The sequence below is a fragment of the Lagopus leucura genome, unplaced genomic scaffold (assembly GCF_019238085.1).
Source record: "Lagopus leucura isolate 7727_CA_CO unplaced genomic scaffold, USGS_WTPT01 Super-Scaffold_1, whole genome shotgun sequence".
In the NCBI taxonomy this organism is placed as follows: Eukaryota; Metazoa; Chordata; class Aves; order Galliformes; family Phasianidae; genus Lagopus; species Lagopus leucura.
The window spans coordinates 34,431,640-34,575,818 of NW_024962250.1; the positions used below are offsets into that span (position 1 = coordinate 34,431,640).

At 41.7% G+C, this 144,179-nt stretch overlaps 2 protein-coding genes and 1 long non-coding RNA gene across 4 annotated transcripts; 1 reads left to right on the forward strand and 2 right to left on the reverse strand.

The window, feature by feature from the left end:
- The first annotated feature begins 53,491 nt into the window (after positions 1–53,491).
- CUNH14orf180 (chromosome unknown C14orf180 homolog) lies at positions 53,492–72,436 on the forward strand. Of its 2 annotated transcripts, XM_042866087.1 has the most exons (6): positions 53,492–53,659; positions 60,823–60,923; positions 61,727–61,834; positions 65,522–65,648; positions 67,642–67,668; positions 70,648–72,436. In XM_042866087.1, exons 3-6 carry the CDS (start codon positions 61,817–61,819, stop codon positions 70,845–70,847), a joined length of 372 nt encoding a protein of 123 aa, XP_042722021.1. In that variant the 5' UTR covers positions 53,492–53,659; positions 60,823–60,923; positions 61,727–61,816; the 3' UTR covers positions 70,848–72,436. The 2 variants fall into 2 exon arrangements, with proteins under 2 accessions (XP_042722021.1, XP_042722018.1); XM_042866084.1 differs by lacking the exons at positions 53,492–53,659; positions 60,823–60,923; positions 61,727–61,834 and adding an exon at positions 62,841–63,151.
- An 11,238-nt stretch (positions 72,437–83,674) lies between these two features.
- Positions 83,675–90,223, reverse strand: TMEM179 (transmembrane protein 179). The gene is made up of 4 exons (XM_042872728.1): positions 89,922–90,223; positions 86,757–86,894; positions 85,476–85,554; positions 83,675–83,854 (listed from the first exon to the last, which is right to left on the reverse strand). Exons 1-4 carry the CDS (start codon positions 90,221–90,223, stop codon positions 83,675–83,677), a joined length of 699 nt encoding a protein of 232 aa, XP_042728662.1.
- A 17,025-nt stretch (positions 90,224–107,248) lies between these two features.
- LOC122175122 lies at positions 107,249–117,782 on the reverse strand. The gene is made up of 3 exons (XR_006177322.1): positions 117,675–117,782; positions 117,132–117,256; positions 107,249–107,412 (listed from the first exon to the last, which is right to left on the reverse strand). It is a non-coding gene; the product is annotated as an uncharacterized LOC122175122 (long non-coding RNA).
- Positions 117,783–144,179: the final 26,397 nt, after the last annotated feature.

Genomic DNA, 144,179 nt, shown 5'->3' on the forward strand with positions numbered 1-144,179 from the left:
ATAGGACTGAGTAGTGAAAGTGAAGAAGCTATAAATTTTTGGGGTCTTTGCAAAGCTTAAAAATAGGCATTCCATGAGTTCATATGTTATTCAACATCCCTTTCTGAAAATAAGAAGGAAACAACAAGTTTACTGCTGTTCCTACACTCCTGGCAATTCCATGAGGTAAGCATTTTCCTTTGCTTCTAAAAATCCTCGAAATTTTTGCTTCAGTGTTCTTACAGAAACCTTTAAATCCTTCCAGACTCATGAATGGCTGTCTCCTCAATCTGAGCACCAGTTACAAGATGAGCTTGCTGAAGACTTACTCATTGTTCAGCATTTAATCTGAAAAAATGATCTGGCAATTGATGCAACGCACATCAAAGACAATTCCCAGTAAGAAAAACATATCTTGTTGAAAAGGGCAGCACTTTTCCTCAGAGATGATAATTACACTATAGTAAACCCATAAATTTGGTGTACACTGCTCTTCTTCAGCGTTCAGGACTGTGACATGCAATTGCTTTGAAGGGAACCCCAATGATATGATTTTATCCTCTTTTTTCTTCTTTTTTTTTCTTCTTTTTTTAAAAAAATGAAATGAAGGGGTAACAGAGGGCAGGAAATCTTCAAATACAGCATGCCAACAATGAAATCTTTGAAGGAGTACATACTGGCAATGTAAAATCTCCACTGGGACCATGCCTTCATCAATTCGAAAGGGAGACTCCGTCTGAAAGCTTTGAAGAAACCCCCTCCTTCTGAAGAGATGGGAACTCTTTGAAGTTATTAAGCATGCATTAATCATTTTAGATAGGTAAACTCTGGAATAAAGCACATCCCAACCTGCAGTATTCTTGCTCAGTGCTTTGCCAGTTAATCATACAGAAAGTTCTGCAGTGAGAGAGACTGTGATAGCAGCCCAGTGAGACTTTTTGTAATCTAGAAGTCAAAGTTTAGTTTTAAATGGGAGCTATCTCGATGGTAGGCTAAAGTTATCTTCTAGGGTAGAAGGTGCATAGGATATATGAAAACATTCCTCTGCTCAAGGCTCTTTTATCCATACTTTCCCTAAACCTTTCCTGTAGAGCCTGGCAGTAAATCACCGCCTCATGCATGAGAAAGCCTCTGCTCTAGCAGCTGGTGTGCTTCAGCACAGCAGTGGACTAGCAGTGCCCATATGCTCTCCCCTCACTCTTCCTCAGCTCTCTAGGCAGGAAGAAGCAGCCAAAAAGCAGTGAACACTCATAAGTGATCACCAGTCCATAACCTCTGTTTATTACTTTTCTTTTCTACCCAGTGCAGATTTGAGGAAATGAGGTTTAAGGAAAGCCTGAGCAAGAGAAATCCTTCCACACTAGTTTGGAATGGAAGCAGGAAAAACCACAGGGTAATGATATATCTGAGATTCAATTTCAGATTAGGATATGTGCATACAAGTGTCTACGTGTAAGCATTTAAACATTTATTAGCAAGATTTGAGTAGCAGGAAGAGATAATTCCCTAAATATGAATGCCTGACAACACTTCAGACATCCTAAAATGCATCCGTAAGGCATCTGCAGGGTTAGATAAGAAAAAGGACATGCCTTTTACTTTAGCAGCAACTGAAGGCCAAACAGATACTTTAGGTCATCCTAGAGGATAACTGAAGCCAGCGTCTGCTGAATATAAGAGGTGTTTAGACGCCTGGCTCGCAAGCTGACACCTACAAGAACATAACCACATCAAATTGCCTTATTCTGAAACTAGATCCTAGTCCTAGAATCCAAAAATGTAAATGGCTCACAAAATCTTGATAGCTATCCCACAGCTACCCTGCATATTTTGAGCATCTCTGTGGTATTTCCTAACGCACATGATTCAAGGTTTGTTTTGCTTCTAAAAAAAATTGAATGGAGAATACAAGTTAAAATGAAACTTAAATAGCTAACATTTCCTGATGAGCCTATTGCCACAATTTAATATGAAATATAACATCACGGGGCTACTTTTATACTGATTTATGGAATAATAATGATGTATCTCATTAATATCTGTGCCATGCAGGTCTGTGGTTTGCATCAAGATACTGGGGATCTTTCATTGTGACAGTAATACTGACATTTTGGCAGCATCCCAAGTTAAGAACAATGGAAAAAGGAATGGGAACAAAATCTGTTTTCCTTTGAGAAAACTTAAATGTAGATATAAACTCGAAGTTTGCACTTGGGGCCTCTTTCCCAACAACCATTAATCTAAATCTCAAATCAGAACAGTGGGGCATTCTGGATTGCTCAAGTCCTGGCTCGGCTTACAGCATTCAGTTTCAAGGGGAGAAGACTCTTTTATCTTCTCTCCTTTCATTTCCATGTCTTTCAGCAGACATGAAATAGGACTAGGAGGTATTTCTTTCCATATTCCTCCACATGGCTTAAGTATTTATGGAAGAGAAGTTGCTCTGAAGTAGAAACCTCATTGTAAAAGTTGTCTGTAGTCTTTACCTTAAGGAGGCTAAAAGGATGAATTCCTAGTATTTGTCTTCAGGCTTCACAGAACAGCAGTTAGCTGTTCCTCTCTGGCATCGTGCAGTCAAAGCAAGCCATTGCCCATGAATAGCACTATCACTGCTCTGTGACTTGCTAAGAGAAGAATATCCTCTGCTTTAAGAGCAAATGTACTTGCTAGATTATGTATCTTTTGATTATCTTCTGCTTTATTGTTAGTTCACCCAGGCACTCACTTCCCAGAGGATTCAACTTACAGAGACAAAAACCAAGGAATTATGGAAGAATATATTACAGTGCCCAAATTAGATTTTGGACTGTGTATAATTCAGAGCGGTGAAGTTTTGTGGGAGAGCCCAAAGTCACAGATTGTGTCACCCAGGTTTCCTCAGGTCCTCCTCTCATCTCCCTCTGCCCAGATGCCTGTGGTTGTGCCCATGGGGTTCCCCCTCTGTGGTGGGTTTTGAGTAGGGCTGCTGTTTCGAAACACATCCTGTTTATCTCCACTTATTATGGGCTGGTATTGTTCACAGAGTAGTTTTGAATTGTCCAAGTTGTGTTCCTATGGAAAAAAAGCTATCTTCTGCATGTGCTACTAATGTACTTCATAGTGGAGACACTTTGGCTTTAACTAGTCCATGGTTCTTTGATCAGCCATGAATCACTGTTCTGGTGAAGCTGTTCATCCACTGGGACTAAACAAACTCAAACACAATGCAAAACCTCTGAACGATGTATAGCACAGTTATAGGGGCTTTAGAACCAACTCCTTTTACCTACTCATCTGCTCTTCTTTTGTCAAAGGTGTCAAGTAAGGCATAGTCAAATTCCCTTTTTTTTTTAGACATGCATTCAAGCACTTGTTGCATACCTAGATATATTCATGCATTCCATGAGCTGTCCTTAATGGCTTTCTGAGTTGTATTTAGACAGAAGGGACAGTTAAGTTGAAGAAAATGATGACCTGTTCTAATTACCTTTCTACTGAGCGCTCCAATACAGCCTCAGGGGAGAGTGAGATGTAGCCCCAGTCACTCCTGCAGGCAGCTGTGATATGGTGCTCATCTGTCTCCATGACTGCCTGTTAAATCAGAGTACAACAGCCCTGACACATGCTCACTTGTGATGTACTGAATTTAGATACCTGCATCCATCATAAATTCATGGAGACTGCCACAACATCCAGCATGTACCATCTGAGTACACCTATCTGGGCTTCATTCTCCAGTTGTGAAAGCAAATTCCTACCTTGTCATTCCTCCCTCTACTACTGATGTTGATCTTTTTGGTGCAGGGCCAGTACTCAGCACACATAGTTCAGTCTTTAATCAGTACTCTCACTAACAAGGAAGTTCTGTACACAACACTAAGTAGGACATTAATCCGTGACAGTTTCCAGTGCAGTTCCCTGACGCCCACAAAGCAGTCAAAATAGAAGATATATCTATGTTAGTAAGGTAAGCAAAAAGCCATGGCCTGAGTTAGTAACAGCTGTGCTGTGATCAGCTCTCCCATAGGTAAATATCACCCTGATAGCTTCAGTAACTCCTGGAAACACCTTCAGTGAAGCATGTAAGAGAGGCTGGTTTCTTCTTGGTTTTTTTTTAAGATTTGCCTTGTAAATAATTCTGCAGCATGATCAATGATCACAGTGTGCTCAGAATATTTGCTATTTAATTTTTGATCTTATATTAAATTAAAGAATAGCTGCGGCCACACATCAATTTGTATTTTGGCACTTGTGAAAAGTGTGATTTGCAATGGATCATAAGCGCATTTTCTTTCCTCATAGATTTTTAGCACCCAGGCAGAAAATGTGCTCAGATAGCCTTTTGAACGCAGTGAAAAGCTTACAGTATATTGTATCTTGTACCTGACAGCATTAATTTTTTCATATTTGCCTTGTATGTCACTTGTTTTACAAATACATCATTATTATTACAGGCAAACCTTTACCGTTATCTAGAAAAAGACATGGTTAAAACAACGAGCTTTTCTTGGAACATGAAAATATCCTTGGAGAGAAAGCAGTGCTATACCTGGCAGGAATAGTTTTACTTTTAAAAATGAAATAGAGCTCAGCTTTGTGCAATGCTGCATTCACACCCAAGTAAATTTGTAACAATCCTTCCTTGCGTCACGTCTCTTGTCCTTCAGAGAGAGAGAGGAACACAGCCCAACATTTAAAATCATTCATTGTGTAACACAAACACACTCCTGCTGCTCAGCTGCAGATTTCAAGCCAGTTTAACAAATTACAAAAATCCCTTTTCAGAAGACAAATTATTTGGAATTATCAGCTCTGATGCACTGTTTAATTATGCATGCTTTTGTGCTAAGAATCTTTAAATATTAACGAGATTTGTTTTTGCACTTATGACCTAAAGTAGATCTATAGTAAACTCAGATGTCTGTTGGCAATGTCATCATACGACCACCAAACAGCAATAGCTCTTTTTAAACTAGGAGATTTTCTGTATGTAATATGTAGAATCAGGAAAAATCAACCTTGACAAAGTGATTCTGATTCTTGTAATCACTTCCTCTCCCCTTCTCAATGAGAGAAAGGAGCTTCTGAAGGCTGCTGAGAGGTCAGACATGGTGGTGGGCATAGCAGGTTGCACGCTGAGGAGAAATGGGGGGGTAGCTGTCGCAACTGGCTGGGAACAAAGCAGCACCAGGCTGCCCATGGATCTCCATTCCCATGGCATGTATCAGGGCCCTAGCATAAGGGTCTATTCGTGCTCAGTCAGACTTGGTAGTCACGTGTAATGGAGGAGGAGAAGTCCTGTAAAAGGGTCAAAAATGACAGGAGAGAAGATGCTGACAGTATAGCATCGCTGAAGAGCAGCTTGGGTCTGGAGTCTGGCTAGGTAGGATCCTAGCTAAGATTGGCTGCAGCTTGACCATTTGATTCCCTCTAATCAAAAGCAGATTTCCAGCACTTGAGTGAACTTCTAAACAGGGACTAGGTATCCAGACTAGGTATCAATATGTTACCGAACTCCTGATATCCTGATTTAGTGTGACCATCTAACATCATCCAGCCTGACGGCTTTTCCCAATTCCCCACAGATCAGAGTAAAAGGTCTGAAGCACGTGGAGTGTCAAACAGAAAAGCATACTAATGGCCAAACTTTCAGCACTGCCTTGGGAGCTGAAGGTCTCTAAAGATTCTCTTTGAGAACAAAGTCCTTTCTGTTAACTCCTGGGACCTGTGATCACAAGGTAAGGCAGGCAATCCTTTCTTTGAAAAAATGTAACAGCAACACATGCTTCACGTATTAAAACCAGCTTCTTTCCTAGCAGCAGATAGCACAGTGGCTCACGGACCACTCACTGCAGTTGCACTTGTGTGTACCAATGTTGTTGCTTGATAGATTAAGCCAATACACAAGCTCATTACCTCTGCTTCTTCCATGAAGCTTACCCATATTGAAAAACTGTCAAACAGCAAGCATTAAATACATGGGCTGCCTTTTTATTATAGTCAGTAGGAGAGCAGCGCTTGCAGAGCAAAGCAAGCAGGAGCATGGCTGTGCCAGTGCACTGTGCAGGAATGGCACCAGAGACAGTGTGCACTCAGGATCTGGCATAGAAAGATGGATTTTATCTTATTGCAGTGACAGGCTTATCCATTTCTTACAGTCCTTACTTCTTACATTTCTTACTGCCCAGCTGAGCAGGGAATTACACATTTTTCTTTATAGTACAGCACTGGAATATAACCTTGCTCATGAAAGCTCCTACTAAATGAGACATGGTTTACTGGGCACAGTAGTGATGGTTTGACTCTTGGACTGGATGATCTTAGACGTCTTTTCCAACCTTAATGATTCTATGATTCCACGGTTCTAAAAATGACCAAGTCAGGGCAGATATAGGCAACAAATATTCTGTCAGGACACAAAGGTCTCCAGAGTGCCATAAAGGATTGAAACAGGGACAGGAATTTCCATAAGGTCCTGAAGGCAATCTACACAAAGCAAGAGAATCTCAGGCATTCAAGTGTATTATCCGTCTTTTGAAAACAACTTCTTCCTCCTTGTTCTACTGACTCAGTTCCAGCGTATGTTCTCTGCAGAAGGAGCCTCCAAATACTCCTTCAAAGTAGATATTACAAAAAATTTCTTCTCAGAAAGAGTGGTGATGCACTGGCACAAGCTGCCCACTGAAGTGATTGAGTCACTGTCCCTGGAGGTGTTAAAGAACTGTGCACATGTGGCACTGAGGAACATGATCAGTGGGCATGGTGGTGATGGGTTGATGGTTGGACTGGATGATCTTAGTGGTCTTCTCCAACCTTAATTAATGATTGAGATTCCACCTTTAAATGGATTAGCTGAGAAATTAAAAATAATGTGATGATCTGCAGATCTGTGAACGGTGTGCATGCTGATGAATAGCTTCTGCTTATTCTCTAATTGGACAGAGGAGAGGCTGACCACCAACACAGTGAGAACTGCAACCCTTTCCCTTATTTGTTCCCGAGGAAACATCAGGCAGTACCAGCTTGCTCCATCCATCCCTGGCCAGAGGTTTGCTTGCAAGCAGGGCTGTGTGGCATACGGCCAGAACACAGGGCATGTACAGCACTCACAGGTGGAGCAGGGCAGGCCAGAGGCAAACTTAGACCTCCTGGCTGAGAGGATGGAAAAGGGACAGAAAAATGTAGAAAGCCACAGAGAAGGAAAAACAAGAATCTGCAATTCAAATCCTTTCATTCCTGAGGGGCTAATGGAACAACTGCTTGCAATTGCATTAGTGCATTTTAATACCTTAACTGTACTCCAGCTGCTGGTAATTGCCCCGTCAGCCAGAGGGTGGTCTGCTGACCATTTGCTTCTGCTGCTCTACGACACAAAGTCAGCCAGGACCCCTCGAGAGCCCTAGGTAAACAAAGATGAAATCACACAGCAACACATCAGGCTCAGAGTCAAGGCCAGCTGTGATTATCTCAGCTCCAGGGTGGTAGCTGGCTGATGCAGAAGGAGAGATTTTCTTAGAGATGCAATGAAATTCACAGCACTGCTGCTGATGCTGCCTTCTCTTCAAAATTTTCTTGCCTAATTTACACCAGGTGTCATTGTACGTAGAAAATATTGGGATGTTAAGGAAGTCATAACACTGGCAGATTATATTTTACATAGTAACATGTATGCTGAAGACAATACGAGTATCTCCCATAGGCGAGTACCACTCAACATGAATAATAGCTGCAAGGTCAGGCCCCTAATGAACAGTTGTCTAGCTGTGAATATATACACTTTTTCACTCTGTTGTAGGCAATGATCTCTGATGCCTAATTAGGTTGATCCGTGAATATGAGTATTCATTACCTGAAGTCTCAGAGTTCAGTGTTATGTATCCATGCACTGTTCCTTAAAGAAAAAGTCTGTGAAATTCCAATATCGAATAAAGTGACTGCAAAGAAAAAGGATGAATGCAAAGAAAAATGCATTGTTTGTCTCAGGACATTCTATGGAAGTCTGTAGATTTCCACAAAAATTCACCTAGAACCTGGGGTTCAAGATATAAGTTTAAGATAAATTTCAACTGACAGAGCTCCTGCAAAAGAAGGTCCAGTTCCTGCAGCCCTGCTGCTTTCCAGGCACTCAGGGATTTCCAGTGCTGACCCTGGCTCCCAGAGGTGATTGCCAAAGCTCTGTCATAGAGGAATGAGCAATGAGAGCCCCTACAGGTGCAAGGATCCAACACTGCCAGAGAGAGCAGAGTGGTTCAGAGCCTGAAAGCCTCTGTCATTTTAGTCCAGGAGCACTAATGTGAAACAGAAACAAGACATAATGAGATGATGGATAATAGAGGAAAAAAAAATAAGACATAGGAAGAGAGGAGGTGCAGGCTTGATGTGAACTGTGCCCCCTTTACTCCTTCAGCTCCTGAGCTTGATTAGGATGGGCCTTACCCTTTAATTCCCTTCAAAAAAGACTTTCAAAAGCATTGCCTCCTATTTAATTATATTGGCCCATAAGGTCAGAGGAGGATGTTGGTGGTGTGGCAGCAGCAGATGACCTTCCCACCAGCATTCCATCACATTTTGTCACTGAGCAACAGATGGCAGAGGGGGGCAGTCTGACAAAAATGACATCTGATGTGGAAGTACATGTGAAGCAAAGGTGTGTGATTAAATTCCTCCATGCAGAAAAAAAACAAGCCTATTGACCTTGATCAACTTTCATAATTAGCTCAAATGCTTATGCTGAATGTTTATGGAGATCAAACAGTGGGTGTGAGAACAGTGAGACAGTGGGTGGTGGGTTTCAGCAGTGGTTCATCTCTGCTGGTGCGGACTGTTATGAGCATGACATGCAAGCTTTTGTTGAACACTGGGAAATGCACAGCTAATGGTGACTGCATTGAAAAATAGTGTTTTGTAGCTGAGGATTTTCTCTATCAAACACTGTAATTGTGCTCTTTGGATCTATGTAGTTTCCAAAGAAATTAATAGGAGGCATTAATTTTGGAGCAACCCACACACTTCCCTGTGCTCTGTTCACACTTTCAGCCTGAGAGTTAGTCCTAGGAATAGAAAAGAGAGTTAACAGAAATGCCCAAAATGTGAGCAGGCTCCTGGAGCAAGAAAAATGCAAAATAAAACTAAGAGCAAAACCCAAAATAAAAGGTGTCCCCACCTTGGGAAGGCAGATTAGAGGGCAGCCAGGCAGACCAGCAGAAACAGAAAAAGACTGCCATCAAGAGGAAGCAGCTTCCTTCATCTGAGTTTCTAATTCCTGACCAATGCTGGGATGTAGATCCTGGAGGTTGGCTGTGAATCTGACCCAAACCTTTAGGTACCAATTTGGAATGAAATCTCAGAGTAAAATCAGTCTGAGCCCACCCTGCTTGCTCCAGATCAATTTGTCAGTGAGAAGAGGCTCTCTGGAACTGTGGACATTTCTTGTGATGCCATTCTCTGCTTCTCTCCAGCTCCTAAACCTCAGCCTTCCTCATAAGTATCTGATGTGGAATTTTGGCCTTCAGCAGCACCTAATCCAGCCTCATCCAGGGAATTCAATGAGGCAGGGCATGCACCACTGCCATAACTACGTGCCAGAACTGTTAATGATTAAATGCAAAAGGCATTTCCCCATTATATCCTTTCTCTCATGCCAAGTTTTCCCTTGTTAATTACGAGGAAAAATTCACAACTTCTCTGCTGTATAATTAAATCTTGCAATTAACATGTGCACTTAAGCCATCCTTTTAAAAATGAGACTTCTGCAAGTTCTGCCAGTGGGAAAACCTTTATGGAAAGCAGGATGGACACACTGTGTTGATGATGCAGAACACCCCGAACAAATGTCAGGTCTGACCAGCAGCACTCTTCCTGTGTGACACGTAGAAGAGTGCATGTGCTTAGGGATGCTGACACAACACAGAATGAGTAACAGAGAGCAGGAGGGTGGCAAAAACAGAGGCAAATACATTAAGTCTCAATTAGAGTAGTGACACAAAAGAGAGACAAGGTTAATATATTTCAGAGAGAGCCAAGGGTTGGTCTCAGCAGTTTGATGTGACAGAGGTGATGACAGGGAAGAGCTTTTTGTTTCATTGGGCACTGCTTGCAAATGGCAGTGCAGTGTCAGCTCATCACAGCCCGTGCTATGGACCTACTCTTGAGTTTCCATCCAGGCAAAGATGCTTAAGAAGAGCTGGATTTTACTACAGCATAGATGTTCAAGCATTGTATTTTCAAATGTCTTCACAGATATCTGGATAGGGGCTTTAAGTTTGTGCTAGATAGCTTTACAACAGCAGGGAAGGTTCTGTGGTCCCAGTCAGTGACTTGACTTGCGTAACAATACAATTACAATAGCCTTTAAAGGGGGATTAGGTTGGTGATATCCAATATTGTAGGCTGGAGGGAATAAAAGCCAACAGCTGACTGCCTACCATCCTGTGTATACTGGGAAAAAGGGAGATGTCTCTTTAACAGCAATCCACATGGATATTTTAATTGTTTTGACTGCACCTTCTTCAGCTGTTACAGCTTTCCTCATCCCAAAACAATCCTTATGCAGATAGAACAGGCACAGACAGTATCATGAAACAGCCACAGGAGCCCATCAGAGAAACAAAGAGTTATTTTCTTCTACACTTCCTCACACACAAAGCTGCACATATTAGGATGAAGTCCAGCATTCAGGCATAAAATCTTAAATTACAGAGTGATTGGGGCTGTTCAAGTGATCCATAAAAGTATGCACTTAGCAAAATCTAAGGACAGGTAGAAGAGATGGATAACACCCAATGCGTCGCCTTTTCAAAACACCCACTGAAGCATAAAGAAATCCACAGACACAGAGGTGAAGGCAGTGTGCTGTTCATACAGTGCAAAGCAGCAGTGACCTCAAGTAATAAAAATACCTGCAGATTTAAGCCCAGAGGACTCTACTGCATATCAATAGCTATAAAACCAGCAGAAATAGAAATGTATTATTTATAGACTTATTTATAAAACCTAAACACCTCTCTGATGGACATACTTCTGTCTGTATTGCCTTCCCCCATTCCTCCCTTCATGGTTTGTGTGACAAGGTTGCACAAGGCTGCATCATGAAGACAGATACGTGTAGAAACCACAGAACTGGCATCAGGAAGAAATGAAGTTCCCTCCTGCATAAATTTCCCAGTGGCATGATCTGCGTTTCAATTAAGCATCCCCACTTTACCCCTTTGGAAGTGGAACTGCAGACAAAATCCCAGCACAGAGCCTTTGCCATTAATTTTAACACCAGTATAACTGGATTATGACAGAAATCTTATATCTTCTTTTCTTTCCCTCTTTTCTTATTTTCCTCTTCACACAGCGCAAAGCCTTTTTGCTTCACTGGACATACTGAAATGCCAACAGAGGGAAGTGAGGTGCTTTCACTATCTCCTGTCACTCAGCTCATTCCTTAAAACACTCATGTAGTTCACATTGCTTTTATCTTGCTATCACTTACAAGAACATTACAAATAATAAATCCATCCTAGGATGCCCCATTTTACAGTCTGAAGTAATTCTGTTTTCACAGGGGCAATTTTCCCTCTTTCTATATCCTCTAGAGCAAAACTGCAGGTGCCGAAGTAACATCACAAATGAAAAAAATTACCGGAGCCTTAAAAGATTAGGCTGGGGAAGACAATGGATTATACTGATGGAGTCAATCACCTACATTTATTTGGAGAGCCTAAGTGTCTCTGGATCAAGCCCTAAGCTGCTGAGCAACACACTGAGTAGTTCAGACATGGGGTCACAAAAATGATCCAAAGGATGGAACACCTCCTCTCTGAGGTCAGGCGGAGGGAGCTGGGGCTGTGGAGAAGAGAAGGCTCCAAGGTGACCTGAGAGCAGCCTTTCAGTATCTAATGGAGTGCTGTAAGAAAAAAGGGGACAAACTCTTTAGCAGGGTCAGCTGTGACGGGACAAGGGGAAAACAAACCAGAGGTGATATTTACACTAGATATAAAGGAAAAGGTTTTTACAATGGGAGTGGTGAGGCACTGGCACAGATTGCCCAGAGAGGCAGTGGATGCCCAATCCCTGGAGACAGCCAAAGTTAGGCTGGATGGGTCTCTTAGCCTCTACTGGAGCTGTGAGCATTCCTGCTCATTTCAGGGGAGTTGGACCAGATGGCCTTTAAAGGTCCCTTCCAACTCAAACGATCCTATAATTCTATGACTCCAAACAGATTGACATTAGATTCACATAAAGCAGTCCTCATTTTGTCTCCTGCCTGTTCCTTTTTTTAAGGACCATAGCACTTGCCTCTCCATGGTGTGTCCCCTACAGGGCAACAGTGGTTCTCCACGGTCAAACTATACAAGTGGTAGATAATGTCTTGGAGAAGAAGATTCCACCTCTTTTTATTGCTACACGCCATTCCAGGGAGAAACCAAAGAATGCAAATTAGTGCAAAATTACTCCAAAATCTGTTTTCACCTCCTCACAACCACTGCCATATGCAATAGCTTTCATGTCTTCACTACATTTCACCCACGAACTTAAAGGGAAGTTTCATCTCTTATTTCCAGGTTCTCATTTGATGCACTTATTTCAGATATCTTTGCCAGAACTACCAAATCCTGTCTCTATCTCCTCCTCCAGTCTGGGTGCTCATAGAGATTGGGTTTAGTGGGCAATATTGGTGGTAGGTGAATAGCTGAACTACACAGACTAGATTACCTTAGAGATTTTTTCCAGGTTCAATGATTCTTTGATTCTTTCTGATGAAGTAATCGTGGTGCTGGCCCTTAATGAGTTGATGAGTTAATGTGAGCAGTGAGTTAAATAACTCAAGCTCAAGTTGATCTTGTTGTGACTTACACTGCTGAAAATCTAAAAGAATTGTTTGAGGTACAGCAGCATTAAACAGAGCTGAACAGCGAGAGAGTTAAATCAGCACTTTCCAAATATGTGGATTTTCAGCTCCTTTTTCTTGACAGGGAAAGTCTGGTCATTGCACCTCCGCAATTTCTTTCCAAATTCTGGCAGTTTAGTCCCAGAAAGTGATAAGGACTTGTGAGCAGAGAGTGAACATTGCATAACCTGTTTTAATACATCTGCATTAAATACAATTTCAAGATGTACACGTTGCTGGCCAAAGAGCTTTACTACATGTTCCAAACCTATTTTTCTTGATGGAGATGTATCTTTTTTACACATCAATCTCACTCAGCTCTCCCAGCTTTTTCCTAATGGGAAAAAGATCACATTTCCAATGTTATGCCTAATAAAATTCCCATTAATAGCATAGAAAAGGGTATACTTATTTCCAACACACACTTTTTGGTGTTGAGCTTTTCCAGGAAAAAAAAAAATCTCACTGCAGTTTTCTAGATTTTAAGAGTTGTTTTTTCCTCTTTTGTGAGACAGAAGTGTCATCACAAAGCCCTGTGTGATTACCTGCCATCCTTTGCTTGTTGGTCTATCCAAATTCGTTAGCATTTTTATCTTGCGATTGACAGAAATGACGAAAAAAAGCCGTGTCTCATTGGATGAGAACAGGCTTTGCTTCTGCGCTGACAACACTGCCACCCTGCGTCCCACCAGCCCCAAAAATGCAGCTATCGTACCCCCATCACAGACAGCGGTCTCCTCCAGCTCTCACGCGTCGCTCCTTTCCCGATACTTCCCAGCAATTACTCACTTCCTAAAGCTGTTCAACTTTCAGCCAGGCACAGGATTTATGGCTGCCTTGCAAAGAGCCGCCGTCGTGCAGCACAAACAGCCATAGGAATGAGGCACCTCTGCTCAAACAGTTTGGTTGCGCAGTTTGGGTTGCGATGGTTTGATGGAGCTGCCCATCAATATTCCTCTGTAAATTTTTAATGTTCACACCATGTGAAACGTTGTAAATAAAATAAGCTAACCACAATAGGCTATTCTTTGTAGTTCATTTAAAAAAATGTCAGTTCAGCAGTATGGCTAACTACTTGCTGTAGATATGGCTTTAAAACTGTCTAGGCTAATACATCAAGACCACAATTTGAATAACCTCTAGTGGCAGGCAATTTTTCAGAACTTCCAAATACTACAATGAGTAACACTAGATTATTGTTTTTTATTTTTTTTAAGTTATGTGCTAATATGGATAGGACAGAAAGCAAGTAAAATAAGTGTGGAAGTCTCACTTTGACATATTTATTAACCCGTGCTGTTAATTATTAGAGATGAGCTCAGTGTGGAGAAGTCTGGATTTCAGCCCCAGCTATATGTAGAAGTCCTGGGAGTTTGGAGGTGAGAGATTATTATTAAATGACCCCATTAAAAAAAATGTGCAAGTACTATTATTGCTACCTTGGGCCAAGCTTTAAAAATTGTCTTTTTTTGTTGTTGTTCCATCCCATCAGCTGTTTCCATAGACATTATACAAGAGAAGAACTAGTGCACAAAAAAATAAAAAGAAAAAAGAGAGAGAAAAAATGACCCAAGCATAAACAGCTGCAAAATACACTTGGGGAAAAAAAATAAAATAAAAAGCAAACAATGTCTGCAGCATAACAAAAACAGCTTTCCTAACTTTTTTCTTGCCTGTGCCTTGCCTAGAAGAATCTTGGAAGGAGATGTGTCACTACAGAGACAGATTGATGACTTTTCCACTGGTGGTGTGTCACTGACTGATTTGATAGGATATCAGTACACTATTTGATCTTGCCCTGCTTGCAGAGTGATCAGTGTTTGGGAGAAATATGCAAAAACCAGGCACAGAAGGACATATATGATTATATGCCATCGGTTTTGAACACCCTCTTCTATTTCAGACAAAGACTTATATCCTCATCTTCTGGCCTTACACAGAGTTTGGGGCAGGGGGCAAAGTGGGATAGAGAAGTACAAGGGGTTTCTTTGGCTTGAAAAATTGCTTAAGAGGGAAAACCAATAAACTGTAATATTGAGCAGCTGATCAGCAAAGGCCAAATCCTGGCTCAATTTCAAACTAAAAGGGAAGAGAAAAAAGTTGATAACAATAAGATTCCCCACAGGTGGTGGATTCCCTGGTGACCTGGGGTCAAGCTACACAGGGCTCTGAGCACCTGATGAAGATGTAGGTGTCCCTACTCACTGCATGATGGTTGGACTGAATGGCCTTTAATGGTCCCTTCCAACACATATGATTCTATGATTCTAGTTCTACTGTAAAGTTACTGAGTAATTTCTGGTACATCTTCACTCTCCTATTTGGAACTGCATATTACTGCATCTCATTTCCCATAGCAGGGTCAGTTGTGAGATGGCGAGTTGCTCAAGGCTTTATCTAGTTGTGCATTGAAAATATCCAGGGATGGGAAGAGCATAACCTCACTGGGCAACCAGTTCCAGTGTTTGACTGTTCCCAAAAGTTTATCTGTATACTCAGCCTGAATTTATCCTTTTTCAGCTTATGCCCATTGTCCCTCATCAGGCACCACTGTGAAGAACCCAAATCTGCCTTCTTGCTAACCCTAACCCTATTCTCTATCTAAGCAACTCACATTTCCCTTGCATTTCCACTTGCCCAAGGCCTGGCTTTGTTAAAATCTGAAGATCACCAAAAAACCTTCTTCCATTATGACTCGTATACCCAACCAGTAGAAGGTAGCAAAAGAAGAGACAGAAAAGATCATCTTACTGCCATGATAAGGATGGGTTTTTTTTAGACAGTTGTAATCAAGAAGACAAATCAAAAGTCATCCTGGTTGTGATATTATCTCAAAGCAGAACTCGGTATGAATTAAAATGCAGAAATGGAAGAGAAACAAAATCAGAACAAGTGCAAGCTACAGTAGAACCTAAACCAGAACTGCGCCCAGAAATATCTATTGGGCTTATTTTGGTCTATTAGCCATCGTCTCTCCTGACTGGAGTGAAAAGACAGCCTTCCATCACTCTCGTGCACATACAAATATTTACTGTTTTCAGAGCAATATTTTCCTGTGCGAAACAATCCTTAATAGAGTTTCCAAAAGATCCTTATGAGACTGGCTCTGTTTATTTGGCATTCAGGGCCATGTAGTGATTTGTTAATGTATAGATCTGTCACAACTAATAAATCTTTACAGTGTTATGGATGACATTATTATTTTTGATCAAGATTACAGCACTGGCTGCTTGATGTCTCTGATATTGATGCTCACAGACTATCAGCTATTCCTTGAATATTAGTCTAAAGAAAATGCCATTCAGGGAATGGTTCCATTTAAATATTAATGGCACAATGATTTTGATGGTAACAGTATCCCTGCAGAAGCTGCATGTCTTCTGTACATGCATTCACAGTATTAGGCAGCAGAAAGTGCACTCACTGGGGCTGATTGTAATGCAGAAATGTTCATGTGCAGCTGCTTGTGGGAGGAGGGCAAAGGAAGGGGGGAAAGTGGCTGACATGGAAGACTGCATGCAAACATACAAATTGAATTCCAACAGAAAGAGTAAAATAAGTCCTAATCTACTGCTTATGCTTTGGTGTCGGGTGAGGTTTAAAGAAACTAACAGTAGACACAGCAAAAAACTCCACAACCAAGAGCAAAAACAAATACTGTATAACATAAATAGCATATGTGCCAAATGAATTCTAAAATAAAACAGATGTAGCAAATTACATTTAATAATGTTTGTCAATTCCCCATGCAGCTAATGGTTTGTTAGAAATTAGTCCCTAATGTTTTAGGGACTGCTGGCATTTATGGTCATTTTCTTTGTCTTAATTTACGTGTTTGCGTGTTGTGTGCAGTTTTTCTTGCTCCTTGCAGTTTTATGATCTTCCTTGGCTCCCCAGGACTTCAGATATTGTTTTAACTTACTAGTTGTTCTAATAATATCATGACCATGAGAAGAATTGGGTAAAAGTCTTTTTTTCCTCTTTAATATGAAATAAAAGCTCATTCTGCTCTCATATCGAAACTCCCATGAGACCTACTTATTGCCAAACATGTAACTTCTAGTCCTGGATTTCCTCAGTATGAGTGAAGAAAAATACATTGTGTAAGGCACAATGTAATAATATAATTCAATAATAATTCAACTCACACCAAGTTTTCCTCACTAAAAGACTCAAGTGCCGTAACAAATCCATTTCAGCCCCCTTTTCCAACCATTCAAACATTGTTCAAAAGCACGTAAAATTATTTTGCATCATTGTGTTAGAATAAGTTGAAAAAAAAAAATTATATCCATTTTCCAGGAGAAGGAATTAAGCCAAATGAATGAATCCATAAGGTTTTCTAAGTCCAGGTCAGAAAATTCAGCTAAAAAAATCTCATCTCACATTGTTAACAGCATATCTCTGTCACATTTTGCAGACATGAGAAGCTGGATCTGGGTTTGATCTCAGAGTGAGAGGAATTCAGACCATTTCTGGAAAGAATAATGAACAAACCTCACCCCCAAATATCATACCATGATAATACTGCACCTGTTATAACACAGCATTAAAATCTGCCATTTAAAACAGACCATCCAATCTGAAGACAGCAAATCATATTCCATTCTATCATGTATACAATCTACCTACTGTGCTTGCTGGTCATTCATATATCCATCATGATGTCAATCAGAGAGAAATGGAGTCCAAAAGTTTATTGGTTTTTTTTTCCAGCTCTACCAGACGTTGTGATTTTAAAATAGATTCTCTCTCTCTACAAATACTAGCTTGAGTAAGAAATGTTGGATCAGCTTGAGCTCATGGTATCCTCATGCTTTCAGTTCCAGAGCAGAGATAAGATAGAGGGCAAGTCAGCTCAAAACCCCAGGATGGTCCCAAGGTTACCATAACATGTCTACAATAAAACACAGGACATAATGCACTTCTGTGACAGAAATTCCAGGTTTCATTAAAGGAAAAAAGTACTGTCCTCAGTTGCAGAGATGGAAGATCCACCAAAACAAGAAAGAGATCAGATTTTGGCCTTTTTTTTTTTGTTGTTGCTGGTAGTAGGTTTTCTGCTTTTATTTTTATTTATTTATTTTAAGATTTCACTAATAAATATGGCAAAACTAATTTCCTCTCCAAAAAAAGAAAAATACAGCTTGGTGCAAAACTTTCTCCTTCATCATTCTGATGGAGACCACTACAATTTGTCAGGAAAGAGCAAAATTCAAAGTATTATGAGTGTGAAAGGTGAATACCCTTGATGTATACAGTGAAGTTGCACAGGGGACATATTTGCAGGACGTAAGCCATACCAGCTGCCATGTCAGGCATAGTTTTTATCCACCTGCAGATACATTTTAAAGGAGGTGTAAAACTCATCCACAAACTGGGCAGCTTCAAGAAAATGTATTTCAATTTGGTAACAGAGTGAAAGGTGGAAAGACCTGTCATCTGCAAATATGTTTATATCAAAAAACTGTCAGCTCAAAATGGCAGAACCTAGATGGGAATAAAAGATACAGAAAAGATACAGATATCAGTCTCTCCCTCTTGGGCAGCTGATGGCTGAGAGCAAGTCCTATTCGATTCCGCTCTGTAGCCTTTCCCTTCAAGAGCTGACACGGGTGTAAGTAAACACCAGTGAGCCCAAAAGCTTGACCACTCATGCTGAATATTGTCCATTAGCCCTACCCAAAGGGCTCAAAGCCAGATGTTCTTCAGCTGTCCTTCTCAATCATCTTTTGGCACAAAGACACCCCAGAAAAGCTCCTTTACAGATTTGGGGAGCAATGTATTTATTAAACAGTGGAAGTGGAAAAGGAAGCGCTGCTGGTTCCAATCCCCTTCATCAAAACTGCTGGCCCAAGTTCAGATCTGTGTTCCTCAATGTCTTGCTAACTATCACTTTAATTTGAAGCACTGAATATTTATTCTGGTAGGCCCCCTGCTAAAAGATGACAGGAAAATTCAATCCCTGGCAATGTCACTGAAGCACCACAATTATCAAGGCTGTGACTTACACAAACAAAGCTCAGTTGCCTTCTGAAGGATTCCACTGGTGTTCAGTTGTCAGTTCCAAGAACCTATCACACCATCTTGATACTCAAAGACCTTCATTCATCTTACTGTTACATTTAGGCACCATCTACATGGCACTTTTGGAATGAGGTTCATCTTGCCTGCTAGCATAACACAGTCATCATCTGCCTTGTTATCTGAAAAATATAAGTGTTTCATGCTCCACTGATAAATCTGCTACAATATTTGCTGTTGCTTGTGTAATATAGGGACCTGTTTTATGGAATATGTATGAAATGCTTGACTGATGATAATGATCATTGCTAATAGTGAGCATCTTCTCCCCCCTGACCCAGCAGGTGGGACAAGCTGAGTGCTCCAGTGTAGATCCCATCCCTCCTGCTCTCTTCCCATTGCCTTTCTCATCACACAACACTGCCAGGGTATCAAATCCTCTCAACACAATAGGGTGGAGGGATGTTAAGATTCTGAGGAGACGGGTTTCTTTCTAAGGTGCACAAATTCATTCTGAGGACATGTCAGTGGCCCTCAGACATTTCAGTCAGGACAGGGTCCCTTAGAAGTCTTAAAAAAAAAAAAAAAAAAATTCTTCACTGAGAGCCAAGATCCCGAATGAGTGACATAGATCATGAAAAGGAATTTTTCTCTCCAGATTACATACAGGAATTCTGGGTCTCAGAGAAATAAAATCATTTGGCCCTAAATGGCATTAAATAATTTGCAGTGAGTTAAGGACTGAGATCAGGAGTCAAGCCAAGGCTGCAAGCAGCTGCCTGCAAATGGACATCTCTTTGATGTTAATGTCTTCTTCCAAGCTCTTCCTCTCCTTTTTGTAAAACTTGTCAGAGCCCAGTGTCTTTAAGATCCTGCACACTGGCCAAATGTTCAGCCAAATCTGGCTGAAATTGGATAAAAGTGTTAAATGACCACCCAGCAGACAAGCACATGCAGTACTATAAACCTCATTTCCTGAAGAATACAAAATTAAAAAAAGAGCTTGTAGCCCCTTCCTTTTGACCAAATCAATGCATCCCTTGGTAGAACTGAGTATTGATTTATTTTACACTGACACTGTCGTTTGGAGTCTTAGATTTATCTCCTTGCCCAAAGCTCATCCCTGAAAGAGAATGAGTTGGTGAATCCACTAACAGCCCCTGCTCAAACAGCTAATCATTCCCTTTCTTAAAGGCTTTTAAGTCAGCTATTGACCTGTATTATTCTGCCCTGAAAGAGCTGTTATAAACTACACAACAAACAGGGGTGAGAAAAGACTAATCAAAATTGGTCTCAAACCTCCAAATCTTCCCATTAAGAGCTGCTTCCATTCCTTACTTTTCATTGTTTTGGGTTAAGAATATTTATGAGGTATTAGACATTTTATTGGTTTCTTTTCCATTTTAATTTTGGCTGTTACACATTCAATTGATAGAAGAACATAAATCTTTTTTTTCCCAAAAAACTTACTTATTGACACTCACTGTAGGGAGATTCAGAGGGAAATGATGAGATCCATGCTTTTGTTGCATCCAGTAGGCCCAGCACCAGAATCTAATTTTTACTACTACCCACCATGATACCCAGCCAAAGCTTACGGACACAAGGAAAATTCAGGACCCAAAGTGACAAAAGACTACCAAATCCATCATTATTTTTCCACCTCACCTAGCTAACTCGAAAATCACTGACTGCTCACTTCAAAGCAAACACAGCTGCAAAATGACGCAAATACCATTAGTGACAAGATGGCATTTCTCTGTATTTATTTGTATTTAAAGAGGAAGTCTGTCACAGTACAAAATTGGTCTGCAGGTGCAATGAGTGCATTTCCAGCTCACAGAATAAGGGAGATGCTGGCACTGTGGTCTTCAGTAGTTCTACTGAACCAAAGCTATGGGTCTGTGCTAAAAAGGGATTCAGAGCAGCAGCTTGTAGAAGTGGCAGGGAGCACGAAGGAGGGAGCCAACACCAAAAAGTAGGCTTGACAAGAAGAGCTTTCATTGATTTTTTAATCTCTATTTGGTGTTACTTTGAAGCAATGAAAAAAAAGCAAGCAAATGAATCTTATTCAAGTTAGCTTGAAATTCACTTTATATTTCTGCTGAGAAGCAGAAATGTGTATTTCCAAATATTTCATCCTGAAGTGTTACTAATTCATCATAATGGAAGATTTCCCTAATAAGCATGAGCTGTGGTTTCTAAGGAAAATTACTGTACAATATAGGATTGTTTGCTCACATCCTTTAAACTATTGGCTGCAAGGTTCCCGCACTAGAAACAGGTAGGGACTCATAACATATTCATGTCTCAGCTGCACATGTGCTCAGAGGTTGTTTTTATAGAGATATTATAGGATCTTTCTCCTAAATACACATACATGCATTTACAGCACCTGTTTCGCAGCTACCTTTACTACAGCGTTCAGTTACTGTAGATCTACACTTTTCACGGCTAATTCTGTGAATCATGGACACACAGCTCTATATGCTGACATTGGTTCTCAGTTTTATTTTAACCAGTATCAAGCTTGAAATAACTGAAAACATTGCTATGAAATGGCATTGTGTAATTTGCAACCTGCATATACCACTACACTACCAGAAATTTTCAAGCTTTTAAAAACAACAAAACCCTCAGCTTTCAATTTTTCTATCTTGTTAGATAGCCTAATTCAACCCAGAGAAACTGTGCTTGCTGAGCAGCTTTAATAATACAGAAGCAATTTAAGTTCAATGAAAAGTGTTCCCTATGAGGACAAGCTGAGAGAGCTGGGGCTCTTCAGCCTAGAGAAGAGAAGGCTTCAGGGGGACCTAATAGTGACCTTACAGTACTTGAAGGGGGCCAAAAGGAAAGCTGGGAACAGACATGTAGTGATGGGACAAGGGGAAATGGCTTTCAACTGGAAGAGGACAAATTTAAACAAGATATTAGGAAGAAATTCTTTACTGTGAGGATGGTGAGACACTGGAACAGGTTGCCCAGTGAGGTTGTGGATGCCTCTTTCCTGGAAGCATTCAAGGCCAGGCTAGATGGGGCTGTGAGCAACCTGGTCTAGAGGGAGGTGTCCTGCCTATAGCAGGGGGTTGGAATTAAATTATCCTAAAGATCCCTTCCGATTCAAACCATTCTGTGAAAAATCTTCAATTATGAAACAACAGCATACTTGAACACACATTCCTAGAAGAAAAAAGCAGAAGATGTGAAGATTATGGAATCAGTTTTTTATGGAATGTAAGTTTTTCTTCAGGAATTATTTAGTGCCTGGCACATTTCTATGATTTTGCTGCTTCAGATTTGTACTTCTCATGGTGCAATAGCTTTCTGATCATTCCCATTCAATGCTGCATGAACCATTGCTGCCTGGAAGAGCAGCATTATATTAGCAGCCAACCTCAAACCAGTCAGACCCAGCTTTTAATGGGCTGTACATTTTAGGAAGCCTGCTCATCATACACAGATTCCAACTGAGAGATTTCAGACCACATTTATGGTGACACAACTGCAGCACACCCTCAAGCTCTGTAGAAAAGTTGGGAGTGTGCTGGGGTGTCAGCTGTTGGCACCAGCTCACCCCCAGCTTCTTATAATGTCCATACAGCTTTGAGCTGATCCTGACTTCAAAAGGATCCTCTGCGATTTTCCAAGGCTGGTGCCAGGTCACATTGCCACTGTTTGAGCAGCTGTATTGTGTGCCATCCTCACACGTGAAATGGCAAAAATCAAGCAGTCAGATGTCACATCTCAGCACTGCAAAACTGTTCATCATTATCAGCAAATACAAATCCAGGGGCTTGAAAGAAGTCAGCCTGAAGCTTTTTTCTTTCAAATAATCATATTCACTGGGAGACTCCTCCTCCATAGCACCTTACTCAGTGTATTTACATTTCACTGGACATTAAACAACTAAACTATTTTTGGGTCCAACTCTGTACATTATTTGTGTGTCTCTCATTGTCCGTCCACAGCAAATTTCTAGGACGTTAAGCCAGCAAGATAGACATGTAAAAAGAGTTGAAAAATGCATAACATTCTTCAAAAGTTGCTAATTTCCGTTCAACTTGAAAATAGCAAGAGTGTCAAATGCTAAATAAAAGAGGGCATGATCTTCTTGAAGTTAATTTCAGACTTGACAAAGGATATAAATGCAATAAGTATGAATCTTGTAAGTGCTATTCTGTAATCCTGCACTGATTACTACAGTTCACAGAAAATCTTATTTGGTAGCATCTCTTAGGATTGTAGTGAAGGAAGTGACCAGATTCCACAAAGATGCGCACAGTTTAAAACTAGCCCAAGCAGGGATATTTGCATGTGATGTTTGTCAGTGTGCACCTAGAAGACAGAAGAATAACCAGAAATGCAGAAATATATGCTGTCTGGGGATTTCATGCTGAAGCTGTCGTAGGCACAGTTTCAAACAAAACTGTTTTGATACTCTCTCAATTCAGATGATACAAAACACTGCTTTCTTTTGACATTTGGGATCAGTTTAGGCACAGCTGTAAAAGAAACGGCCTCTAAAATGCACTGCTTGTATCAGCAGTCCTCCTTGGCATTAGGAAAACAGCCTCAGAGATGACGTGTTCCCTGACTTTTATCCAATAACTCTATTGAATTTGTTGTCTGACCTTTCCTTTCCTTTGAATGGCATCATACATGGAGTAGTATATCATCATCATCTTCTCTCGAATGATGCATTTCACTAATAGATCATTAGAAGGAAAGCTCACTCTGAAGATATACGAGTGCAATACATCATGATGGAGAAGGGCGTAATGTTGATGTACTACTCAAACAACAGCAGAGTCCAAAGAGGAGAAGGCCCAAGAGGAACCCTGCTTAATTGATAAGAGATGACTACACCACAATATAAAGCCTCCAGCATGTCCTCACTTTGCATTATTGAGATACACCACTGTGGCTATTGCTTCTGCTGATACAAAAGGCATGACAAAGTACTTTCTTATTTCTGTTCTTTCACATGGACTGGTTGAACACTGGCAGCCTGTGCTTTCTGTCAGGTCAGAACTGGCTTTCAGGCTCAATTAAGTCATACAGGCAGCAGGAGGGCAGTGCTGGTGCAGCAAGCATCATGCAGCACACACAAGAATCTACTGTGTCAAAGATGTCTATAATGAGCTGTTCTACAGGACATTTGCACATACTTCTGGAGAAGTACATTGTGACTACACAGGTCATGGCTCATAAGACACTCCCAGAAACACTTCTCTCTCAGAGGAATATGACAAACATCTCCTGGCTCCTAAACGTTCTGGAGCGTGGGTTGAAATATCAGCAGAATACAGATCCCTTCCCAGTGTTGAGTCATTTATACTGCAATTGTACTTTCAGCTTCCCCTGAAAAATATTGTTTTTACCCATCTCTATCCCTACTTCTTCAAAGGCTGCCTTGTACTTGACTAACAATTATATTTGGGCATAATTTCCATTAAAACTGTTCTAAAACATTGCCACTTTGCACGTTCCCTAACAGCCACTTATATCTGGGAAGCTACAACTTGGTGCAGGAAAATATCCAAAAAACATATCTGCATGTTTGCCCTGCGAAACTGCTCCTTTGATGAACCCATCTGCCTCATTCAGCATGACACATTGGTTTAAAAGCAAAAGGACTTTGGTGTCTGGCCTTCACAGCGGATGTAACCCTCTCCCACTGTCATTAGCTCTTTGCCTACTTAATTATCTCCTCCACAGTGGAGAGAGGCACCTGCAGTGCTGCATGGGGACGGTGCTCTGGTAGCACTGCTCCTCCTATCCCTGTGCTGTTATCGGTAATTTTGCTCTGTATTGTCAACAAGCATATCAGAAAAGTAAAACACAATTAACCACGGTGCCAAATCGTGGCTTAATGCTTAATTGCACAACCCACAATGAGGTCACAATTACTGGGCAATCAGATAAGCTTTCACAGATGTATTATATAATCCATGAGCTTAATTCCTCTGGAGGTAGCCAGAAAATTGCTATTCATTAACAAAGCGGTCCCATTATCAGAAAACATATTTAAGTCATCATTTTCTACATTCTGGAAATAATGACGTTTCTTCTTCAAAGGGTAAAAACACTTGTAAGAAATGCTTCAACTGGAAACTACTGTGCCAGATAAACATAATGACAGATGTTTAATGTCATCCTTCCCCAGGTAATAAAAAAAGTGAGATGTTTTTCTTGATTTCTTCAGTTTACTTCTCATGAGGTAAACTACTGTTCCATTGGTGGGCACAAATCACCAGATTCTGAAGATTCTTCTGTAACATGTTCCACAGGAACCAAGGGAGTGACATAATTAAGGGGCCAAGATAAAACACAAAGGGTCAAATGCATTTTTCTTTCTCTCTAAACTTTTTTTTTTTTATTTAAATGATTTATTGCCTCACTTATAGGACATGAAAGGATAATGCTGTTTTCAACACTCAAATGACGTACTGAAACTGACACTTTTCTGAGTACATTTGTGCATCTTGATGCAGCCACCTCCCTTCTCATGAGAAAATTCCCATGGAAACAAATGGGATTTTTTACTCAGAAGTGATTGCAGGATTGGCCCCTCTTTTACAACTATTAGAATGCATTGACTCTCCCTGTAAAAAAAAAAAAACCCAGAATTACTTCGCAAAAGTAGAGAAGACGTCCAAATATTTAATCAATTTTAAGGAGCATTAAATCATAGAAATGACTTCAGGATGTAACTTCAGAATTATCCCGAATACTTTCCCTATAACTCTCTCAGACTGAAATAATATAAAAATCTATTAAAGAATAAAAATTGTCACATTTGATGCGCATTTTTATTAACAGCACTATACAAATCTGATTATGTAGCAAAAGGACAACAAAAATCTTCCTTCAAATCATGTAGTAAACAAAACACTCAAAAAATCCTTCACTCATGTTAGAACGTTAAATATCTCTGCCCCATTGGCTAAGGTATTTAAACTAAATTCTCTCTTTATATTTTAAATCAGATTTCCCCATTCCTCTCCCCTTGCTCTCATTCCTCCAAATGCTTTCCTGGGGGAGATTTATTTATCCAACAATTTGTGCCTTCCAGACATATTATTTCCTCTGTCCACTTTACAAATACCCATATCTGACATTTACTATGAGGGGAGAACATGGCTGTACAGATGGATTAATAACAAAATCAAGGTGCAATAGTTCCTACAAAATGCCTCCTCACTGATAAACTGAAAAGTAACTATGGGCCACAAGATAACCTGCTAATGATGAGCAACATCATCACTTAAGGTGTACCAAAATGTACTTCTGGACTGGGTTTCAGTCTGTTTCTGCCACAGAGTAACGTGAAGCTATTTTATCTTGCACAGCAGGAGATCACCTGGCATAAAATGACCATTTTTTATGCTTATCATGCAGAGCTAGATCCTTGCTATCTTCGTTGGGATGCATGGGGGAGCAGCGAGCTGCCCCCATCTCATCAAACAGGAGCTTTGAGGATGCTCCTCTTAACCCCTTCATGCTTCCATAAGCAAATAAATGGGAACAGAAAAGCAGATGTAAATGTAGACTTCATAGGAGGGAAATTACTATTTGGCCAACAAGGAGGCAGATTGTTTTATTTTTAGTCCTCTCCAGACTGAAGGAGCAGCAGGAAGAGCTGAATCCATCCAAGAGTGGCAGTAGCCCATCTCTCCTCCCAAAGAAACTGATACTTATTGGGGAACCCTGGTCCTGCTTTATGACCTCAGTGATTCCAGACACCAGTGAGAAACTGTCAGCCGTTCGCTTCATGCGTCTCTATTTATCAAATAAATACAACCAGTTTCTATAGGTTTCACTGCATTTTGAGGGAGGGGGTGTTATTTCTCCAGCAGCCCTGACAGAAGTGACAGGAGCATCAGTCTTCAGCCCCTGAATGGTTTCCCCCCCCCCCCGCCATGTACTCCTTTTAGCAGTGACATCCACTTCATGGGCCCTGGCACCACTGACCACAGCACTTAAAGTCAGAACTCTGTTTCTCTTAAATCGTAGAATCATAAATGGTTTGGGTTGGAAGGGACCTTAAAAGTCATAGGCTTCCAACCCCTGCCATAGGCTGGTTGCTCCCACCAGCTCAGGCTGCCCAGGGTCCCATCCAGCCTGGTCTTGGACACCTCCAGGGATGGGGCACCCACAGCTCTCTGGGCAGCAGTGCCAGGGCCTCACCACCCTCTGACTAAAAAATTTCTTCCTAAATCTCTCCTCTTTTAAATTCAAGCCATTCTCCCTTGTCTTATCACTATCAGAACATGTAAAACATCTGTCTCACCATGCTTACACACTCCGGTACTGAAAGGCCACAATGAGATCTCCCTGGAGTCTTCTCTTCTCCAAGCTAAACAAATCTTAATACCTCAGTCTGTACTTCAAAGCAACATTTTGAGCAGGGTCACCTCTTCAGCCAAGCTCAACAAGCCACTTTCCATCAGCCTCTGTATTCATACGCACAGGCTTCAGGAAGATCCAGACATGCATCTTCCCACTGCTCCATCCCCACCTCCCAGCTTGCCTGCCCATAACTTCAGATTTATCATAGCCAATTTTCTCCTCCTGTACCAATTCACAGCAGCATATCCCTGGGGTGACCAGAGGCAGAGATGTTTGCCCAGATCTGTGCTTCATCTGCGAGCCCTGAGCAAGCCGCATGAAAATAATTAAAGCGCATAACAAGGAAAGGGAAGGAAGGATAAATTATATGCAAATTTAGTCAAGGAGCTCCACAGAACTAATTAAATCGGATAGAAAAGCTGACAGCACAACAGCCACTGATACTTCTCCCCCTTTTTCTCACTAGAAAAAAAAAAAAGTATTGATTCCTTGCCTTAGTATAGCCTGGTGCAGAGCAGCTAGCTATGGATTTGTTGTTTGGACTCGTGGGTGGACAAACCTCATGCAAAAGAAGTGCATGTAATGCTGAGGCAGCATGAACAGAAAAAAAAAAACCTCAGCAGAAGAGTCTCACCAGGATCACATAAAAAACATTGGCAAACCACTTTGTAAAATAAAAAGGAGGGCAGGAGAAGCAGTCAGTACATTTAATATCCAGAAATACAAAGAAAAAAACCCACTCGTTAAGCTCCTGAATTCCATCAGCTATACCCAGCTTTGAGCACAGCAACAGAAGAGAGATCCATTCCCCTGGCCCTGCATTTGTCCTCCAGACTCAGCTCTGGAAAAAGCAGCCAAAAGAAAACCAGTAGACTGGAGTAAGCATTCATTTTGTATTTTCTCTTCCATGCCCCAGGATTGTTGCATTCCTGCCTTCAAAAGTTAGTTTCAACAGCCCATAGTAGACGACTTATATGTTGCATGCACTGTATGGAAGAATGAGGGCCATAACTTACTAGCTAAAAAATCATGAGTGGCGGAGGTCCCCTGCAGCTCACTTGTAGTTCACACCTCCATCACCTTTCTGAGTTTCATCACAGTCATTTCAGAACTAGTTATCCCAGAGGAAAAGAAAGGCTTTTGGTGTTCACTCTCTCCCTTCACCATTTACACCTCATGTGACATGGCATCCATCACTTTGCTTCTCTGTGCCTTAATTTCCCTGATTTTCTTTTTTCCCCCTCTTCTGTAGAAACATTTGGTGCCAGAAGGAAATCAAAGAAAAAAGATAATACCATTCTTGGAGTTGTCTCTTTTTTCCCTTTCCTATCATCTTCTAATCAAACCAGCATGAGATATCAAGCAATTACAATGCCATTTGCTCCCTGCTGGATGCAACAATTAGCCTAAGATATCTAATGAAAGGAATTAAATTCTAAATCTTTTACACCAAATAGCTTTAATTTTAATTACAAATCCCAAATATATCATCTTCAATAATGATCAGACCATCACATCTGCTAGGGGCCGATGAGGATTTGCTTTTTACGTGGTTTGGACTGAAAATGAAACCAGACTCTCCCCACAAAAGAGCCTTACTGAAGTGAATGGAAATTAGGGTACAACAAGAATCAGAGCCCACAGAATCCCTGCAGAATTTCCCAGAGGCTGAGGCTGTTACCACACTACTCTTTATCTACAGCTGTGACAAGCATCCTTTTGTATCAGATCTGCAAAAGTTCTTTGGGGTTTGGGGAATGTAATTCATTGCTGAATGTCTGTTACATCTCCCCATTTGGGATCAAGCCACACAGTCCATTACAACTCCAACTAGATCTTATTTTAGCTATTTGCATTATTCCAGGTACCTGCCCCTGAGCACAAACTGCCCACTGGCACACAAGCATGAGTCCATTAAGGAAAGGTGATGGCTTGGGACAGCTCATCTCCTGGCCTTCCCCTCCTCTGCCTAGACAGGGAATCACAGAATGGCCAGGGTTGGAAGGGACCTCAAGGATCATGAATCTCCAAACCCCCTGTAACATGCAGTGCCACCAACCTCCTCATTTAATACTAGACCAACTAATGGTGATGAGTTGGGAAACAGGGCAGTCCCAAAGCAGAACGCTGCCCACCATGCCTGTCTTTGATTTTCTTGGCATGGGAGACTCATGAGTTCCTTCCAACTTTCTTCTTCAGATTTCACTAAATCCCAGGGATTTTCAACTACACTGAAAGAAATCAAACACAGCTTCTCCTGTCTGACAGCTGCTGACATCCTAACACCTGTAGGGGACTCACAATCAGTGCCACCCACAGCCATTGATGGCTCACACAGGTGTAATTGATCAGCCAGCCATCCATGATGCCATAGAACCACCACATAATGCTACTACTTCCAGAAAACTCTATATTACAAAGGCAATCAGTCTACATTCACAGCGTTGTCACTGACTTTCATTTCCATGTTATGATATCCCTTATGTCCATAAGCTTCCTAACTGCTTGCTGAAGCCACAATTTTATACCTGTCACTTAGTAGCAGCTACCCCAGAGAGTCTTGTGTTTGCACAGACCTGCATATGTTCAAGTCCTTTTTTTTTTTTTTTTTTTTTTAAAGAGACAGGAAAACAGAACTAAGGAACCTATGTGATGAGCCACAGTCCCTGTATGTGCCTACATGGCCATTCATGTAATGCCATCAGACCCCTCTGCTCCACCAGCATTTTCTACCTGCCCAGTCATGTGGCTGCCTGGCCACATGCAATGCTCAGGCAGTGCTGAGATCCCAGAGAAATGCAATACTAATCCATCACACCTAATCTTCATACAACACATCCAAGCTCCATCCATACCCATCTGTCTCCTCCAGCACAACCAATAAAGCCAGAATTTATAACTGCAGAATCATGCTGAGTACTGCTTCTCACTCTATAATTTATACAGGGTGATTTATTTGTACTGGACGTACCTAGAGGATATATTTGTTGCTTCCCTCCCCTTTAGACGGAGGTGTGGCATCAGGCTGTGAGATCCATGGTGCAGAGCTACTGAATGAAGCTCCAAGCAGGCTCAGCATAGGATTGGGAGCAATGTGCTTGTCTTGTCCCATCACAGTCTGTGCCTGATGCTGCAGACTTTGCATATTCTTCCTATTTTCAGGGCAAATGCCTGGCTGATCTGGATTTTTTTTTAACACAGTAATTTCTTGTCTGGGATAACAAACTTTCACAAGAAAATATAGAAAGGTAAAAGTGATGGGTCAGATGGAGCTTTGGAAGATCTTAGAATTCCATCTGTAATGATTCTATGAAGGACCACTATGATAGCTAGTCCAATCATCAACCCATCACCACCACACCCACTAGCAAAGACCAAGACCATTGCTGAAAAGAGGTCCACCACTGCGTGGAACACCCTTCACAATGTGCTTGCTCTACCTGCTGTTTTCAGCCATTCCGCAAAAGGGATTCTCTGCTGTGGAAAGCATCACAACAGCCACTACAGCTAGAGCATCAGTGGAGTCTCCACAGACTCAGAGCAAGGAGCTGACGCTCCATCATCCGCATTCCCTGGCCAGGGCTTTCACAAGGCACACTTCCCTCTTCCATCCCAAACTTAGACACAAACATTTGCCATATTTAAGGTCTGGGTTTCACTCCAAGACAGAAAGCATTCATTCTGAAATGCCCAGCATCTTTTGTTAAAGTGAAGTTTTCTCTTTAGAAGTGAACCAGTTCGCAGGAACGGCACACGTATAACATGGTACCTCTTTTTTGCTGAAATCTGTTTCCCAAATTGCTGTGCTTTGCCCATTTCTACTAGCTCTATACAAGCATGGAACAGTGAGTGTTTTAAGATGTAATAGCTTTACCCATCATCACTAGAAACACCTGCCATGGGAGCAAGAACGTTAAGATTTCTAACGATATAACCATCTCTAGTAAGCCCTGGAGATTTGCCTGCTCTCAGGCCTTAAGGCTATGACAGTGATCTATGGAAAATCTCTCTCTGATGATTTAAAGGTTTTTAACATTTATTCTGCCATCCAACATGTATAGGCAGTGACTAGGTCAGACTGGTTTTACAGATGAGTGAAGTGGAAGAAAAAAAAAACAAGTACAAATATTCTACAACTCTAAAGGGATTTTTTTTTTCCCCTCAAAATGCTGTATGCTAGCAAGTATTTGTAAATGTGTGTTGGTTTTTTGTGGTTTTTTTTTTTTTTTTCCCCAAACCAGCTTGGAAATTAGTAGTTACAGTGTACTTTTCACAATGACATCTACAGAGAAGAAAACATGAATAATATTTTCATACAGGCTATTGTATTGCCCCCTAGAAAGCTTTTCAATAGAGCAGATCAGAAGGAATAATTTTCAAAAATACTGATTTTTAAACACCCCTTTTTCATCTTTTTTATTTTAAAGTAAAATAAAGCATTCTTTTTCTGTAATATAAACAGTTTGACAGGTTTCCTCTGTGAGTAAGACCTACTGATGTGTGTTCGTGGCAATCCACCACTCCAATTTCCCAATCATTCTCTGTTTTGTCTGGTTAGACTGTAAATTCTTTGGGAAAATAGTTGTCTCAGCGCATGAATTCACATAGGCAGGGGAATCCTGCATGTTTTTGTTCTGTGATAGAGTCCCACCAGATTCTAAAGATTACAACAATAACAGAAAGAAAAATAACTATTTTATGAATGCAGTGTTGACCATTTAAAATTTGATTACATTTGATTTTTAACATACTCCCAGAATGGTACAACTCCCTGTGGAAGACAACATGTAAGCATTGGTAATATATTTGTATGGAATGCCTGAAGAAGTTGTGGACATCCCATTCCTGGAGGTGTGCAAGACCAAGTTGGATAACACCCTGGGCAGATTGATCTGGTGGGTGGCAACTCTGTCCATGGCACAGGGTTGGAAGCAGATGGGCTTTAAGGTCTCTCAAACCATTCCATGGTTTCACGATTCTATAATAGCTCCAAATCCATTGCCCTGGACCTGCTAGCCTTGTGAGGTGGCCAGTGGAAAAATATCCTGGTCTTCCATGAGCTAGATAAGAAAGGACCCAAGAAAACTTGCCACCTGGCAAACAAGGCTGGAAGATGGGCCCAGTGAGACACAGTTTGTATCCAATGGGAAGCTTGTCCAAATGAAAACATCACCAACACTTAAGATGGAAGCAGACCAACACCCTAACAATGAGTGAGTGCCAGAAAGTGAAGCTTATTCCAGTTTTCTGACAAATATGTATAATTCTCAATTCCCCTGTACATGTGAGGCACTGCCTCAGGTTGCCCAAAGGAGTAACGGATGCCCTATCCTTGGACACGCCCAAGGTCAGGCAGAATGAAATTCTAGGCACCTGATGAAGCTGTAGGCATCCCTCTTAACTGCAAGGGAGTTGGACCAGATAGCCTTTAATGGCCCCTTCTAACTCAAACAATTCTATAATTTTGTATTATGATGGCATACTAGGAAAATAGCGAGAATATCGCTATCATTTGATTTAGTTGCTTGAAGTCTTTAACTAAAATATCCATATAATCAGAATAATATCCTTGAATTCATCGTGGGTCAGCCCGTGCCATTATTTTGGCCCAAGTTTTGAAGTTTGAGTTCTCTCTCTCTTTGTACCCTTGCGCATATACCTGATGCAAAAAGCTAAGCACCTTTTCTCCCTCCCTCCAAACAACTTGCTCTGGGCACACTCTAAGCACAGTACCTGCATGTAACTATTGGTCAGGCATAGTCCTTATATATCTCTTTTTATGTGAACTTGATAAATGTGGTCTGCTTAATATGGCTAAGATGAATGAGCCAATAATTTCTACACAAGACACCAGACAGGCAGGCTGTTTTGATTTACAAGGCTATGTTAATAAATACCAGTGGCATGTTTTGTTCTTCGGGTTGCTATGCCTCTGTTCCTTCTGGGTTGTTGCTGATGAAAAGCTATGAATTCACCCATTCTTGTGCTGGGTTTGAAGAAGGGAGGTACCAGAGGGCAGTCAGGAAAGCAGAGTGGAAGAGCAGCTACCTGAGCCATGCTACAGGTGTTATTTTTGTCATATAATCTCAGCACTGCATACCTTTGCTCACATGTTAGAAGGGGACAGGGGTATCTCCAAGTTGGTTAGTATATCAAAAATAAAATTAAAAAAAAAAAAATCAGTATCTCCACTTCTTCTACATGCTCCTTTCTCTCCTTCCTAAGTGGGGAATTTGTGCTGGTGGGGGTAATGCTGGATTTTAGATGAGCTTCACTCAGAGGTCAGATTCCCCATAAGTTTCCCCCAGGGTTAAGCACCAGCACAATGACACCCCAATGGCCTGTGACCCCTCAAAGAGCACTGTGTGCACCAAATAAAGTGTTTACATCAATAAGGGAGGACCCCAAGTAGAAGAGAACCAGGGAGACTCTGCACCTGAATTAGCTAACTGTATTAGGAGCCAAAGGTAGAACGATATTAGCGTCCACCTTCTGCAAACGGAAATCCTGCTCCTGAATCACTTGAGAAGGCGTATAAAGGGGTATACAAAAAAAATCAAGTTGTGACAGTTGCCCTAGTTTTCTTCTTTCAACCAAGTTTTACTGCTGCCACGCTTTTAGGAAAGGCTTTCAGTCAATGCTACTTTAAGTGCATAAAACATCAGTAAATAAACAGCAGAGCAACATACTGTTAAGATGTATGCAATAACAAATCTGACCAGATACCAAACACGGAAAATTCTGGAGGCAGATTCTAGTCAGCAGAGTTCTGGAAGAAATATAGAATAAGCATATCTATCTCAATGGCTCATCAGGATTTTTATCTGCAATTTTATTGACTTAAGTTTCACATTCATAAGCTTTCAGCTTTGCACTTGTATCTGCACTGGGGGGGGGAGGAAGGAGATAACAGGAAAAAAAACATTTAGCGTAACTGTCCCCATTGCCTTTTTTCCCTATGCACAAGGCTAGCAAAGCAATCCAACAAGAGCTGATACAAACTGACAAACAGAAAAACAGAAAAATACAGGAAAAGAACTAAAATGCCTGAAGTCAGAGGAACATGAGTATACCTTGTGAATTCAACTTGAAAAAAGTTAACTACATCCAAGCTGCTTCTCCCAGTAAGGAACTACATACCTCTGCCACTGTGCTAATAAATAGCAGCTTGTCCTAGATATTTACCTTACCTCTGGTGCTAGATGAGGTCCAGAAGAAGAGAACAGTAGCACTCCCTCCATCATACTTCCAGATCTGATGCATGGAGCATTTCCACCTTAGCATTTCTACAGACATTGGCTATAGGCTAAGTCTCCCTTGCTTAAGGTTGCAAGGAGCCAACAAAAACCTTTGTCACTCCCCCCCATCTCATCCCGACTTATTTATATCTACTACTGTGGGATTACCTACAGCTGTGGCATCACCCACCTGTACCATCAACCTCTAGGTCTACTTCAGGTGGTTTCCAATCCACCGAAAGATACTGATTTAAGGTTGCTCTGGTAATGTGACGTCACCAGTGCTCCTTATCTGCTCTGCAAATCTTTTTTCCTAGGATGAAACTGTCAAAGGCAATGCTCTTTGCCAGAGCTTTCTCAAAGGGCTGACACAGTATTACTCCAGCAACTTGGTGGGCTTTTGGGCTGAGACATTTCACAACCACCAGAAAGACCTAAGGAACTTAACACCAACCCATCCTAATAAAGGAATCACTTTCCTCCTTTTCTCTAGCTATCAGAAGATTAATGGTTGTGATCCAGCTTGCTAAACAAAGGTTAGACTGGACACAGCTCTAAGCATCTGGTGGAGCTGTAGGTGTCCATGTTCATTGCAGGGGAGTTAGACTAAATGTCTTTTAAGGGTCCCTTCCAACTCAAACAATTCTACAATGCTAGGATAAAGCCATAATATTTCTGAACCAGACCCTATCCCAGATCTCTGTAGTCATGCTAATTTCTCTGTTTCTTTAAAAACAGACATATTTTAAGAATTGGAACAAGTGCAGGAGCAACCTACCTGTTAACTGTAGAGGTAGAGGAGACGTCCTGTCCTGACAGCAGCACTGATGGAGAAAAGCAGATCTGCCCTCCTCCCATACCTCAGTGCAGGAACCTGGGCACGCAGAAGGCAGAGCAGATTTACTGTATCATCCTGATAAGGAGAAGGTAATGCAGCAGTTCACGCATTTCACTTCACTGGGAAGTTCTCTAATCTATTTAATTTTCTTGAGAAGCAAAGCAATCAGCAGTCTCTTGCTAGAATTAGCTCCAAATAGCCAGACATAGCTCTCCAACTTGTTAGACCTGCTCCTAATAGTGGAAGCCTGGGGAATTCAAGCTCTGTGGCTGGCATTTCAAGAGTTTTTTTCTTAAAGCTCCAGCTCAAGGCTGATGACAATATAAATTCTAGCAGCTTTTTTTGAATCATAGCATGGTTTGCTTTCAAAGGGACCTCAAAGGTCATCTAGTTCCAACCCCCTGCCACCAGCAGCATTGCCAACCACTACATCAGACAACTAGATCAGGCTGCCCAAAGCACCATCCAACCTGGGCTTGAAATAACGAAATGTATGAATACTTACCTTTCTCAATTGAATCAAATGTTCAGTGCACACCAGTTTTGTTGTTTGGGTTTTTTTTTTTACATCTTGAAAAATAATATAATCGTAAGTCACTGAAAGTTCATTCAAAAGCTCTGCCTCCACACTATCACTTTCTTGCTCATGGTTAGGACCTCTGCTGAACCCCACTGAAAAATGAAATAAGGGCAATCTAGTTCTAGTGCCAGTCAGCATGGCAGACAGGCAGCTAGCTCCAGCAAAGGCACCTGTCCTTCAGGTAACAGATGGGCCCCAATCTACAAGCAAGCATAGTTCAGTTCAAGAGTTAAAGTTCTCTGAGAGTTTGGGGAGTTAGAAGTGTTATGAGAATGGGCACGGCTGATGTTGGTATATTTTCAATTTCAGGGGCAGGGCTGGCAGTGATGCAGTGGCAGTGACAGAACAGTCAATGAGACTAGGGTGGTAGAAAGCAAAGTGCCCCTACACGTGCCATGCATGACACCTCTTGTTTTATAATCTCTAATTATACCCCACCTAGACCAAATCTTTTCCACACTGAAGCATTCTGGTCTGTGTAACCATCCTCCACATGTCTGAGATTTGTGCTGCCCTGTTCCATTCCTTCCCTAGCCTCGACAAGGCGAGAAGAGCCAAGCTGCATGCAGCATCTAGCATGTAGCTGAATAACATTTGGTTCTGTTTCCTTCCTAATAATTTCTAGCTGGTAATTTGCTTCTTTACCACTGATGATTTGATCCCAGCATCTGCAGAGTTCTGAGCTACTAGGGATGCAGTCAACACACCTTGGTATTGCTATTGAGCATGGAAGCCCTGGCACTAATAAGAACAGGCATGAAACTCTTCTCAGTCATAATAAAGGAGCAAAAATGTTTGGGTTTTTTTTACAAGAATGTAGTTAGCAAAGTAGTTATCATGCAGAAAAACACACAGAACAGGGCTGGACTGGAATATAGGATCAAGCTGCAACAGGAAATTGGTGGGGAGCTGCAAATCTATCAGAAGAAAGGAAAGAATCCTTCAAAGCTAAAAACAAAGCACAATCTGTTGGGAGCACAGGGATGGGCTAATTGAAGCGTCTCTCTTCGTTCTTCTCCAGGAGCACCTGCTATCACTTAAAGGCAGCTCTCACTGTCACTTCTTTTGGTTCACGTGCACTTGTTCATCCTTTGAGCTTTAATCTTTTGCTATTGATTTCCACCCTGTTAGCTGAAGTATTGTCCTGCTTTTTGAGAAAGGCAATCGCCCAGACCACACTATTGCAAATAATATGTACTTTGGAAAACAATGATTGAATTCCCATATTATCCGCTGAAGCAAAAAACTCTACCCTGACAAAGAGAAAACGTTCTGCAGAGATAAGATCATAGAAATTCATCAAAGTGGCTTCAGGCTTTTTGTGTGTGTGTGTGTGTGGCTTTTTTTTTTTTTTTTTTTTTAATTTGCACCACCCCAGAGAGATGTTGAGATTAAAATGTATTATCCTCAGATATGGGGCTAACCACCCCAGTGAGTCCTGTTAGTCAGAATTTAAACTATAATTCACACTATGGAAATTGCAGATCCACCCTGAGATAAATTTTAGCTAGAGAGCAAAGGAGCCAGTTTTAGATGCATATTTAGTTTGTATTCACGTATATACAAATCTTCTGATAAACTGCCATAAATCTGCTTCCATATGTTTCAATGATCCGAAGGAGAACTGTGTGAACATAAGGGGTTTTATTACTCCCTCAAAATGTCACATGAAAAAGAAAACTTATCCATGCCTTATAAGAGTGATCTGTAGATCTTTTAAGGTCGCTGATTCAATTTATTATTATTATTTCACTAAAATACAGTACATTTGATGGCAGAAAATACTGTTAAATATGAAAGCCTCAGATTTATCATCTAAATCCATAGCTGTAAGTACTTGACTAAGCTTACATTCAGCTTTTCAGACAAGCGTTCCTTTACTGGTGCACCTGTACTGTCAAATTCATAGAATTTTGGGGGTTGGAAGGGACTTCTAAGATCCATCTAGTCCCCTGCTATAGGCAGGGACAGGTTCCACTAGACCAGGTTGTTCAGAGCCCCATCCAGTTTGGCCATGAAATTAAGGTGCTCCAGATTTTCATAGTGGGATGCATGGCGGTCCCTGATATGCACCAGATAGATTCTCTGGTGGTAACCTCACCATACTTTGAGGTGCTCATGGCCAGGTTGGATGGGGCCCTGAGTAACCTGATCTAATAGGAATTCTCCCAGCCCATGGCAGGGGGTTGGAACCAGATGATCTTTATGGTCCCTTCCAACACAAACCCTTCCATGATTCTATGATAACCTAGTCCATCCTTGGATGCTACAGTTGAAATTAATAGAAATCCATACTGAATGAACAGATCAAGCACCAGCAAGGAAGAGTAGTCATCCAAAGACCTTACAGGAGGGACATACACTATATTAGTAGCAGTGAAGACAAAATAACTAAGAGAGCTCAATCCCTTCCACAAATCCCCTGTTCAGTAGAAAAAAAAAAAAAAAAAAAAAAAAAAAAAAAAGCAGTTGGTGTATTCAAACAGTGTGCTGTGAAGCACCATCACCAGGAAACCAAGGTCAGGGTTGGCATCTTGAGATGGAAAAAGGGTTGGCAACCATTGGTCTATCTCACTCTTCTGAATTTCATTTGAGGAGCTGAGATGAGAAGGGATGTCCAACCCAGATGACATCTCTCTTATGCTTCATCTCTGAAACATTTTTCCTCAGCTCCAGATCATCAGACTCTTCTGCTATTCAATCTTGCTTATCCTGTCACAAACAGATCCCATATTGATAGCATTTTCCTCACTCAATTTCCTGGCTTTTCTCTTGTAATTGGGTACTAGTAATGGTTCTTAATACATCCTACAAGGGTCTTACATCCATTACAACAGCAATTCCATTTTAGTAGCAATTCACATATAATGGAAAGAGATATTAAATTGGAGGTGATGTTACAATAAAAAATATATACAATTATAAAAACAGTATAATGTTAAAAACAGTATTACAACAAATATTTTAATAGAAGCACTAAATAAACACAACAAAAGAAGAGATGAAAGATACAATCAGACCTTTTTACTGCCACTGTGATTTTGTTTTGTTTTTAATCTATTGATATTTCATTGTGACACCTCCAAAATTTTATAACTGTATGCCACAGAGCATCATTCTTGTTGGGAGTGTAATTCTTTCACCTCCTTTCCAACAGTAGGAAAGGGTACGTGTGGTAGATGGAAATAGAAGAGGGAATTATGGACTGCATGGGAATCCTGTCTGGTTTCATGGAAGGATCATTTCCTGCTTTTTCTCTGCCAGAGAAGCCAGAGCTGGAGCAGGGAGAGATGATCCACAGTTGAACTCTTGTTACCTTTATCAATTGCTCGACCCTGTTATCTCACAGAGTCCTAAGGTCTTCATCACCTCACTGATAAATGAGTGTAAATGAAGATTTCAGAGCTTATAAAATCACACTAGTCATCTATTCACATGTAATATTTTACAGCTCTGCCAAATGTAGCAACTTTTTCTTATTTGTTATTTAATTAAGTATGAAAACATAAGCAATCACCAAAAAATTTAACTGTGGGGATGAAACTCCTTTGATAAAGTTTATTTTTAATGATCTTCTTTCAGCCTCAGCCCATATGTATTTTTCCCCAGAATATTTTACAGAAAATACTAGTCCTTTAAAGCCTGGAAAACCTAAGAAGCCACCTAAATCTGTAATTGAAATGCAAATGAAAAGCCCCTGGCACATGAAATCAATTTTGCTATTAATAAGACACGGAAATAGAATGTGACACAGAAAAGTCCTCATGCCCTCCATAAAAGTAGGGTTTCCTAAGTGGTCTGGTGCAAAACAGAAATTCCTGTTTGCTTCAGTCACACTCTTAAATCACTGCATTTTCAGTAATAATGTGATACAACTAATGGGCTGCTGCTTGGCTACAGAAGCCATTGTCTTCATGGTACAAACCTGCCTTCTGACAATAAAAAAAGCCTTTTCAGTCTCATGCCCACAGTGTTTGGCCTCACTGTATTTACCAAGGCTTCAAATAAATTCAGTGAACGGGAAGTGTCAACTATGTGTCTATGTTCTGCTACCCAGGCATGAGGATCCCTGAGCCAGGACAAACCTTGCCATGCAGGGATGCATTACAAACACCTGACTCTTGTGATTGTGTTCTGATATTTGATCCAAAGATCACTGAAGTTAATGGAAAAACTCACCTTGACACAATAATCTATCTCATAATGAAGGTGGGGGAGGGCAGTGAGGATTGGCTTTTTTTTAAGGAACTGAATGATTCACCTAATCAATAAATAGAAATGTTTGCAGGTCTGTTGCTGGAAAGTTTTAGAGGGAAGTTAACTTTCCATTGAAAACTCCCCTGGATAGAAAGTTTTGAAACAAACACATTTTTTATGTTTTATTTGTTTTTCAAGAATCAGTCTCTCCAATCTTGTTTGAACTTAAACTGATCTACTATAATTTCATCAAGAGCACAGACACAAATCTAGACAGTGATATGGATTTTCTAATGCTTCCAGTCAGAGTATAGATGACTCACTTCCTAAAAAAAAAAAAAAAGAAGAAGAAAACAATCATGTAATAAATCAGGAAATATTTTCCTGTTGTAAATGTGCCTTCTTTTGGTGTGCACTGTTGCAAGTCCTTGAGTGATTTTTGCTGGAGGTCACATACGTGGCTGAGGCAGGGCCTGTGGAGCCATCTTAGCCTTTGAAAGCTGCCAGATACTCAGCCTGGACAAGTCCATTTAATTTCTGTCCCCATCCCTGATTCTGTTCAAGTCAGATTAATGGTAATTATATTGGAGACACTCAAGGTCAGGCTGGATGGGGCTCTGAGCACCTGATGGAGTTGTAGGTGTCCCTATTCATTGCAGGGGAGTTGGACTGGATAGCCATTAAGTGTCCCTTCTAACTCAAACAATTCTGTGATTCTGTAATTCTGTGCTTGTCTCTCCTGTGTCCAGATGGCTCCTCTGCCTGAGGTGCTGAGCATCTTTTTTCACTTCTTCATCAAAATGCTCTTTGAGTGGCAGGAAGGAGGCTCTGCTGCTGCATGCTCCACTTATGAGTATGTCTGGAAAAAAATAAAATCACTGTACAGTCTCATTTAGAATACTGAGAGCTGGCTGATGTGTGTGACCATAATGCACAAAATGCCAGCTTCACTTTTCCATTTTCATCCCTTAATACACAATAATTACATTAGTAGGAGATTTCAATCCAGGAGCAACCTGCTCCTCTGACACGGGCAGAAACACTCTGGTGACTTCAGCAGCTTTTGGATTCCATTGGGGAGGACTCATTCACTAGGATGCTGAGTGCCTTCCTTGGTGGCTGACTCAGGTCACACTTCCCTGGGGACTCTGGGGAGAACTTTCTGAGATTTTCTTTTCTGAGATTTTCTCAGAAGGAGTGGTAATGCACTGGCAAAGGCTGCCCAGGGAGGTGATAGAATCACTGTCCTTGGAGGTGTTCAAGGAAGGACTGATGCGGTACTGAGAGACATGGTTAGTGTGTATGGTGGCAATAGGATGAGGCTGGAATAGATGATCTTAATGTCTGTTCCAACCTTAATGGTTCTATGATTCCTTCTGTGGTTTCCAGGGCACTGGACTCAGGAAGGACTGCAGTGCTGGTAGCCAAACGGAGTGCCTCATGAAAACCCTCTAGCACAGATTTTCAGGTTTCAGTATATCACATCAGTGTACACTCAGTCCATCAGCATAAACTGAAATGCTGGCTGTTATCCTGCATCTAGCAAGCCAGGGAAAAACTGACATGACTGCATTTATCCATGTTCAGTCAGCCTTTCTTCGCTGCACATGCATGGTTTAATTTTGCTGCTAATTTTGCAACAATCTTTATTTGTTGGTCCTGCTGAACTGGTGCCCAGGACTGATTACCTGATGATAAGGCTTACCTGGCATATCAAGTTTATTTGTATAAATTGCATTAAAAAAAACATGTGGCAGAAAAGGAGGAAGAAGAGACTGAAAATGTCATTGTTTCAATGCTGTTGTATTTCTAACAGGAGCTGTATTTTACCTGGTAAATAGCTGTCTATTATGAACTGCGCTGCATACATTTGCCCCCTCTCAGTATCAATTCAACAAACTAAATGTCTTGCTGTGGGTTAAATGTAATGTCAGATCATGCTGTCTTTCAACAGAAGCATATAAACGGGAGGTTATTTCACTGGTAAAATAATGTATGCTCCCGGGCCATTAGGGAAATACCACCAACAAAATCCTGTGGTATAAAAAATACAGTAGCTGGGTTTGCAAGCCCATTTTCAATCACTGTAGCCTTGAACAGCAGGTTAAAGTCAGGGAGGGCAGTAAATCCAGCCATGGCTCTTTAACCAGTAGAGCCAGAAACATGGATCTTGTGCCAAGAAATAATTTACAGGTGAGAAAAATCATTCCCAAAGCTTATTCACAGATAAACAGGAAAAAAAAACTACTATGTGTGGATGTCTGAATGTCAGTGCTAGATATGAATGAATGCCTTTCAGGGAAAAAAAGAATTATTTGGATAAACTTCATCAAAAGATGTGAGCTCAGTTCTCAATTCATAAGCATGCAGACAAGAAGTCAATCATTTCCCTAGTAATACTCAAAAAATCCTGTAAACCTGCAGGTGAAATGCAGAGCTAAGACTGACAAAAACAAGGCTGCAATAACCACTGAACACCAGCAAGGGGAGATGAGGCCACTCCAAAGCACTCCTAAGCTTTCCAACGACTTTCTGACAAGGCTGGCTTTTGCTTGCTTGGTTTCTTCTTCAAAAACAGAACCTGTGGGTTGCATAAAGACTCACTGTTGCACAGGCATTTGACAGCAGTTTAATTGCAGCTAATAAGCAGTAAGAGTGAGATTTGCTTTCTGTATTTCTGGGGTCCTTGCCCTCTGAGTGCAAAGAAAGCCTGTCAGGTCTCATGTTTGCAGAGTGAGACTCAGCATCCCCCCATACATTCTCACCCCAGGAACATGCCTCCTGCATGCTGAAAACATTGCTCCTGTGAATGTTGGGGCAGTGGGTCTTACACCTGCAATTCTGCCCTATCAAACATATGGGGTCTTGGAGCATATGTGTGCATCCATGCACAGTAATGCAAGACTGTAACACTGTGATACTGTCCCTCTGCTTGGAGCAGTCCCACTGGGCACCCACAGGACAAAGCAGACAGCCTCTACTCCTGCCCCCACACCTCTGCATCCCAGGCAGGAGCCCAGGAGATGTTTAGAAGGTTCATGATCCATCAGTTGTTCAGTACACACATCAGTCTTCTTTTGAATCACAGAATCATAAAGTGGCTTGTGTTGGAAGGGGCCTCAACGACCATCTAGTTCCAACCCTCTGCCATGGGCTGGGTTGTTAACCACTAAATCAGGATGGGGCCCCATCCAACCTGATCTTGAACACCTCTCACATGCCTCGAACAAGCACAGTAAGGTAAAGAAACTGACAGTGAACTCCCTTTGTCACCTGTCATAAGCTCCTCTAGATCAAAAACATAAATCAAACAAAAAAGTTGTGACTGCATTGCGTCAGCCTCCATCCCATTACTGCAGGCTGCTGAGTCAACAGCATATAAGAAGACATCACTGCCTAGTAATACATCTTTTTTTTTAAGGGCTGAAAGACACTAAAGACAAGCACAAAAGCCAAAACCTCTTATGAATTCAGCTTAGCCACAATCTGCACTGCTCTGTGCTGCTCAACAGTGATATGAAACAAGAATTAACAAACCAGCTATAGATAGAGTTATGAGCCATCCATACAGTTTGTTCTGTAATAGTTGATGAAGGCCATTGGCATTTTCATCTTCAGCAATCACTTATGAAATCCTGCAGGTACAGAGAGGTCTGAAAGACCATGTGAGAGGGGAGGCTGCTAGCCTGAGCACAGGGCATCAGCACTGCAGAAATATCTAATTCCATGGCAACTTCCACAGTCTTCATTATTTGATCAACACTGATTGTGTATATTACTGCAAGACAAAGCAAGCAATCAATCAAGTCTATATATTTGTTTTTTTGTTCATGCTGGTATCACTTCATCTCTCTATCTCTGCACTTTCATGGTCCTCATAACAATAGCAATCTCACAGTCTTTAATGTACATGTCATACAACAGTCCAGTGAGGTGTGACAATATTATTACTCCTCTTAGAAGACAAACCACAGGGCAACAAAGTCTCATAGTCACCAAAACTGCCTAAAGCCTCGCCCCTGAGAGAAATGCCCAGGGATAGCAAATAAATCACCATCATTCAGGTGACACCAATAGGATTTACTTTCTCAAACAGAAGCCTAGGTTCCTAAATACACTTGAGGTGGTAGACAGACACAGCTTCTTTGGGTCTCTGCTGAAGCTGACAGTCAGCCTCTTCGCTGCTCCACCCTTGTGAGATTGTTTGGTCTCAATAGTGGAGCAATTATGCAGGCTAAGATGGGGTGGTGGGGAGGAGTGTTGCACTGTGGCAGGGAGCAGGTTCAGCAAGTCAGCCCTGAAACAGGAATACAGCTTCTCATTCCTATAAATGAAAGGCACCAGGGCACCCTTCTAACAGGACACCAGAGCTACCTTAACCCCCAGTCGCTGTTATGGTTTGCATAAAGTGGCATGGCAGAGTAGCCCAGGGTCTGTCTCAATTATTTGTATGGCATTCATGTAACTGAGTAACTGAGAAGCCTCATGATCTTTCATGCATTTGTCCATACAGCAGCCAGGAAAAGAAGTTCTATCACGTCCTTTATTATAGGAAAGAATACTGAGGAGATACGTCCACAGTGATGGATTCAATACAGAGGCTAGTTTATATTTTCTAGACTGGACACTCATCGCTATAATTTCAAGGGTTTGAGTTTTACTTACTGAAAGTTTACCCAGTGCTCCAGGTGGAAAACACATTAAGATTGATGCTTGGATGTAATGGCAGTAATGCGAGAAGCATGGAAATACTTAGTTGGATAGATGGAAGAGTCTCCTTTCCAGCAGGCATGTTATTAGTGGAGCCTGTACTGCTGAAGCCACCCAAAACATTAAATCCACTTACACAACTTCTAATCTACCTCTGGCTGAATGGAGACAGCACGTTGTCCAAGTCAGGAATAAAATTTCCAATACTCTGGAGAATTGTTTCCAAACCTTCCAAAACATCCACACACACACTGCATTTCAGCAGAAGCAAGACAACCTATGATTTATTTGAAGTAGGAGATACAAAGTTCCAAAGCACTGCATCAGGTGTTTTGAATTTCTCTTGATGAATGGAGGCAGAATTTTAGTTATTAAATATTTACAAAATATCAAGTCCAGGCTGCACATCTACTGTGAATGCTTCCCTTGAAGCTAATGTTGAATATCACAAAAAAATACTCGTTTCCTTGATTGAGCTATATCGTTTGAGGTGATAAAATGTGAGCAAAAGACATAATTAATAGGCTGGTTGGTTACATGAATATTCCTCCCTGAAGTATTATGATGACATTTCTTCTCTTAATGCCTGAGTGACTTTGTTGAAGTAGTTTACTATTTTTTTTTTTTTGCATTAATTTATTGCTTGAGGGGGGAAAAATGTGTTAAAAAAAGGAAATCAATTTCCCTTTTCAAGCCCCAAATGCTTTCTGCAGCAACTATACATACATTTTGAGGATGATAAAATATGCTGAGAAAGAAAAATAGAGAAATATTGTGGGAGTCACTGATTTAAACCCAGGCACCACTCCTCTGATTTTTTAAAAGGTCTTATCGATAATAGGATAGATTATGAACAGGGACAGAAAAGTTCTAGATGAATATTCTAGGACTGCAGCTAATCAATTCTTCACATATAAGGTATATGCAGCTCACCAAGCTGGTGCATGCATAGACTCTGACCCTAATTAACTGTGTGTGTGAATTTTGGATTACTGGAAAAGTCTGTGCTTTTAATTTAATAAATCTTCATTAATCTTGCAGGTAGCAGTGACCACCACAAGAACCATTACAAACTGACCCTTTTTAAATCCTCTTAATCCTGCAGTGTAGAGACATACCAAATCGGGCTCATTAGAAGTAAACACTGCTTGACAGGACCACTGAGATCCTTAAAAGGGCTGCATGGTCAAAAAAGAATTGCTGCTTTCTTGATATCAGGAGCAGCAGCCGACCATTTATTCCTTCTGCCATGAGCCACAAAAGCAGAAGGAAAGCTGCTGGTGACAAGCAGTGCATGAGGCAACAAGGAAGGGTGTGGGGTTACATTTGCAGGTAAGAGCCCTTAAATATGGAACATTTTCAGAGTCAGGTCACATTCACTTTCATGTGGCTGATGGGAAATGCACACCACAAATAGGTATGGAGATGAGGGAATTAAGGACCTTTGAACTGTGATTGACACTTGTTAAGACTGTGGGGCTATTTCTCCAATGGTTTATGCTTTAAGTCATTAGCATTTGTGCAAAATAAATGCAGGAAAATATGGTCAAATTGATAGTGTATTACATAGGCATCAGCAATCACATAGCAGTGGGGCTTTGGGATTTTCAATTATTTTCTGTTGCAAATGTTGCTCAGACACCATTTGGGAAATCATGTTTTAGTCAAACACCAGGTATTTTGCTCAGTGTGGGTCAGCATTATGGGGGTAATCAAATGATAAGGATCTTCTTAGACTTAAAAACAACAATTTCTTAATTTTCATTTCTGAGTATATATTATATACTCAGAAGGTATATAATATATAGATATATAATATATATGTTATTGGCTTATTATATACCTTGAAAGTTGTCTGTCTGGCATGCTCATGCCATTGTGAATGCTCAGATATTGCTTTGTGCATCAACTTCAACACATAATTTTCCTTGTGTAGTTTTTCTGTTTTATAGTCATTCTCCAGCATTTTCTTCTATAGGACTTGTAAACTTATGTTGGCTTTCTTTATGCCTGAGCCACACAGATACATGAGCACTTTAATAACCTCTAAAAACTTGCCACACATTGGGTACATTCTAGTAACAGTGAACATAAGTGCTCCTAATGTGCAAAAAGTGTACAATAACTTCATGTGATCTAGTGTAGATCTCCCAGAGCAGTGCCAGAAATACTGGAGCATCTTCCATGAGCTGTGAGAGTACACAAGTGATTATTCTGGACATTCTGGTAATCAGTAACTTGTCCAAATTCCAGAGTTGCATGGTGTATCTGAGCCCTCTCCTTCATCTATTGCCTTAATTCTCCTGCATTAAATATCTTCTGGGTAAAAAGGAGCCACAAGATGGTGTCCCAGTTATTCCCCTCATTGGTAGCTCTAGTTTCTCTTCCAGGAGAGATCTAGGGCAGAGACTTTTGAGTCTCTGAGAGACATGGGAGGCATTTCACGTTTCACTGCAGCTTGAATGTGGTAAAGAAGTGAAAGTGTCAAAAAGGATTAGTGTGTCAGTGGTTAAAATGATAGTGGCATAAAGCGACTGAGGGCTGCCAAACCAAAATAACAAGAAATTGTCTCTGAAGGCACTCCTGACACATTGTTTTGACAGATGTGCAGTTCCTCATTAACAGTGAGTTACATGGAAGAGCATGCTTCTGCAGCAACCTCCCTGGCCTGGGACTTGGTGGAAATTTGGGATCATATACTCACAGAATCATAGAAGAATTAAGGTTGGAAAAGACCTCTAAGTTCATCTAGTTCAACCCCAAGCCATCCCCATTATGCCCACTGACCACATCCCTCAGTGACATATCAGTCCTTTTCTTGAAAACCTCCATGGATGATGACTCCACCACCTCCTGGGCAGCCTGTGCCAATAAACATGGATGGACTGAGTAGAGACAGTACTATAGAAACAGCTGTCTTTGTAAGATCAGATAATTTTCTGGCTGCTGCAAGTTGAAAGGATGATGTTAAACATATAAATAACACCTTCTGCAACCGTAGGCCTTAGCAGGACCAAAGGGGATGTATATCAGCCACCACACTGATGTGGCCTTCAGCCTGGGAATCCTGACTCACCTGCATCCCTAAAGCGTGCAGTGTGTCCACCTCTTGATTCAGGTGGATGAGCTTCAGACCACTTACCAACAGCCTTGAGTGTCAACTGGGATAATTTACACTGCTCTGACACATTCTCTGTGGGAAAAGGAAATAGCACCAAAAAAAAAGCAAAAAAAGCATAAAAAGCTAAATACAGCTTTATAGGATTGCTGCTTGTGTTTCTGCCTGATTTCTTTGGAGTTGGTTTCCTGACAAAGTAGAGAGAAACCACTGTGTTGGATGTGCAGTACAGCCTGTGCAGTGCCCAGACTGCCTGCTGCTTTGTATTTATTAATTGAGAAATCCTTGGGCAAATTGCCACCAGAACCACAATGCTGTTGATAAACTCAGCGGTTGCTGGTACTTCAGCAGCATGCAAAGAAGCTGAACGAGACTGATTACACTGCAACTATATCTGCAGAACCTTGATTATATGACTTGCTTCCTAATTAAACATCTAAATATCCTTTTATCGAGGAAAGTAAAGTTGAAGGATCTTCAGTTACAATGCCTTATGTAGAATAACAGAGCCAATGTGAAAATTCCTGCACTATACAGACCTTGGGTGGGCCAAGCCCTCTCCAAAAAGCTGGTCGGAGAGGTTTGGCACAACAAACATATCCAAAATCTTGTCGCTCATTCAGGGTGAGGGCAAAATGAACTCATGTGGATGAAGCAAAATCAGCTTTTGTCTCAGCTTTTAGTTCAGACTGGGACAGAGTGACGGCCAGGAGTGATGGGCACAGCAGGGTGTCTGCTGACCTGGACATAGGGATGAAAATCTCTGCTCCAGTAATTATTCCAGTGACTCCTGTAGGACTGAGTGCAACACACTCGTCACGTGGAGAAGGCAAAGTGAGAGGAGGGAGGGCTTCTTTTTTTAATTTCTTTTTTTGTGTTCTCCCAGCCCCTTGTCTCTCTCCAACACTGAATCAGACATTTGCAAGCATACTCAAACACAGAAATTACCATATGGGCTCAGCAGGATATCTGGGAATGATTTTCCCCATCATAGCTACACATTAGGTCTCGTCCTGATCTCCAGCATTTAACAGCATTATTTCTGATGTGAATAATTAAAAATCAAAGTAAAATGGTACTGCAGTTTTTTTCTGTGGAGCAGCTGAAGTATGTTACCCTGAGAATAAACGACTATAAACTGTCCGTCAATAACTTCAAACATAATGATTAGGAGTAGAGAAAGTCTGGAAAAGGTTTCTGATGGGTGCCATAAGCCGGGAGTTACTGCACTGTCTTTTGTATTAAGGCTAATACATACAGAAACGGGTCTGATTGCTGAAACAAGACTGGATTTAATGCCTACTGCACCCCTCCTTCTGGGTCACCATCCAGCAGATCTCCATGCTTCACTGGCAGTTTTCAGGACTGTCATTTCAAGGAAACACAGACTTTGTGAATTCTCTTAATATCCTGACTGGTTGAGTTATGTGAATATATTATTCTACGATCATACTCAAATCCATGCTTAGGAAAGCTGGTTGCCATTAGCACTTTCCATTGCATTTAACAGAGATCTGTCTATTTGTAGCTGAGGCCAAATAATATCTACAGAATTGTTTCACACAAGTTCACATCTTACTTCTAAAATAAAATCTTACCTTTCTTTCCATATGTCTCTTTTTTAGAAAGAAGAGGCCACCACAGAAATATGGTCCATTATTACAGTATCTGTGGTACAACAGATGGCGCTTGCAAAATTAAGGGGACAACAGAATCGCCGAATGATTAAGACCAGACATAATCAACTAATGGGCATACAGTTTAGCTCCAAATTTAGTGGTGAAAAGAATCAGAGATGAAAAGAAAGAACAAAAATAGTGAAATAAATTACATACTACTGGGCTGTTAAATATTATTACTGTATGAGCAGCCTGTAGTACATATGATACTACAAGCAGTATATCTGGGCTTTGTATGATGGTTAAAGGAAACCATGGTCACTTAAAGTTATCAAATTTGCTTAAATAACAAAAACAGATACAATAGCATCCTAAAAGCACATTTCTCAAGAAGAAAGCAGGCCGCAAATAGTTCAGTAATTCCCAAGGAGGTGGTCAGGGCTGATTGTGCTATTTAAGCGATGTGTCGCATAGGTTTACTAATGTCTGCCTGCTGCATTTTAAATTACCAGCCACTGCCAGCCATTGTTTTATGCAATTTCCCCTCTGGACAGATATATTTATTCATGTAAATATATGAGTCTCCCTCAGCTTTGTGGGACTCACTAAACAATGTATTTCTGTAGTCAACTTGCACCAAACACACCCCATACATGCTTCTTAGAGCTTCGCTCAGACATACCATGACTGAGTCACTTGTGAACCTAACAAGGGGCAAGGAGAAGTTGCTAAATGCCATAGTTGGCCAGCAAACCTCTGTTAAGAGCAGAAGGGCTACAGTGGTGTTTGGAAGAGCAGAAGGGGTAACGTTGCTGCTTGCTCCAGGCTCCTGCATGGTATTTGTGTTGTAGGAAGCAGCGGATCTGTGAAGCTGAGATGCTGGGGCAGAAGCACTGAGCACAGCATTCATCAGTGTGAGGTCAGTGAGAACCACGTTGAGCCAATGAACCTGAGCAAGGCCAGGTAAGGGTAAGGTCACATCTCTGTCACAGAACTCAAAAGGCAAGAAGGTAAGAGTAGGAAGGAGAATCATAAAATAGAATAACAGAATATCCCAAGTTGTTAGGGACCAATAAGAATCATCGAGTCCAACTCTTGGCTCCACAAGGACCACCCAAAAAGCAAACTCTAGAGAGTGTTGTCCAAATGCTTCTTGAACTCTGGCAAGCTCAGTGCTGTGACAATAGCCCTGGTGAGCCTGTTCCATGCCCACTACCTTCTTGGTGAAGTACCTTTTCCTGATAACCAATCTGAACAGGAGAGGATCCATCCCTTTTCTGACAACAACCACTGTAATTAGTCTGAGGACAAGGTAGTGACCAAGACTACTGCAGCACTGATGGGACACTGCCAGCTGATGTTCATCACATTTTGACACTGTGCCCAGATGTGAAAAACACATGGAGCAACAACATGCTTAGCCATAGGATCATGCCAGGAGCCAGTGTTCAGACAGAGAACCTCACAGCCTGCACCAAAACAGCAATGATACCAAAGGACTGGTATGACCAAGGCTTCAATCCTACTATTTCTCTCATTCAGTTTTGTCCTCTGTTTGAATAAGCACTGAAAGCTTTGTAAGATGAAGACTTCAGCATACAGTGAATTTCTGAGCAGAGTTGTTACCTGGTGCCTGGGGCAAAAGTAACCCTTGGGACATTTGACAGGATGTAACGTCTGACTTGATGATGGAAGCAAAGAAGTCCTGACAATGGCAGATTTAGTCTTTTGAATTTACTGATAATGCACTCTCCTCCAATATATCACAGTTCTACTTCACCCACTTAGATGGCTATTTCATATATTGCTGACATATAACAAAATGCAAATCTCCCATAAAAGTAAAAGAAATGTAAATTGTGCTCTGATAAGCAAAGAGGGAATTCAGAATCAAAGCAGATTTTGAACAGATTTAGCTCACCAACCCAAATCTTGGCAATCCTTACCCCTAGGGGTCTGGTCCTGGTCCTTTCTCTCATCCCAGCCCTGAGAGGAATCCAGGCAGCAAACAGGGATCCCCAGTGCATGGTTTCCAGAGCTGGCAGCTCAGGCAAATGGTGCAGATGAAATGAATCCAGTCTGCTTTAATTCATCCCTGGGCCTCAGCCCTCCCTAAATCATCAACCTGTACAGTCAGCCCCAGCCTGCCTGCACATTCATATAAATCAAGCCTGAACAAAATGTTGACAGAAGAGCTGAATTTTGTGCACTAATTCAAGAAGCAGCCCAGCTGATGGGATGTCAAATCTAAGTGCTTTCTTCCTCCAGCTCCCCATTTCACCTAGCTGCCCCATTCCAGCACAGCCAGCATCCTATAACACAGGGTAAGATGTGATGGGTAGACCCAGGTTGTACAGTCAAAATGCAAAAATCCCCAAATCCCCTCCACACTCTTGCTTTATGAGATGCTGTGCATGACAGATGAGCACTGTGGCAAGGGTCAATGCTATTTCAATGCTCTAATTATAGTGCTGGGGAGACTGGAGGCTGCCAGGATGGATATAGGAATAAAGAATCCTCCTGTGGCACGAGAGCCACTTGTTTTGTTCTTGGTTGCTTAATAGGCCCAGGGACAAATCCTTTGAGGAAGGAAAAGCAACTTTGAGGCTATAATTGAGCCCCAGGAATGCCAAATGTATATATAATTAGACACTTAGGAAAAAGTCAAGGAGCCTTGTGTTTATCGTGCTGGCTCCGTCTCCTGCACTTTTGGCACTGTGGTTTCTCAGCTGAGCTGCAGGCAGTTGCTGGCTGTTAAATAGCCTTCACCAGGACAAGCAGCTGAGGAATCCCTGCGGCTCACTCTGCGCTGTGCTGCCGGTGGGTACTGCTCTTCCAGGGGGCTCAGGCAAGTATATCACTTTATACACACTGTGCTATTCCTCTCTGCTACTTGCTCTATGCTCTTCTCTACTTCACTACAAAGACCTTGCAGGGTTGCTCCTGGGTATTATGGGATTTATAGCAGCACTTCCCACAGTTTTTATGCTCTGATTTTTCCTGGTGTGTGTCTCTGGACAGCTGTGAGTCTGCAGAAGCCTCCAGCAGCACATCTCAGAGCCAGGGAAACAGGGGGTTCTTGGGGAGGCAGAAGCACTCAGACAGCCCCAGCTCTGTTTCTGCCTTGCAGAGTGGAGTCAGGTGAGCCACTGTGAGCCTGTTGCCTCAGTTTCCCCTTCTGGCAGATGGAAAAAGCAGCACAGAGTCAGGTGGGTGAAATGGTCTTAAGGACTTGGATGAAAATAGCAATTAGAGCATAGCAAGTGTCTCAGAAATCATAGAATAGCTTGAGTTGGAAGGGACCCTTAAAGGTCATCTAGTCCAATTCCCCTGTAATTTTTTTTTTTTTTTTCCTGTAGTTCAAACAATCACACCTGGCATTGAGAAGTTTTCTTTTTCCAAATGTGAGTGATAGGAAATTGCTGGTGTAATGCCAAGTACAGGAGAGTACAGGAGAGGGTGCGAATGCACAGCAGTCCTCCCTCAGTGGTCAGCATGGCTGTTTGGCTTTATTCCACTCTATTTACAAATTATTAAACAGACTGACCACCATTTCATGTTTTGAAAGAAGACAAAGAATCCATTTTTATTATTTTATTAACCTTTTTTTTTTTTTTTTTTTTTAATTTAGCCCAGTAATAAAACTACTCAACTGTGTGTTAAAATCTCGATTAAAATTTGCTTTAGCTCCAAGTGCCACACAGAGAAATGCTCCAGTAGTTAGATATCTACATTGGCTTTCTGGTAAAAGCTTTGCTCTGCTATCAGATTCTGTTATGCAGTACATAGATCCCTGCTTTACAGACAGAACCATTTCAGGAGGTAGTTTGAAAGCTTTCAGGCTCTCCCAATGATTGCTTTGCTTTTCTTTCACGGCAATTACAGTCCCTTGATTTAATTTCAATGGAAACTTTAGTGTTTTAGACCTTGCCCATGCAGCTGAATGCTCATCTCTGGATCTTATTTCCAGTCCTCAGGAGGACAGGTTTTGATGACCTAGTCTGATTACAGCATCTTTGACAGCTTTAAAGGAATTTGCTCGAGGAAGGCGACAGCTGCTGCTCTGATGAAGGATTTTTCTGAGCAGGCCTCCCAAGCAAGACGTGTCAGGATGAGACGCAGCCTTCACTTTTCATCACGACCAACAGGTATGTCTGAAAAAGGTTTTGTGCTCTTCCCTGCATAGGCCAGTGCGGAGAGAATCTCCATCATAAAAACTGCTTCACCTCCTTCTGTCAAAACTGTGCAGCTTCCCTTACATTTTATGGAAACCAAGGGCCAGGTCGTTATTCTTATGCATTGCTGTTTTGGGCAGGCACAGTCTATTCACCAGTATCTGTAGATTTGTAAGGCTCTGGTCTTAAGGAAGACAACAAGCAAATTTTTTTATGATTAATAAAATGATTTGAAGTCTATTAGTAGGCTTTTTTGAATGGAATCAGAATAGAGGTACTATGACAGGCTGCTCCTTTACAGCCTGCCGTTCCATTAGTATTGAAAACAATGCAGACAACATTTTAGATCCTTGACCACCCCCTTTGTACCAAAAGGAGTTCTGGACACCTCACAGTGCATGGATCAGGAAAGCTCTATGTGCCTGTCAAAGAGCTACCCACAAACCCAGGAATCTCCATCCTGCTTATATAAAGTGCTTGTACTGAATGGAAGTGAACTAATTGTTTTGCAGTAAATATTCATTACAGTATCTGAAGTTACAAAAATGTGTGTATTAATCCTGGAGCAGATGCTTTGTTTATTTGAAGAGAAAAATTTGGTTGCTCCTTTTGGGTGTGCACACTCCTAGGGCCAGAGCTGCTACTGTATGGCATACTGGGCAAGACCCAGATTTGGGGAACTCATCCCCAAGGCATCACCAGTCCTGGCTTTGAGCAAAGAAACTCTCCTGGAAATAGGTGATTTGAAGGACTGAGGACTTCTTAGCACAGTATATTATACTGTCCAGGACCAGCCCATCTCCTCTACTACATACTGCCCAAAATCCAGCATTGGGCTGTAAAGTTATGATGACAAAAACCACCAGTGCCACCTGGCCATATTCCCCTGCTCTTTCATTCCATATTTTGCTTCTTTAAGTTGCATATCTCTATAAAGGCAGGAAGCAGTGCTGTTTCTGTCTCTTGCAATCTTTGATTTCCTCTTGAACACGACGGAGGTGAAGGTGTCCTTTCTGAGATGTCAGTGGGGCCTCCTTCCTAAGTTAGTTTGAAAAGATCCTCTTCTCTTGTTGTCTCAGAGGTGCTTTCTGTAGGTGTGTTAGCTGAAACATTTTGCAACCAAGAAAACTTGTATGCTTAAAGAAAGCAGATATTTCTCAATATGATCACCTATTTAAATCAGCACCTGGTTTGCCCACCAATCTTTAGTAGCATCCGAGTCTTTAGCACTTGCTGTCACTGTGTGACTGTTCAGTCTGGAGAAGACGAGGCTCAGGGCAGACCTTATCACTCTCTACAGTACCCTGAAAGGAGATCGTGGTGAGGTTGGGATTGGCCTCTTATCCCAAGTAACATGAGAATGAGAGCTAATGGCCTTAAGCTGTTCCAGGGGAGATTCAGGTTGGAAGAATTTACTCTCAGAAAGAGTGGCAATGCATTGGCAAAGGCTGCTCAGGGAGGTGGTGGAGTCACCATCCCTGGAGGTGTTCAAGAAATGTAGAGATGTGGCACTTAGGGACGTTGGTCAGTGGGCATGGTGAAGATGAGTTAGGGCTGGACTGGGTGATCTTAATGGTCTTTTCAAGCCTTCGTCAGTCTATAAATCTATGACAAGCCTCTCAGCACAGCCCCGTGAGTCCAGGCCAGAGGGGCAGATGAGGGGCTTTGGGATTTAGAAATGAGAAACAGGTATCTTATATCCAGAGACTGCTGGATATGAAGAAAATTCATTTAAAGAAAAGGAAGTGTGAAGGAGACAGATACTTTCTTCATTCATGTACTGCAAGCAGACTGTATTATTCAGAAGACTATGCTCTGTGTCATTGCACTGTGAGTGCAAAAATGCTAGAAATTCACCAGTTGTAATAAGCTAGTGACAGCAGAAAAGCCAGTGGGAATGTGACAGATGAAATTACTTGGCTGTTGGGAAGAAGCCAGTAAAACTATATAGCTCAAGAGAGCAGAGTGCCAAACTTGCAGTCAGATTGTGCCCCTCATACTAATGTGACTTCAACCAGAGGAAAATAGAAATTATTTTTCTAGTCAGACAATAAACTTGATACCTGTGTTTGGGGCTCTACAATTCCTTGCCCCAGCCCCTGTTTCTTATTACTTCACTTAAACAAAGAGTAAATGCTAACAAAATTCCATTTGCTGAAGTATTTTTGTAGAGAAGTAATTAGAAAGGCAGCTTGACCCCAAAGAATCCTAACAGATAGGTCTTTCTTATTCTGTCAGTCTAACAGTTGTGAGTAGCAGACAGAGTCCTGCCTGAGTTCCACCTGCAGAACTCTTCATAGGCATCATCAGCACCTCATGCAGTGGGGCAGGATCAGGTCTCTTTTTTGTTGTTCAGATAGTTTTTGAGCAAACATGCATATGAACAGAGGAAAACTTCTATGTAAAGAAGTTTTATAGCATCCCATACTAATAGCATTTCATTTGGACCATTGTGGAAATGTCCATTGTGGAAACTGACACCATTTCTCAGATCTACAAATATCTCTGCAGCAAGTGACAGAGTTTGCCAAAATCAGGAGTGTCAGGAAGAGATTTTTCAGTCCTACAGCTTGAGGGCTGCTGAGCTGGAGTCACAAAAGCAGGAGAGGTCTTTTTCTGGACAAGAATGACATCGCATCACTATTATCTTTACTTCAGAGCTCGAATGATTCCTTTGTCTCAGTGTTGTCCAAAAGGGATGTCATTTTTTCCAGCTCTGCAATGCACAGGGAGAAATACTAGCCCTAGGTAGAGAGCATAGGAGCATTCCAGTCTCAATATTTGTACCTAGAGATGTTTGCTACAGCAGGTGTGATGTCTGAAAAAGAGAAGGCAAGGCACCGAACAGGATCTGCTTGAGTCAGAGAATGGCCATATAGCCAAAATCATGACAGAACAAGAGTTTAGTTTCAATCCTTCCCCCTTCAGACACTATTAATTCACAAACTCCATAGCTATCCTATGAAGCTTATTTCTTCCTTTTGCATTTGCCTAGCTTCAACAGAAAAAGTATTGTTATTTTCACTTTTTCACTGGGGAAATTGATTGAAAGGCATCATACAGTTGAGATGATGAAAAACACACCGATGAAAGCTCTGCATTAAAATTAAAACTTAAAAAAGACAATTTATTGAAAAAGAACTGATTCTCAGAAACATACTAATTTAGGCCAAGTCATTCCCACGTCCTGCACCAAATTCCTGATAAGAATGAATGAGAGGGAAGGAAAAAAGTAGAGAAAAGGCTGTGCCTGTTACAAGGCAGCTGGTTTACACTTACAGCCCATTTACAGATCTGGTCTAAACCTGCCAGAGATCAGGGCTGAATCCAATTCTCCAGTAAAAATATGTTCTGTTCTCAGCAACCCCTTGTGAGGCACCAACTTTGTCCTGACATGAGCAGGTTTCTTGGACACTGCTGCCAACATGCTGAACAATGCTCTGCTAGGAACAAAAATTTTCACTTGCTTATCATCCTTGCCCCAGCTTAAATTGAGATGCAATTGAATATAAATTTCAGAAGCATTTGCCCAGATTCGGAAATTGTACCAATTACTCTTTGTTCTAAGTACTTGTTTTACTCTGAAAACACTAGCCCCCAGGGCACTGGGATGAGGAGAGAGTCTTACATACTAATTACAAGAAATTAAATCCAGAACAAATATCAGCTTTAATAGACTCTAATATACTTAACGAAAGCGTAAAGTGACTGCCAACAACAGCAGGATATGCTTCTTGTTTTTTGTATTATTCATCATTTGGTATCACTGTCCAAGCTCCTTCTGATTTGTGCATATTTTAATCATTTGGGCTTTTCTCATGCTTCAATCTCTTCTTCTCTCCATTTTTTTCTGTTCTTTCATGTCACTAATCTAATCTAATCCCCCTCCAAGGTGACACCACAAATGGAGCTAAAGAGCATTAACATCAGGGCTTTCAAATCACCTTATGCAGCAATGCCTGTATCTAGATGTTTTGCAGCTCCCCTGGCTTCTCCCTCCCCACTGCTGTAAGTCCCACTTGCTGCCCTTCTCAAGACCAGTCTGACATTAACAGCTTCCAGGTTTCTAAAATCCATTCAGGACAGACCATGGCCAGGAGTAGTCAACAGGAGTCTTTTGATGTCACTTGGATTTAGATAATGCTGCTAATCCCCATTTTAGGCTATATACTGCTGTTATCCTATCCTGATTTTTCCTTTGGCCAGAAGTCAATTGGGGAAATGAGGAATCATTACAGAAAGCCCTTACCAACACAACAGAGAGCACAAAGCAATTGTGGCTTAAATAAAGCTCCTGGAGATAATTCTGCTTTTGCTGCTTCTGAGGATTTTGCTTTTCATGCTTTTTGCCTCCATTTTTATTTTATGCCAGCTCAGCCATCTACCTGCTAGCAGCGGGTTCCTCCTCACCCGTCTCCTGGCTGCTGGCAGCTAGGCTGCTGCAAGGAGAACTCAATTCCATTCCTTTCTATTGCTAAAATATGATAACACTCAGTTAAAAGCTGACTCAGAATGACCTCACCTACTTCAGCTCTCTCTGTCTCCCACATTCACTATCAGCAGGACTGAGTGATGTGGAAACAGGCAGCCAACAGCAGGTATTAGCATTTGGTTACTTGGTAACTGTTATTCAATCGATACATGCTTTACATTGTAGATCCCAGTGGCAGGATGAGCAGAAAGAAGGAGAAAACCTCAAGTGGAATAAACCTAATGATTTATGGGATATTTCCAAATTCAAAATGCGTGTTGAATCACAAATAATGGCTTGCCTGTAATCTCGGGAGCCTAATTATGGAATAGATGTGGAATCGTTCTGTAATTATTTAGAAAGTTTGTTTCAGCAGCACAGAAATTCCCACTCTGTTTACTATATATCTTCACAAGTGCACTGTGGCTGTTTGTAAAATCTACCTTGAAAGACAAAATGAATTACAGAGGCAATTTTAGGAAATGGAAACATGGATCCACACTTTTTGCAATTCAGTGGATTCATGCCAGGGATGAATTGAGACCAGGTTCTTCAACAGAGTTAAATCATTTCTAGCCAGTCCCAACAGAGCAGAAACCTCACTGCCCTGCAGTGGGAACCTTTCCATAGTGCAAAATCTATGCATTTTCTTGGGTGTTAGCATCTTTGTCTTAGAGAATGCTCAGCTCAAAAGCAGTATGAGCCCTTGCAGGTTGGGTATTTAGAATAGATGCCACAGCCTCAGGAAGATGCTCATCACCCAGAAGTATCTGCTACACTTAGATATACAGCCAGGATTCTGCCTTCAGAAGTAAATAGGAAACTGTAATAGTATAGAACTATAGGAAAATGTAAACTGATTGCTTTCAGTGAAACTGGCTACACACACACCAAGTATTGTAAGACCAACTGTCCATTCATTGTTTTGTCTCCACTGTGTTTCATTTTTCAAACTCCTCAAAGACGCCCCATTTTGGAGTGACAAACAAAAGAGGAATTAACAAGACCATTCTGCCACTGAACACACATGGAAATGCATGGTCCCAAGGACTGATTTTTGTCTTGAGATTGGGATTTACGCAGCACTTTCTTTCCTGGAAGGTCTGAGGTTAGAAAAAGTGCCATATGACACCTCATGGGTGTTCCTCACTTTTCAGCAGTAAATCTGTTCCTCCAGAGGCAGAAAAAGGAAGAAGGAACACGGCTAATGATGCTCTGTGGGGCAATTCACCTTTTTATTTCCTGATGTGTTCCCTGACTGATGGAAAATCACTCTTGGCAAACACAAAACTTACCTTGCTGCCAAAAGGTGCGTCTCTAAATTATTAATCAAGAGCGCACCGAACCACGAAAGGTGGAATATTGAACAAAGGCTCAATTGACACTCTGGAAGTTGAAGAAGATATGGAAGTCTCACTTCTAATTTATTTATTCCTTTTCTGTTCTGTTATCCTGATATGCTGCTTCCAGTTACCTCTGCAGCCCGCATTGTATGGTATTACGTGATTTTGTTTTCAGATTGTTGGAGATAAAGTTACTTCATTATTAATATATATGCACCATGCATATCCATAAATATTGAATATATACTTGTGTGTATAAACCTCCTTGAAATGTTAATAGTTAAGATAAACTAAGTCCATTATCAAAATGAGTGACTATTTCTATGACCCTATTTGCAATAAAACCAGATTCAGTGATATGAGAAAATTGCTAGGTTTCAAAATAATTGAACCAGACCACACGAATCCCCACAAAGGCATCATTTACAAAGTACTTTGCTTGTCTAAAATATTTATTCCTGCAGAAGGGAATGGAAAAAGAATTCACATGGTTACATAGCTATCCTCTGAGCGTAAAATTGTTTTATCATGTTATGTTTATTTCCTAAACATCTTCCATTGGAGTATTGCGTGAAAATACTGGCTGTGCAGTTAGTTCCTTTGTGTGGACTGTTCATATTTATTCACTGGAAAGTCAATCATGTTTTGTTCAGGCTTGTTTTATTTTTCTGCTGAGCAAACACTTAAGCAACCCTTTTCTTGTAAAAACTCACTTGCACGTACGATGTAAGCCACTCACAGTCAGCACTGCATAGATATTTGATATGTCTGCTTTCTCTCCTATGTAATACAGGAAGTAGTGAAGTTTGTCCCCAGAAGAGGCGATTTACTGATTAAGACTGCAGTGCATTGGTCATGCTTAAGGACTCATCAGTAGTTACAGACATTTTTAGTTTGTCTCACATTAAAAGCCTGGATAGTTTTTTACTATTAAATGGTCACAGAGAAATGCTTCCAAGCAATCCACAGGCAAAGAATTACTCCCAGCAATTATCCACTGAATAAATCTGAATAATGCATACGTTCACAAAAGTCACTATCTATTTGTGAACAATTAGCAGAAAGAAATAGAGGTGACACTCATCAGCTAAATAATTCATTTATGAATTCTTTGTCCGGCTTTGGTTCTGACCTATATTGCATGAAATGACATCAAAGCTTCAAAGCAAAAGGAAATTCTTCCAACTTAAAGCAGTAATTATTTCCACATTGCAACTATTATTTGTTGATTGATTTCAGAAGCTAGCAAAGTTATTTTTTCATGGAGTTTTTCATTTTGTGCATTAAATTGTGTTTTATTCCTAATGTATATCCAATTTTAGGTTGTTAAACTGCAATCAAAAGCACTTAGTAGGAATGAATCTGTCTCTATTATGAGATTTGAACTCCTGACATCTTTATCCACTGGAACATGAGTGCCCAGGTAACTACAAATTATTCAAGCATTTACAACCATTACTATCAATAGAATTAATGCATTGTGGAAAAAGCAGTGAGAACAGTACTATTAAATGATCATTTTTAACATTTAGATAGCAATCTTTTATGAAAACATTTATAAGATGCCTTATTATGTTTCAATTAAATGAGCAGAAAAATTGTTTACATTTAAGGGGAATGTCTGGAACTGAAAAGAAGGGATTTCTGGAGTTGAAAATTAAAATATCCATTGTTTGAAAACAATAGGAAAAAAATAGATAGAACAACTATCTTTTTATGGGGGTTCTCAAGAGAATCTCAAAAAGATTTCAGATAAATTATTTTTAAAAATATGACCTCATTTTCAACAAAATCAGATTCAGTAGAAAAGGCAGGAATAGAGTTTGCCATTCAGGTCTCAAAAAGCTTCTGTGCTCATTTCTACTGTGTGCAGAAGAAGCTACAAAAACTTTTATGTGCCTTGATGGACGACTCTAGTAAAAATGAATGAGAAAATTTGTGTAGAGAAATTGTGAGTGAGATGAATGCTAGGCTTTGATTTCCCTCTTCCCACCTCCACCCATTTTTCTGGCCACATTATGCACATAAATTCTTTCTATTAATTAGTAGGAAGTAATTACAACAATGGGAACAAGGAGGAGCCAGAGAAGCTAGGTACCATGGTTTGGAAGGTTTTGTCACCTTTCTGTCTAGGATCTACTCTCAGCAAAGTTTTGAAGAAAGAATTTTCCCTATTGAAAGCTCAGCTTAGGTATCTCAAAAATAACTGTTGTGAAACAATTGCAGGACACAACAGAGAGGGGATTTTGAGATCATTTTTCAAGCCCTGTGGCTGTGAGCCAGTTGCAGCATGAGGAAAAGCCCTCCAACACCCCAATGTACAGGAAAGAGAAGGTAAGGTGATTCTCTCCAGGTAGATTTCAGATATGGTGCATTCAGTAAAGTGCCCCAGGCCGGCAAAATGCGTCCACCTCCATGCTGACACTGCTTTCACTCCTGGAAAGAACAAGGTTTGAGGACAGCATCTCTTACAATCACTGTAATCTCACGCAGAGACTGGTTCTTACTGCCAAGACAAGCTGAATGCCACAGGGTAGGTGTAAAACAATGTCTTGGTCTGAGCATGCACTGGTGTAACAGATTAAAACACTTGGGTCTTTCCTCCCACTCTGCAGCAAAATTTGCCCTTGTGAAAGGAGAAATGCCAGTGTTATTCCATGGAAGATTCCATCTGAGCTGGAAAATAACACAAAACTGTAGTTCCTTAGACATTTCATAGCAAATAAATAGCTCCAGGAAAAGAACAACAACAAAAAAAAAAGTTCAAACTTGTGCTTCTTGTGCTTGTAGAGACAATAAACCACCATATTTCAGCAGTCATGGCAGGTAATTCTAGCTGGAAATTGTATATTTAATGATGGCCAGCCTTCAGCATTTGACAACAGGCTATTGAAGCCCGTTGAACGGTAAATCACCTCTCTTCACCATCAATAATCCTATTGTAATATCTATAGAAATGTCTAAAGTTAAAATCTCATTTTATTACTATAATAATGGATCTAATTTGTAAAACATATGAAATGAGGACATAGCTGTACTGGAGGGAGATATATGTGAAGCCACTACATCTATATCTATTTCCTGATGGCTTTTGCCCACATATTTTTGAACAGGAGAAGGACTAAAATAAATGCCACTTGCATGATTTTGGGGATTGGGTATGGCTTCTAGAAAGGAGACCAACAGATCATGGAAAGGGAGTAATCTCCACAAAAAGAATGGTCTTGAATTTACATTTATGCATATGGATATGTAGGTGTTAATCTGTGATTTGCTCCATTCAGCCCTTTCCAATCGCCGGGGAAGCCCAGCTTTCCAGCTGCACATCCACTATTATCTCTACATACTATTTTTGGCTGCTGAGTACATTTCAAGCTACGTCATCCTTCCCAAGCCAACACTGGCATGAAGGGCAGAAATTCCTCTCTCCACTCCTCTGTCATCTGTCACAGCTCCCATCCCTTGGTGGCACTGCTGGTTCAGCCCTCCTGCGGAGGGATATCCAGGAGCTTCTCCCTGATCCTCCCCATTTCCTTGAATGAATTGCTTTCCAACTGAAGCTTCATGCAGGAGGCTTCATGTTAGCATCCCGAGTACATGTCCCAAGTATGCCCAGCCCCATCTTCTGATCCTAGTGCAGACCAGCTCCCGGTAAGTAACGTCTTGATGAGTGATAGAGTCCTTGTGCTCAATGCCCAGAGCTTTTCACAGGTGGGTTGTTTATAGCAGCATATATTTTCCAACCTAACACTTTGGTAGATTTCCAGTTCTTGTCATTGCATGTTGACACTGGATTGCAACGTGAAGGGAAAATGCATAATATTTTTCTGATGCTGTGTAGCTTTGATTTCCACAGGTTGTTAAAGCCTAGTAAATATTGCAAATGCCAAGTCTTGTTTAAGGTTTTTGCTGGCTAGGTGCTACCCAGCTATCTATCTGTTTAACATTTTTTCTATTCTGAGGTGACATTGCTGAGAGCTTTTTGACAAATCTCATATGGAAAAAAAGTGTCTTGTAGGGTTATGAATCTCTTAAAATATAAGGTTTCCTTGGATATGCCACAGGAGGACACATCACAGCAAAAACTCTGACCACTGCTGGTCTGAGCCGGGCATCTTGTGCTGTGCCTTCCTGAAACTGCTACCTTTTTCAACAAAGTAATTTAATATTCATTATGTCAGAAAGCACGTGTGCATGTGTGTGTGTATGTGTAAGACTACAGCAGAGTGATCAGGGCACTCACCTGATAGAAAGAGACCCTGTTCTCAGTGACTGCTCCAATGAATATTTAAGCATTTCACATTAAGTATTCATTGGCACAAGGATTGGAGCAGACCTCTTCCACCCCCAAGGGAGCACCCAAACACCAGGCTGCTAGGTCATTCTTTCATTCATTCTTTCTTTCTTTGTCCCAATGAATATTTAATTATTCCAGGCCAAACAAGATAGCTTCAGAGACAGAGATTGAGATTCCCCACTATATAGGTCTGATGACTAAGGTGTGCATATAGGAGATGTGGGTTTGTATTCCCTTAGACTTAGAAGCTGAATCCAGGTCTCCTGTACTTTGCATGTGCCTTCCAGCTTCTGAGTTGCTGGACGAAAAACCACAGATCTCCACCATTCTGCCCATGGACATGACACAGAGAGGTTATGGATGCTCGTATGACCCTAAGATCAGAGAAAACATCCTCACCAGTGATATGCCATGCCAAAATCTAGCTTATTAATTCCTCAAGAGAAAGTATCAGTGCTGAAGATGATCCTCACTCCATGGCAGTTCCTGCTGTGTGTGTTATATGCCTTCCAGTTCAGTGGCCCAGCAGCTGTGAATGCTATTTTTAAACATAATTGTCTTGTGAATTATGTAGGCAGCATAAGTATTCTCCGGAAATCCATTCTGGTAAGCTTGATCTGCCCAGCAATGTCACCCCTAAATCCCTCTCTAGCTCCATCCCATAGTGGCATCTCTTCCAAGGCCAGTGTGACCAGCAGGTGTTCAGTCATAGGAATATCCAGTATGTGATGCATTGGGAAAACTACAGGTTTTTCATTGAGTAGGAAAAAGACAAACGAGGATAAAGCAGAGCAGGGAAAATCCACAGCAGAAACAAAGAAAACATCTAGGAAATAATATTTTTTCTTGAGCAGAAGGAAATGAAGAGGTGTAAATGAAGGTGTGTAGAGAAGAGTTATGGAGAAAACAACTTTATCTTAGAAATAAAATGTGCAGAGTCTCTGCCACCCACTTATGTCCTCAAAAAGTAGAAAATTAGCCATCTGTTGCTCCCCTTCCTGACAACAGTGGATGTATCTGAACTGAGATGCTTTGGATTCATTTTGGAGTTTGACGTTAGGAGCATTCTGGGTGAGAATGAGGGATTTTTTTATTATTATTTCAGCTCTGTTTTTTTGTCATTTGGCAGAATCCACAGCAACCTGATTTCATTATCAAAGACTGAGTGTGCCTTCTAAGCAAAAAATAGAACAGCAACACAACTGTGATATCGAAATGCAAACAATTACCTTCTCATACCCAATGGGATGGTGTCCAAACACAAGATTGCTGAATAGCTACAGTTGTTGAAATGGCAACACTGCATCCAAAACAGAGCTGCTCAGCTCAGAAAAGCACTTCAAAAGATGCTTCCAATTCATAAATCATATATTTCAAATCATATTTCTGTTCTTCTGCTCCAGTCTGTTGAGCAGCCACCTTCAATAGCATAGAGAAATCCTTTCTGAACACTTTTCTGTCTGTTACTTTAAATAAGATTTTTCCTGAGAAGACAGCTTTAAAGTATTGAAGATATTTGACAGTGAATTAATGTCTATATTGCCTTATTATAAGTTAAGCTATAAGTATTACAGTGATCTAACTGTAAACGTCACATCAGATGTGTTCTATATCATGCTCTTTGAGGGACATAGTAAAAATACAGGCACAAAACCTCAGAATTTCACTCAAAATTCATTACTCCAGCTTGAAAGCCTTGTTTTGTGTTTTGATCAACTCTTTAGACAGATGACAGTAGCTGCCCTCCTTCAATACTGAGGAAAAGGCCACCCGTGGACCAGGCTGTGGGGGAAAAGAGGAAAGCAGAGAGAAGGGTTCGATTTCGTGAGCCAGAAGAAGTCATTGAACATGGTATGTTCAAATTATTAGACTTCTGCCATGACTTGTCCTGTTCTTAATGTTCATCCTGTCTGTCACATCATCCTCCCCCTCTGCTTGTTTTATCTGTTATTTTGAGCCCCACACAGAACAGAGGACAGATATCTTCTGCAATGCGCTCTACAGAAGTGCATCTGGTCCATCTGTGTGTCTGTCCTGGAAGAGAAAGTCATCCTCAGGCTTTTCTCATGGTGAACTACCCCCTTTTGCAGGGACCATTGCAGACTGCAGGCTTAGCTGAGCATCACCCCAGAACAATGCCTTCATTCCCAGAAAAGGATCTCAAACCAAATTTAAACATGCTTGTGTAAATCTGTGTAACTAGGATGCAATACCACGCAGGGAGCTCATTTTCCATGTTTTTGAGTAGTTTTCATGCCAAAAGACAGAAGAGAAATGGTCTGAGCCCAGCCAGCCAGGGTTAAAAACCAGCCAGGACATAGCTGCATCTGCAAAGGAGAGTACCCAAGGAACAAAACAACTAACCCAGCCACTGCACTTTCATTTGTGAGTCAAAATAACAGACTGCAGGTAGACCAGCTGAGCTGACCTCAGGCTGATGTCTAGCTCAAGGATCCAGTTTACACTTATGCACAAGCTATATACAACTCATAATCAAATAAGAATTGTTACCTTATTCTGCATTTCACAAACAGACCCAGCTAAGAAAAATGTGTTTATTGCTAAAGAGCTAAAATTGTAATGTTTTGATATATCAGCTAGCAAAAACACAGGTGACAAATTTCTGTCAACCACCTGTTTGGACAGCTACTCAGCTTCTAAAAACAAGACTTGGCATCCATTTGTTGTGTTTGCATACAGACCTCTTGCTGGCTTAAAAGTATGCTATATCTGGTGCCTTCTAGTGCAGAAGTGAAAGCTGTTTCTTGATAAGGTTGTTGACACACAGCCTGGGCTTTCCTTTCCAAACTGAACTCACAAATCAGTGAGTCAGCCTTAAATCCTTCAAGGCACATTTAGATGTGCATGACTAGGATTTTTATGCCTTTTTTTTTTTTTTTTTTTTTTTTTAAAAAGGGTAAAAGACCTCTTCCCCCCCCCACCGCGGCCTTTTCCTCCCCCCCCCCAAAAAAAAAAAAAAAAAAAACACAAAAAAAAAATCAACATTTGGCACCCCACAGTCAGCCCAACTTGGGCTGAAGTATTGTCTCCCACTGCCTCTGACATCAGCACAGCTGTGCCTGAGCTGCAGAGTTGCAAGGACAAAAACACTGACTCTTTTTCATGGAAAGAGGAAAAAAAAAGTCCCAACTCATAGTTTATGTTCTGTGTTACAAATAGCCTATGGTTTAGATGGTTGTATGGGGTTCACCCATACAACATTATTACTGTCAAGATGAAAGTTTTTCCATACTTGGGCCTTTTCATGCTGGATTGCATCTGAGTTTCAGCTGCCAAGCAGAGGCAGTTCCAGGATAGCAGATGAAGGTTGTGTCTTACAGCAGGGTTTATTTTCTAAACCTCATTCTTCTCTCAACTTCTGGTCTATCTCACTTCCCTTCTATAAACAATGCAGAGTAGGAAGAGTTTAGGTGTTTTGTGGTTTTTTTTTTTTTTTTTTTTTTTTTTTTTGTGTGTGTGAGATCTGACTCTTGAATTCCATGTAACAGCAGAAATCTCTACCTGTGAAATCATTTTTTTTCCCCCTCACCTTCCTGAAGTGCATACAGACAGTATGCATACAGACCTCTTGCTGGCTTAAAAGTACGCTATATCTGGTGCCTTCTAATGCAGAAGTGAAAGCTGTTTCTTGATGAGGTTGTTGACACGTATGTCTGCATGGAGCAGGTAAATCCTCATCTGGCGTAAGTGCATTCAGCAAGATATTGCCCAGTGTCTGTAAGGCAGTGGATAATTGCAGACACATTATCCACTATGTCTACCACTGCAGACAAGAGATGCCCTCTTTCCAGACATCTAAGAATGTCTTTGTTCTGTTTTCTAGTTATTTCCTGCTGTGACTACGTAGTGGGTAAGTCAAAGTTCCACATTCTAACTTCAAGCCATCCACAGCACTAACCTTAGTTTGCTTTGCAGCTGTGTGTCTACTCTGTAAATAGATCCTCCACATATGAACCATTTCATACTGTCAGCAGCTGTTGTTTTTTCTTTCTCAGCATATAAAGCACAAGGTGTTGATAAGGTCAGGTTCAGTATTTTAAACAAGTCCTCAAGTAAGACAAATAGTGGAAACAAAAATGAGATCCCTGAAGCTATTTTTAATTTAAATATAATTAATATATTTTATGGCAATGAAATAGGTACAGGTTTTTCACAAAGATATGGAAGGAAAGCACCCCAAGCAAAACAGTAGATCTCCCTGCTGACTTTCTTATGTGGGGAAGAGACAATTCATTTATACAGCAGCAGCAGGGTAGAAATAATAAAAATAATGTTTTTTTCTTTTTGTTTGCAAGGATGTTTGAGGCCAACCAGCCTCAGAGACCCACAAGGAAATGCGTGTACCTGGATGTTATTAAGATGTTGATCACTGCTAGAAGACTTGGCCAATATCCAGTCCTTTCTGTATGCAGTACAGTAAGAGGGGAAAGAGTACAGATGTGCACATACATATACAAACACAGAGCCATAGCACTGGGAGGCCAAAAGGAAGCAAATGTTATCACAGCCTCCAACTGCCACAGTTGCCCAGGAAGAGGGTTTGTACGCTCACACAAACAGTAGCATCAGCTGAGGGAGTTACTGGGCTAGGAACAAGATTCTGCGGGGAGGAAGGAGCTTGAAAAGACTCAACAACCATCAGGCAGCACAGAAACATACAGCCAATACAGGATGTGAAACAAAACCTCCTGTATGCTGGTCCAGTGCTTTTCTCACAGACAATTTTCTTTTATCTTATGTGTACGGGCACACGGCTAGGGCTGAATGTGCTGTTCCAACAAACAATATAACAAATGTAAGCTGATTTTCTATTTGTTACTTATAATAAAGCAGATTTGCACTCAAGCACACTTCTGTAGCAGTAAACACAGTTATGTGAGCATAGCTCATCGCTCTTTTCTTTTTGGAACTGTTCTTCCATGTTATTTTTCCATATCCCCGGACTAAGCATATTCCTGTATTGAGAGGATATAATGAAAAGCCTAGTTTGCATTTTAAGCAATCCTAAAATTTGACTTGGAAAGTGACTTTCACAAGAAGGAAAATTATTTTGAGTACTTAATAGAAAAGGGCTGATGTAAAAAGCCATTGAGGATTACAGAAAAGTTTCACCCTTACAAAATATACTCATCAGGCAGGCCCTGTGCTTTGGAAATTTCGTGTGCTTCACACTCAGTCAAGAGCTATATTGTGTAGTCTGGAAGATCACACAAGGGAAACATCACCTTCCAAATTACAAAACTCTGCAAAAATCAGGAAGGTGTGAGTAAATTCATAAAATTATAGAATGCCTTGAGTTGGAAGGGACCTTAAAGATTGTCTAGTTCCAACCCTCTGAGCTGGGCAGGGTTGTCAGCAACTAAATCAGGTAGTAGATAGTTTTGCCCAGGACTTCAGAACCTTGCTTTGAACACTCCATCGATGGGGCAACCACAACTTCTCCAGACAGTCTATTCCAGCATCTCAGCACCAAGATGGATCCCCAGAGGACACCATTCATCACAGTCTTCCTGGCCAAACACTTCCATATAAACCATCCATAAAATAATACCAAATAATCAAATTTATAAAAATTGAGGACTGTTTATGGATAATTTGCAAAATAGAAAGAAAGGCAAAATTCAAATGAATACATTATTTGCTGCAAATAATTCACTCAGGTCTACTATGGGACATTGATTTGGTTTCTAGAAGCTATAAAATGACTGCCTATTAACATTTTACCTTTTCCCAATACACTTTTTGATATATTGTTATGTGTTTCTGCTTGGTTTTATGACTTTTACCTTCCTCTCTGTACATCTGAATGACAATTTAATGGACTGCTGTGTATACCAGGGCTGGTAGTAGAAGCTAATTTAAATATGTTATAGCTAATGCTGGTTCTTTAGCCATAATAATCCACAAGTTTTATCTTCTTATTGATTATGTGCATATGGCAGGAAAATAGCTGCACATTCCGAGTTTCTATTCAGGCATGAATTTGGTTTTATGCTGTATGTTTAATATCAAAGTGCTTTATAAAAATAATACTAATGGTGCAATGACCACACAGTCAAACAGAGCTACCTGACTTGAATCAAACTGGATACGTACATAAGAGCTGAGGCATCTCTAAAGAGCTTTGTGAGCATCAGCAAGCTAAACGTAGCCCATTGATTTCCACACATGTACTATACCTGACCTACAGCACTTTAAACATCTCTGAATTATATTTTAACAGGCAAGAAAAATGTTTACAGTATCCTTCCATTTAAGAGCAAATGCTGAGGATTTCCAGTATAATTAGTACACCTAGCATTTACAGAGAGGTTAAGCCTGCCAGACTTTCTGAGTGTGCCTCTCACCAAATAGAGCCTCTTCTCAGCTCTTACTGTAATTAGCAGGGATACAAAACAGGCCGAATAACAAGAGAAAAAGACAGAAATCTAGACCCTCTCTTTTCACTGAACATTTGTGAGCATTAAATAATTAGGTGAGATAGCTTAATATTCTCCTAGTATTTAACCTAACATTTAGCTTAAAGGCATGAAAAAATAATTGCTGGAAGGAAATTTGAGATTATGCATTAGCTATGGTAATCCTTTTCTTATTGTATATAATTAAACTCTTTAAATGCACCATTAGATCTTTTATACTCACCAGCCTGCATCAGGAGTGTAACCCTCTATCACTTAACTAATGCCTACAGAAGGACTCAATGCCAGGGCCCCACGTACCCTGCTATTCCCAGAAAAGGGGGGCAATGGCATCAGTAGGGCATCACATTTGGGAAGTGTAATAATGCTGAAATAATGCTGCTTTCTGTTTCCTCCTTACCTGTTTCTAGTACATGACAGGTCATCACCTGGATTGCCTATGCTCCTGGGGCTATCATTCTGTGTGGTACTGATCCTGGCTGCAAGTCTCTTCTACGCCAGCATGAAACAAGATACCAAAGTCCTGGAGGAGTTTCAATCCCGACTTGTTATCTTCTTTCTTCAGATAAGACACATCGCTCATAAATGCTGGACTTGGTTTACAAGGTAGTAGCGATGTCCTCCATTTGCAGGAAGGCAGCACTGATAACCACCACGTGTCAGAGTGAATGTCCCAGCCCACATTTAAGGAACACAGGCATTCACCTCGAAGAGCAAAAAACAAAAAAAACCCACCCATTTTGTGCACTTTCTAGTATCTACTTTTTTTTTTTTTTTTTAAATATTTCTGAATGATAGTAGTAGCACTAAGAGGTCCCACCAAACTGATGCTCCATTATCCTTAACAGCAAACGAGGGTCTGAATTTTGTCCCCCAAAGAGACTATGAACTGCTGCTATGAGGAGCAAGGCCAGAGAAAAATTTATTGACCTGTGCATGCAGAAGCACATTGAAAGAAGTCTCCTGAGTCTCAGGTCAAAGAATTAAATACCAAACCATTTTTCTCCTCAAGCCTCCTAAGAACTAGTCTGCAAAATTTAACATAAAGCTGAACTACTGCACAAACACTGCTCTGGTGGCCAAAGTCTTGGCAAGCTGCTATATTTATATACCTGAAATGATTGCTAGTAGAATACCAGCAAATGGTTTTCTCATTTCCCTTTATGCTCCCTCCCCCCCCATGGGCAAAAGCAGTTTTTTAATGTCTCACTTGACTCCCAGGTGTGAAAAATAACATGAAAACTCATTTAAATACTAAACAGTGCAATTGCCTAACACAATACAGAGCAGCATTGAATCCCAGGTTAATTACCAAATCAGAACTTAATCCTCTAGGTTTGATTCAGTTCATAAACCCAAAATTTATGGTTGTGTTTGTCTTCAGTGGAAGCTTTCACATTTATGCCTGCATGTTTAAGGGTATTATAGACTGTTCATGAAGGTGTTTGGTCAAAGCCCTGTTATCCTCTGCTGTAGTACCATACAGTGCATCTCTCTGGAGGGAACCAAGCATATGCAATCTTATGAGCTTCAGCTATGTTTTGTTCTTAGAATCACAGAATTGCTCAGGTTGGAAAAGACCTTCAAGATGAAGTCAACCATAGACAGAAACAGCATGATTATTTTCCAGGCCCTAGGTTCTTGTCAAGTAATACTTGAAACATGTATAAGGGTGATGGTGACAGCAGAGCCCATAAAAGCTGAAGAAAAGAAAGCAAGCTGTGGAGAAGAGGGAAGAGATGCCCACAAGACCTTGGCTTTAACTCCTCCACCACAGTAATGCACCAAAAAGAAAAAGCTTTATTCCTAATTGACTTTCAAAAAAAAAAAAAAAAAAAAAAGCAAGCTTATCCAGGCAGCCCAAAAATTTAAACCAGACAGAAGGTAGAAGAAAACCAATTACAGAGCCTTCACCTAGAGCAGAGTGGCAAGTTGACAAATAACGAGTACCAAAAAAATATATATATTTGTAGCTATTAAGAACTGACTTGAGCAGATATTCTCATGCTGTGAAGGCAGACGCAATTGCACCTGGGGAGCTGCTGGTCTGGAACACAGAGGGCACTGCAGGAGCATTTGGCTCAGTGACTCTTTATGCAGAAGACTCATGCACCCCAGCTCACAGGGTAAGTCCCCTGCGGCTTCCCTGCCTTCTCTCCACTCACCCCACTGTTGGGATAATAAAGAAGCAGCTTTAAACTTGTGTTCTGGTGAATCTATGGTGGGAAAGCTTTTCCTGAAGAGTCAGATCCTACACTGCAAGCTGTGGTATATTGCAATATAGAAAGGCAAGGTCTGGCTTGACAGGAGCTGGGTCACTTTGAGAAGGAGAACAGTACCACAAACCCCTTGTGTGCTTTCACCTGGTTTCAGTAACTTGAAAAGAAACCAAAGGGATAAAATTAACCAGGAACTCTTTTTAGGACTGAAAGAGATGATAGGAAATTCATATGCATGCTCATATGCATAGGGCCCACCTTCTTCTAGCCATGCTTGAGGTGGAAAATAACTGCTGACCTCGCTGTGTCCAAGTTTATCAGTGTGAGAGGCCCACCCTGAGAATGGCTATCACATCCAGGTTGTCAAGGGAAATTAAGCAGGGGAACAGCTATTCCTAGCTCTGGCTGGTACAGCTTTGGGTACAGGCAATATCAGCACTTGAGTTGCCTGCAGCCTCCCAAACTTTTTGGGAAGCTTCCTGGGCCAGGATTCTTTGCTGCAATCCAGTCAGGTATTTGGCAAAATGCAGAGAGCCAAAAGAATGTGTTGTAGAGTACCACCAAAGAGCCAGAAACAAAAGCTAAAATCTGTCCCTGGGAGAGCAGTGACCTTTTACAGCTGAAGAATCTGCAGCCGAGAAAGCCAGTGCCTCTGTGCAAGTGAATGAAGCAAGTCAATAGCCAGAATGGAAATAGAAGTAAAAATCATGACCTCTGGGCCTGCCTTTAATTACCAGTGCACAACTCCACTGTAGACTTACCTGTTTTATTTTCTCCTCACAGTGAAGCACTTGTCCCCTCCAACCATTACACACACAGCACCCTTCTCACGCTCTGCTCTTTATCCATCACACATCTGTGCACACTGCTGTGAGCTGGATAGGATTTCTCCTTGCTCTTGCTCAACACTGCTTTCTTAGGTGCGACACCTTGGTGAGTTTGAAGGAGATGACCTCTGAATTTATACAGATTGGGTTGTGTTGGTTACTGTTTCCCTTGCAGGCTGTGCTGGGTAATGTTTTCCTCCAGTATGACTCCTGAGAATTGCTTTATAAAGTGGAAAACAAAAGGCGAGGGACTACACAGTTTGTAATAAATAATCAGAAGTGTTCACATGAATTCACTGTGGTGCCAACATGAAGACTAACTAAAAGCCAGCTATCTGAGCAATTGTCTAGTCTAGCTTGGAAATGTCTTTTTTTTTTTTTTTTGCCTCAAATTGCAGAGAGGAGGGACATACTTTCACAGCAAGTTTTGAAGAAGGCTGCAAGAAAGCAAGCTTGCCATGAGCAGTGTCTGGATTGGCAAGAATCCAAGGGACAGAAGAGAGCACAGAGTTCTGTGTATGAAAACAGGCCTAAGGGCAGAAGTGCTCCCTGTTATCCCCTATGCAATGGGAGTTAAATTCATGCATAGCAGGAATCAGCAGAAGGTAGTGTTGTTTTGACAGTGTGCAGCGCATTCCTGCAGCAAAAACAGAAGGCAGCTGCCAGCACCCTCTTCAGGCAGGCTCACCCCATCAGCACCACCTGATTGCACTAGCTGGCATAGCCATACCCATATGATTACAAGGAGGTAGAGAAGCACACAGTAAGATGACACTATTTTTTTTTTTTTTCCTTCATTAACCTCTAACACACTTTGCATTCACATTTACAGCCCCAAAGTCTGCTCCTAGTTCTACTCTATTACTTCACCTCTCCAGCACTGAGTCTGGAAACAAGGAACGCAAGCAGTCTGTGGCAGCATTTTTAGTTGTTTCTGCCTTTCACCACTTCAAAGTAAGCAGAAGGTCAACAGCATGTGACTACAAAAAAAAAATAATAATAATAAAAAAAGCATTGCAGCTACCCTAAGAAATAACTGAGGAGTCACCAAGATAATGGAGTGGACTCCTTTCTCTATTTCTTTCTCCACAGTGGCTGTTGGGATTATTTAGTCTCACTTCTGGAAAGAAAGGCTGCTGTTACAGGAATTAGTCAGTTGACAATTAGAAAATGAACCCCCCCATGCAACCTGCAGTAGCCCTGTACACTTGTTAACAAGCTGACTTTCAGCAACACCCTGACACTGGATTATCTTCTCCTTGCTTTCTATAGCATTAGAGTTCACTGCTGGAAGATGGTGGAAGGGCTCAGTTTAGGAGATTGGTCATGTCCTTGACCATGGGAGCTGCAGCAAGGAGATTCCAAGGAATGAGTGCACTAACCAGGGTGCCTCCATATTATTATTATTTTTTTTTTTAACAAATTTCAATTCACCTTAAAAAAAAAAAAAAGTCACAGAAATACTAACTTTTCAAATAGTTTATTTGTATATATTAACAAATCATAAAAAGCCAATGCACTGTCCAGCAAAAAGCATCAATATATAAAACACACTTGCTATCAGTTATACTTGAGTACACCACTTACACTGAACCCAGTCCAGCTCCCTACTAAAGCCAAAGGAAACACTGTCAATGACTCCATTAGCAAAAGGATTGCACTTTCAATTTCTATTTGCCAGGTGTTTACAAATGCTTGCATTAAAATTATACTAGTATAAAGTTCCCCCTTTGAGACTGTATCAAAACAACAATAAATTTAACTCCAATTCTGTTTCTGTCAAATGCATGCAATTAATGTTCCAAATCAGCACTCATTACACTGCAGAAGAGCATACAAAGCATGAAAAACAATATTCAAAACAGAGCGAGCTCTACCCTCAGCTTGTGTGGACTGGCATGGCTCCAGCAAGGCTTACAAAGCTAAGCTGCGTACACCAGCTAAAGATCTGTCCCAATCCTACTTTCAGCAGTTAAACAAATTGTCAAAATCTGGAGACCTCAAAAACAAATTATGAAAACCTGAGTGTTCCAAGCTGAGGCTGAATCTGGAATTAGCACTGCCAGCCCAGGCTCTGCCGCACTGGATCCCTCACGTCACAACCTGAATGCCGAAATCCCTCACAGGAAGAATACTAACAGTTCTCATTATCTATTTTTATTCTGACTTACAGTACTCTACCCCCTTTAGCTGTCCTTGTTCCTGATAGGAAGAGATACAAGAAACAAGGCCTGATTAGCCTGGTGGCAATAAAACTCTAATGTTTCCAAGAATGTTTTTAGAGAAGAAAGGATTCATGGGAAGGAGATGTCAGTGGAACTAGATTATTATTTTTCTTTGTAAACCTGCAAAAACCTCTTAGCAGCACACTTTAGATCATGATATATTCATTTCTCAAGAAAGCTGAAGAAGAGCAGTAGTTGTATTCAGGGAGCATTTGAGAAAAATCTCTAGTGGCACCAATTTACTGTGGATGTGGTCCCACTGCAGTCGTCTTGTAGTCATTCACCAAAGAACTGCTTACATCTGCTAAAAAACATTCATTTGAGGAGACTGTCAGCATCTTTAGAAACCAAATGGTGACCACACTGAACAATGAGGATTTAAATTATTGCAGTGGTTAATCAACATCAAGATCCAGTGTGCTACAGGAGGATGTGCTGTATCTCAGACACAAACTGTTGCACTTTGCAGCGTTAAACAAAAAAAAAAAATAATTGCTTCTGCTGTGGGACTGAATGAGTGAAGTGTTCTGTTCTGTGTTATGTGGTATACCATGACAGGATTTTCAAACATCTCCCTGCTGTAAAATCTATGGATTATCATCCCACTCATCTGATTCCACCAGGTTGCTTAAGGGAATGCTGGCACCAATCTTGGTAATCTTTTAGAGCAACATGTCAGCCAAATCAGGCCTGGCTTGTGTAAAAGGAAGGGCTTGGCACCAAACCGTGAGGATTCCAAATGAGAATAGCAAAAAGCTGAAGTGCTTTATATTTCTCTAACAAATGGAAAAGTCTGCCATAGGAGCTGCAATTTCTCTTACATTCATAAATAGTATTCAGAAGCTGTACACAAACTGGAGTCAAACATGCACAAATCTGGGGGGAAAAGGAGTGGAAAATAACAACTTTCACCACAAGGTCATATATCCACTTATGTAAGAAATCATCCAAGGAGTCAACAGCAATGATGGATCTTCATTCCTACCTCCTGGCAGGGCATCTCCACCCTCTCTTTACACCATAGACAGGTGGAAAAGAGGAACAAAAATACCTCACATTGTGTTCCCACCATAAACAAGTAATTCAAGCTATTTTGGTGAATTGCTCTCGCTGCCAGGTACTTTATCTCCTTGATAAACACCATCACCACTAAAGTGTCATTTTCTATGACTTTCAAACCAGGCAGAAAAGTTCTAACAGGAAGACTCCCCAGGCAGTAGAGAAGCTAAAGCTGTGCCTTGCAGCTCCTTGCCCATGGGGAGTGCTGGCAATGACTGCTACAGCCCTTCTAATACTTGCTCAGTGCTATCTGCCATCTCTATGAAATACAATATTAGAAGTAACATATAAGCTCCCACGTCTAAAGAACCACCAATGCTGGCTGTTTTTGGTGAAATAATAAATAAGCATTATTTGACTAATCTAAACAGCTAATCTCACTGCCTTTGGGTTTCTATGTCCATTTTTTAGGAACAAGGAACTGAATTTAAGAATCCAAGGAAGTTAAGAGTTAAGTCCTAAATCCTTATGCTATCTGTGAAAATAGGATTTTGGCTTTTACAGATATTGCATGTAACAGCCAAAAGAACTGAATACCACTTCAAGCAACTATAGCAGGTATGAGAGGTAGAAAGGTTTAAGCACTCAGGTGAACACAGTCACATTAAGCTATGTTTGCAGTATCAGTTCAATTCTACTCTTTGGCATGGACTACAGAAACAACAAAAAAAGTGTGGTTATATAAATACTCCTCCAGTAACAGAATGGAAAAATGCTATCATTTACATCCCTGCCTTGAAATAAGCAGTACTAGCTATATATTAAGTAAACTGCTGTCTAACCTCTCAGAAAAAAAAAAAAAAACCAACATTTAGAGAGTACAGTTGCTTTCTTCCCTTTTTATGCCAAGAGTTCATCAAAGTGCTGCGTTTTGTAAAGCTGTTATATTCAGAAATTGAGTGGAAGGCTGTCACTTCAAAAAAAAAAAAAAAAAAAAAAAAAAAAAACCAGAAGAACTCTTAGGTTTATATCTGTTCGTTGTAAAGAACAAAGATACAAGTGTATACTTCACGGGATGACAACAATAAACAGAAATAATTCTAATACCATTCCAGTACTCATGAAGCTATGTGAGCATTTTCTTGTTTAATGTAGGTGTGTATAAACATTATTCTCCATGATTCCCTAAGCTCAACCATAGAATGTTTCTTATCTCCAAAGAAAACATTCCATAGAGATAAAAATGACTACTTCAATCAGTAAGGGAAATGGTCTAAGATGCAAATTTAGGATCTGTATACAGATAATTCCCATTAGCTCAAGGATGTACACACCCAGGCCACTAATTCAGAGAAAAAAAGACAAAAGTTTTATCAAAATCCAGATCGGTTTGTCACAAAAAACTATGAATTTGACCAGCAAATGACTGCTAGACTTCCGTAGAATTTAGATTTTAAACAACAGAAGTGACTTTACATACAATATGTTTGAGGTGAGATCTTCAGAGAATGGGGATAATGAAAGCCACATTCACCAACACCTGGTTTGTATGGGCTGCCTTGTGCTGAATATTGTGCAGGAGACATCAGCTCCGAGTCTGCACATTTTATACTTCATTTTCTAAGACCCATCACAGAGACTGATGTGTATTTGACAGTGTGCAGAAACCCTGCCTCCAGCATAAAGATTAAATGATGGCCCATGGCTCACACTTCCCTAAGAAGGAGACCCCAGATTCTATATCTACATCAGGCTGAAGAGACGTGTACTCATACTTCTACTCCTCCATGGAAGCCTCCAGCCACCAACCTAAGGACTAAGATACACAAGGTGAAAACACAGTTTGTATTAATATATGACAAATACTAAAAGATTCTGGAGGACAAACGAAGGTGAAGCATGGCTTCATATCTTACTGTTGAATGCCTTCATGTGTACAAGGGAATCCTGGGTGTCCTCCCTCAGTTTGTTTTGCATTTCACATGCAAGTCACTGTACCCCCAAGATCTCAGAACACAAGTTAGCTTGTCCAGTATAGCCCTCTGTTTCAGCAAAGAACACAGCCAAGGACATTTTCACCGACTATTCACACTGGAAGCAACACTCTAAAGCAAAGACCTGCTTGAGCTTCTTTGGTGAAGAAAATGTGTTTCCAGATTAATTTTCCTATCTAGATTCCTACTTCTACATAACTGTATCTGAAATATGTCTTCATTTTTGTCATCTGATCTTCTCTTCCAAAGAGAATGACTGGTTCCAAAAAACATTCTGGCTGTTTTAAGCCAGTGCTGTATTTCAGAATTACCTATTTGGCAAAAGAGGCGAGACTCCTCTCAGGATATGTTCTGTTTGCTGTCTACATGTTTGTACTTAAAACACACAGGAATTAACAACAGGGCTATGTCCATGCCAAGTCACCTGTTCTTCCAGGAGCCCATGGTGCAGAATTCCTGATCCTTGGGTAAAATGGTCTTTTGCTAAAGCACTAAAAATCATACAATGTGTGCTCTTCTTCCTCTGTAGCCCATCCTAAATACTACCTATATTAAATCAGCAGCATTTTACATAGGGGGGGATGGTCTTGAAAGGAAATCTGACTTTGTTCTTACCAGAACTAACACACTATAACATCAGGACATTACCCAGAGACTGGGGAGGAGTTAAAACACCTCTCAAAACCGCTATTAGAAACACATTCCACCCCTTCAAAGGTTGTGCACTGGCCACTCTGCTCACGTCCTATTCACACATCGATATCATAGCCTGTATGTTATTACACAGATTCCAATACTAGTAAGAAAAAGGCAGTGTCAAAAGTTAAAGCAATCTAACAACTACTCCAGACCAAGCTGCACATGCTCATATCACAGTAGAGCAATGGAATTGTTTGTGTCATTTGTCTGTGTACATTGTACATACACTATTTCCCTGACACTGAATGTAACATAAACAAGATCTATCTATTCAAGCATCCATCACCACTTATTACAATAACCATTTTTATAAGGGACCATAGAAACACTGCCATGGCACACACATCCTTCAGTTCTTGAAGTAAGTCATCAGGCTCTTATCTTTGTGATTTCTACTGAAAGTTCACAGCTGAAAGATTCCTCATGAATCAGCAGGACAGGACGTTGTGAGCATTTGTGCCCTATTCCAAAAGTTAGCCTCGGTTGTTTCCTCATTATATAATAATAATGACGATTGAGCTAAAAGCTCTGCCAACATGTTGTAGACCAGATTTTTCTAACCCAACATGCACCACTGGCAGGGAACTGGCAGGGAAGTTTACCACAGATGGTAGCCAGAACTTGGAGAACATATTCAACATAATAGAATAATTATTTGACAGCACTCCAGTGTCTCAGAAGCAGTATCCATTTGTCTTTCATTATCTAAGGTTCACTCTTTCTTACTAGCAATTTAAACAAGTTGAAATGAAGACTCTCTGACTATAGCTTTATCATCATAGGGAACACAGCAAGTAAACTACAGCAGTACACAAACACCCCAGCTTCGCTATGGGCAGCAACAGGTGGGCTGCACAAGTAAATGTCACAAAGTTTTTTTTCCCCCCTCTTCCATCACATGATAATAAATATAAATACCATGCAAAGACCTAGTTCTTTAAATACACCTCTTGGTAGAGTGTTCCCAGACACCTGCTTTTGGATAGCAAAATAGAGAAAGGCAAAATAGAGAAAGCACTGAAATACTACAGAAAGGCAACATTTGATTAATACAAAATCCTACTACAGCTAAATGGACAGTTTGACTATAAGGACTAAAAGCAGGGGTTAGAATGGTATGAGAGAGGTGTGGGTGAAAGAGGTCTTCTATATGTAGATAAGAAGATGTAAATAATGTCGATATTCTAACACATTTTCAGTTGATGGCCTGAGTGTCTAAGGTTTCAGAGAAGAGTTTGCAGAAAGCTAAATGCAATCAAAAAAGCTAAAGCAGGTCCAATAACTGCACCCTTCCGCGCTTTGGCTCAGAGGAAGAGCTGATCACCAGCCCAGGGGCTTCCTTCAACACCAGCTTTACCAATATAAGCGTCACTGATGCTTGCAAACTGGGTGCTAGCCTCACTCTACCCAGTCACATGAAACTGATGGCACGTGAGGCTCAAAGTCTCTTTTTAGTTTACCAGCAAACCCTAGCAACCAAGATGCTCACACACGCGGGCACTGAAATGGAAGTAAGGGTAGAAGAATTCACCCAGGTGAATGAAATATAGGAGGTTGAACTTTTATGACAGAGTTTACAGGTGACTCTAGTTGGAACTTCCAGAATTTTTTCTTTCCTATTGACTTTTCCTTGGTGGTAGAATTGCAGCTGTCCCAGATGTTCAAAGTTACATAACAATGAAGATCACGTTGGTGAGATAGTGTCAAAGCGATAAATGCCAGTACAAACATTAATCACAAAAACCATCAAAAGTAGAAATTCTAGCCTCAGTATCTACTGCTTCTCATGGAAGTAGAAAAGAGGAAAAGACACAAAGGAAAAGAGTTAGAAGAGAGCAATAACTCTGGGCAACTTCACTGAAGAGAAGCAGCATCTTTCTTCTCAGGGAGAGCAACCAGGTCTTGGTGCTTCAGGAGGAATAAGGAGGAAGCAGTCGCTGTCTTCTGTTCTCCACTTCTCCAGACTCACAGGCAAAACAGAAAACTGTGGCCCAACTCATATTGCTTCAGCTAAAGTATGATTTGGCACATACAGAAATTATATAAAGTAGCAACACTGTCCTAAGCAAGGAGTTGGGCATGCACTGATGTATTTTGCGGAAGCAGACATCAGTGGCAAATCTCATATTCAGAGAGATGTTAGAAAGAGAAGTAGTGCCTTCTACAGTCAAAGAAGCAACTGGGAAACAGAGCGGCCTTCACATCCCAAACACTTTTTCAAGGTGAGGCCCTAGTCCAGCAAAGGTAATTACCAGAATCTCTCTCTGATTAGACCACGAAACACAGTGGAAGTGCAGCAACAACAGCAGAACAGCAAGACCTGATACTGGAGCAAATGAGGATTTGACCAAATGCAACAGCCAAAGAAACTGCTTACCTTCAGAAAACGTCAGGCATAGAGGAATCTCCAACAAGATACCCTTCCCTCCACTGCCCACCCTTACATGAGGTCTGGGAGGGGGTGGTTCTTGGCTCCATCCCTTCTGGTCACTCAGGTTAATTGCATGCATCTGAGATCCCCTGCGTTTGCCCTGTCTTCCACCAGTGCTCAATCACTGCTTCACATCATGACTTAGCATTTCTGCAACAGACAAACTGAGGAAAAAGCCTCCAATAGTCTTGGTCTTTGAATTATAAAATGGTATTAGTTAATTTGAGCTCAGATCACACTGAAAAACAAGATTTCACTACAGATAGCCGTGGCCAGCTAGGTATATAAGTGACATTCACAGGGCCAGATCACTTCTTCACACCCTGTGGCTGTTTGCTTTTTTCCCTAAACCTATGAGAACAATTTGCTTGTTAAACATACTGTTAGATTTTATGCCATAAAATCCTTACAAATAACAGGATTTGTTATGACTTTGTTATGAAATTCTGTTTCAGCCACTTAAACAGGTACTTAACTTTAAGTACCAGACAGTTCCACAAGACCACAGTAAATGGTAGCAGCCTATTGTCTTCTCCCTAGGCCTATTTGCCAGGCAGTATGGATAGACATGATCTGCACCTGTGTTGCAATAAATTCAGTGTCAACTCAAGCTCAGCTGCCACAGGAAGCGTCAGGATACTCTTAGAAACATAACTTCTTGTTGAAGTTTTTTGCTGAATGAGAGTTTTCTCTGCATTGTGCACATGTGGATAACTGCCTAATTTTAGCACAACTTTATTTCTCTGCCATGCAAATCTCACATTCATCTGAGTCATTCTGCTTAATTATTGGACCTACTTTTCATCCACTTCATTCATTAACGTGCTGGCCAAACAAAACTGAAAGCAACAACAGGATCACGAGTGAGCTTTGTGAAAGTAACAGTTCTCCCTTATCACAGCAAAATTTGTCAGCCCTGTAACTCCTGCCTGGGAGTGGGGAACAGGCCCATTCAGCACAGAGCTACCTATGGAATAACTCAGCTGTTCATGCTCCTTGCTATGTTGATAGATACACAGAGATACCTACAATGCAAATGCTTACAGTAATTTTGCGTACTTTATATGAAATAAATATCACAAGTAAACTCTAATACTCAGAACTGAATAGCATACAATATTAGGGACCAAGTTACATTTACAAATGCACAAGCATTAATCCTATGAACTCAGTTTAATTTCTTAGTATGCAAGCTTCAGAAATTGCTAGCTAAACTACGCTTCAAGAAGCCATAATAAATGATGGTCATGCCAAAATCTAAGAAGAAACAAAAACACAAACATTCTTAAAATCATTAAGGTTGGAAAAACCCTCTAAGATCACTAAGTCCAACTTAGACACTAAGTCAATTCATCACCACCATCATCCCTTGAAATGACACACAGCTTTTAACAGACAGTAATAATATTGTGGATTCATGAAATTCATTAACACCATCTAATAATAAATATCATCTGGAACATAGGTCTTATGTTCTAAACAAATTCAAAATCAGAGCAGGAGCAACAGCACGTTGTCCACACATAGCAAAAACAGAGACAGCAAGAGCCTGTACCTGGAGCAGAGCTGCAATCGCTCAGAACAAAGTGAGAAAGGGGCAGATTTACTGTCAAAGGGGAAGAGATGGAGAGAAGAGGGCCTTGTCACAGCTCCAGTTATAGTTACTGTTGCAGAACAGTTTGGAGGAATAGCCCAGACTCTGTAGCCTGCTCTTGCCAGCATGGTCCTCAAAAATGGACAGCAATCCAAAAGGCAGCAATAGCATACAGGAGCACTGCTAACAACAGCAGATTACAGGCTGTGCTGCTCCATGTCTGTGCAGGACAGAAATTTTGCTGCGCCAAAGGCACACGTGGCAGTTTGTTCTCTATATCCTAACATAAATACTTCTGCCAAGAATTTTTCAGTGAGGAAGTAAGTGATTGACAAGTATATCTTTTTTCAGAAAAGAAAAGATCTCACACACTCAATACTCTGACTCAACATCATCTTGCACTACTGAATAATAAATTCTGGATCCTGCCCTGGAAATTTGCTTACACTTTAGATCATGGCACTTTTCTCATCCTGCAAACAGGTTCGTGAAGAGGATCTTCCTAACAACAACTCCTTCTCATGGATCAGGCTATCTAGCAGGTCCTCTTGTCTGTAGTTGTGATACACTTTCAGGAAAGCCAGAATGGTGATTCCCAGCCAAGTCAGCCAGGCAGCCCACAGACCAAACTAGAGAAGAAAGGAAATGATAACGATGTCAGTAGTGTTTCATAAAGACAAAATCAAAAGTCCAAGATCAAAATCTCACCCAAACCAAAGGCCATGGAGTCACTACAAGTTATTCTTTGTGAGGTTCTGGTCCTACTGCTCCTCAACCCTGCCTAGTTATTTTCAGCTTAAAAGGAAAAAAAAAAACAAAACAACCAAACAATATGTTTTTTCAGGAAAACTGAAACAAAAACATACTCAGTACAATAATGAAGAACTCTGTATAATCCACATTCAGCTGCTGAATTTCCCAAGTATGTGACATTCTGGCTGTCTTAAAATTCTTGAGATTATTTCTCTTTGGTTATCATATGCTTTAAGACATTTTCCAGAACTTTTTTCTTGAATCCTTTGAACATCATGCTATCTGTGCAGAAGTACAAATTTTAAGGCATCTCTATTCAGAACGTTGTTGAGAAAATACTATGAATTGAATGGTTACATTGTGGGGTAATTAGTTCACAATAGCATGAATTCAGAAAGAAAAATAAACTTCATCCAACACTCCCAAGTGCCTGGTGGCTCGTACATGCATGGCATTTGAGATCTGTTCTTAAAGCCTCGGATCTGCAGTAAGTTGCTAACTTAGTCTCTCTTGTTTAACTGTGCAAATAACTACACTTCTACTGATTGAGGTACTGCACTGTTGGCCTCCCCCATCTCAGAGGATGCTTGTTTGTAGTAAAGTTTTCTGGCAGAAATTCCATTCTAATTTCATTACGCCTTCAACAACAACATGAAAAAAAAAAAAAAGCAGCAACAGGTTAATTGAATCCTTGTATTTCAGCTTTGACATAATGCAGTTTTTATTTTTAAGAAAAGTGACAATTTGAACACTTCTAGACAGCAGGACAGCTGTTTATCCTAATAGCCAGTTTAGATAAACAAGGGCCACAATTATGTAAATGGAGGTGTATGGTCCTATATGTCTTATGTACTTTAGAATGTCTCCTAAGTATCCCTGCTCATTCATACCATTATCTCAGTTCATGAGTAAATAATATTTTTGAATTATTCTATGGGACTTGGAAACAGTATGCTCATCTGGGTTTATAAGACCAAATACAGAGACTTGGAAGCTTTCCATTTATTTCCTAAGCATCATGTCATTAATGAGATATATTCAAATATCTTGTACTGTGGTTTCCTCAGTGTACCTGATATGAAGGTATCTACATGGGCTTAACCAAATTTGGGGTTCAGGGTATCTCTGACAAAGAGAAAGCTCACAGCCCCACAGTCTGTGCAGGTCAGCCATTCTGATTCTGATTTCATTCCTGACAGCAGTGTAGAGCTCCAGGGCACCAGAGCATTGGAGCCTTTGAAGAGCTCATACTTTGCAGAAACAGTAGATTTTCCATGATGAGTAAGAGTCAAATTTTGACATGCCTGCATTCAAAACTATTTGTTTTGGATATAAAATGCAAATGTGACCATTCACAATCATGCTGATTCACCACACATGGAAGTCAGTGGAAACATTCCCATTGATTTCAGTGGACTGTAGTTCAGCTCCAACAATCCCAGATCAATTGCCAATGGTAAATGAACTGGAATAGAACCATGACCTAGTCTGACATACCTGTGCAATAGCAAACTGGTCATAGAAAGCAGAGTTTTCTAAGTTCAGTTCAAGATCAATATCCTGTAATTCTTCACAGCTGTCCAAGGAAAGCATTTGGGGTGGGGGAAGAAGAAAGAAAGTTATTTCAGAATCTTCAGACAGGCAAATCAAACATAGAACAAAGAAACATCTGAGTGTTTCCAACAGTCACAATGACAAGTTCTACAAAAATGTATATAAGTTGGTGCAGTAACTGGGTTGCTTGCCAATCTTCTCTATAACTAGGGTAAAAAAAAGCGTGTAAATACTTTTAAAAAACAAGGTGTAATTATGTAAGTGATAACACCAATCTTCCATGAAATGGAACTATAATAGCTGTTATGAAAACACTATACTTAAAACCCTGTTCTCCCACTCCCCAAGTGCCTCCCACTTATATGCATCAGCCCAGCTCATCTGCTTCACCCCTCAATAAAACAAACTGTATGAGCCTCCATTACCTTTTGACATCATCAGGGAAAGCCTCAGAAGAAGGGATTGTATGGGTGTTTTTGTTTCGGATGCTCCAGCAAGGAGACGGAACTCTGATGGTAAGATAGAGGCTGCCTACAGATTTTACAGATAACTTGGACTGTTACTGATGTGAAAAAATTCCCAGGGTTTTGAGGTTGTCTTTCTATCTCTTGCTTGATTTCTGCAGCCTCTTCTCTGTCCTTTTCAGTGCTGTCGGTCATCTTGGGTTCTTATCCGAATATTCGATTAGACGCTTTTTGTAATTGAATTTTTAACCGAATATTCGAATAATTCGATTAATCGTTGCAGCCCTAAACAGAACATTTACTATGGCACTTTACAACATATGACAATGTGCAATATTATTGTATGCTTTAAGTAATATACTTATTCAATATCATATGACATAAAATGTCAGCCTTTTCTTTCTTTTTATTGTCAAGACCCTGTCTCCCAGTCCCCTGCCTTACTCATAGCACCACTCTCCCCACTTCAAGTATTTCCAAATCCAGATATCCTTTGTAAGTGAAACTTTTTGGTTTTCTTTTGCATGTGTTCATGACTCAACAAGAGACCATGAAACATCACAGAAACCATACTTTGTTTTGTGGGGAACTAAAAGCAACAAACCTTGGTTTTCTAGCTTTGCTCCAAATGAAATGAATCTGGAGTTCCCTATTTTTCTCTTTGATTACCTTGCACGTAATAACTACAGTTTGTAACAACACCATTCATTTGTGCATATACAAAAAATAAAAAGAAGAAAATATATTCTTTAGTACTAACCTATTTGGCATGCTTCCTTTTTCAGTAATTGCATCACACCACATGTTAAATCCTACGCTCACTATAGTGCTAGCAATAAATGTGATAAACACCACAAAGGCGCTGATCAGCAGATTCAGGAAGGCATAAAAGAAAGAGCTGTAATAAAAGGGAAGAAAAATGTAACTCATAAACATCTGAAACACAACATCAGCAGTCTCTCTAAGCAGCATATAGCAGGCAAAAAGATATCAGTTTCCATTTGAAACGCTTATGCTTTAATTAAGACAACCTAATACATTGAAAATCTATGGATTATGATTTTGAGTCAGATTATCCTCACTTTTAAGCTTCTTTGATTTTTTTTTCCATAAGAGGATGTGGCTCTAAATCATAAAGAGTAAGTGGCAATTGTTCATACACAGAATGGCCTTCATTAGCTGTAATGATGAAAATCACCATTGTTAAAATAAATGCCATTAGCTCAAATTATGCAGCAACTGGAGTTTAAATTATTTCATGACCAAAATGATAATTGGGACAAAAATTGCCTAGGAGAGAGAAACTAAAAATAAAAATAAAACAACACAGTACTGATAGCTATAATCATTTTAAGCAATGTAACACAAGCTACTGGTATCATAGGACACGAATCTCAGTTTTATGGGCAATTTGCAGAGCAGGCCAGCTTCTCTTGGGATATCTCTGACTTCGATGTCAATACATTATTTTTGCCAGCCAGATGTTAGCTTATGCCAACCCCATTAGTCTGTGCAACCAGGGCCTGCCCAAAGCATGTGCTGCGAGGTATGTGAAGATGCTCAGTGTGGTGCCATGAGGAATTGCTCACCCATCTTCCAGTCTCATGGGCAGTCTTCCTCATGACTGGGTTATGAGGAAAGAGGATCACTTTGCTACCTAACTCTCCTCAGTTCTCCTAGGCAGCCTGGTCTAGTGGTTGGGAACCCTGCCCATGGCAGGGGGGTTGAAACAAAATGATGTTTGAGGTCCTTTTCAACCCAGGCCATTCTATGATTCTATGATTCTATGACTCTACAATGAATTCTAGGTAATGAAAACTTTCTAATCCTTTTCTCATTCTTCTGACCAAACCGTTTGCTACTTGAAGCTGCTAAATGACATCTGCAAAGTCTCACTGCTGAAAAACTGAGCACCTATTCTAAGTTGCAGAAAGACTAGCAACTCCACAAGGAAAAAGTATTCAATTCAATAAGAATGAATATGACAAATTGCCCACTATTGCCCCTTTCTTATGCTGGGGATAGAAGGAGTCTACTTACTCCAGGGAATGATACTAATAAAAGCCATTTATTTTCCCTGATTTCTCATTAAATTAAAATCTGAGAGGCATTTTTGAGTTTGTGGTCTTAGGAATATTCTGGGCTGGATCATCTTAATTTCTGGTGGCCAACCCTGCCCATGACAGGGGCGGTTGGAACTAGATGGTCTTCGAGGTCCCTTGCAACCCAAGCCACTCTGCAGGTTGCACATGGTAAGACATATGTGGCCTCATAAGGACTTATTTAAAATGAGTTGAGGCAGCATTTACCAGTTGGTCTGGGATGTTTGGTCCTGGATTAATAGGAGCTTTGAAGGAGTTGTCTATGTTCTCTCAAAAGGGCAGTCATGCTATCCCAGCGCTCATACAAAAGAAGTTAAATTAGTCATGTTTCAAATGTGCTCTTACAGATTGTAAGGGGAGCTTGGTTCTGGGACACCCAACTTCTAGATTAATGTTTACATGAATACCATTCTTCCCCTTCAGTTTCACTGGGCTTACAACAGACCAGCTCACGGCTGCAGTGCTAGGCTCCATAGCAGATGGAGATGGTATGGGCATGCCACAGTTTTGCATGTTCATTGTCACTGCCCTGATTTCATATCTAACTTAGGCCAGGCTCTTGCCAGCCTGAGATACAGAAAAGAATGGACTTGTACCCTTGAATAAAACCAAGGTTGACACTAGAACTAATAACAGCTTTAGAAAAGGAATGATTATCACTCTTCTTGCTACCTTGCAGCACAGAGGAGGTGCCTCTGACTTTCTGAACAAAGCAGAGCTCAGTGCTGTACCTGATCTGCACTGGAAAAAACATTGTCATCACTATCACTATAACCATGCATGAAGATCACTCAGGTCACAGCATCCTGGCAGAGAGATGGGAAAGTCTGAAAAAAAGCTGAAAAAATGTGTCTGGATTCAACTACTGCCAATAGGTATTTGATGACCAGAGGAAAATGAATTCAAATATACTGTCCATGATTATACTTAGCTATTCTAAGGTAAGTTTTAATATGGAAATAAGTTTCTGTTTTGTACTTCACCCTCATCATGGTAAACAAAAAATAGCTTTTCAAGTCCAGCCAGCCACCAATGTGTTCTCCTTCCTTCCCTCCTCCATGCAGTTGGATGCTTGAATACACCATAGCACCCACCAGCTGGGTGACCTGTGCCAAGGGCTGTATCAAAGGTAGTAAGACAGGGACCAGAGAGCCAAACACTGTGCACAGCACCACTGATCTGCTGCCTGGAACACTGGGTCCTACTCCTACTGTAGGGCCTGGTGCATTTTGGTTTGTCTGAAAAGAGAAACAATCCACTGGAGCAGCCATGCTGCTACATGCACTCAGCTCTGCTCACTTGTTACCAAGCGATAGCTGCTCTCTGCAATAGTTGCCATGTTCACAAGAAAAGCAGAATAAAAATAACAGTGGAACAACCTGCCTCTCCCTCCTTCCTTCCACAGACACAGCCGCATTGCTTTGAGATTTATCACATACCCAGTACAGGTCTGGGAAAGGCCTCCTCCTTCAAGGATGTGCAGAGGGACCAAGGCAGGCGGTACTTTCCAGCATCACCCCATCCCTCTTAGCAACTTCATACCCACCATGGTTGGCACGGCCAAGTGCTGCACCCAGTCACCAAAGGACAGCAACAGATCTGTCCCCCACCCCACGCCCCTGCGTAGGAGCATCCTACTGAGGTTGCCCTGTGCACAAGTGGAATACATGTAGGGTGTGTGTGCAGGCAAGGCACCACTTCACCCTAACTCCTTTAGCAGGGCTGTAGATGGTGCAGAGCTCAGTGTTTGGTCCCCAGGCTTCTCCCATCTGCCCCAGTCCACAGGAGGGGTGGGCACCCCTGCCCTCCCCAGGGGTACTTACTCCTCATGCCCTTTGCAGAGGAAGAAGAGGGTCCGCCAGGCCTGCACTGTAGCCAGCAGCAGAGAGAGGAGCCCGGTGAAGATGCTGAAGCGGCAGGCAGCCTCAGGCCCCCACTCCTGCACGGTGAAGCGCTGCCGCTCCACGGTGAGGTTGGCATTGAGCCACATGCCCTCGGTGAAGAGCAGGCATCGGCCGTGGAAGTCGTTGCCATTCTCAGACAGCGGCACCACCACGATGAAGCTGAAGAGGAAGGCCAGGAAGTAGCAGATGCACTGAGCAAAGAGGAAATTGCTAAGAGCCATGTCCGCAGCTCCTCACAGGCAGAGGGAGGGATGAAGGGAGGGATGCGGGAGGGAGGGATGGCAGAGGGAGGGATGCAGGAGGGAGAGATGCAGGAAGGAGGGATGCAGGAAGGAGGGATGCAGGAAGGAGGATGCTGAGGGGGAGTGAGGCAGGGAGGAGGGGGAGGAAGGATGGAGGGATGCAGGGAGGAAGCCTGCAGCAGTAGGGGGTGGGGTGGGAGGATGCGCAGTGCAATGCAATGAAATGCGATGCCTCCTCCAGCACCACGCTGCTGCGGCCGGAGCTGTCCCACTGTCTGAATGCTGATGGCTTCAGGACTTTTGCTGGGAGGGAGAGCCCTTGCAGGAAATTCCTCTGGGAAATCTGGCAGCTGATGCTCAGAGGGTTAAATTAATCAGTGCCTCCTCTGCGGGGCTGGGTACCACTGGGGCTCTCAGTGTTCCCCCTATGACAAAGGGCACTTGTATCACCTGTGCTTGTGGCTGTGACACACCTCCTCCACTGTAAAAACCTGCCTCATCCTAGCTGCTGGCTCCCCGAAGAATCTAGCCCTTTTTTCCTAAAAATATGACTAAAACATGCCTGGGACACTCTGTAGACATCGAACATACACCCCTGCACTTCTGTCCCAGAGTGTGTGAAAGACCCTAGAGTACACAGTGGGTGGGGGCAATGTCCCATCATCTCTTGGACCCCATTTTTCTGTTTCCCCAAATCCACGGCTGAACCCAAATATCTATCAAACAACATGGCAATAAGGGTCAGGGTGTACAGGTCCCCACCCCAGGACCAACAGATGGAGTGTTTTTGGTAACCCAGCTGGTCACCCCCATACAAGGCATTGCAAGGGCTCACCATAAGCAGGATAACTTTTGTTGAGACTGGTTGTCCTGCACTCAAGCTGAACATCGAGCCAAGATTAGACCAGCCCTGGCTCTGGACACAGCAAAGACACTTGCTTGTCAGAGACAGTCACTGCTCACTTGATTCCCAGGATCAGGGACCACTGTGCTCTGCAGTGCCAGTTACATTGCATATAGGATTTCATGCTTGTGTTTTCCACTGGGCAGAAAGCATTTATTTTTCCATGCTGTGAAGAGGTTACAGTCTTGGGGCAGAGGCTTCTGGAATTCTTACTGAAGCCATTATTCCAGCTTCATTGCAATTTATTTCCAATGCACATTGTCATGAAATTCTATTCTATCCATACAAGAAAAGGTGATTTTTGTGCAGAACCTGCTTCTGGAAGAAAGCTTTTGTCTGTCATACAGCTGTTCAGACCATTTTTCAGATTCCTACACAATCCTGATCACCAAAAATTGTATTGCAATTATACAAGATGAGTTATAGAGAGCTGGCCTGACCCTGTGGGGATAGACATGCACTCATAGCAGAGAAGATTTTGCTGATATTTCAGTCTGGTAGTAAAGAGGAAAGTTTATTGCACTTAACCTTAATTCCAGGCAGTGCTGGGTTCCCAAAGGGTTTTGTTCTTTGTCTGGAAGGAAATCAGACCTGGACTGAGCTGGAAAACTATTTTCTTTGAAACTTGATACATCAGATTTGCCAGATAATGTTGTCTGAAGTTAACTTGGGAGGTCAACAGCACCATAAAAGCTTAGTTACTGCTTGCAGTGGAGCCCACAGAAGGAGCCAGCAGATGCCAAGGGCACTTTGCCTCTGGCAAACCCAGTGTTCAAACCTCAGCACCAGCAACCATAGAGCACTGCTGCAGGGGCGAAACCTGAGGGTTGCTTGCAAAGCGCACAAAGTTGTCCTTGCTGATCAACACGTTCAAGCTAGCATTTAATGGGGAGTTTTGGAAAATGCAGCTAGACATTTGCAAATGTTAACAGACATGTAAAACACAACTGCTTGAAGTAGGTTGACAGCCACTGAAGCACAGTGCTTGGTCAGCTGGAGCAGCCACATGCCATTGAGTGCACACAGGTGGAAATTAAACTTGTCACCTGCAATTCATTTGGCAGCTGCCTGAATCCCTCATACTCTACTCTCGTGTAAATCTTGGAGAAAAAAAAAAAGACAGTAGTGGAATAAATGTGATGGTGTTTTATAAAAAAGACTTAAATAAGCTTTGTGTCCTTAAATGGGGCAATTAAGGAAGGAAGGCACAAGATAAGGTGAATAATCATTCATTCCTTCTTGTGTCACCTGTACTAGAGTACAGCAAACAAAGTAATGAAGCAGAAATTTTAGAAGAGAAAAAAAGATATGTATTTTTCACACAGCGCGTAATGAATCGGTGGTACTCATCATAGGACACTGAAGAGGCCAGAAATAGATCGGATCCCAGGCAAGATGGCTTTTTGGTCTTACCCACTATGGCCATTTCAGGGTCTCATTGCCGTGGCTGACATTAATAGTACATTAATAGTCTGCTGTCTTAGCATTGCCACCCATGCAGGGAACACTGGTCACAACAACAAAACAGGCTGTGAGATCAATGGCTGTTGCTACTATTACTGGTTGTGAGATTGTACTCAGCGAGTGGTGGTCAATGGATCAATGTTTGCATGGAGATCAGTGATGAGTGATGTCCCTCAGTACTGGACAGCACTGGAACCAGTGCTCTTTAACATCTTCGTCAATGATATTGAGAGTGAGATTGAGTGTACTTGCAGCAAGTTTGTGGACAGTGCCAAGCTGTGTGGTGTGGTCAACACATCTAAGTGATAGGGTATCATCCAGAGGAATATAGACTGGCTAGAGCAGTAAGCACAGGAGAACCTCATGAGGTTCAACATAGACAGGGACAGACTCTTTAGCAGCGTCTGTTGTGATAGAACAGTGGGAAATGGTTTCAAACTAAAAGAGGGGAAATTCAGACTGGATATAAGAAAGAAGTTTTCTATAACTACTATGTAACCTCTGGCACAGGTTGCCCAGAGAGGTGGGGGATGCTGGCTCTGAGCATCTGATGGAGCTGTAGGTGGCTCTGTTCATTGCATGGCGGTTGGACCAGATGACATTTAATGGTCCCTTCCAACTCAAACAATTATTTGATTCTATGATTTCCATCTCTGTGACAGGTAGAAAAATAATCTGGGTGCACTGACATGAGATGTACCAGATTTACCCACATCCTCTTCATCCCTGTATCTCCTTCCAGTCATCAGGCTCACCCTCCATGGATCAAGTAGCACTGCAGAGTTGGGCTGCTGCAGAATGACAGATAAGGGCTGTGGTTCTGACTGCTGCTCCATGCTCCCTCTCAAGTCATTAATTATTCCATCTGACATGAGCAGTGCTCTCAAGCTGATATTTTAGTGATGAACTTCCTCTCCTCCTGGTAGCTCATTAGGACATGTTTTATTATGGGAAAATTTGCTGAGGAAGTAATTATTCAGGCAAAAACACTGTTGTGAGAAACTTTATTTATATATTTGCGTTACTGTGGATATATTATTTTTGTGGTCTAAGAAAAAATAATGGCTACATGTTTAAGAAGGGGCTACCATCGTGATACCAGCAATGTGCTGTTTACTGATGGAGTGGAGACACATAGTCACAGCAATATCTGTGCAGAGGGATGCCCAGGGAGCAGTACATCTATATTTTAGGCAGAGTACAACAGTCCAAACAGCTGCTTTTGTGACAGCCCTTCAGTCACCCAAAGGCAACTTCTCCCTGATTTACTTCAGCTCAAATGCCTGCCTCAGTCCCTTTAACCAAATACTTTAGCAAAATGCAGTTTGACCATTAAATGCAGCAAAGCACCTTCAGGCTCTGGAGTCTGTTTTATTCAGACTCTCTGATCTGTTTTATTATTATATTAATCTACTATTATTTTTCCACAAGCCTTGACCTATGGTATTTTTTCTCTGAGACTAATGGAAAGGATCAGGCATCCTGCATATCCTCTGATAGTGGTTACTCTAAGTGCCACTCTTTGGGAGATGTTACTTATGGTAATCACTGTCTTCCAAGAAGGTGACTGCCACTAGTTCAGAGGCATTATAAACAAAGCACCCAACTGTCAGCCACTTGTCACATCTGCATTTCTTTACAGCTACTACAGCTTCATGAATCTCTCAGGGCATCTCATCTGGGAACATCTTGACACTGTGGTTTTTTTTTTTTTTTTTTTTTTTTTTTTTGGTGCAAATAGTTCTTTATGTGCCTCCATTTCACTCAGATAGCTGTCTTGACTACATGGAGGTTATGCGCCCAGAAGGTGCCATGTTGACAGGCATTAATGGAGCAGTTACCAGGAAACAACTGAATGTCATTAATGTGTCCATAAGCCATAGCCTCTGTATTTTGATACCCAAAGGAAAACGAACATATTCAAGTCTGAAATGGAAAACTCTAGAATGTGGCTAAAATATAAACTGAAAAAAGAAAAAGGAGAGGAGAGGAGGGAAGAGGAAAACAAAAAGGGCAAGGGCAGGGGCAAGGGCAGGGGGAGGGGAGGGGAGGGGAGGGGAGAGGAGAGGAGAGGAGAGGAGAGGAGAGGAGAGGAGAGGAGAGGAGAGGAGAGGAGAGGAGAGGAGAGGAGAGGAGAGGAGAGGAGTTGCTTGAGGTTTTCAAAGCATTGTTAACCCTAAGCTCTGAGTGACTGACCCACGCCAGACTTCACACAGCATTTGTGTGTCTAAAAATATGTTAAGAAAGCATGGGAGGCTTCTTAAAAGAATGAGAGGAATGAAAGGAAGGAAAAACACAACAGAAGAGAGATCAGCAAATTAAGAGCCTGCAAAGTCTAAGCAATCAAAATCCAGCCAGAGGGTGAATGTACCTCTGCCCCACTATAGATTAAATGGGGTCATTACAAATTACATCAATATCTGACATTTGTAGCTTAACATGTGACTGCCAAAGACTGCAATATCATCAGATCTAGGAGTGAAGCAGCCACTGAGGCCTTGTGCCTCCAAACAGTCCTGCATCTGCTCAGACCTTTGCACCTGTCTGTGTTTCTGCATCATTCAGCACCCATAAGCCTACACTGCGCTGAGACTTCTGGAAATGCTGTTCTGTTTTTCTTCCCAAAGAGCAGTCAAATGTTTTCCAGCCCTAACATGGTTTCGAGAATGAACTTCAGAATTTGTTGGTTTTAGTTTTCTTTGTAAATCTATTTTTATGTGCAGCTCATTTGTTCCTTAAGCTCCAGTCATTTCCCTGAGAAATTCTCAAGGTCAGTAACCAGGAGTTCATCACAAAGACAGCTGAAAAACAGCAAACAAAATCCTTCTGTGAGCCACACTGTGTTTCTAAATGGGTTATCACTGTGATAAAAAAGGCTTTAGGTTGCAGAGACAGACACATCATAGAATATCTTTGCTGTTTATTCTAATTAAATGTGTTGAATCCTATTTTGGGGAGGGGAGGAACATTGCCAATCCTTATCCAGGTAGAGCAGTGCTACAGATCAGTGTATCTCAATTGGTATCACTGCTGCTGCACTAATTAATGCCTCAAGACCCACCTGTCCCACACCTGTCTGCATCAGCTTCTTTGCCACACACACAGACATGCACAGTAAGAGCAGCTAATGGATAGTGTGCCAATTAATAGCTTGTTCTTGCTTTATGGGTGACATATTGTACCAAGCATTGATTTTTAATCTGCTCAGACTGGCATTTGTCATGCAGGGTGAGAGTGTGATGTGAGAAATAGCTTCTTCATTCTCCCTGACATCCATCAACAGAGTGCTCATGCAGCTGCTCCTGCCTCCTCAAAAAATGCAAATACTGAGGGGAGAGCCAGTTTGTAAAACTAAACAGTCTCAAAAGTGAATTAATCAGCACACAGAGACACATCCTTAGCTCTGGGAGACAGGAGGAATTTCAGAATGACCGTTTCCATCTGATGAGGCAGTGAGGAAAAGCAAACCCAAAGCTGTAAGACTGTGATACCTTCCGGAGATGGGACAACTGAAATGGGAAAAAGTAGACTTATAATTATTCTGGAGTCATATAGTAAATAGACTTTGTATAAAACCTCAGTAGCTTCCCTGCCACACAGTCACATCTGTACCCTAACAACCTGCTCTGTCAATATGACTCATGCCCCACCACCAAAGTTCACCTTGTGCAGGTAGCTGTGAGATCTGAGAGCCCTGTATAATACCAGGCAGAGACCGAGAGGAAAACAAGGTGACTGTGGCCCTCAAATCCCCCCAGAGTATATCATGGCCTCATTAGTCACATTGCTCAGTGTAAGGTAGAGACAAATGCTCATCAGCTCAGATCTCAGCTTACAATGCTGGTGCTGACCTCATTACAGCTGGCAGGAGGTCTAACCTGGTACATCATCCCTTGGGGCCGCTGAGAAGGGTGTGGAAATAAACAGCAAAAAGAGCCCCAGAGCATCATCGTATTCCTTTGTGCAGTTTTCAACTCAGCAGAGTACAAAACCAAATTCCCTACCAGTGTTTTTTGAGTTGTAGCTAACACTGGTTCCAGTTTACTCCATACATAATGCTCCTGGATGTCAGGTATGCATCTGTTGCTCCAATAGCTTTTGGTTCTTGGTAATGATTGGAAAATTGGATGGATCTATCTGCTTTTGGAAACAATTAGCACATGGGCTGTCTGAAGGTCAGAGGACTCCCAGCTGTTTCATGGCATCATTACTTTCTTATCTTTAGCCTGTACTTCAATGTTACAGTGTGCATACAAAATATAGTCTTGATGAGATTTTGGAAACATTAAAGGTTCAACTCTTTTCTTCTTATTTGTGTGTGATTAGTTTGAAATGGACTTGGATCAGTTATAAAATGATGTGTGATATTGTACTGTATTATGCATACAAGGGCATGGTGGGCATGGTGGGGAAGGATTGATGTTGGAGTAGATGGTTCTAGCAGTCTATTCCAACCTTAATGATTCTCTGACTCTATTATTTAAAGCTCTGTGCAGGGGTGACAGTATGTGCAATGTGTAAGCACCCACTGCTTGGGTAAATCCCAAGGACCTCAGAATTTACTCAGAACATGAGGCATAGCTCTACCATGAAACATTATTTCTAATGGGCTCAAAGGTTCTGAAAGCTGCTATTAAAATAATAACAATAACAATGAAAATTAAAAAGTAAATAAAAATTTAGTTTATGATTAGCAACTCAGAGTTTCCCATGTGAGCTCAAAATTAACTACTCTGTAGGTTCAAACACAGAGGTACCACCTTGTGCCAGAGACACATGCATTTTAAAGTGATCAAAGCAGGGCTTTGAATGAATGACATAGGAGATGAAATACAGATTTATGATTTGTGAAGTAAAAACACAACAACAGCAATAATGAGACATCAAAACACCACTGAATGTCACACTCCTGGGTGCAATCATAGTGATAGTTCATCTTGTGGCAGAGATGAAAAGATGCAGAATACGAGCTCATTATTGTAACAACTACTTTAATAAACATGGTGAGATTTTTTCCTGCTACTCATCCTGTTTGGTGTTCATCTTTGTCAAGATTGATCAAAAATTGACAAATGCCTTTTACTACAAATGCACGGTGTGATTGAGATTTTCAGAAGTGTTTTTGGGATGTTTGTACGTCCGACTAACACTGTATTTATACAGAGAACAACATACAGACCCATTTGACTGCACATACTCTAAGCTTGCCATTACTAAGAAAAATTTAGCTAACATTTTCATCTGAAAGTCTGCTGCTAAGTGATGCAGTATGAAATACCTTGAGTACATTTGGAGCTGGCATTCAGAGCAACCACAGTGACCTGCTTGGCAGGGGAATGTATTTCTATCATTTGCCACCAGAACCAACTTCATGTTAAGAATCCTAGAATGATAGAATCATTAAGGTTGAAAAAGACCTCTAAGGTCACCCAATCCAAACCCAATCCACCCCACCATGCCCACTGACCGCATCCCTCTGTGCCACAGCTCCACAGTTCTTGAACACTTCCAGGGAAGGTAGCTGTACCACCTCCCTGGGCAGCCTGTGTCACTGCATCAGCACTCTTTCTGACTAGAATTATTTCCTAATATCCAACCTGAACCTCCCTTGGCATAACTAATAGGCCATTAATTCTTGCCCTGTCGTGGGTTTCAGGCTGCATGGAAAGGCTGAATGTTCACTGATTATATCTGGTGAACTCTTCCCTTGATTTCCTTGTGTATTTCCCTTGGCAATGTCTAACCCATGCCTGTGATTTTAGTGACAAGCAAGTGGCAATGCTCATGAAGCAAAGGACTCTTTTCTATGTGGGGCTGTTCTTTTCCTGATAGGATTCCAAGTTAATTCCTCATTTAAATATGTGCTCTGTACCCCCAAGAAGTGAATTTTTTCTGTTAGTTAGGAACTTTCTGCATGCTATATAAACATGCTATATAAATGTGAAATATTTTTTATTAACGTTTAATGGAATATTTAGTTATGTATTGACACTAGAAAATAGACTGTATTATTTTTACACTGTGATATGCAAATAGACTCATTATTATTGCAGATTAGGAGACTGGATTTCCTAATGTTTTTTAATAATGTTTATTATATTCCTCTGACAAAAATACCCATTAAAATACCACTTAAAGAAGATGAAAACTGCAGACATCTGAAATCAATTTCGATATTTTAAAAAAGAATAAGTTTTAAAAATTCAAATCTGCATTTTTCTGCTTTTACAAATGGCCCACCAAATCAATATTTCAGGAGAGTGAATCAATATTTCAGTACACTGTGATATAAAGTAAAAAAAATTGGTCTATTAGCATCTTTTTATTAGCATGTCAATTGCAGTGTACAAAATTTGCACATATGGGTAAAGAAATTGTTTCCTGAAAATGTGCAAATTGCTACTTCACTGAATGTAAATGAAGTGCTAATTGCTCTTTGCAAACAATATTTATGCAAATTATGCCCTGCTGCTTACATAGCAGTGTGGATTTTACATTTACTTTTGTCAGATTTTTTTTTCTCCATCCATTTGACAGTGCCTGGACATAAGGACTTGTGCTATTACTCACTTTATTTTCAAGGCATTTTATGGAGATGTGAATGGGTGAAGAATGGGAAAAGACCCGCGGACAGTAATACATCACGACCTAGATGGCAGAAGATCTAAGTCTGTTCTGTTATCCTGCTTCATCATTCACTAAGAAAACTGTTTGCAATAAATTATTAATATCAATTTTTTTTTCATTTCATTCTGCTTGCCTTTTGACCCCCAGTATGTTGGAAAAATCAAGCTCCAAAAATACCCTTCATGAGCTATCCTTTCTCTGTGGCATGTTTCTAAATCAAAAGTTTGGGAGATGGTCAGCAGTCAGTCCTTTATTACAGGTCATCCTCTGTGACCAAATGTTTTATTTAAGTAATCAGCCTCTTCTACCTATTGCAAATTTTAGAGCCAGTAATGCTGTTGCACATTCCTTCTGCTGGAAGCTGAAGCGTGACGATCAGAAGGTTGTGGTGGGTGGTTCTGATGATAGATCGCTCTTAGAAACCTCTGCTCTCCATAACAACAATAAACACTACCAGGCCAAATGTTTAATTCAGATTAATACATTTTGAATTTTTTTTTCCTTTGTTTTTATTTTAATTTGCTTGTCTGTTTGTTTCTGATGCAACCTACTTTGCTTCTTCCTCTTTTTCCCATTAATGTCTCTTTAATTCTAACAAGTCAACGTACCCTGTCTAGAATTTCCTAGCCATAAGCAAGAGAAGCCTTTTATCGCTTAAGGAATACGTTCTAAAATATTCTGAATATTGACTGTAAATTTTCATTTTGAACCCTTAAAAATTCCCCCTATACTTATTAACATTGTGTTTCTTGAGGTGAAAACTTTCTTCAATTGGTATTACCAGATTTGTCATTAACTTCAGTGGAGTTAACTTCATGGTTTTGTTTCTTAAAATATATTCTCTAATGTAAGACATGATTTTTTTCTTTTTACAGTGTTTTTTTATTGACTTCTGGAATTTCAAGTTGTCAGGTCTTCAGATGGCTCTGCCTTCTTGCTCTCAAAAACATGGAAGGCAAAAAATATTTTTTTATTTCTTTCTAGATTGAATGGACATAATGCATCTTCATAGCATCAAGGAGGATGTAGCACAATACAATTTAAAAATAAATATTGCTGGAGGAAGAGAACAAATATGCCTGGGGGAGCTGGCCAGGACTCTCACAGATTATTTGGATTGGCTTTTATTGCTCTCTGGAGGCAGGCAAGCTGTCTTCTCCCACACTGCCAAATGGTCTCTGTTACCCTTTTTAGCTCCACTGCTATTTCTGCCTGAATTTGGCCATGTCACTCATGTTCACAGGACAAAATGTCAAATCTTTCCTCATTTTGCTGTGGTGACAGGTCATGCTGCATTCCATGGCCACATGGAATGATTCACCCCAGCCCAGACAACCATCCAGAGCTGCTCTCCCAACAATAGGTTTTCAGTGAGCTTCCCTGAAAGCTTCCTTCCTACAAAGAGGATCCGTCAGGCACAACTCAAGTGTGTGGAAGAGTAAAAGTTCACTAACAGTCGCTTGTGTGCAGCTTTTCAGCTGAGGAACTTCTCATGTGATGTCAGTAGCATCATAGAGCACTCATGTGATGCTCCTTTACACAAGTCACCATGTCATCACAGCTGGGTTGGTGTCATTAAATGATAAGTAAGAAATTGATGGGGAAAAAAAAAAACAAATATTCCACTGTCCCGTGGTGAACATGTCTGGCAGTTTAGACACTAAATCAGAGTTGGATTAACGTGATCTAACACAATCCCCAGGCTTGGAGCGATGGGCAGAATAACAGCACGTGTGTGCAGCAGATCAGTGGGGGCACAGCTGTCCAATGAATCCATATTGAGTACACCTCATTCTAATCCTAAGAAAAAGAGACCTTAAAAATTAGCAAGATGCCCCCAGCAGATCAGAAGACAAGCAGTCTTTTGAAGAGAAAGGCACACAACAAGGAAATTACACCATTTCACCTAAATGGGCTGTTCTGTTGGGATCTCACAGCTTTTCACCTTGGATTCTGAAGGTTTCTCTCAAGTTCTCCTTCTTTGAGCCACTTCTTTGTCTCAGGAGTGATGGGAAACAGCAATCATGTTCATTTTTGCAGAACTTTCCCAGGTGGGATAACGTGAACATCCTTAGGAAATACAGTATGTTTGTCTATATTGCTGTTATAGTCCATGAAATACAGCTCCCCTAAGACAAGCATGAAATCTCTCCCCTTGGCCTTAACGTTTGCTTCTTTATCTCCAGGTGCTTCTTGGAGAAATCCTCAGACATCACTCAAATTCAGCTTTACCTCAGCAACTAGAATGTCCATCAAATATTTACCAGAGTCTCTCTGCTCAGTGAGCTGCCTCAGCCATTCCAGTCCACACCATAAAACGTTCTAATTCAAACATCCCACATATTTTAATTCAATCTTTCTTGAGAGCTTTAAAGTAATGTGTTTTATGCTGTTTCATGACTCTGGTGCTGAAGGTGCATCCCCTTGTAAGATATTCTACCTTCAATGAGTCAGTCTGTGTCAATGATGATGGCATTTTTAATTACTACAGAGAACATACATCAACACCCATTCATCTTCAGATCAAGACTCACTATGAGAGTCTGGGGCCATATGGCTCCCATTTTTTGTAGGGAAAAAGTGTGACAGGCTCAGTCCATTATCTCCCAATGAGGTCTAATTTATACACAAGCTTGGGGGCAGCCTTGGTGCCAGCAGGAAGTCCTTCTATGCTGTAGGGATCTCTGAACACACACTTGCTGCTCAGGCATATGAGAGCCAAAGGCACTACGAGCCTGATCTTCAATCCTGTGCACTGCAAGCACAGCCCTGCCTGCCCCTAGGACCACTTACAATAAATGCTTAAATTTGAGCACGTCCTGTGTCAAGTGCTCATCAGTCACATAAGCACTCTATATAATTGGGGTCAGCAATAGCCAGTTTTCTGCAAGAAGACGTCATCTTTGGGCTAGAAAAATGATATGAGAAGTGGCTGCAGCCTGAGGGAGAGTCACAATCAGCATCTATCTGCCAGCTCTGAGCTTGTGCTGCACCATCCGATCAAGTTGAATGCGATGGGCTGAAAAGGGAGGGGGCAATAAACCTGCGGTGGGGCCAAATAGGATCCAGGATGAGTGTCAGTGAGTGCAGGCAGTTTGTCGTGGCCTCGCAGCCACCCCAAGGAAGGAGCAGGGCAAGCTGGGGCCAGCCCAGCCATCAGGCACTCCACAAGGATGTGAAGTCAGCCCACAGTGCAGGTCTGGACTGGGGGATGCTGTCAGAGTGGAGAGAGATGCTGAGCAGGGCTTTTGTAGCCAGCCTTATTGCCCTTCCGCTGAGATGGGTTCATACAGTGAGGTGTGCTTTTCTTTTATTTTGAACAAGAAAACTTGGTTTTGTACAGAATCCTTTACATTATTCATAGTGCTCTTTCTTTGCTGAAACATGTAAGCAGTTGAGAGTTTACCACAGACTGATCAAGAAAATCCTTGGGTTTAAAGCCACAACTTTAAAAATCAGACTTCAGACTTAATTTCTCCTACTCTCCACACCTAAAGCATTCTTGCCATAGAGAAACAGCATCATCAGACCTTGACACTTGTCCTTCAGGTGCTTTGAAGTGCTTGAGTCATCCTTGAAGGTAAAATCGGGATCATATGATATACATATTGATGTAATATTATTACATACAGTACACCGATTCTTTTCCTCTTATATTTGTTTTCTCTTAAAATAAGACAGGACACGAAGAGCAACCCAGGATCAGCCCTTCCTCAGGCCCCCAGGATGGGATCCCTATGAAGGGCTCATCACTTGCAGATAGAGTGGTTGTAAAGATGTCACCAAGGGCACGCTTTGATCTTCAGGTTTTTATTACTGGCAATGATGTGTGAGAAGATAGAAACGGTTTCTTTTTTTGTTTTTTATTTTTGTTCTCAGACATGAGATTGAATTTCCAGTCCTAGCAGTTAGGAAAGAAAAAAGAAAAAACAAAATATCCTTGGAAATACATGGCATCTCGTATGGAAACCAATGGAACACAAAAGTTATGTTGCTATTTTTAAGGCGTATTTTATTAGTACAACTGCAGTTTAAAATAAACAGCAATCCCTAGAGCCTGTTAATGCTAGTCTCCCAAACCCACAGCTTCCAAATAGTATTGGTAGGAGGAGTCAGAGTCCTTAACACCTCTCACACTGGTGTAATCCCATGCAAACATACACAGCCGTATGCACTGATATCAAAGGAGCTATTTGGGATTTGCATTGAAACCACCGAGAACAAGCTCTGACCTGCAGTGCCCAAGCACATGGGAAATACGTGTTTCCCAGACACATGAATATTGCATTAGGCCATGACAAGGCCTCTGCTCTCATCATCCAGGAGCAGACTCGGCTCGTGTCCTGGCTGTCAGCCTCCCTCATACACCAGCTATCACAGCACTGCTTCATACCTCCAATGGGGAGACAGGGAAGGCCTCAGAGATAGGGGAAATTACAAACTCCAGTCTGGAGGATTTTTGGTGGTGCTTCACAATTAGGAATCCCTAATTCATCCTCTTTGTTCCCTGTGAATTTAAGATCATCCAGTCCAATCCCAACCCATCCCCACCATGCCCACTGTCCATGTCCCTCAGTGCCACATCCCCACAGTTCTTAACACCTCCAGGGATGGTGACTCCACCACCTACTGGGCAGCCTGTGCCACTGCATTGCCATACTTTCTGAGAAAAAATATTTCCTAATATCCAACTTGAACCTCCTCTGGTGCATCTTATTATTTGCACAGTATAATTTGTCCCATGTTGGCCATGGATAGAGAATGCATAAACCTGCTGCTCTTATCTTTTTGTTAGCAACATGCCCAACTTTGCTTTTCAGACAGCAGTACATAGCTGTGCTACACCACACATATGGAACATTTCAGACAGTGTCAGCAATGATTTCTGTTGGCTAGGCTTTAAGTTGAACAAGTTTTTAGATCTCTGTAGTCAACTGCTTGTGGAAGAGAGCACATTATTCAAATCACTTTGATGTATTCAGTTAAAAAGATTTCCAAAATGGCATGCTTAGTTTTTTTGTTAATTTGTTAGTTTTATATGAGATAACCCAGTAGGCAGAAGTCAGTCCGTCATTTTTCATGCTAAAGAGTCCCAACCAAATTAATTGTTCCTCTACTGTTCTTGTCTTCTTTTTTCTTTATTTATTTTTGTATCTATCTTCCATCATCCTTGTGATGCAGAACCCAGGTATAGAAAACTTTCACTAAAAGACGTCTTCAAAACTGTTTTCCACCTCAGATTCCCTGTCAGTGTGGCAGGAAAAGCCCCAAGATGCAAGATGTGAAGTTATGAGGAGAGAGATACAAAAGAGATTATTTCCAGAATCTGTCTCACCTTTCTCCATTTTGGATGAAAATTCATAGAATTTGATTATGCTTTACTACAGAACATGAATGTGAATGAGAGTACCCTTTTCCTAACCTGTTCTAATAATCACCTGTGAAGTAACTACTTTTGCTAGTGGGGGACTGACTTCTTGAAATCTCTTCTTGTCCTCCGGGAAAAGCAGCAATTTTGCTCTCATTCGTTCCTGCAGCAGAGTTCACAAAAGAAATGCTCTGTGGGCTGCCACTGAGTGAGTCTGGTTTTGTACTTTTTATGGTGCTGAATGTCTTCATTTCAAATTTAAAAAAAAAAAAAAGAAAGAAAGAAAGCTGAAAACATGTAACTGTGCTTTATGTCTAGAAAACATAATGCTATGGTGCAGTCTTTGGCTCTACACATGCACCTATAAATATCTTATCCAGGCACTTGGCAGTACGCTATTGTTCTTGCTTCATGGCCATGTGGATTTGAACCTTGGAAGCAAAGGAAATGTGAAGTGGATACAGAGCAGGAACATACTCCATTCCAGCTGACAATTCAAGGTTACTTTTAAAGTAAATAAAGTGATGCTAAACAGATTTCTCTCTCTTTTCTGATAATAAAGTTGCTACATGCTGGATTTGACTGCTTTTCATTAAACAAGAGCTGCACAGGTCAGAAGGTGTGCAGGTTCAATTTGTTCTTTCAGCATATAAGTACCAAAGAGCTTTCTGTTATGCTGAGGGAATTAAGCTAACCTTCAGCCCCCCCCTCAGTACATGGCAAGGTTTTATAGAAGGCACGTATTTTCTCTGGGCTCCCCTTTCTGCAAAATACCTCCTTATTTTCATGGGTTTTAGAAGTTAGAGAGGCTGAGAATGCCAATATTTCAAAGTGTTAACAGCCTCAGCATTAGGACTGAGAAAAGCGCTGATGCCCAGACTTAAAGAACATTTTTCCTTTTGCATCTCACAGGTTTTCTTATAAAAGGAGGAACATGTAACCTTTCAGGATGTAGTGTCTTACCATCCTCTGCAAGGGAGTGTCAGGGTGGAAGTGAAGGTATTTATCTAAGAGATTATTCAGTGCCTGCAGAGAGGGACAGAGCATTGCAGGGTTTGGGCCTACTGGGCATGGTGGCGATGGCTTGATGGTTAGACTAAATGCTCTTAGAGGTCTCTTCCAACATTGATGATTCTATCATTCTATGATCCTATGTGCAGAAGAGCCTCCTTTGAAGTTTGTATTCACCTATGAGCTGGCGGAGAATAAGTACAAGCAGCTTTCTCTGTTAACCATACCATTCATCTAATATCATTTCATCCAGTTTCTCCTGTTTCCCGCAGAATTTGAGGCTACTGATGAGAAAGGCAATGAAAAGTAGCCTGGTCATTTGATTTATACTAGGATATGAGTGGCCTAAATGTAACCCTTTCCTGTATGATAGGCTCCAGCTTGCAGCAAAATCTCTTAAGCCCTCTATACGAGAACTAAACTGCTTATTAAGGCAAGAGCTAACTCCTATGTGCCCTCCTCCTGGCACACCAAGGTCCATGGCAGTGTTTCCCTGTCTTGTACTTGGATAGAATCAATTGAGATGGTTTTAATGATTTTTCCAAAGGCACAGGTTCAGTGCCTTGGGAAGAGATGTCCATCCTATCACTTTTTTCCCCCAGTCATTTATTTTCCACCATTCTCTTTCTTATGATCCTGCTGTTTGCCTTCACTTGTCCTGGTTCTCAGGTGGCATTTTGCTGAACCAGAGCACTATCAGAAAATAAAGCTACTTTAATACCTTTTGTTATGTATGTGTAAAACACTGATCTGTTTTCTTCCAGACAAGTGAGTTGAATTGAGTCAGTGAAGTGTCACAGGAGAAACAGGTCTGGAGCAGAGACTAGAAATTAAATGCTCTTTTCACCATAGCAGCATGGAACACATAGAGCCTGGCACTGTGATGTGGTTCTCAGCAAGGTTTGCTGCTAACCAAAATCTTGAGACTGGAGCCCTAAAATGAGATAATGAGAAAGTGGCAAAATTGTCCCCTTCCTGGAAGGCAGTGAGATTTTCCCTGTAATAAGGCACCAATTACACCTGGGAATCATCGTGGTGGGTCAGTGGTTGGAATATACAATCTTTAGCCATCAAATGATGACTATCATTTAATCATTTCCAACCTTGATTACTCTATGATTTTATGATCATCATTTAGGAGAAGGCAGCCAGAGAGGACTGTAGGCATAAGGTCACTGTATCTCCACATCACTGATGCTGCTACAGTCCTGGCAATGGCAGTTACCAAAACAGACTCTGTCCTCTGGTCTTCCCTCCTTCCAAGTCCCAACACTGCAAGGAGTGAAGGACTTTGCCATTAATAAAAGATCAAATCCAGAATAACTACTTAACTTATAGATAACAGTGAAATGGAGAAAGGTAAGATCACTGGCAGTCAAAGATGTAGAATGAGCAATTCCTTATTGAAATTTCTTAGAGCATTACCGGGTTGCATGGGAAAAAAAATCAATTAAGTTGTACATTTGCAGTATCTAATATTTTAAGTTTGCTTTAATAGTCCTTTACATCATTATGATCAGTGCAGTACGTGCATAAATATCTCCATCTCCCCAACATTTTCCTCTTGACAGGTTAGTTTTCTACCCACAGAGATATTGATGAGACACTTTTGTGCTCCAGATATGTGCATTTTTCTGCATTTTCAAATAGGAACCACCATTATCTTTTTGCAAGCTGAATATTTTTTATACATCATTTACTGGTGACTAATGTGTACTTCAGCCATGAGCTCCAAGGACTGTCATTTATCTTCCATAATGACCACAAGTTCTTAAAAAAACAGCAACGTACTGCCTGCAAAAGATGATCACAGAACTTAGTTACAGCAAACAGAAACAGAGCAAAATGTGTGTTGATATCTCTTGTTTTGGAAACAAACAAAGGAAAGAATCAAAAGCCTCTCCTACCTCTTGTGTGAAATGCAACATAAAGTAAAAGGCTTTAAATCAGTTAAAATATACAGTTTTATTTCTGTTTCTGACATGATTTCCTCATCTGGAAAAAAGATCCAACAAAAAAAGAAAAAATAACCAAATCAAGCACACACAGCAATGATCAATTCCATTGTCTGCCATTTCTTAGTGACTGATTACTCTCTGTATAAACATACGCAAGACTATCTGTACATGTATTTAGCACAGTGCTGCTGTGACCATAGGACACAAAATATCCATTCATGTTTAGCAAATTCTTCTGTGTGAGGGCAAATCAGATGCCATTTACTACAGGAAAATATGTATTATTTTAAGAAGTCTGCTCAGACATACGTGTGTTTGAAGCACTGCATCGCAGAAGCTAAGTATGTGCCAGACTATGCAAGACACATCTCTGGATGGAATTTAACAAGCCATGAAATCTCCCCTTGGGTTAAGTGTAAGCAATTGCTCACCATCCTGGCAACTCTGTCTAAGCTGTTCCAATCACCATGCTCAAGGAGTATGTTCTCAGCAGGCTGCTCTGCTTTCAATCCTGGGTTCTCTGGGGTCCTGGACACATGTTGTGTTTCCCACTGTTGTCTTTGTTGTTCACAGTGAGAATATGTGCTCAATTTTTCCAGTGCTCCTAGTGATTACAAGTGCCCTATCTGACCATGATTTTCATGGAAAGAAAGCTCAGCACATGTACGGATGCCTTCTGATAAGTATTTCCTCTTCTGAAGTTTTACTAGCAGTTCAACAAATAGTTTCCCCAGTGCCAAATAAGTTTCAGCTATGCAACAATTTTCCCACATGCTTTCAGATGCCATAAAACAGCTTTATCTCCATTCTGTGTCTTGATTTATTTTTTAGTGTCTTTCCTCCTATTAATAAAGAGCAAAGGAGTGATAAATGTGTATTTTACGCAGTACACAGCGCTTTATATGTATATTGTTGCTTCCAACAACTCAACCGCCTCCTATGAATGCAGGCTCTATACAACTTCCTCCTGTAAAGAGGCAAACACACAGAACACAGAAGGCGAGGGAGCTTTTTGTTACCATTATTTACCAGGTCTGCAGGGAACCCATGAGGCCAAGTACAAATCCAAAGAGAAATCTCATTACCTTCTTTGGAGACAAGGTCCTTTACTAAAGTTCACAGATGTTGAGCATGTATTTCCCAGTCAGGATTGACAGCAATCAGTCATATTGATAATGTTGACATCAACTGGTTAAATTAGTGGTCACGCTTCACATGTGTAATCTTGGCCAGTGTGTAATTTCTGGTTTCAAGTATCTCATAGTTTGCTCTCTTACAGGTTTCTAGCTTGTTTCTGATATTCCCAAATGCCTGCCCTATCCATCTTTCAGTATCTATCTACTGAAGCCTGTCCATTCTTGAGATAAATATTCCTTTATTCCCTACCTACACAGACAAATATCTGGGTGCAGAGATCACCCAGATATCAATAGATTAAGATGAGCTTTTCCTGAGCTGACAAATAACCAAGCGTGCTTTGCTCATGGATTATGCGCCCACAAATATCTTTAAGATATCAGAGAAATCTCATCTTCAGAGAATGAGAATTTGGAAACAGAAGACTGGAAATTCAAAATCCCTGAGACAAATGTTTCCCACCTTCCCAAGTTATTAATTTACAAATATAATTGCAATGAAGAATGTTTTCATGTTATAGTTGGTGAGTATGTTTGCCCAGGTATACTTGTTTTACTCCTCCAAGATATAGTCACTGATAAAGATGGATGGGCTTTGACAAGACACATCTGTCATTTTCAGAAATGTGATAAGGCCACTCTGTGCTCAAACAGTCCTGTGTGAGCACAACAAACACTGAGTTTGGAGAAGAATATCCTTGTCTGCGTTTGTGTTTTGTAGCATCAGTAATACGTACCTTGGGAGCATTTAATCTATAGTATCAACACTGTTTATGGTGTCTGGAGTTTTACATGGCTAAAGTAATTACTGTGATAAATGCCAGTAATATTTTAAAATTAACATTGAAGCTTCCTTCGATTTAGATGCAGAAGATATTTAATTGGCAAAGATGGGATTGCACTAAATTCGATTGCTCTTCAGGGCCCGATTCTGCATTGCTGTATTTTCATCCTAATATCTGGAGTCACTACAGGACCAGGTCTTGTTATGGTTTTCCCTATTCACATTCTCAGTGATAATGGCTTCAGCTTTTACTCCTCTTGTAGAAGTCATCAAGTCTGCAGTACTTCAGAGTATAGCCTACAACTTAGCTAACAGATGGACAGATAAGTCCAACTTTGTCTGTTTCTCCTCTACTCTGGAAACATCATATAACCCCTCTCAGCAAGCTCAGGAAGAGTTCTCAGTTTTGTTCTAACCACAGCCAAAGCACATGAATGTAGGGTTTGTCTTTGTGGTGGAAAGAGCTCCAGGGTCATCACTACCTGGTCGTCACAGAGGGATATGACATTGACTCATAAGTCATGGGATGATATCTAAGACAGCTTGGAAACTGTCACCATTACCAACAAAGGGGCATGACTGAATGAGGATCTCTAAAGGAGCAGGTTCAGCCTCCACCATGGACTGCTCTAGTGCTGCAGCAGCTTCATTTGCAGCCCAAGGGAATTTTCCCCAAGAAAGGAATGCAGAATCAGTCTTCTACACAGCACCCAACTAATGAAAACTCTATCCAAGATGAAAACACTTTCTCTAAACTGGTAAAGAATTATTCATAGAAACACATAATCATATAATCATTAAGGTTGGAAAAGACAACTAATATCATGTAGTCCAACCCCAACCCATCCTACCATACCCACTGACCACATCCCTCAGTGCCACATCCCCATGTCTCTTGAGCACCTCTAGGTACAGTGACTCCACCACCTCCCTGGGCAGCCTGCACCAAGGCCCGACCACTCTTTCATAGAAGCTTTTCCTAATATCCAAACTATATTCAGAGTGTTGTGCTACTAGAAAGTTATCCAAGAAGTGAAACTTCTTCTAAGACTTTTAGATGACAGAGCTGACCCAGCCTAAAGGTCAGTGCTAGTAAGAGACTGCAGCCCTTGCCCCTGTATCCTCCTTACTCCCTGCTGAGCTTTTATGCTTCTCTCTTTGTGACCCAGGTGGTTTTCCTCCTGTTGCTGAACTGATCGAACTCATTAATCCAGCAGAAAAGCAATCCAGCAAAAAGTGGAGTTGGCTCATGTAGGGGTCAGATAGTAGACTGGGGCTGCTGCTGGAGTGAAGGTAAGTAGGAAAAGGAGGAGAGCTTAACGAAGAGAGAATTCTTTTTTTAGTGAAAATGAATCATTGGTTCAGCTTGGATGTATTGTGTGGTCATGCTCTCCAGTGGAAAAAGGAATGTTATTTCTACTGTTTACAAATATCACATCAGGTTCTTTTCATTGGTGCCCAGTGCCAGGACAAGAAGTACAACTCAAAATCAGTTTATCTGCCTAAAATCAGCCTAGCCTGCCATGGAATGGAATCACAGTAGAATCACAGCAGAATGACTATGACTGCTATTCAATATTTGTGTCTAGGCCAGCACTATCTTTTTAGCACTATTCAGTTTTAGCAATTGACTTTGCAGATATACAACAAATCATGCTGGAAAGGTAGAACAACAGGGAAATCCCCACCACTGTCTCCTGTCACAAACAGTGGCCGTATCCATCTTGCTGTGTGCTCACTAGCTATCTTCTCTTTGTTGGATGCTTCCTGAGATGAATGAAGATTTTTAGACATTGAATTGTTCAGATTATGGACTATGCTTTCTAGTCACATTCTACGCATATTCTACCTCTAAGCCCTGCTCCGTGTCCCTGCTATTGTTAATAAAGAAGTTGTCAAGCTATTTGAAAATCCAGGCATTGAACAGAGTCAGCAGGTACCTGACATAATCATATATTCAGCTACAAGATCTTCATTTAACTTGAACACAAACTGCAGGGCCTTTCCGTTTTTTTTTCCTCAGGAATTACTCCTGTATTTCATTCCAGAACACTTGTCACTCTGGTGAATATTAATTAAAAGTTGTAATTAATTAAAATGTCAATTAATTCCTTTATTTTATTCTTCAGGGTAATGTTGTATTCAGTTCAAGTGAGAGCAGCAGGTGAGCTTACCAGAATGAAATAAAACAAATCTCAGTCTAAATCCTGTACTGTGGATTCTGAAAGAAGTGATTGCCTCATCACCATTTAGTAAAGGGAGAGATAGGGTTAGAGAGCACCTCCATGAAGGCTGGCAGACAAACATGTTGCAACAGTTTGAGGACAACTTGAGGTCAATATATGAATGAGCTTTCTTTGCTTTAGAAGTCATGACTGCATGCCAATGGGCATCTCTGAAACAGGTTTTTCAGAATGACAGAGGGAACATGGAATCTTAGAATCACAAAATCATAAATGATTTGGGTTGGAAGGGATCTTAAAGCCCACCCAGTTCTAACCCTTCAATGGGCTGGTTGCCCCCCCACCAGCTCAGGCTGCCCAGGGTCCCATCCAGCCTGGCCTTGAGCACCCCCAGGGTTTTGGCACCCATACCTCTCTGGGCAGCAGTGCCAGGGCCTCACCACCCTCTGGGTGAAGAAATTCTTCATAACATCTAACCTAAATCTAAATTAGTTTAATGCTACTCCCCCTTGTCCTATCACTATCAGACTGTGTAAAAAGTCAGTCTCCTCCTGCTTATAAGCTCCCTTCAAGTACTGGAAGGCTGCAGTGAGGTTTCATTGGAGCTTTCTCCTCCAGGCTGACTAAGCCCAGCTCTCTTAACCTCTCTTCATAGGAAGGTCAGCTATGCTTTAGCAAAACATCTGCATGTGGCTTCAGCAAAACTGTTTTTCAAAATCCAGATTCTACCAGAGTAGACAACAAGGCAGAAATCACCATTTGTGCAGCAAAAGAAGGAGACGGAAATTGAAACTGGTTGGTTTTTTTCCACTGGAATTCAAAAGGTTTAGAATCAGTGTAAGTGTGAATGCAGGATAGAACTGCAAGAGAGCTCTTCCAGAGACACTACAGCTAATCTCTAAATGACTTTGGTAAGAGAGCACTATTTGCAGCAATAGCCATGGGAGTTTAATAATAAAGGATGAAAATTCCCATACACGTAAAGTCAACACAGAGGCATGTTGTTTACCTAGAACTGCTGATGGTCTTCTCTGTTACTGTTTCATTTCCTCGTAAAGTTTCTCAGAAATCACAGTTATTGTATCTCACTTCCTCCTTTTTCCCTCCAGGGGCAGTTCCTTCCAGATCAAGGCAAACAATGAGTTTATGATGCATCCTCTCCAGACATTATGAAATGCGGTTTTGTAGACCTTTCCTGTCAGTTCGCACAGATGATTCTATTGAGAGATCTGAGATGGTTTTAAGAATGTGCATTTACCCTTAATAATAACTGGGTACAAAATACTGTGCTATACAAATACAGTCTCTCCTTTTGTGTTTTTCTAAACTCACTTACATCATCATTGTAGGCAGGATTTATTTGACCAAAAGAAGCCAGCAATGTGATTTCTGCTTCTGAGCAAGTCACATTGACTCTCTGCAGCCACAGAAGCACTTTCAAGACATCAGTTGACTCATTCCAACATACATGAGATGAACCACAGCCTAAAATAATTTTCCCTTTCTACTCATTGTAGGAGAGGCCTTGTATGTCCAGGTCAGAGGCTGACACAGACAGTACAATCCAGGTGACATGCTGCATTATCTATCTATCTTTCTTGGACAGAGAAAATCCAGGAAAGCATCTTCACTTTTACATCCAATTTAACGTCTGTGGCCTCAGTCCTGTAACAGCTGGATTTTCCATAAAGATAAAAGGAACATTATTTGGGGTAAAAATAATTACTTTTTGTATTCTTGGATTTTATCCAGAAATTCCAGAGATGAAAAATAACTAGAGATTTCAACTGTACACCATTTTTTACATTCTGAAAGTCCAGTTGTCCACTGATGTTGTTACAGGGGAGCAGAGTGCAGGAAGCGTGTGTTGGATTTGCCCATGTATGAATTCACTCAGGAGCTACACTCATCTAACAGATCAAGAAGGAGATATCATGACACAGCTCCAGAGATCACCAGCAAGCGTTTAGCCAGCACGTTTATCCCAGCCAGGCCATCTCTGCACGTCTCCAGATCATGAAGAGGGAAGACCCTTCTAACCCAAGCCTATCTTATGGTTCTAAGACACTGTTCCAAGTACGGGCTTCAGACCTTTTAAGTTTCAAAAACTTAGGCTCACACTGTTGGGAGCTATGCTAAAATGAGCACTGCTGCTGAAAAAGAGGCAAATGAGTCTGGAATACATCAGATGTCTCTTCTGAATTTGAGTTTTAGTTGCTGAGCACTAGAAAATTCCATCTCCAAAGTTCCATTTGGAATATCAAAGGGCAGCGCAAGAGCCTGGGTTTCATTAGCAGCTAGCTCTGTGAATTGGCTAATTGATGCTTTCACCAAAAACCACTTAATGTACATCTCAAATAGAAAGGAATTCATAAGTTCTGCTACAATTTACACCAAGTTTCCTGCCAGCTGGATCAGGCCCTTTATGTAGCTAGAGATTAGATAAGTGCAGCTAAACCAAGACATTGCTCTTGCTTTCACTTCCAAACAATCCCTGTCACCACATGTTTCTTCCTTGCTCCTTTGAGACAATCTTCCCTAAATGCACACAGAGCAGAGGGAAGGTGAGGCACAGAATGATTGTCTTGACAGGACTCTTCAAATAAGGTCGGTTAACTGAAAAAAGAAAAGTGAGCACCTGCATACAGTGCCCTAGTCCGGAAGGCCCAGGCTTCTTTGCTTCATATTCTTATAACAATATTTTCCAAGTTTCCTCCCGTGATAGCAAGAAATGACTGTCTAATTGGGGAGAGCAGAGCAGCAGATTAGCACATAGTACACTGAATAGCATCTCAACATCTGCTGCCACAGATTTGCTGGCAGCTGTTTTGGCAGTGTAGCTGGAAAATCTGATAATCCTGAACATTAAATTTCTTGTTAGCTTCGCAATGGCAAGTGCCAGCCTCTAGCATGACCCAAAAGGACGATCTGCAGCTTTGAGCAAATGCTGCTGGCTACACCTGAGCATCACATACAGCAACTCTGAGAGAGCACATCTGGACACAGCTGCGCTGGGGCTGCCTCCCACAGGGTGCATGTGGCACAACTTCTACTCCCCAAGGGGTACTTTTTAAATTCCAATGTTTAGTTCTATTTGCAAGCTTCAAACAGGGGTCCAGGCTGAGTCCCTCTTCTACAGAGTACCCAGAAATGATGTGCAACCAGTATGGGGACTCGCTAAAGGCTTTGGAAATTGTAGAATAAGAGAAGAATTTACCTTCACTGGGACCCAGTAAGCCTGTGTGAAGCTGTTACTCACTGCACTCCAAAGCTCTGTGCTTAATGGGGCTGTGTCCGTTGGCCAGTAGAAGACCATGATGTTTGTCTCAAACCCACAGCAGGGTATATTTTGCAATGAAGATCTACAACTTCAAGGTGCTGGGATAAATCAGCCGGGACTATAACAGCATCAAAGCACCTCCAGCTCATCCCAAGAGCAGCAAATGCTCCCAGGCAGCCCTAGATTCACCTGTATACTCAGTTTCTGCACAGTACACCCAACCAAGATGGTGTAAATACACCTCTGAAACTCCCTTCCAGAAGTTTTGAGTTCCAGGTGTATCACAGGTTGGCCAAGCACACAGTCCCACTTTGTCATAAATAAAAGAAAAATTTGTCATCTGGGAACTTTGTAGTGAGCCCAGCCCTACGATAAGACATGGGTACAACATTTGGTGGCTGTAACTTATTTGAACTTCAGTGCCTAAGAACAAGAATAGGCCAAAGCTAGGAAGCTCTTCCCTTAATTACCTTTTTAAACCTGATCTCACCGTAAATGACAAACACTGATAACAGCAAGAGTCAATCCTAATAACAGTTGTGCGTTTTTGCAAATCGCAGTTATCTGCATGGCAGCCCACAATCAGCAGGAATGCCAGGAACGTGTGAAATCCCAAGTACAGGCATTACTTAAGAGGCCCATTAAATACCATTCTCATTCTTGTTTTCACAACTTATTGAGTAGCTTCTGCACCCAAATACTATTTCATGCCGGATTACACCAAGGGAGAAACAGAAGTTCCTCCTGTGGTGAGGTTTAACCCTTTAGAACACAAAAACCTCTAAAGAAAGATTTAAGACCTGATCAGAGCTAAAACATTTAGGATTTCAGTTGAAAGTGGTATTAAACATGCCAGTGCAACTAAGCAGGTTGCCCCTTTCCAGCTCAGGCTACTCAGGGCCCCAACCAGCCTGGCCTTGGGCATCTCCAGGGATGGGACATCCACAGCTCCCTGGGCAGGTGTTCCAGAGCCTCACCACCCTCTGAGTACAAAGAATTTCTTTCAACATCAAATCTAAATTTCCTCTCTTTTAATTTAAAGCCATTTCACAGAATTACAGAATCACAGAATTGTAGGGGTTGGAAGGGACCTCCAGAGATCATCGAGTCCAACCCCCCTGCCAAAGCAGGTTCCCTACACCATTTCCCCTTGTACTATCACTATCGGACCATGTTTCAAGGGGAACAAATCAACTTGCATAAAAGTCTCTTTCAAAAAAAAAAAAAGCAAGGAAATTAATAAAATAAGAGGATTGATCTTCAGCATTTCTACACAGAAATACCACTGCCCCCCAAAACACCTATCTCACATTCATGCCTGTATATAGCCATAACAGCACAGACCTAGTCACAAGCTGATATGGGTGCTACACTAGAAGGTCCTTAATAGAAGCTGGTCAGCATGATCCCCTGCATAGATCTTCAAGGTTGGAAAAGTCCTACAAGATCATCCAGTCCAACCATCCACCAATAGTTCTCACTAAACCATATCCCTCAACATAAAATCCAAATGTACCTTGAACACCTCCAGGGTCAATGACTCCACCACCTCCCTGGGCATCCCATTCCAGTGTCTGACCACTCTTTGAGAAAAGTAGTATTTCCTAACATCCAGCCTAAATCTCCCCTGGTGCAGCTTGCAGCTATTCTAGTTCTATCACCAGTTACACAAGAGAAGAGGCCGACCCCCAGCTCACTACAACCTTCCTTCAGGTAGTTATAGAGAGCAAAACATACTTTATTTAATTTGTTCATTACAGTAATTATTTTTGCTATTTCACACTTCCAGGGCTTTGCAATTAAGGCAGGAGCTGGGACAGCACATGAGTTACAGGGGTGAGTTGTGCCTAAGTGCTGTTAGCCAGGAGCCTGCAGCCACATGGCACCCAGTGCACTGGGTGTGAATTTACTGGGCCATAAATAATACCCACGTGTGCCTTATGGAGGAGATAAGCCAGCTCACAAAGCAGGAATTTCAGGACTAGGCATAAAAACCTCCATTCATGCCCAGACTGCACACAAGAGAAGCAAAGTTGGGATGTCTTAAAAGGTCCCTACCATATCCCTGCTACCCCAGAAACACTGCCACAAACTCCTGTTTCTCCTTAATTTCATATGCAAGGTACTCCATGGGTGTAAAGGAAAGAAGTTCCAGCACCAGTTTTTACTTACCGAGCTCTGTGGCTTTTCATCAGCAGAAACTACTGATGGCTCTGGGCCATTTGGATAGGAGGAATGTGAGGACCATCTTCCCAGCTGTGCAGTTAGCCTCATTTCCTAATCACAATCTCATAGACCTGGGAGAAACCAAAAGAAATAATCTTCTGAGACACGTGGACACTCAAATCTCATTTTAAGCTTGAATGAAATTTAAGTGCCTAAGCCTTACTGACTTTCACAGGCAGTTTGGGTTGGATATTTTGGCAGACTGACCACTTTGTGCATTCCCCTTTTATTTATGTCACTAGAGATACGTTCAGCCACGATCATAAATGGTGTATTTTATCCCATTGGATTACAAAGATGGATCTCTGTTTCAAAATAAATCTGTTCTCCCACTGAGCCAAGCGAAGAATTATTATATTGTTGTAAATGAGAAGAGAAATAACATTAACAAAGGGGTTGGAGCAAGGCTTTGGCATCTTTAGCATTTTGGCCACCTGTATAAATACAAAAGCCAAATCTCAGAGTGATGTGACAATCTGTTAATTTTACCACAAAGCACAGTGCAGGGCAGCATCTCCATACACCATATAGGCAACGCAGGCATCAGCAGGATCCCATCTGCACAAATAATCATGACCATGTACAGGGCCAACATGATCTTGCTCACCATCTCTGGATCATCTTGGTGTTCTTGCCTTGAGAAAAAAAAAGACAAGACAAAAACTCCACTGCAAACCAATGTCTTGACCACTCCATGTCTCTCAGTAGGAGGTTGTCAACATTCCTTCTTACAACAGAGCCATCTTTGTAGCTCTGGGAAAAAAACATGTCATTTATGTTCTTATGAAGCATTCCTGGTTTATATATGATGCATTCAGAACAATCCATCTTCTATCTCGGTGGCCTGTTTAGAGACTTAGGGAGCTGGCACTGATTAAATGTCTATAATAGAGAGCATTAATTTACCCGTCAGTAGAAAAATCACCATTGTAAATTGTCCCAGTCGGTTTGTATATCACCGAATGATACGCCGCGTGTCCTGGATGCATGTACTGAACAGCACTCGTACATAAAGCACGTTCAATTAGCAGCACCCGCGTGCTTCAGCTGGCAACAGGCAGGAGGTGAGGGCAGGATTCTGCTGCCCTCTTTAGGATTTGTGCCGTGGACTCCTCTGCCTGAAGAATGAAAAGAAAGGTCTCTCTATGCCTGAATTCCCACATGCAATCCACAGCATCTCACAGAAATGGAAAAAAATTGCCATATCCTTTCCTTTTGCTGATCATGCTATACTGCTTGCAATCTTATTAAGATTTTTACTTTTTTTTTTTTTTTTTGCCGTGAAGAGTAGAAAAATATTCTGTGTACATAGAAGCACAGAATGCTCCCCCATCTGTTGATTCCCAGTCCCAGCTGTAATATCACTGTTACTCAGTAGAGCCCTTGGAAAACAACGGCAAGGTCCCCGTGCCCTAAGTAGAGGTATGTACTGGTCTCACTTGAGCAATGGAGTAGCTTCCAATTTGCAGAGGGTATGTGGATATATCAGGAAAAGATGGACTAACTCTTACTGTGGTAGGAGAGGAAGGCAGGAAGATGAAAGAGGTATGAGCTGGGAATGAGTTAGGAATAACTAGATTTGGGAAAGCAAGGAAATACACTACATATGGGACACAGCTGGCTGTGGACAGAGATGCTCAGGTTCTGGGGAAAAGACAGCAAAGAGAAGGTGAGGAGCAAAAGAAAATCTCAGTGTGTTTGTTTAAAACTCTCATTGTGAGCTACACCCAGCCACTGTGCTTCTTTGTACCAGGCTTATACCCACGGTTGGCTCCCTCCTTCCCAGACACTGCACAGCCACAGGGCACGAAGGTGAGACAAAACAAGGCAAAACTTCCATCTTGCTAACCACTGAACACCTTGCTAAAGAGAAGCCAAATCTAGCTTGCCTTTACCTTTTTCTTTGCCAAACATCCCACAGAAGAAAAGGAGATTATTTCTGTTGGCAAAACACACTGCTCCTGTCTCAGTATTTCCTTTATAAAGGCAGTGCCTTCAGATCCATCAGCATTCTTTTCACAGCACCAAAACTGTTTTTCCCAAGCCTGCCTGTGTGGCTTCATGCCTGCTTCCCACCCTTGGGCACACAGGTGCTGCAAGAACTTGAGGTGTGGGCTTTTAAGAAGCAACATTACCACTCTGACTACTCAGGAACTCCCTTAATCAAAGCTCCTGGCACAGAAATCAAGATGTGGTCTTTCATAGAATCATAAAATCGTTTGGTTTAAAAGACCACTAAGATCATCGAGTCCAGCCAGCAACCCATCACCACAATACCACCAAGCCATGTCCTTCAGTGCCACATCTCCACACTTCTTGAAAACCTCCAGGGACAGTGATCCCACCACTTTTCTAACTGCCAGACTGGCAAAATTAATAAAACAGATGAAAGGCCCTTCTGCCATTCATCACTGCTGATAAAGGTCCTACCATCAGAACCAAGCTCACAGTATTGCTGCTGATGCAGTAAGCAGGAGGTGACCCAATTCCCTCTCACAGAGCCACTGCAGCTTCTGCCACGCAGGTCCTACAGAACTTGCTAAGCCTCAGGGACCTGTCAAGGCATGGCTTCAAACTCTCTGCCTGGTAATATTGCAGTAGTTATTCAGAAAGTGCCATCCTTTTAGAAATTAAGGTCAAGGTTATGAAAAACAAGTTGTGATTTCCAGCAGGTCTTCTGCTGAGCTATTTTAAAAGGATGAGCTATTTTTAAAGGCTCTTTTTTTTTTTTCCTCAAAGGACTATAAAGTATTTGGTAGCTTCTGAAATCAGATGTTTTCAAGGGCACAATAAGACTTTGGGTGCAAACACTTTCAGGCTCCAGTAGGTGATAGCCCTACTGGAAGTTGTTAAGCATCATTAGCCGCTGGGAGGCAAAGCGAACAAGTCAAGTATGTCCAAGCATTGCTGTATCTGTAACTACTTTCAGGCTGTGGATGGCCCCATTTCATCAGCTCTGACCACACAGAATCACCTCCCTGCTAGGTCTGGCTGTGGAGAAGCTGACAGCAAAAGCTCAAAGCATGCACTACGAGCTGTTGAGTTTCCACAACCCCAGCCCAACATTTCAGCACTGTGCCAAACATCTGCTTCATGCTAGAGTCCTCACACAAGAAGTTAACTTTATCTGCAGAGCTCTGTGCTATGCACAAGTAAATCCCAGTGCATTTCTTACCAGCATGATTTATCAGTCTGGCTAAGAAAACTCAGGTCTCAGAAGTCTGTTGTCAAAGTTAATGGAGCAAGAATACAAACTGCAGCATCTTAGGGCTATGGTCACTTCTCCACAGCATCCTCTTGACAGCTTTGGATCCAAAATTCTGCATTACTTGTCCAGGCTGCAGCCACACATCCAGCAGTGGCATGGAAACACCTTTCTTTCTGGCCTACAGAGCCTAAATGAAGGGGAGAGTTCTTCTTGAAGCTTACATCAAAAGACTGAATCAGTTGCATGGCTACCCAAATGAAAGAATGGAGGTGATGGGCATGGAGGGAAGAGCATGGTATTTTGCATGGCTGTGTCATATTTGTGCCCATGGAGAGCAACATGGGCATTGCCTGGCCTCACAGGGAAACAACCACATGCAAAAAAAACAAATGCCCTGCTGCTTGGTGAAGGTACTAAAGGATCCTTTGCCTCCTTGATAAAAGGTGTGACAAGAAGGAAAGAAAGAAAAAGGAAAGAGGAGCTCTCTACAGGAAGGAAAAGCAGGGAAGAAGTTAAAAAAAAAAATAATAATAATCATATTGACCCCAAACTTTGTTGCCTAAGAAGCACAGAACAGGTGTAAGACAAAATGTAACAGCAACACTAAAAAAGCACCTGAGTCCCAAGAATGAAAATTATGACAAAAGCAAAATTTTGTCTAATAGTTAAGTTATCAATAACTCATTTTCTGGGAGTAAAACCAACCAGAAATACATGTGCTGCTGTAGCCTCTGCTGGGAGGCAGGGACAGTGCCTCCAGCACCAAATGCGAGTTTTTTCCCTCCCACCTCAAAATCAAGGTGACCACGTCCTGGGCTTTAAAACCCATTCAGTCCCTAGTCAGCAGCAGTAATAAAATGAGTACATAATGCCACCTTCTGGCTATAGTGGAGGACACAATAAAACACTGGCAGGAAGACAGCGCTCCATCCCTCCTGCATGGGGGGGATGATATATATCACTTGCTTGGGGAAGTCAAATTTCTTTTGCTGACTTAATCCCAGAGCCAAAATTAATCAGACATCCCAGCTAACAGGATCAGGAAATGCCATAAATTATGCTGCCTCCAACCTAACAACAGCATTAACAGCACGAAGAAGGTGGAGGCCTTTTTTGATTAATAGCTGTTTAAGTTGCCTAAAGGACCTATGAAACCTCCTGCTGGCTGACACAGTGAACAACATTTTATATTACCCAATAGAAGGAAATGTCTTTAAAAGTGATGGATTATGCAGATGTGAGATGGAAGCTATGTGATGTGACTGCCTCAGAGCTGTGGACATGAAGGTCCCCTGCTGCCCTCAGCAGCCCCAGAGGAGACACTGTCACCTTGAGCTGAGCACCCTCAACAAAAGCCACACAGTGTAATGGGTTGGGTTGAGGTGGCTCCATACAGAGCTAGAAAGTTGATGCAAATGAAATCACATGCAACTCATGGTACATTTTCTTCATGCACAATGCAACAATCTCAGGAGCCTCCTATTCACTCCTATGGTTGCTCTCCTGAGAAGTCTTAGCACTATGAAAAACCTTTTTTTTTACATTCTTTTGCTTAGGGTGAGTCATCCTAGGGTGACTGGATTTCTGAGCATCCTCTACAACTGCACTGCTGTGCACCATTTTTAATTTACATGAAATGGGTAATGAGCCCTTCTCAAATGGAAGAATCTCTTCTCAGAAAGAGTGGCAGTGCCACTTACACAGCACAGGCTGCACAGCGAGGTGGCAGAGTTACCAACCCCAGAGATATTCTGGAAAGCGGAAATGTGGCACTGAGGGACGTGGTTAGGGACATAGAGGTGATGGATCAATGGTTGGTCCAGATGATCTTAGAAGTCTTTTTCCAATCTTAATGATTCTATGATTCTAAGCAGGAAAAGGTGCATTTTACACTTCTCTTGCATTGGTGCTATCAAGTGTAGCATTAGTAAAGCAGCTGAAAACAAAATCCCATGACTGCTCATGTTGCCAAAACCCCACTGCCAGATGTGATCGTGGCTGAAAAGATCCTTCAGGGATTCTCATAATTTCAGATATATGCCATTCCATCCAGCCAAAAAGTTTTGTCATTGCAATTCAGCAGTGAGCATTTCTACATAGGCCCAACATTTCCTCTGACATTACCTTTGGATAATAACTCATCCACAGTGACAGAGGAAGTTTTCCAGAGTTGAGGCAGAAATTGCCATCAGATTTGAACACCTCAAAATATTTCAGAAGGACCTCTCCTAATTAAACTTCCTATTCCTTTGACAACTCAAGTGGATTTCAGTTCCATTCCTAACCTCTTAGACTCATGCACTTCGCACTGTGCTCAATGGCCACAGTTCTCAGCCACAGATTAAATTCCCTCCCTACGTAGTCCTTAATAATTACCCCTTTGAAGGGGCTCCGTAAAACCTTTTTTCCTTGCTGGTCACTTCTCCAGTTCAGTGTTCTGACTCTTATTTACGCCTTAACATCAGGCCTTCCAAATTACTCCCACTGCCATGCCCACACCAGGTCTCGTTGATGGACAGCCTATGTCCCAGCCACTTAGGCCTGGCTGAGAGCATGCCCACAGGCACATACCTGGCCTGAAATGAGGTGCTCCTTTTTTCAGATCCGACTCACCTGCAATTTTCTGAGCACAGAAAAGCTTTTGAAGCTGTTTGTTCCATGGAAAAGTGACTGCTTTCCTTCTAGGCTTGAAATAGTCCCAAGCCCACCAAGCAAGCTTGCCTTGTGCTCAGGCAGGCCAAGGGTGCCCATATCAGGTGCCTTATTCACTCACTCTGTCAATTAATCCAGACAGGCCAATGCTTTTACCTTTGCTAATTGATGCAACGAGTACCTAATTAAGAGACTCCCCATTGCTTTGCAATGTTGTCTGGCTATTCAGCCAGGTGGAGCCTGAGTAGGCACCCTCCTCCCAGCCTGAGCTGCTTCTCCAGCTACCAGTCATCAAACATCACCTCTCCAACAGGGCTCAGGATGACGTGTGCTCTCCCTGTCATGCACACAAGGGGACAGAAACCTCCCTCTACTGCCTCCTGGTTTGTCTGATCCAGCAGATGAATGCCTTTGTGCCTTTGTCTACCCTGACCTACTTCTCCCTCTCATCTTCTGCTGGCTGTCTCTCTGGAGTGTCTGACTCACTGCAGACACAGGGATGCTAAGCCTGCCCACGCACCTCTTCTCTCCTCAGTTGCTGAATTGCTGAATGAACCTTCATATTAGACATGGAGGTACTGCCCTGCCAGCTTGCCAGCAATGGTTCTTCCATATTTCTTGTGAAGGAAGGGAGGCTTAGGGTGAGGAGGATCAGGAAGACAAGTTGTTCAGGAACATTGGTGGGCTACTAGCAAGGATATCTGCACACCCCATCCATTCCTCTATGCCTGTACAGATCCATGAGCTGGGCTAAATGACCCTCATGTGTCCCTTTCAACTTGAGATATTCTGTGTTTCTGTGCTTCTCTAAGGTCATAGAATCACTAATGTTGGAGAAGATCACTAAGATCAGCAAGTTCAACCACCAACCCACCCCATCGTGCCCACTAAACCATGTCAATCAGTGCCACACCTCCACGGCTTTTGAGCTTTTGAACACCTCCAGGTATGATGACTCCACCACCTCCCTGGGCAGCCTGTGCCAGTGCATCGGTACTGTTTCTGAGAATAATTTTCCCTAATATCCAACCTGAAGCCCCTGGCACAACTTAAGGCCATTACCTCTCATCCTATTGTTGTTACTTACGAACAGAGGTCAACCCCCACCTTGCTACAACCTCCTTTCAGGCAGCTCTAGAAAGTAATAAAGTTTCCCCTGAGCCTCTTATTCTATAGACTGAACAGTCCCCTCTGCTGTTCCCCGTAAGACTTACACTCCAGACCCCTCACAGCTTCATTTCACCACTCAGAACACGCTCTGGGGCCTCATTGTCTTTCTTGGAGTGAAGGGCCCCAAACTGAATGTGGTGCTCGAGGTGCAGCCTCACCAGAGCTAAGTATAAGAGAATGACTGCCTTCCTCCTACTGCTGGCAACACTACTTCTGATACAAGCCCAGATACCATTGGCCTTCTTGGCCATCTGGGCACACTGCAGGCTCATGTTCAGCCAACTGTCGGTTAACATCCTCAGATCCTTTTCCTCCATGCAGCTTTCCAGTCACTCTTTCCCAAGACTGTAGCATTGCATGGGATTGTTGTGACCAAAACACGGGACCCAGCACGTTGGTTCCTGGCCAGAAAGGTCACAACCACTCACCCTGCTGTGACATCCAAAGAATCCACTTCTCCCTTCTTTCACAGCAGATGGAGGGGTCAGCAAGCAAACAGATGCTGTCAATTTTTTGCCATGTTTGTGCTTTCTCCACATCTCAAGCATGCACTGAACTCACCAGCAGCCTTTTAGATGCCTCTGGCTGACAAGTGGAAGTGCTGGAGGAAAGAAATAATTTTTTACCACATTAGCAGCTGTCTTTGATTCATGCCACACAGTTATTTTGGGAACTTAATTTCTAAGCTTAATTTCTTCTAGTTGAGAAGTGTTTGTGTTGAGTCTGAGCATAGACACGTTTAACAGGAAAGCAACCAGGCGCTCTCAGACTTGATGCCAGAGTACGGGTAGACGCACAAAGAAAGCAAGTGAGATGAGTTTTGATCAATTGCTGGGTATTTGCTGCCATAGCGATAGAAACATTTGCTTCAAGCTTTTCAGAGAGGGACATGAAAACGTTTGACACAGCTGCCTGGCTCTGCAGCCAAGCCTGTGTGCTGCTGGTTAACTCTCAGCCCAGCATTAGTGAATGAACAGGACAGGCAAAAACATTTTTTTTCACTTCCCAAGGCAGCAAAGCTTGCTGATCGAGCAGAAAAATAAGTGAACTATAACATGGGCTAGTTTAGATAGAATCAGAAAACATACGATTTCCTGTTAGAAGCCTGGCCATCTCACAAATCCTCATTTCATGCTTTTTTTCCTACGAACGTTCTCATAGTTTACATCCAAACAACCTAATTGGAAGCAGTGGCAGCTCTTGAGGAGGAAATGCAGGACTGCAAGGCAGATATTCTGAAAGCACTTTCACCTTGTCAGAAGTGTTTTGTTTGCATCTTATCCAGAACTGCAAGGAAACATAACCACAAATACTTCACATGGTACTTTGAATTTAATAGCTCGCATGGGCTACTGTCTGAGTTACTGCCTTTTATTTTATGACTAAATTAATATTATATACACAAGAGCACATTTAAGGTACCCAACAGGGTAAAAGAAATGATTGCTTTGTTGAAAAATATAAATTTTTATGCACAGAAGTTATTAGTAAAGCCACATTCCCCAGTCCATTAATGTGCACACATTTAAATTTTCCTTTTATTTTTTTTTCTTTTGACCTTTACTTTCAGATACTGCAGTATGCTATCTTAAAGCTTTAATAAAACAGTAACTCACTCATGCTTTTTATGGCCTACTAATTTGTCTGTTGTGCCATATATTGGATTTCATAACTTTTATATGCAAATCAATAAAAACTCCTTTGATATTTCATTTAAATCACTGAATAATTAACAGATCCCAGCCCTCAAGTCAGCTAAACCACGTAGCGTGCAGCTAACACTCACAAAACTTCAAATAAAAGAGGGAGTAATTTAAGACTTGGAAAAATCCATCGTATTTTTATAAAGATAATTAGAAAAACTGTTCTTATTAAAAGGAGGAAAAGGGGAGAAACATCTCATGACTGGTAAAACAAACAAACAGAAAAAAGCCTTGGTTGTGTGACAGTAATTGCAGATAGAAAACAAAAAGAAATGGAAACATACCAAAAGGACTCCAATGAAGTGAACATCTCCTGGCTGGTAACATCCCAATAGCTGTGAAGATTATCCTGGAAACATTAAATCTGTGCAAAAAAGTCCTCAAGGCATGCCATCATCTCTAGGTATCCTGCCACCACAGCTGTGAACAAGAAACCCTTTATTTCACTGATTCTTGGCAAAATGCATCAACTACTTCTATTTCATTAAAAGGAAATGGTTTACTTTCATAGAATCGTATAATCATTAAGTTGGAAAAGACTGTTAAGATCACCCACTCTGACCATCATCAGCACGCCAACTAACCCATGTCCCTCAGTGCCACATCTACTCTTTTCTTTTTCAGGATATTTTGATGATAAATGCCAGTTTTACTGAAATTTACAAACGTTTGTCTTTTCAGCATGGTGTAAAATCAGATGAGTATCAAGAGTAAATATTGTGAATGTTGTTGTGAAATGAAAGAGAGCAGTTCATATTATTTCAGTGGAGCAGGTCCTGGAATGAAGAACACACAGCTTATTTCTTCTCATGGGACTAAACAAGAATTCGAATGCAGGGCTTTTCTTAACTCCCCCAGTGCCCATCATGTCTGCCTTTGGGTAGCCAGGGCTGTTTTGTTATTGTGCATTGTCCCTTCACTCATTTAATTTAAAGCCAAAACACTTGAAGATCTGAGCATTCTTCCAGAAACAGAACTGATGTCTTCTATCAAGTCTCAAGCTCATCTGGTAGCAAAGAGTTCACAAGGACAATTTAAGTTTAATTTAGTTTCTTCACTGCTCTTTACAAGCAAAATAAGAAGCCTGGAAAACTGGCTTCTTTATACATTTTTGGACTTCATTGGTTGGAAATACCAAATTAAAAGCATACAGAAAAACTTCCTGATCATGTCAGAGCTGTGGGACCAAGCCACTGAAAGTGGGATTTGATTACCAAGACATCCCAAGTGGTACAGAGCACCTACTGCCATACCAGTGCATGAACACACTGCACTCTCAATGATTCTTCCAGCCAGGGTTTTACCTAAAACCCCAAGTCTTTGAGTCCTATGGTAAAATCAGACTGGAATTTCATTTTCCTTGTTTATGAAGGAAAGGAGAACACAAAAGTTGGCAAAGCAGTGGCTCATTATTTTGATTCTTGTTAGGAATCACACAGTAAAGGGAAATCCTTCATCTCACAGTCTGAAGGATGTGGGCCTTGGTTTTGCAACACTTCAACTTACTTAGCCTGGCTTCGTAGCCATCTGTCAGGATGTTAGCATCTCATTATATCAGAATGTATTCCCATTACTGCCTATTTAAATGTCTTTACCATTCAGCCCGGTGCTGGACTATGCAGAAGAGACCAAAAATCAATTCAAGATTATTGTGTAGTCATTAAAATGCGGAAAGCTTTTAGATCTTTCACACTAGCATTGGCACTGTCTCCTGATATTTACCTCCTATAGATGCAGAGGAAAGAGTTTGTTGAAAAGAAATTAAAGACTGACTTTATATTTGTGTTTGTTTAACTAATGAATTTTTGTTTAATAGAGATCTGCAATACCATGTTAAAAAGGGGAGCACCAGACTAAAATAATGGTTTGGATCATGAAAGGATGAATGGCAATACCATAGTGTTTTCTCTTTGTGTATGCCAACTGCTGACAGAGAGTAATTCTTCATAAAATTGGTAGCTTATTCAAGAGATGCTGATTTAGTTCTCTGTCCTTCCTGATTATTGGCCATAATATCAGGAGGAGCAAAAATAGAGCAGACCCATCCAACGTTGGTCTGCCACTTCATGGTGAGGTCAAAGTCAAGGAAAAAAGAAACTAACCTAACTAGGGCTGTTCCATACATTACTGACTGCTCATATTGCCTACAGAGAGCTGGCACACGGGGCTGATCATTAAGCAAATGCTTTCAAGGTCAAGGGTGCACTCTAAAAGCTGGCTGGTTTTACACGGGCATTAGAAGAGTGCTCGACTGCTCTCCTCGTTACGTTAAAATAATTTTATGTTAATTCTTTAAATGTCAGTTATTCAGATGTTTTCATGCTGCACTTCTAGTTTCAAAGTTAATTCTTTTGAATTGCCATATAAGCCATTTAACAAGGTTCTATGCAAAAGGTCTCATTTTTTAAAAAATATTGATTTTCCTTTATATCTTTTCATCAAGGAATAAGCCAGAGCTTGTGCTCAGAGTCCAATTGCTTATTTTGTCTTTATTACTTCTGGTACATTTTCAATGTTTTACATTTAAATTTGTGCAGTTCGCTTTATTGTACTTGTAACCATCTTAATTTATTTTCCATCTCTATTTTTTCTTTCCAGTTAAAATGAATACACTTAAAGACCATCCAGTGTTTGTGAACAAAAGAGCACACATCAGGAGATTTGATTTGGGATATATTTGGGCTTTTGCATAAAGGCCCAGGCCGTACAGTGGCCTTTTCAGATCTTACAGATATCTTACCTTTGAATTTTAAGTGAAGCCCAGCTGATTTTAATCAACTCATGCCTTTCTATGCTCCATCAGTCTCAAAATGGGTAGGAAAATTGCTTGTTGTCCTAAACCATTAGTGTCCTTGTAATTGAATGGGACCCAATGTAAGTGTACTGCAATAAAAATTTAATCTGTCCCCAAATTCCATTAAAGACTATTGACAGGTTACACACACTTTCCTGAGCCCAGGGACTCACCTGGTGGACATTAGGAAAAATTTCCTTAGAAAGAGTGGTAATGCAGTGGCACAGGCTGCCCAGGAAGGTGGGGGACTCACCCCAACTGGAGGTGTTCAAGAACCATGGAGATGTAGCACCAAGTGATGTGGTCAGTAGTGTGGCGGTGATGGGTCAGAGGTTGGTCTAGATGATCTTAGAAGCCTTTTCCAGCCATAATGATTCTATGATTCTATAACAGCAACAAAGCTTGGCTGTATCATGAATGTAAGGATGCAAGATATCAGTTTAAAATGGCTCAGGGCACCTGGCAAAAAGTGTGATTGCAGGTGAGTTGTCAGGCTGCTAAAAGGGATAGAAATACTGACTTACCACCTCAAGTCAGATAACCAGCTGATGTAAATGAGCACCACTCCAGCAGCTGCCAGAGCTGGGCTAACTAGTTGGAGTGCCATTCTCTTTACTGGACAAAATCAGCCACAAAGCACAACTGGGAGTATGACAATGCTGTGGTTATGCTGAGGGCCCTTTTAAAATTTTTTATTGTTGCCTCATGGGAGGAAAAACAGAAATGAATTCATCCTCCCTTTGAATAAATGCAATGAAAGCAAAAATCAAGATTAACCCAGGTTGTCTCCTGCTCTGAAACTGGATTCTTGTCACTGCTAGACCAGAGTTCCAAACAAATCCAATTCTCCAAACAAACAATGATGACTTCAATATATATGTTTAGAAAATGCAAGGGCTTTTGCTTTGCTATTAAAGTTTAATTAGTAATTAATATTTATGCAGCTATTGGTTTGAATTCTTCAAGTTACATAAATAAATATTAACTTGTGCATGATTTAAAAAAACAGCCTTGCCTCTGAAATTTATTTGTGCGACTCTCTATTACTTATTCATTAATTCATGCATAATTCCAGCTCCTCTTCATTCCAGATGGAGTGGGAGGGAGGGGGTCACTCCCTTGGGACCAACGTGCACGGTTTTAATTCTCAATTTAGTCTTCATCACTACAAATTAAACATTTAAAAATTCTAAACAGTGTGTTTAGCAATGCTGACATTCTAATCCATCAGTTCTTTAGGTATGCAACAGGACAGGCTGCGGAGCAACACGCAGCACCTGAGCAGAAAGGCCATAGCATGAACCTGTGCATCCCAGCTCACTGAGGTCAGTGAGTCCTCCACCTTCCCTGTATACTGGTTAGAGAAAAGAGCACGGGCTGAGACTGCAGCAAGCCTCTGAGTTACAAGCTACAGAAATGGGAAACAGGCACCTTTAAGGAGGCTATTTAGTTATTAACTCCTTCTTGCTAGGCACGTGTTGATAAACAGTGCTTGATACATTTTGCCAGCTCCCTTTTTTATAGAATTGTTTGAGTTGGAAAGGAGCCTTAAAGGCCATCCAGTGCAGTGAACAAGGACACCTACAACTCATTCAGGTGCTCAGAGCCCCATCCAGCCTGACCTTGGCTATCTCCAGGGATGGGACATCCTCCACCTCCCTGGGCAACCTGTGCCTCAATACCCTTATCAAAAGAAAGTTTTTTGCTTTTGGGATGGCTAAGGGAAAGTATGTGCAGTCATTTCCTGCTATCCAAGCAGCTGCATTATGAACAACGGCCTATATGACCTGAATACTCCTACAATTAGTAGTTTAATAACTTTTATAACTTTTTAAGAAACAGAGATTCTTCCACTTCCAACTACGTCTAATAATCATGCAGCACTATGCTGGACAGGAGAGATGGGGTACACTAGGTACACTCGTAAGGTTTTTGAGGTGGATTTTGCAGATCATCTGAAGTGATTATTCAAATCCACAATGAGGCTTTCAAACAGCCTGCAGAGAACAGGCAGCTAAAATAAGAGCTTGTCTCTGCCCCTGTTCATAGGGGAATGTAAATATATTGAGGTGCTGCCTCACACCCACAGCAGTGCCCGAGGCATTGACAGCCTGTTTTTCCTTTTTAACCTAGAAGGAGAGGACTCCCTAAAATATCAGCAAGCCATCCACATTTTCCTGTGCCTTTTTTCCCTGCAGCTGGAGAGGATTGATGTCTCCAGGCCTGGGAGTTTGGCCAGAGGAGTGCTGGCATTACTGCATGTGAGGAGCACAGAGCTGTTAATGCTGAGGCTGCTGCTGGGCACAGCCAGCTCCTCTCTGTGCTGCTGCGTGGATCCAGACACAGCCCTGTTCTCTGATTTTCCATTCCATTTCACCAAGGCAGTGATGTCTGGAAACACTTGTTAGCAGAACAATTTCTGTCTCACACAATCTGAATTCTGCTGATAAGATTAAGCTGCAGTCCACAATCTCATTTCTGTATATTTCACAGCTACCAGGCATCGTGTAGAAAGCAGCACTGATGCTATATGGATTCCCTCTATTACAACTGCGTTGCCAATAAAAATGCAAAAGTGCCTCAAAACAATGCAATTTGAGGAGGCATCAAAGAAATTCCATCTAGGTCTGTAAAAGAGTTTATATATTACAGAGGGGGAGATAGAAAAGCTGGAGCATTACTGAGCCATTTAGAGTAAGATACCCCATTACTGCAGAGAGCCCACATCTGTCTGGGTTTTCATGTGGGCTGACAGCAATTCTAGTTTCTTTCCACTTAATACAGTGGCGTGCTCCAGAGACAGAGGGTGAATGAGGCAACATGCAACAGTACACATCAGCTGGCTGGAGTTCTGGAAGGGCTGGAAAACTTTCTAGGAAGTGAGGGAGTGTGGGAGGAGCACCACAGCACCTCTTCTGTTCTTTAGTCAAAAGCCAAACCATCAGTGCTGCACTTTTGCTGTGCTGGGATCTTACAGTAGTTGCTACTGGCATCTTGCTCTTCAGTTTTGGAGAGAGGAAAAGGGAGACTCTGCCTCCTGGGAACAGCAGGCTAGAAATCTGCATCTGAATTTGGCTTCAACTTGGCTATGTATCATGAAATTATAGAATCATTATGGATGGAAATGATCACTGTATCATCCAGTCCAAACATCAATCACCATGCACACTGACCACACTCCTCAATGCCACATCTCCACGATTCTTGAATACCCCCGGGGACAGTGATTCCCCCACCTCCCTGGGCAGTCTGTGCCAATGCATCACTACTCATTCTGAGAAGAAATTTTTTCTAACATCCAACCTGAATTTTCCCTGGTGCAACTTAAGGCCACTGCTGGCCATGAAGTGAATTGCTTCAGTGAATTTTGATACACGACATTGTAAATACAGCATTTCTCCACCTTTTAAGATTTCCAGCTAGATCCTGCCACTAGAAATCACCCCAAAGTATGCCACATGTGAAAAAGTACATACATCTCCCTTAGCCTTCCCATCTCATCCAGATGATGCGTCAGGTGTCACCCAGCAGCTGATTCTCTTCCTTAACATTATGCTTGACAGCAGACAGCAATCACTCTTAGGGCAAGATGTGCTACCCTAGAAATGCATCCTTCAATGTTTATGCACGGCGTTGGGATGCAGCCCGGAGCGGAGCGGCCCCGTACCCGCACAGCGCTGGGCTGGGGCTCCCTCTGCCGGCCCAGGAGAGGCTCGGAGAGGCTCTTCTGGTAAGATCGTAGGATCACAGAATCGCAGAACATCCCTAGTTGGAAAGGACCCGCAAGGATCATCGAGTCCAACCCCTGGCTCCACACAGAACCAGCCGAAACCCAAATCCTATGTCTGAGAGCAGTTCTCCAATGCTCCCTGTGCTCTGGCAGCTCGAGGCCGTTGCTCACCACCCTGGGCAGCCTGTGCCATGCTCACCATCCTCTGGGGCAGAGCGTTTTCCTGATATCCAACCTGATATCAAGCCAGGCTGGATATCAAGCCAGGGTGGGGAATGGATTTCTCCACACACAAACTCACAGGGGGTGGTCATGGCCGGAGTGAATGTCCAAATGCCTTCCCAAGGACTAGAAATTCGGAGAAATAAATAAGTACACATTGGATTATTTTCCAGAAAGTAGACAGAAAGAGAGATGGAGGGGTCAACAAGTGGCTTGTCATACAGACCCGCAGTGTCCGCATGTCATCCACTTTGCTGGGCTTCTTTGTATGTGCCAGCACGCCGTGCAGTACTGTGCCAGCTCAGCAGCATCTGGGGATGTGGAAAACTGTGCTGTGTGCCAGCTCAGCAGTGCCTGCAGTCACGGATCTGCTCTGTGCTGCTGCACATCTGTACAGCACACACACAGCGTCCTTCCATGCTGGCAACATGCCCCACACTGAGCCCTTGTCAACAGATCTTGGGGCCTAAACACAGGATGACACCGCTTGTGACCTGTTTCCTCCCTGAGGAGCAAATCCAGACACTTTCCATTCATGCTGCAAACTGTAAACCCCAGGGAAAGGAAAGCTGATCAGCTGAGCAGAGCCTAATACTCTCACCTTAGGAGAGGACAAAAGGCAAAAATCTGCTGCATGCACAAAGTTCACAGAGTTGCAGAGACTTTCCTTCAGAGAGGCAGCTCTGGGCAAGGTCACTTGGTGGAATGTGAATAAAACTTCTCGGATCACTCTGAAAGTACAGGGATGCTTCTCAAAGCCCACTTCACAGTGCATTTCCCTGCGTGGCAGTAATTACAAAGGGTTTGGAAATGGAATCAAATCTCAAAAAAAATCTTAAATAGATTATTATTTTTTGTCATCTGGTGTCTCAGAGTGCTCTTCTGCTTTTTCTCTGTCCCTGCCCTCAGCGTTCCTGGAGGCAAAGGAAGAGCTGATGTCTCCGTGTGCTCTGCAGGGAACTGGGGGACAGAGAACATAAGGACGGGCATTCAGAAGTGACTGGCAGCTCTACCCTACATTTAGGATATACTGCTTGAGAGAGTCCTACATGTAGAGGTGAGTCTGATAGCCTTGGCTTAAATCCAGTTTAATTGCCCCAAGCAAAACAATCAAACTCGACGGTGCTTTAAAAAAGTAAAAAATCACTGCTTTCTGTGGCAGTGTGAAGCTGAATGGCTTGCCCCAGGTTGTACAGGAGTGGGGCCAAGCAAACTAAACCACCTCCTGAATTGCTGAGTGACATCTAAATAGCCTAAATCCCCACCCCTCAGTTCCTGAGTCCTGCATGGTTTCAAGTGTGAGGGGGCAGGTGGCTGCCATCAGGGTGGTGACTGCCTCTTAAATGTGCATCTCAAAAATGGAGCTCTGCTGAGAGCTGAGGGAAATACAGTGAGCTTTAAAGCTGCCGTCTTCTTTCCCTTCATGCATCCTCATCCAACATCAGTATCCAGGCTACATCCTGCCCATCACTGGCTGATGTTACCTACTATCATAATGCCTTTGCTGTGTCACCCAGAGTTGACCTTGAGAAAAAGACTTAATATATATTCATAACTCTATTTAATGTCATCATTAGCTCTCATGTATACCTAATTTCTCATTGTAATTATGTCAAAGTGAGAAGCCTGCAATTCCTTTGCCAATGTACTGTTGATGTGGTACTACAACATCGGCACAGTGGTCCCCAATCTGCTCTTTTACTTTCCTTACTCCCAGACCTGGAGTAGCTGCTGTTCCACTAATTACTCTCATTAACCCTCAGATATAGTAATAAAGCTGCACTTGAAGACAAATAGTTCATAAAAGTATCTTTATTAAAAAACTAGAAAGGTGTTGAGGCATTGATAGCATCATAAATCATAGAGTCAGTTCAAGTTGGAAGGGACCCTTAAGGGCCATCCAGTCCAACTACCCTGCAACAACCAGGGACACCCACAGCTCCATCAGGTGCTCAGAGCCCCATCCAGCCCCACCTTGACTGTCTGTAGGGACGGGGCATCCTCCACATCTCTGGGCAACCTGTGACAGTGCCTCCTCACCCTTCGGCAGAGCCAAGCCCAAGTCTCATCACACTATAACACAGCCTCCCATCACATCCAAGAGTGCATTTGGGGCTGTGTTTGGCTCTAGCTCACCCACAGCCCTGACCTCCTCATCTCAGAAGCACTGCAACAACTCACAAGATGTCATATGATGGATACATGCTCATCTCTAATCCCGTGCAATCCCTGCAGGCCATCAGTAAGGAGACGAGTGCCAGGTATTCTGGCCTCTTCTCCCAGGTAACAGTGATAGGACGAGAGATAATGGCTTTAAGTTACACCAGGAGAGGTTCAGGATATTAGGTCGGATATTAGGAAAAATTGCTTCTCAGAAAGAGTGGTAATGCAGTGGCACAGACTGCATGGGGAGGTGGTGGAGTGACTGTCCGTGGAAGTGTTAAAGAAATGTGGAAATGTGGCACTGAAGGATATGGTTAGCGGGCAGATGGGGGTGGATTGGGCTTGGACTGCTGATCTTTGTGGTCTTTTCCAACCTTAATGGTTGTAAACAGGCACAGAACTGGTTCACTAAGCAGGCCTGGCAAAGCCCGGAAACACATGGAAAAATAGCAGCAGAAGCTATTTACAAGGAAATGCAGGGGAGTACAAAGGACAAAGAAGAGGAGGAAAATCTGGTGCAAAAGGATATACTGAATACTTTACTTACAAGCTGTGAAGGGCAGGCAGGTTATATCAGCAAATGCCACACAAGGTCACTAACAACAGTTACTGCAAGAGAACTCATTATGTCAAAACTTCAGGAAGGAGAACAACAAATGTACTACTGACTTCAAAGATGAGAAACAGCCTTGGAAGCTCAGGTCAGCACCAAACACAGAGAGGTGGTACAGATTGGGAAGACAATAGAAGATAAATAGGCAAAAGAACTGGAGCAAGCAAATACCTTCTGACTACTTGATGTCTTAGGAGCCAATATCATGAGTGCAACACGACAAATAGAAAAAGATCCTTGTAGCAGGATCTGCAGTCACAGTGCAGTTATCAGGATGGCTGACAAGCTGTGTGTTGAACAGATCCCAGCAAACTAAACAGAGTGCTGTGTACAACTCCACCCAAATGCCTGCCATCAAAGAGATGCTACCAGACTTGGCAAAAGCAAAAAAGACATCCCCAGTGTTTGATGCCAGTGATGGGGACTGCTGTGAGCTCTGTGGCAAGGAGAACAGCCACTTTGCTGTGTTCTGAGCACTGGCATCGACATACAGATGGCTGAGACTGTCATTTGGGATCACAAGGAGCGATGCCACCAGCCAGACGCATTAACAAGACTCTCAGGGATCTGTGTCAGTGCTGATGACATTTAGGGGTAGAGATGAGCAGGCAGCATGCTGGAAGCTGTGACAGTTAAAGAATGCAACTGACTTCATCAGCCAAGAAAACAAGGAAGCAATTGCACTTATTTGATAACACCAAACTGAATCTGTGCATCGCTGCACTCTGACGGGGCTTTCTGAGGGCAGCCTGGGAGAATTTTAACCCAGAGCGAAACTGCTCAAGGAGAAAGAGAACACTGAAGTCCATTGACTGGCCATTGCAGAGTGCTCCAGAACACCGCCAGCACATGCTCCTATACACCAGCACATGGAGTAATGACTTGTTCAGATCAGCCTTCTAAGTCATTCCTGTTGAACTCACGTCTGACTCATCCCATAACAAGCATCCACAACAGAAGTGCTGGTGACAGACTTTTGGCAGCGTTTAGCATGCTCATCCCCACACTTAAGAGCCAGCAGTCCTGGTGAAGGCAGTGTAGTTTCATCTTTAGACTGCTGCAATACGGTCCAGCCTTGCCATCAGCAGTTCTCCTGTCCTGTCCATGTGGTCCCTGAGGGAAGGATTGCCCCCTCTCATCCATGCGTCACTTTCTGCCCGGACCACTGATGCTCAGGACTAGTGGTGGTTGGGATAAATGATGCTCAGTACAATTGATGCTCAGTACCAGTGGTGATCAGGACTAATGATGCTCAGGACCATTGATGTTCAGGCCTTCAACAGGACCCGGGGGAGTTCTAATCAATGGAGAGCCATCCCTAGCAGCATGATGCTAGGGACTTCTATGCACCACATGGGCCAGGAGGCACCCCAGTGTTAGAGCTTGGACCTTCAGCTGGGAGAGGTACATGTAGCAACAATGTTGAAATGGTTGAAGGGGATCTTTTTCCAGGATAACTCTCCGCAGAAGCATGGGTAGTGTTTGCTGCAGCCATTCCCTGAAGACAGGAAGACAGCACACCTGAAGACAGGAAGATAGCACACCTTCAAAGATGGAAGGTAAAGACTTCCATGCTTTGTCAGTTGCATATTCCAATACTCACAGCGTCATCTGCTGTTTTTTTCCAGTCTTGTACATAAAAAAAAAAAAAAAAAAAAAAAAAAAAAAGGTTGTGCATTGCATGCAGCTATTCAAAGCAGCCTGAAGGGGCTCCCAGCCCGGCGTGGAACTATGTTGTTCTGCAGTGCCTTTGGCACCGGCTCCAGCAGGCAAAGGGAGTTTGTGCAACATTAGCACTTGGTGGCAGAGGATGCTCTGAACAAACCCTGGCTGAGCCCCTGCTAAAGCAGGGATGCTCCTCAGCTGCATCAGCACCAGCGTGAAGTTGTGCCTTTGTAATAGCTTTCTATTCAATTTGTTTATTCAGAGCATTGATCTCATTATTCTAAAATAAATTTTGTCTCTTTGGGAGGGGAAAAAACAAATCAGGAAGGGCTGTTTAATATCAGGAGTTGGATTCTGATCCAAGCTGTGCATGTCTCATTGCATCAGCCTCAGCCCAGAAGCTTCTGCTCTGCTCCCACGTACTGGAGGCAGTAATCTGCCCCCCATTGCAGCTGCCATATGCACTCTGTGCTGGTGCTATAACGTGATTGGAAACCCAGCAAGCCTGCTTTCTTGCGATGCTGCAGCTGAGCTGAAATCACAGGTGGCCACCGCAAAACAAACTCTGAAACAGCACTCTCATATTTTTAGCTGCAGTGAGTGCTGACAAACAGTGCAGAAAGGACTGATCTGAAAGCTGAAAGCTAGGGTGGCTCCTCTCGGTTGAGGCTTGGACAGGGACACTGTCCCATCACTGCTGATACGACACTGATAACAGATATATAGTTGTAAAAGACAGATAAAATGCAGCCATGGATCTGCCTTTCACAGTATTCTGGAAAGCAGGTTCTACACAGATAAAAGAACCTTTTGTAAGTTAAAAGGAAAGAGGAAATTAAAGGCAGCACTTCAATAAAACTCTGTTTCCCTTAGCAAAAAGGAATATGCTTTGCTGGAAGTTTTCAGGCAGCCCCTGTACTTTGTTCAAGGAAGTAGCAAACAGCATACACACAGGAAATACTTACTAATTTAAATTATTTCATTTCTTTCCTTGTCCTTCTATATTCTCCAAAGGAGGATGTGCTTGTAATAGACTCCAAAGGCCACAGACATGCCCTATCTCTGAAACAGTGGGAGCCAGGCTTCCTGTCTGTTAGCAGCAGCTCTTTGGACAACCAAACCTCTGTCTTAAGCAGCAACATCTCTGCATCTTATCCTCAACGGGAACCACACTGGCTCTGCTCTTGCTAATGCAGCCTTCAGGTACTGACCAGCACTCCCACTTCAGTACCACCTGACAACTCCCTGAGTCTGCTCCATTCCACTGGCCAAACCATTAGAGAAGATGTTCATCAGCACCAGTTCCAGTAACAAGTCCTGCAGAATGATCAGTTGCTGGCTGGGCTTTTCCTTGCCCATCCCAGCCCTTTGCATCATCTATTAGGTGATGTCTACAACAGCTATGACATTTGCCATACTTTGTCCAGAAGAGCAGAACAGGAGCCCCTGCCCAAGGTCTCTGTCTGCCCATAGGACAGTGCTATGCTGAGGGATTAAAACCAGGGCCTGGTCCAAGGTAATTAGCTCACCCATACTTTGGGAAGATGGATGCTTCTTTGGGCAGCCCCTAACAGTCAAAATGAGCCCAGATGGTCAGCATTGTATTTGCTACATGGAAGTGGCCAGCCCATTAAGCCAGTTCTCAGGCAGATCTGAACATCTATAATTTAGTTATCTTATCTTCTTTGGGAGTGGTGCAAAATGCGTCAGAAGGCAGGTCTCACATATTTGTCTGTGCTTGTCTGCATTCATGTGCCATCAGCCAGGTCTGCTGCATCCTCCTGGACCCCACCAGCTGCAGGGGCTCAGCACTACCCAGCATCGTGTTCATTTGGTGTTCTGAATATTTTGTTCAGCTAAGAAAATGCTCTTTGATGGTCTCAGACATATACAGAATGACATTTCGAGTAAACACCTGCAGCTGTCTTTTTTTTCCTGGTCTCCTTTTCCTGGTAACATTATGTTCTCTCAGGGAGGAAAAACATTATCTTGGTGCTGGGATGATTCAATTACTTAGCAGTAGGTCAGAGAAAAAAACAAACACTGAATGTTGCCTCTTACATACTCTAAGAAAAGCCTTGTTAAAGGACAGGGGAACTGGAGTTTCAGACTACGACTTACTGGGAAGGACCACAGAATCATGGAATGACCAAGGCTGGAAAAGACCTATCAGATTATCCAGTCCAACTGTCCATCTATTATCAATATTTCCCACTAAATCATATCCCTCAGTACAACATCTAAATGTTCCTTGAACGCCTCCAGGTTCACTGACTCCACCACCTCCCTGGGCAGCACATTCTGGCACCTGACAACTCTCTTAGAGAAGAAAAATTTCCTTACATCCAACTTGAATCTCCCCTTGTGCAACTTAAGGCCATTCCCTCTAGTCCTATTGCTAGTTACATGGGAGAAGAGGCCGACCCCCACCTTAGGACCTATGCCAATGAAGTGGATTGTACCCTTCTTTAACACCTTTCATTGAAAAAAGGAGACTGACAAACAACCTGTGGCTGTGCATTTCTCTTCTCCAGAAACAGCTGCAATAATTAGCCTTATTACCAGTCCTAACTATTTGTAACCCACCACCTGGAGGGAAATGTGAAATTCAGTTAGCACACACAAATCCCAAATTTCATGAATGACTGTGCATGCTTTTGAAGACTCTCATCCTTCCAGCTAATTTTGGATAAGGGAGAGACAGCTACAGATGTCTCCTGCAACACCCTTCCTGGAGACTGACATAAAACCTTACCTTGATTTCCTTCAAAGGAAGACTGTGGCAGCACTTGTTACCTCAGCTTTACACTTTCCCTGGATGTTGGCACACACAAAGCATTGCAGAAGCTGGTGAGAAATTGCTTTCACAGAAACTTTCACACCAGACGTGTCCTTGCTGTCATCACATTGTAATTGGAGAGAAGAAGCAAGGAACAAAAGTAATGCCCAGACAATTAGTCAGAGTAGAGAAAAAATGAAGGGACAACAATGCACTTGTAAGAAGCATGGCAGGTTGGATCTTGCTTGGGGCACGAGCACATAGAAGAATGTGGCCACCAAAAAGCCCTTTTTGCTGAGATGTGCCAGCAAAATGCACTTAGGAAATAGTCTGAACAGAATCCCTCCTGACTGAAGCTACTTCAGGGAAATCTAGACTATTCTTATAAACCCCTAAACTTCCAGAGATAGTCACAACCCAAATATGTCTATCTGAGCTGTATCATAGAATCATAGAAACATTAAGGTTGGAAAAGATCACTAAGATCATCCAGTCCAACGCTAACCCATCTCTACCATATCCACTGACCATGTTGCTCTGTGCCATATCTCTGTGTTTCTTGAACACCTCCAGGGTCAGTGACTCCTCCAGTCCCCTGTGCAGCCTGTGTCAATGCATTGCCACTCTTTCTGAGAAGCAGTTTTTCCTAATATCCAATCTGAACCTCCCCTGGCACAACTTAAAGCTATTACCTCTCATCCTGGTCCTATGATCTGTAGCAAGTCTTCCCCAAAGTGCTCTTCCCATGGTTTAAAGTAGCTCAAGTGATGCCCAATCTGCCACAGCTCCAAGTTAAGACCTTCTATTGTTCTGGCAATACCGAGTGTGATAATCTGTTCCTTCCCAGATCTCCTGCAAGGTGGGTTTCTGGTTGAGTTGTCTATTTGCTTTCTCTGTTTTGTAAGGTGCACAAATCAGACATTGCTTGGCTTATACCCAGCACAGGCCCAGTACTGCAGTCCCTTTACTGATTTGTGTATGTACTTTTGGACAAGGATAAGCTAATCTATCTGGGAGCTCCCAGATTGCAACCACCTCTCCCCTCCTTTTGCCATCACGCTCTGCTTACACAGGAAAAATACACCAATGCATTGCTCAAGGGACAAGTGTGGTCAAGAGGCCCAGGACCCCAGAGCAATGAAACAGTGTCGGTGGATGTAGCCTTAGATACCTATACAAAATATTCGTGTGTGCTTGTTTGCGTGTGATAAGCTGACTCTAGGACTGCTTTGATTTTCTCTAGGGTGCCCAGATTGGATTCCCTTCAGGTCAACAGAAACCTTTTCAAAGATTTCAGTGGGAACTGAGTCAACTTCAGCAAAATTTTTCAAGAGCAGAAAACACAGAGATAATCAGAAATATGGTATTTTTATGAAGATCCTATTTTCTACTTCCTACTTGTAGTTTTAGAAGTGGAAAAAATATTTTCTTAGGGAGGAAACCAGCCTTTCAGGTTTCCTCAAGAATCACAGTGGAGAAGTGATACCAATGTTGAAATTCAGCAACTGGTGGCTTATTTTGCTGCTATCACATCTTAAATCGATTGAGATAAGAACAGAGGGAAAAATATTATCTGAGAACTGAGATAACCCCTCCTGTTCATCTGCCAGCTGTTTCAGTGTGTGCTTTATAGGATTTGCAGAGATGGACTATAATCACACCAGTGGGCTGGTGTCTATCTGCACGAACTGGCTTTTGAATATTGAGCAACAATGTGCTGTGAACTGAAGCAGTTTGGCAAGATGGCTCAAGGAAGGTTGCTCTGTGATAACCTTGGCTTTTTTTCCTTTAAACTTTTCAGATGGCTGCTGTTTGGGCTGAAGTTTTATCCACTGCATACAAAGGCTAAACACACAGAGAGCTTGTCTGGTTTTCAGAAACGTGTCAGAAAGGAATTTACCCAGAAAGGCAAAGGTGAAGGAGACCTTCACTTGCTTTGCTCATTAAAAAAAAATTAAAAAAAATTTCTTTCTCACTTGGTTTAGGAGCAAGACCCAGAGTTAAATGATGAATAAACTTTTAGGTCATTGACCATGGGTTATCTCAGGCCTTGAAAGGTTTACTCTGGCTTTGCTGGTGCTTGCAGAGGGACAAGGAGATGGAAGAAAGAGAGAGGACATCCACTCATTAGGAATTTGAGCACAGTTCCAATTAGCTTTATCTCTGCCTGAACCATGCTATACCATATAAGTAATGCTTTCAATGAGTAGTCACTGAGTTCACAGTCCTTGTCCCCCAGGAGCTGCCTGGGGACCCTGGAGCCCGATGGGCAGAAGAGCAGAACACTGCCAGCTGTGCCACCACTTGGAGCACAGACATGCTTTCAGCAGCTGAGCTTTTGCAGACAATTGCCTCTGAGCATCTTTTACTGGAAACCCGAAAATGAGAGGAAGACAATGGTTTTAGTCTGAATACCCCCAGTTCTGTTTGCGCTGCTTTGCTAGTCATTGCACTCCCTCATCCCAAGCAATCTGAGGAATCTCCCAATACCAAGCTTCCCAGAGGAATTTTCAGCCTAAATTAAACTTCTGGATGCACAAGATGACTGTGGAGTTAGCTTAGTTTATTTGGAGGAAAAGAGCAAGGGAAGGAGCACTATGCTGACCTTGCAGTGTAATGGCAGTGAAAATCTTGCTCAGCCACTCAGTGGTATTCTCCATGGGAAAGACCTCAAGGTCTCTGGCCTCAATTAACATTGTTCTTTGCTTATCCTCAGAGTTCCTTAAACCCTACTTGAAGCTGTAGGGATGAAACCCAAGATCCTGACAAGGAACACCTGAAGAGACAGGAGAATACATGGAAATCTGGAAGAAAGGGAGAAGATGGAAAGCCTAAAACATCCTCACCTTAGGAGGTATTTCTGTTCAAAGAGGAGACATGGCACAAAGCTGGGAAGAATCTGAACCCATTGCCCAAGCATTCAAGATGAGTTGTCTCCTTCATCTAAGGAAGTTCTGGGAGGCTTGGGGTGCCAAAGAGGCAAAGAGACAGGAAAGTCTCCAAAGCAGAAGCCATTAGCAAGAGCAAAGCAAACTTTGAGATTTGATTAATCCACACTGCAGAGCAGAACAAATTACCTCCTTAAGCACCTGCAAGTTTAGTTTTCCCAAGCTGGGCTCCTGATTTTATTAGAAATCTTGCCTAAATCTGAGCTCATGCCTTGTTGCTGCCAATCAAGTGTGTAGTACTTGATCTTGTAAAAAAGATTAAAATAGAAGGAGATACGTGCATGTAGTACATGCATGTACTGCTGAAGTACATTTGTTTGTTGTACTAACAGCACAGGCACCCAGATGGGGAAGAGCACCATGTATCACCACTTGATCCAGAGTGGGTACTCTATACTGAGGGGCTAGAAGTTTGGAAGATATATTTGGGTAACATAGGGAGGACTGACTGCTATGGTTCCTCTTTCTAGAGTTCATAGCAGTGCAAAGCAGGTCTGGTTCATACTCATTTCAAGTCAACTGCCTGCTGCCCACGATGCTTTCTACAACCAGGCCAGCCTGCACAGAAAGGGCATTTAGTATGCAAGTATCACTTCTCTAAAACCCTACAAGAATCCAGAACTAAAAATGTGATTCACAAAACCAAAACAGAGCAAAACAGAGCAAAACAAAAGCCCATGCACAACCACAGAACCATACCCACATGATAGGAAGGTGGTGTGCTGTCACCAAGCTGCCTCTCAGCAACTGTTGGCCATGGGCCCAGAGCAGTACCCTGCACAGGTCTGCAGTCTTTGCCCATATAAAGAGTGTTTGCATTGACAACGCCCAAACATACAGAAGTCTGAAGTTTTAGCAGCAAGATATGAGGACTCATTGGGTAGACCTGGAATACATCTATTCTCATGTTCTGAGATGGGGAGCTGCTGTTCCAAAGCCTGTGTCTCACTGAATGTTCATTTAGAGCTCCTGGATAAATGCAAAGTGGCAGCAAGCACATCTCTTGCCCTGGTTGTTCACAAAAGGCACATCCTTTGTATCTGACAGACATTGAAAGGCTCTTACAAAGCATCCTCCTCTGGAAGTTTGGTCTTCTGCCAGTGTAATGTTCTTCAGTGCAGACTGATTTGTTTCCATTCAGGTGATTTGGGCTGGTGAAATCCAGAAAGAAGACACAGGACAGAAAAGGCAGACACTGACAGCAGTGGTTGGACAAGGTAATGTGAAGGAGGACTGCCCTGCAGTATAAAGAGTTAATGATTTTGCCATGGTTGTGGTGAATTCATTGGCACTCCAATAACTGACACAAGGCAAAACAAGAGTTACAAGCCTGGCTTAAAAGATCTC

Bases quoted from the DNA above. Each gene is read 5' to 3' on its own strand.
- CUNH14orf180 (XM_042866084.1), top strand. From the start codon at position 63,098: ATGTCCCAAGTATGCCCAGCCCCATCTTCTGATCCTAGTGCAGACCAG. The intron at 65,649-67,641 runs GTATGTTCAAAT...TCTGTTTTCTAG, and splicing joins AGAAGAAGTCATTGAACATG to TTATTTCCTGCTGTGACTAC. The intron at 67,669-70,647 runs GTAAGTCAAAGT...ACCTGTTTCTAG, and splicing joins CTGCTGTGACTACGTAGTGG to TACATGACAGGTCATCACCT.
- TMEM179 (XM_042872728.1), bottom strand. From the start codon at position 90,223: ATGGCTCTTAGCAATTTCCTCTTTGCTCAGTGCATCTGCTACTTCCTG. The intron at 85,555-86,756 runs GTTAGTACTAAA...TTCCTTGGACAG, and splicing joins AAAGGAAGCATGCCAAATAG to CTGTGAAGAATTACAGGATA. The intron at 83,855-85,475 runs GTATGTCAGACT...TTTCTTCTCTAG, and splicing joins ACCAGTTTGCTATTGCACAG to TTTGGTCTGTGGGCTGCCTG.